Source organism: Sander lucioperca, chromosome 3, assembly GCF_008315115.2.
Source record: "Sander lucioperca isolate FBNREF2018 chromosome 3, SLUC_FBN_1.2, whole genome shotgun sequence".
Lineage (NCBI taxonomy): Eukaryota > Metazoa > Chordata > Actinopteri > Perciformes > Percidae > Sander > Sander lucioperca.
Genome location: NC_050175.1, coordinates 10,997,302 through 11,141,480, shown reverse-complemented (window position 1 = coordinate 11,141,480; position 144,179 = coordinate 10,997,302). Strand labels below are relative to the sequence as shown.

Below are 144,179 nucleotides of genomic sequence, written 5' to 3'. Positions count from 1 at the left end.
AGCACCAAAAGTGAGCTCACTACAACCTCTCATATACAACGAAGTGAAATCGCAGTCAACCCGCTATTAATTTCTAATTTTCTAACGCGTTTGTTTCAAATTAACCTAACCTATTAAACATGTTAAGTTTGACAGCACTAAATGGCACGATCATTTTCATAATCATGATGCACACCCATTGTCACGTTTGTGAGTGTCTGTGTAGTGTTTCCTGTTTTCTTTTGTACTATTCTGTTTTCTCCCTAGTCTTGTCTTGTTTTACTTCCTGCCTTGTGTTTCCCCCCTTTGTGATTGTCTGCCCAGCCCTAATGTGTTTCACCTGTTCCTAGCCCTTGTGTCACCTGTCTCTTGTTTCCTCGTTACCTCTTGTATTTTGTCTCTGTGTTTCCTTGGTGTCTGGTCGGCTCATTGTGCTGTTTTAGTTCTGTTTTGGAGTGTTCTGTTCTTCGCTGGTCTGGTATGTTATGTTTGTCGATGTTCCAGTTTGTTACTTGTTCCTGGTCTTGCGTATCCTCTGTATTTTTGGAGATATCTTGCCTGTTTCTGCAGGACTCTTTTTGTTGTATCCTTGGCGTGATTAAATCTTTGAACTATACACTGCTCCGTCTCCTCTGCATTTGGGTCCAAGCCTCGCCTCCCCCATGACACCCATGTTGATAGCTGACTATGCAATTCGCTAAAATAGTGATAAAGGCAGTCTATTATAATGTGTCCTGCTCCTGGCACTTACCAATAGGCCTACCTCTTGCTGATGTGAAATTAAGAGACTTGGCCCTCTTTTCTTTGAATTTTTCCCATCCACCTTTCTCCTTACGTTTTCTACTAGCCATTGTCACGTCTAATGATGTAGGCCTATAGACTGGGTAAACCCAGCCCGATCTGCCGGCGATTTGATTTCGCCCTATAATGTTCAATCTTAAAAGATTGAGCTTGGTCTGGTGATAGCCAGACTAGTAGGCCTACTCTTCTTCCTCAGTTTTTTTTTTTTTTTTTTTTTACACGTAGCATATAAGTGATCGTATTAGCGCCCACTGCTGTTGGCTGTTAATATCACTTTATTAGACTTTTTTTGTGCCGACGGACTGACCGTCCCTGCTCCTGCTAGACTGAGAAAACACACTGATCCACTCTGGCCCGGTGCGGATTATACCTGTGTCAAAATGCTCAACACATCTTCACAAGCCCTTCACGAGTGCAAGCTCTGCATAACAGTGAGATTTCAAAGAGTTACACCAAGAGCTATGATAGTACACATGGCTGCCTGTGTAAGTGATGAATCCTTACAAAGAGGCCCTCAGCATCCCAGGAGATGTCCTCATGTTCATGGAGAGAGGTAACGCAGAGGACAAACCATCGCAGATACTGCAACTATCTCTCTAATGTATATTTATAGCAATTCACTTGCATTTAAAAAGTTTAAAAACCTATCTAAGAATGCTAAATATCTTTGATCTCCTCCTGAGCCTAATGCAAACAGATAATTGTGTTTACTCTTTTCTGCCTATTGATATATACACAGTTTTCCTTATGAATATAGCAGACAGTATCAAAGATAAGTCTGTTCCTACAAGGAAGCTTTGTAACTGCTCTCTAGTCTGCAATTTGTCAGTGTGATATTTATATTTGCTTTCATATCTACGCAGGCGCTAATAGCTTGTGATCCGATAAACAAGAAAAACACAAAACTCCCATATAAATTCTATTGGTTTAGCTATTTATTTCCTTTTCTTTGTCCTCATTTATTTATTTTATAATAATGGTCTATCAGTTGGAAATGGTCTACAGGTGGGTTCACATCAAGGTTAGCTAGCCTGTCTACTTTTGATGAACTCAAAGTTGTGAATGCCATTCATTAACACTTTAAATACAAAGCTTTTGGGTTTTACCAGCCCTCAGTGGTGCTGCCACACTGTCTGCCTCCACCTGTTTGAAGAAAAAACAACTTGAGCTTGAAGGTGACCTATTATTATATAGCATTTTCAGGTTCATACTTGTATTTTGTGATGGTACTATAACATGTTTACATGCTTTAATGTTCAAAAAACACTTTTTCTCATACTGCCCATGGCTGCTGCTCCTGTATTCACCCTCTGTCTGAGACGCTCTGTTGGAGCGCCTGTCTCTATAAGCCCCCCCTTCCAGAAAAAAAGCCCAGTCTGCTCTGACTGGTCAGCGGGTTTCCGCATCTCCAGTCTCCTGGAATCCTTGTTGTTGTTGCACTCTGAGACTGACTGCAATGGAATATAAAGCAGGACTTGTACTGTGATAATTCACCAATAAAGGCGTCTAAACCAAATACTACACAACCGGACATGTCCCAGTAGTAATGTGACCCGAAATTGGGGAGAAATGACCAACATTGGCTATCTGGCATTAGCATGCAGCTACTTAATACACTCAGCAAAATTATAAACGCAACACTTTTGTTTTTGCCCCCATTTTTTATGAGCTGAACTCAAAGATCTAAGACTTTTTCTATGTACACAAAAGAACTATTTCTCTCAAATATTGTTCACAAATCTGTCTAAATCTGTGTTAGTGAGCACTTCTCCTTTGCTGAGAAAATCCATCCACCTCACAGGTGTGGCATATCAAAATGCTGATTAGACAGCATGATTATTGCACAGGTGTGCCTTAGGCTGGCCACAATAAAAGGCCACTCTAAAATGTGCAGTTTTACTGTATTGGGGGGTCCGGCCCATTGTTGTGCCATTCATCCACGACACCATATTACCTCATGTTGCAGCATGATAATGCATGGCCTCATGTTGCAAGGATCTGTACACAATTCCTGGAAGCTGAAAACATCCCAGTTCTTGCATGGCCAGCATACTCACCAGACATGTCACCCATTGAGCATGTTTGGGATGCTCTGGATCTTTGGATTTTTTTTTTTTTTTTTTCTTTTTTTTTTACTGACTGGTTTTCGGACACCCCCGGACTCCCCCAATACAGTAAAACTGCACATTTTAGAGTGGCCTGCCAATATCCAGCAACTTCTTTTTTTTTTGTTTACTGACTGGTTTTCGGACCCTCCCCCTGGACCCTCCCAATACAGTAAAACTGCACATTTTAGAGTGGCCTTTTATTGTGGCCAGCCTAAGGCACACCTGTGCAATAATCATGCTGTCTAATCAGCATCTTGATATGCCACACCTGTGAGGTGGATGGATTTTCTCGGCAAAGGAGAAGCGCTCACTAACACAGATTTAGACAGATTTGTGAACAATATTTGAGAGAAATAAGCCTCTTGTGTACATAGAAAAAGTCTTAGATCTTTGAGTTCAGGTCATAAAAAATGGGGGCAAAAACAAAAGTGTTGCGTTTATAATTTTGTTGAGTGTAGTTAGAAGTAGGCTAATGTTAGATTGTAATGGAATGGAGCAGCACTTTCTACTGTCATAAATTGCAGATAAAGGCTTTTCAACCAAATACTACATAACCGGAAATATTTCAGGAGTAATGTGACCCAGAATTGGGGAGAATTTAACAACATTGGCAGCCAAGATTATATCTTTCACTGCCGAGCGTGTAGCTACATGCAACATTGTTAACACCGCAGTAGCTTAAAAAAAACCCCACTTCAGTCCTGATTGCCTGGAGCAGATGACCAATCATAGAAGGCCAACTAGTTGTTAGGTGACACTTAGCCGAGAGTAGAAAAACTGTAGAAACTGGAGCGTTCAGAACAGTTGGAAATCTGAACGTTTTAGCTCACGGGGATTTCTCTGAAATACATTTACCTCATCATTTGAGCCACGTTTAACATGAAACTGTTGGGTACTGGGTCATAATACATTTTACACAGACATTAATAATTGATAAAGAAAAGCAAGCAAAGAGGTTAAAGTCAAAACAGCCATTGAAATATAATAGAGGACAGTATGGAGTGGGTTTACCTCTGACAGCTGATCAGTCGCGCTCCTTCTCTGGAGTTTGAGCCGCTCTCCGCTGCATGCTACTCAATCATCAGGAACAATAAACCGAAGTTGCTGCAGGCGTGACGGCGTGGAGAGCTGAGAGTAGCATGGTGGCTACTCGTCAGACTAATTAACCATACAGAGAGAGCCCAGCACCATAACCCAAGACAATTCCAATCTGAGGGGCTGTAATTGAAGTGACAAGTTAATTACAGGCTGATATTATCGTGCGTTCCTTGTAACACCCCCTCGCTAACCCCCTCCCTGCTTCTCTTTCCTCTTGTCTCAGTCGCTTTCCTGTTTTCTAAAATCTGCTTCTGCTACGTCCATCCTCCGATGTGTTAATTAACAACCGTAGCCCAACAGGTTTGGAGCTTGCGCACATGCCCTCCTATACCCCTGACCTTTTCACCTGCGCTGGATGTATAATTAAACGGAAATAAGTCCACTTTGTCTCATTTTCATTTACAACATTTATGAGCTGCACTTTGTAGACTTGAAACTCCCACCAGCCACGGCAGCAGCAGGCCCCTTGGCTCAGCCCTCTCCACCCGATCCCACCCAGCACCTCTGTGCACCTCTGTAATTAGCGTTAGCATCTTCTTTAAACAAGCTACATAAAGTTTAGTGGCAGGATTAAATCAGATCATTACCATAATATGGCTGTGCAATTTGCCCCTATCTCTCTGCTTTTCCGCCACATCAAAGCCCGGCGGAGCACTGGTGTAATTGGGCCATGCCGCCTTGTCAAGATGATTCAGCCTGATGGCTGCTCCTCTCCCTGAAAAACCTCCTGGGCATGATAATTAATGGAGAAGAAAGTCAAGTCAACTGGAAGAGAAGAAGAAGAAGAAGGAGGAGAGAAAAGGAATAAAAAAAAAACTTTGGACAGCTCCACATGAATATTTCACACCTTTGACTTATTCAAAATTAACATTATCAATTTGATGTATAATGGATATTAACTTTGTCAACGCTTTTCATGATGTTCCTCAATCTGATATCTTATGCTGTGACCTTATGAGTGGTTCTAATGATGTAAGTGAAGTGAAATCAAAGTGCGTTTGCCTCATTGTATCCCTCTTAGATCAGTGTTGTCGTTTCTGATGAGGTGTCGACATGAGGACAGCTGCCATTCAATGAGTTCACATCCAGATAATTTTGAAGCTGATTTCCCTTTGGAGTTAAGGTAACAAACAGTGCCTTGTGTATCTATTATAATTTCCTTTTCAAAGAGTCTCGTGAGACCAATGCCAATGGCATTACAACAACTTCAGCATCTTACACAAAATCATTTTTCTTTGATAATTTACATCATTATGTCACCTTGTAGAAAGAATGCAAATTATTGGCCTGCTGTGCCTTTGTTGACACTCTCTGCCAACACACTTTGGTAATGAATAAGGCAAGGCTTCAAACACAGACAGGTGCTGGGCGTCTAGTAACTCTCACTATGAATATCCGGAGTAGAAAGTCAGCCTGGGTCACTGTTGATTTGTTGCAAATTAGCACCATATGTTTTATCTCTGCGTTTACATATGAATGACTCAAAACACAGAAAGGGAGGCTGGAGGTGGGCGAGGGGATGAATATCGATGATTCCTCTGTATGCCGGGTTTGAGGGGGAGAGGTGGGGGGCAGGATGGTGCCTGCCATTCAAATGTCCGTCATCTGTTCAGCCAGTGAAGGAGGAGAGACAATGCTGGTGACAGTTGGTGACAGAGACAGCTGGTTGTCCCACTAGCCCCTGCCTGTGATCCACTGTGAGGTGACACCTCGCCAAAAAAAAAAAAAAAAAGAAAAGCGGGAAAAAAAAACATCTTTGACAAATCAAAACAGCAGGCCAGGCGCCCTGCCTGTGCCAACAGGAGACCAATGCCACGAGGACGCCCGGCTGGCATGTCAGACAATACCTTCTCTGTAACAGCGCTCCACTACTCCTTCTTCCTCCTTCCATCTGCCCTTCCTCGAGTCTTCATCCACCAGCGTCGGGGCTCTGGGGGTTGTCAGCTAAACCAAGTAACCTTTCCGCTCTTTCATTTCTTCCACCCCAAATTTGAATATGAAAAGGGACTCTCTCTTAACCAGTCAAAGACCATCACTTTAATGACATTTGGCAGTCATTTGATTTATTAGGTTTTAGAGGGAGGGAAGAAGAAATCCACTAAATATTTCATATGCCATGCTAATCCTTGTAATATTGCCAGCTGAAGCCATGTACCTGCACCGCTAAGACGTGAGGCACATGGATTTCTCGCAGTCAGATGGCTGGAAATGCCTGTGAGTCTACTGAATAATAAAATAGCTGCATTGAAATATTTAGACTTTGATTCCCATTAAAGGAATCTTTAAAACATGAGATTTACGTTTCAGGGAAGAAAAGAATTGTTAGTAGAGACAGCAATCACAACACACTCATACAGAATAACCTTCAGCCAGTCTGAATAAAAGCGTCTTCCTCTGTACTCCCTCTAAAAATTCGATTTGGGGAGGAACAGACGGTACAGGTTCAAACAAAGAGCATGCTGCCGCGGCAGAACAAATGGCTCACAAGAAGCCGTTTGCGTGATAGCATGTGTTGTGTTTCTATGGTTGATGTCGGGTGAAAAGCACAAGTGAGGAGAGATAGGACCCACACATATATAAAACATTCTGTGACAAAAGTAGCGTCAGAACTGGGAATGAAAGGAAATGAGGTGTCAGCAGTTTCGTTCCACGCGCGACACTTCTCTCATCTCAGTCCTGTTTGACATTTCCACAGCTGCTCCGAGCAGTAATCGTCGTACTGAGGATACCAATGCTCCCTTTGTTCGCCGAGCACTTTGTCCATTTTACTACATTCCAGATAGACTGAGAGAAGAGACAAGAGTGACAGAGACATAAACGGAAGCATGTGGTTTACAATCTGCATCTCCAGACCTCGAGGCCTAGGCTGGCTGACAGTATATAGGCCTGATGTGCAGGCGCAAAGGCGTAGTGCCACATGGTGCCGTCTTGCCTGCCACGTCTCCCTCTTTCATATTTGACATTGACCTTGCTGTGACATCACCCCCTCTGGGCACTGTGGCATCACTGAGAGATATGATGAAAGCATCCAAAGGCAGGCCACCATGACTACACACAAAACAGACACCACTTTGAACTTTCTGTCTCCTTTTGTTTTCGCTGCAGTTTAAGAGCGGGGGTGGTCAGAGGCCAGCGCAGCACGTTGTAATGTGCGGCTCACATGTGGCCAGAGCTTGAGTAATGCTGCTTCTTTGGTCGGGCCATGTCGAGGGACGCGCCACAAATATCCACAGACTGAAATAACAACAACTGTGCGACAGTAAACGCTACAGATCTAACATTTCATTTTTAACCAACCAAAACCAGGGTATTTTTCTATTCTGTTCCACATAACTGTACTGCTTTAGGCTATTTGCAATATGCAATACCCAAAGGCTTTGGAGCTGTTAAGATGAGAATTCACTCTGTTGACGAGAGAAGAAACTGTGATCTTCTGTTCCCAGCAGAATCTTTTACTTTGGGAATATGTGTCATAGTGTCATGTGTCACATAATAGTATTGTTTGTAAGTGTGATATCTATGCTCCCCTGCATTGCCTTTAAGAAGAGATGATGCACCTTAGATGTGATGTTAAAAAATATCTATATATATATATATATATATATATATATATATATATATATATATATACAGTATATATATATACAGTATATATTCAATTCAATTCAATTCAATTTTATTTATAGTATCAAATCATAACAAGAGTTATCTCGAGACACTTTACAGATAGAGTAGGTCTAGACCACACTCTATAATTTACAAAGCCCCACCAATTCCAATAGTTCCCCCAAGAGCAAGCATTAGCAGTGGCTATTGTGACAGTAGCGAGGAAAAACTCCCTTTTAGGAAGAAACCTCGGCAGACCCAGACTCTTGGTGGGCGGTGTCTGACGGTTGGGATTATGACGGTACGGGATGTAGCGTGGCACAGCAGAGCATGGGTGGACGCGGTGGACGCAGCAGGACGTAGCCGGACATTGCAGGGAATCGCAGAGCGTAGCAGGGTGTAGCAGGTCCATAGCCACAGCTGCACCCAAGACCCAGGTCTTGGTGTCACCCTAATCCGAGGCGATGTTCATAAGGACATCAGACATAAGGACTCCGGGGAGTAAACTCCCCAGAGCTATGTTAGTAACAAGCACTTCTGGGACAGGATGTGCATAAAAGGAAACAAAAGAAAAGAGCGTGTCATAAGAAGGAACTTCCTCGGCAGTCTAGAATTATAACAGCATAACTAGGAGAGGCACTATATTATTGATTAGAGAAGCTAATACAGGGGAAATATGATCTCTTTTCTTAGTTCTTGTCAGAACACGCGCTGCAGCATTCTGGATCAGCTAGAGAGTCCTAAGGGACTTATTTGAGCATCCTGATAATAAGGAATTACAGTAGTCCAGCCTGGAAGTAACGAATGCATGGACTAGTTTTTCAGCATCATTTTGAGACAGGATGTTCCTAATTTTAGCAATTTTACGAAGGTGAAAAAAGGCTGTTCTAGAGGTTTGTTTTAGATGGGCATTGAAGGATATATCCTGATCAAAAATAACTCCTAGATTTCTGACAGTAGTACTGGAGGCCAGGGCAATGCCATCCAGAGTAATTATATCTTCGGCTAATGAGGTTCGTAGGTGTTTCAGGCCCAGCACAATAACTTCAGTTTTGTTTGAGTTTAACATCAGGAAATTGTAGGCCATCCATGATTTTATATCTTTAATGCATGCTTGAAGTTTCTGGCTGGTTTCGTCTGGCTTGATTGACAGATATAATTGGGTGTCATCCGCATAACAGTGAAAGTTAATTGAGTGTTTCCTAATAATATTGCCTAGAGGAAGCATATATAAGGAGAATAGAATTGGTCCAAGCACTGAGCCTTGAGGAACCTTAACATTAACAAATTGCGATCGATCAGAGAAGTAGGACTTAAACCAGTTTAGTGCGATTCCTTTAATGCCAACTAAATGTTCCAGTCTCTGTAAGAGGATGGTATGGTCAATAGTATCGAATGCAGCACTAAGATCTAATAAGACAAGTACGGAGACAAGTCCTTTGTCTGATGCAGTTAGAAGATCGTTAGTGATTTTCACCAGTGCCGTCTCTGTGCTATGATGCTTTCTAAATCCTGACTGAAAGTCCTCAAATAAGCTATTGCTATGTAGAAAATCACATAACTGATTAGCGACTACTTTCTCAAGGATCTTGGAGAGAAAGGGAAGGTTAGATATAGGTCTATAGTTGGCTAAGACCTCAGGATCGAGGGTGGGTTTTTTCAGTAGAGGTTTTATCACAGCTACTTTAAATGACTGCGGTACATAACCTGTCAATAAAGACATATTTATCATATCTAGCAATGAAGTGTTAACCACGGGTAATGCTTCTTTAAGTAGCCTCGTTGGGATGGGGTCCAAGAGACAGGTAGATGGCTTTGCTGAAGAGACCTTTAGCATTAATTGTTGAGGGTTTATAGGATAAAAGCAATCTAAGTATATGTCAGGTCTAGTCGTTCTTTCTAGCAGTCTGTCAGTTAAAGGTGACCCATTAGAGGAAGGTGGTGTATAGTATCTCTAATTGTTATAATTTAATCGTTAAAGAAACTCATGAAGTCATCACTACTCAGAGCTATAGGAATAGATGGCTTAATAGAGCTGTGGCTATCTGTCAGCCTGGCTACAGTGCTGAAAAGAAACTTCCAGTTTGGTGGAACGCCATTTACTTTCAAGTTTCGCGAGATTTGCTTTAATTTACGAGTTTGGGAGTTATACCAAGGTGCTAGTTTCCTTTGCTTCATCGTCTTCTTTTTAAGGGGAGCAACAGAGTCTAAAGTAGTCCGTAGGCAGGCCGCAGCACCGTCTACGAAATTATCAATTTGAGAGGGACTAAAGTTTACATAAAGATCCTCTGTTATATTACGGCACGGTAATGAGTTTAGTGCTGTTGGAATAACTTCCTTAAATTTAGCTATAGCACTGTCAGATAGACTTCTAGTGTAGAAGCTTTTATCTAATTTCGTATAGTCGGGTAGTAAGAATTCGAAAGTTATTAAGAAGTGGTCTGATAATAAAGGATTTTGCGGGAATACTATTACATCTTCAATTTTGATGCCATATGCCAGCACAAGGTCAAGGGTGTGGTTAAAACAGTGCGTGGCCTCATGCACACTCCAATTGAAACCAATTGAATCTAGTAGTGAGTTGAAAGCAGTACTAAGGCTATTGCTGTCAACATCCACATGGATATTAAAATCACCTACAATAAGTACTTTGTCTGATTTTAGGACTACACATGATAAAAACTATATATATATATTATATAAACTATAATATGTATAGATGTTCTATAGCTTGTCACTTATTAGCTGAAAGCTTCTCTCAGCTTATTGCACAGCACAATGAAAGTTTAAAGAAGGAAATGAAAACTCAGAGGAGACACTGCTGAGGGGCTTCGTGGGTAATGAAGATGTGGATGAGGTTGTGTGTATCTGTGTTTATTTGTGCATGTATGCACGTGTGTAGTCTACCTGTGCATGTGTGCTCAACCTGGAGCTGCTAGTTATACATGCTAATCACAGCTACTGGGTGTGTAATTGGACATAACAAGCGTCACTCGGGCGGGGTGGGCGGGAAGAGGCAGTGTGGCTCCTTGAAGGCTCAGCTATAGCTAATTTGCACACAGTGATATTCCCCCGTTGACAAGTGGAGGCAAATAAATGAGCTGGGAAAAGGCAGCCAGACGATATGCCATTGCGCACCCGCTGCTTGATTTGCCACCAGGGCTTCTGCACCCAGGTAGCACAATTACTGCCCATCGTCTCTCCCTAAATTGTGAAGCGGAAGAGAAGTGACACCCATAAGGCGTGCATCACTGTAATCGAATCTAAATGAAGGCTGTGCATAACCAGAGCTCCCACCTGAGACAGTGGGAGAGATGTGACCGCGCCAGCCTGTCAACACCGTGTCAACACACCCGTTCACAGCCCCGTCCACATGCATAATCACACCAATCATTACAGTGTCAATGATAATAATGTAAATATAAAGAGTGGAGGCAGGAAGAAGAGGAAGAGGAGCGTAGCAGGGAACACTGGGCAAAGCCTCAACTTAGAGAGTAGGGATAGTGACTGTGACCACGAACAATGTAGCAAGGGGAAGGAAAAATTTTCAGTTTAATTTGGATCAGTTACACGGAGGTTACTTTAGATTATGTGGTAGGAAGAGCACACACATCACACCTGTAACAGGGCATCCAAGATCACATTTAACATTTTAGGTTAGGTGTAATTTTTAGAGGACATATCAGCGTCAGTTGATGGCTACAATAGGTTAAATGACAGAAATACAGTGCCTCTTCTTATTGGTGCGCCTTCTCATTTTCTTTGCAAATAAGTCATGTTTCAGTGATGCCATTACAGCCATGCTGTTGAGAGTTCAAAATATCATCCTTAATAAATCAGTGTATTATTGTACCTTTACAATAGTATTGTTAAGCTAATATTAGCAACGGTACAATATGGCCTTGGCGATGTTCAATAATTGACAGAAAAAGTAGCTTATAATATGTTCACAGCTTATTGATGTGCATTGTGACAGCCTAATGTTAAATTGTAATTGGACTTCTTTCTTTTTTTACGCTGGATTGTATGTTACAATATGAAATAATGAGCTATGTGCATAAAATATGTCTGGCTTCTAGTTTGACGTGCTTAGACTGTGGCGTGTGTAGCACAGGTCATTGCACATGGTTGTATCTGATAGCTGGTTACCAAGGTAGCTTGTTAGCTCAAAAAGGCTGCCGAAAAATGGAGGACTCCTGTCACAAAGCCAATTACTCCTATTGAAATCTATCCAAAGAGCCATCACATTTGTACCTTCAATATTCTTGCTGTTGGTACGCTACAGTAAGTAAGAGCTAGCTTGCTAGCACTGGGCAAAGCGCTACTGCAGAAGTATGTATGACAAATTCAGCCGGTAAAAACCTTTTCACACAGTTTGGCTTAAAACGTGCATAACATTTGGTCGTTGTTATTCTGTATTAATTGCTTTTTTTTTACATTATCATGGTTTGTGTATTATAAGTCAAGCAATAATAAGAAGTTATCATTGAATCAATTGTAGCTTGCATTTCTCTGTGGTGGCATTTATATGTCCATGCATGCCCCAGGTTTACAGTTGAAACCCAGTTTATTGGTTAGACCTGGCTAATCTGTTGATTAATGTGTGCTGTCCTTGTAAAAAATACAGAAGACAATAGGTTGTATGAGGTGTCATTTGGACAGAATAACTGTGTGTGTGTATGCCTGTCTGCCTGTGTGTGTGTGTGTGTGTGTGTGTGTGTGTGTGTGTGTGTGCGTGTTTGTGTGTATAGGCTATATGAACTTGCTCACCATTGCAGGAGTTTAAATCATTGCTGATGTCAGAAGGGACACGCTCCATGCCACCCAGCATCATTATCAGCACTTCCTGGTGCCAAAGGGGAAGCATTAAATCCTCTCCACCACCCCAGCGATTGAGACTGTCACTGTCATTAACCTGAGGTGACGTTGGTGCAGGCCGCTCAGCCTGTTAGCTGCTATCCCCATTGACATCTACACACTGCTAACGTGCCAGCAACAGAGACGTATGTCTGTATAATGCTCGAGCCTGAAACCAGCATGTTTATGTCACTGCCGCCTCTCGAACTAAACTTTACTCCGTTCCAGTATGAGCCAGCTACTCTATAGGAGATAACGTCTCAGTGAGGAAGAAGACGTTTCAGGTAGTTTTCCCTTTCTTCCCCAAAAAATATAACATTTAAAAGGTTTTTGAAAAAGAAAGTGTAATAATAATCAATGAACCTCACTGTAGAAACATAGTTGTCATCTTATAGTGTTTTTCTTGACATCACCTCTATAGCCCAGCAGAAAGGTCCTTTGGTTTTCAATGTTTTGTTCCAGAATCCCATCATTCTTGTGTTTCAGTCATCCTACTGGCCTAAACAGTCTCAGTGAGCGATTTCCTCCCCTGTCATGAACACCAGTGGGGGAAAAGAAACTATCGACAGCACAGCTCTGGTTAAAGTGAGGATGGCGACACCCTGTTTAACGACGGTGTGTACTTTGTGCTGTAAGTGTAATGCGTGATTTACAGTACTGTGGATTTTATTTTGAGGGATCCAACTGCCTTCTTGGGTGATGATGATGTAGCAGTGCAGGGATACAGGAAATCGCCCAGTCTCTGGAGACTTTGACCAGACATGTTTCCCTCTTTCTTTAGCCCACAATTAGAAGCGATAGTCTCCCACTCCTACGACGGCTCCCTCTCCTCAGCAGAGATATATTTATCTGAGGATAATTGGCCATTAAATCCTCACTTGACAACTGTGAAAATGCCACCCCAAGAGTAATCTGGCTGCCAGAAAATGACAACGGTTGGCAGAGCTGTCGACTGCTGGGAGCCGCATCAGGAATGGATGGATCTATTCCACACACTCACATACACATGCACACGAACAGAGCTGGCTGTCCTAATCAAATTCTTTGCTGTTCGCAGGCTTGGGATTTTTTTTTTTTTTTTTTATAAAAAAGGAAACCCCTCATTACGATTCTTATTAAAAGACAGGTCTCAGCACTAAGGATAAACACCATTTTTAAAAAACCTTTCTGTCAATCAAGAGAAATGCACTTTTTAGCTTTATTTATTTTCATTAACTTTGCAAGCTCCCTGCTTTGATCACATAATCGCGGTACTTTATATTCAATTACGGATTTCGCACTTCTTTGAAAACCCTTATGTAAAATTGGATTCTGCTTAGCATAGCGTCTGTCTGACTTGAGCTGATCCTTATCATACGGTTCAAAGTATCTGAGCCTTTTCGTCCAAGTGCTTTGGCTGTCTCTCAAGTTGCTAACATGAATCAGACTGAGCAGTAGATACAGTAAGTGTAACTATTCTCAAAGGATGAAGAAAAGACCACATATTTGATGGTGTTTCAAATACTGGCCATAGTTAGCCCCTGGGTGAACATCTTCCTGTGTGTGCATGCGTTTTCTTTCTCTCTCTTATCAATTCCATACCAGACCTCTTCTTTCATTTGAAACATTTCCATTTTCAGGTTTAAACATGAATTAAGTTGTGTTTGCATAAAGGGAGTCCTTGATGAGAATTTCATTGAAAAGGTGGTAACAAAAGTGGGTCAGGATCAGCGAGGTTAGATTTGTACTTTGGGAGAAGGTGGTTAGGGTTTTTGTTGTTACTGACATCTTGGATCAGCATACAGCATTTGTGTTTTATTGTCTGGCAAGAAACCGCTGACCATAACAGAGCGGTTGCCATTGGAATGTGAACATTATCTCTCACAGAGGAGGTCGTGGGGCTCTCTTTTTCTTTATCTGGTAAACATGTGTTGGAAATGAAAGGCTGATTGAGTTACTGTATTTGTTCGTTGAAAGTGCCAGTTGTGGCAGAGCGACAATAACTTTTATAAAACTGCCATCATCTTATGGCTGGCAAAAGAGTATTTCTCGCCGTGTCCACTGCAGTAAAAGATTTCTCACTGGATGAAAATGATGTGTATCCACTCTGCTTCTGATCTAGGCCAGAGCACGACTCAGACACTTAACAGCACAGCACCTGTGCATGGAGATGTCGTAGGCTTTCAGACAAAGGTATCGGGGAGAATGCTTTGAGTGTAGCCTGCCTTTTCAGATGTCATTTGTGTTGCAGATTCAGGTTACTCAAATCACAGCACCCTGCCAGAGCATGTTAAAGGAAACACCCATCTCCGATCCCCATCCAGGAAGCTAAGAGCTTTCTCTGATATTACTCAGATGGTACTGGACAACAGGCCAAGGATGAAAAGTAGAAAAATTACTAATAATACAGTGCGCAGCAGAGGAAAAAAGGGTGGATTACGCACTAAAAGCTCCAGACTGTGTTGTTTATTAATTCAGAACAGTGTTTCAGTTTCACAATCCATGTTATCAAAAATTCCAACATTGTCTTGAGTGCAATCTCATGTTGGAGCGATAATGGGACGGAAAATACGGCTGAGGTGAAGAGAAGGTACATAGCATAAACTATTCACAAGAGCGCATGAGATAGGAGTAGAGGGAGTGAGAGAAAGCAAGCAGTGTTTCTGTCTTTCCGTACCTCTACCCACCAGTGACAACACCCAAAACAGACGCACTCTACGTTTTAACAGTTTGTCGAAAAAGCTTTTGTTTGTTTCATTGTGTTTTTTTGCCTCTGTTGTTTTTTTACACCCCTCCTTTCACATCCGTCCTTTACTCTGGAGGCTGCCTCGCCGCTCACAAACAACAGCACTCTCCCAGACGGCTATGTTTGATGACCTACATTACATTCTCTTTGCATGGAGGTACAGCGGGCTTACATGTTGTGTGTGCATACACTGCAGTGTAAATGACTCGAACAAAAGGGAGGAGCAGCCGTACGGGGATGGAAATGAAAGTGCGTACCATTGTAGGGGACACATTGCATCAAGAGAGCTCATTGTAGTCTAAACACCGACACTGAGGGTTTGTGTCACTAATTAATGATGGCTTGCACTGGTGCGACGTGTGTGCGAACATGTTTTATGTACATATGTGTGTGTGCTCATCATGAGTTCATTCCTCACACATGAAACACAGCCAATGCTCCTCTGGGACCAACTGGCAGCCACTTCCTTCCTCGGGTTTGACAAGTTATATGTAATAACAATCCACAACAGTACAGTGCATCTTCTACCTTTGGGGCTGGGCGTGGGAGTCTCCAACCAATGTGCATCTGTAGATGTGATGCAGAGAAATGAGTTTCATCCGGCTGGATTGTGCTTTGATCGTAATGCAAGACCCAGCGCCCCACATCATGGTGAAATCATGTACTCACTTCTATTGTATGTATAGTCATTGTGCTCTACAACCCAGTGTGCCTCTCCTAGCAAAACCACATGTTCAGCACGGATGAAAAGTCAACTCCATGGTGTTCATCCAACAACAGCCCCTTTGATAACTGCTTTTCAAGCACGGGCAATTTCACCTTCTGAAACCCGTGTCTGCAGAGTCTCAGTGTACACCCATGGCACTGTTGCAACTTGTGTAATGTAGCATGTGGATGTCTGTTTGCTTGGAAGTAAAGGCTCAGTTCTCAAAGAGCCATCACACAAATTAAGCCCCTTCATTTCCCCTCTCCAAAAACTAAAAGTTTTGCTGTTATCCCTGAGAGCAGCACTAAAGCAGAAAGCCAGTTAAGCTCCATTAGGAGCCTGCGCGCTGTGACGATTTCATAGGAAGTGCTGGATGAAAATTGCCCGGATTAATGTGTTAATCCACCTCTTTAAAATGCTAATGTCCATTTTATGCCCATTAAATCTCAGTGTGCGTTTTCTTTGATGCGTGCAATTTCTATCAATTAAACACAGAGGAGTGAAACAGGCAGGAGGGAGATTAGTTCCCTTGCTTCAAGCATGAATTTCTCCTTTTGGTTTCATATTTATCTTGAATGAGGGGGGGGAGGTTGTTTGGAATGGGTTAGTGAAATACAGAAGGAGCAATGTGGCGGTATGAAGAATTCTGGGAGCCCTGTGTGCCTTTCACAGAGCTTATAACAACCACCCAAACATTCTAGCAATAGAGAATGTGTAAACATATAACTGATCTTTATTAAATTACTTAATATTTACTTTCTCCTTTTTATCTCTTCTTCTTCTCTCTCACCTGATCTTACATAATCATACATTTACCCTGCAGTCTTTTATAATATATGTTTTTTTATATTGTCAGTTGAGTTGGAAAAAGTTTACTATTATACTGACTATATATATATATTTTTTTTTTTTTTTTTTTTTTAAGACATTCTTGTATATGTATGTTTACAGTAAATGCATTTTTGTTGTCATTTTTAAGTTGACTGTTGACTGCTGCAACATCACCTATATACCACCCCATAATCCTGGGCATTATTTTGCACACCCTGCATTTTATGGTAATGGAAAGTTGTCCACAATTTGGAATAAAGTGTGTATAATTTATGATGTTTGGTATTTGGCTTATGCTCTCGCACAGTGCAAACTATGCTTTACTGTAATTTCTAAATAAACCTTACAAGCAAACACTTCCTGTTAAAAGCTGCTCTGATCAAGATTTTTGTAATAACAATGATCAAATATAATGTGTAATGTGAAAGGTGTCACTTGTATTGACAAGGCCTCGGAGAACATCACCCGACCCTGCATTTCCCTGCATTTCTACGGACGTCTATAGCATCTTTCAGCTCATGGTTTCTGTTTATACGGCCCGCAACTTAACTGTTTTGATTCAGTCACACTTGTTTCTGGATGCAGCAAAAAGCTGTTTTCAGTGAAATATCTCAGATGATCAGATGATGCACCAAATGGCTCACAGATAAAGTTAACAACTAGCTTATGAACATTGCAAATGTATAGCAAATGTGCAACCTATGCCACGAGAGAACTGTACTCTGTCCAAGTCATTCAGACAGCAAAATGATGAAGTTCACAGTTCACAAGTTGTAGTTCCCTGAGTGCCTGACTCACAATAATATACACACATCACAGCGTTAGTGATGTGGTTTTAGAGCTATTGTCCTGTAACACTGACAAATCCATTTCCAGATTAGTCAGTGTGAAGCTCCAGAAAAGCCATGGGTATTGATTATGGACCACAATCACAAATTACCGAGCTGAATCATGTGTCTGCAACAGTCTGCAGATAGAATAAGCAGTTTGGATATAAACGAATTGCGTGGTGAATCCTGTGGAATTTCTCATCCCACAAATGGCAGAATGACTCGTGGATGCCCTCGCTGTTGTGCAAAGCCTTTTAAGACCAGGAGTGACATAGCTTGTCCAATCACAGAGGCCTCTGTGGCTGACCATAAAATGCTTCCAGATTTGACACACACACACACACACACACACACACACACACACACACACACATTGTTCAGAGTTAAAATGCTTCCAGTAAACTTGCATTTATCATGTGAGCACTATTTTTGAGGTAGAACGCAGGGAATGATTTATGGAGGCATTTCGACTTCTCTCGAGCTCACCCTCCATCATAAGCAAAATATGCTGCCGTAAAAGTAAAATACACCCTATGCTACATGGTGAAAATGTACTAACTCATATTTTATTTACTCATGCATTGTGTGACAGGTTTCTGTGTGCCAATGGAAGGGACACTGGCTTTTTGGGAGGTCCAGAAAGCTATGAATATAGATTTTTTAATGTGGAAGTTGTGCAGTCCATTAAGATGACTGAAGATAAAGCCAAAGCCTTAATTGCTCCTGTTTACAAGGACTCCAAAGCCACTAAGCAACTAGGAAGTGCTGACATCCCTTATTTGGGTGGGGGTACCGCCAAGCTAACGCACTCTCCACCTCCGAAACTTGTCCCCATCCTGTCCCTCATACACGTATTAAAACGAGGCCTCCCACTGGCAAAACGGCCCCTCCCCCAGTGTAAGCATATGTGGACTATTCAGTGGGATGGGTAATTTATTAAAATGAACCTAATTTTCCGTGATATATCAAATCTCTGCCTCAGTAATCGCAAGCCCCATTTCATTGAACGAATTAGGTGCCCACTGCTCGGTGCGATCAGAGGCCTGGAAAATGAGGCGCAGGCTGGTATTAGAGAGTGTTCACAGCCTGCTAATGGCTGGGGGATGAAATAGATTTCCACAACATTCATTACAGTTCAGCGACAAAGTTGAGCAGTCAAATATAAGCACACGCTCAGCACGATCATTACTGAGGCCTGTTTAAACATACATGACTACGGACGATTTGTGATATGGAGGTCCTGGTGTGGTGGGCTAAGGAGAAGCTTATACTGCTGTATTGTTGCCATACGATTAGAAATCAGGAAGATATAAAAATTCAAACATTAAAGAGCTTTTGAATTTCAGGCATTTAGCTTAAACTCTCATCCAGAGAGACTGACAAAACCGATGGTGACTAATTATGTATCACATTCAGCATTTTGAAGTGAGCAGCAGTTACTGAAAAAGGTTATCACATTACTGTGACGCATGGGTGAGCTGGAGTCAGGAGGCAATTAGCTCAGCTTAGCATAACGACTGAAAGCAGGGGTAAACATAATATACCTACCAGTACCTCCAGTGCTCAATGTTGTAGCTCATTTGCTTTGGAGTTACCCTTGCTAGCTGTTTCCCCCTGCTTCCAGTCTTTATGCTAGGCTAGGCTAATTACCACCTGGCTCTAGCTTCTTACTTAACACAGACATGAGAGTAGTAACAATATTTTGGGAAAATTATGGATGGCATCACACCCATTTTCTAAGAAAATTTTATACAACAATTTTTGCATGACATGTGAACATTTGACCATTTGGCAACATACAAATGTGATATGCCTCAGGGAAAGCATTTTGGACTGACTTTCTTCATGTTGCATAGATGTCTTGTAGTTTAAATGAAATGCAGTGGAAAAGCCACATACTCTAAATCAGGATGGATTTCAAGATATCAACAGCAGAGTACACAGGAAAGACTGTATCATTTGATACAGCTGGATGGGAAAATGACTGAGAATATTACTCTTTAACATTAGTTTTTCTTCCCATCTTTTTTTTCTTTTTTATGTATTTGTTGTAATAGATAGGACAGCTGTAGACAGGAAAGGGGGGAGAGAGAGGGGGAAGACATGCAGCAAATGGCCACAGGTCGGACCAGCAGACCTGAGCCGCTGCGTCAAGGACCGAGCCTCTGCACATGGGCGCCTGCTGCACCAGGTGAGCTACCCAGGTGCCCAGTTTTTCTTCCCATCTTAACCTCTAATAGAGGATGACAGTAATCTATCCCAGGGTCCTGATCAGCAGCATAAACATTGGAATCCAGTTAGTAGTGTGGTCACTCTCATGGCACCAAACTGAGTGCTCTGACCTTAGCTTCAGTTTGTAAAAATTACCTAAATGCACAAAGGTAGAATAAAACATGTATTTATTATTGTTTTGGTCACAAAATAATATTAAATAAACAGAAATAACAGAATAACTGCAAGTATAGTTCTCTTCACATCTAGCCAAACCTCAGAGACCATTTTTGTGTGGAAACAGACAAAGCCTGGTCATTGTCATGTTGTTCTGCTTGTTTTGGGGTTGAGGCTGAATTAGTTGCAACTGAGTTTGAGGTCCCAAGACAGCACACTCCCACAATGTTTGGGCCACTTTTTGTCATTATACAATTTGTCTGTACTGTTTTTAACTAACAGGAAGTCCCTTAAAACTAGTGGAGGGCCTGTCAAGGACGTGTCTCCTCCGACTGGCTCATAGAAGAGGACTGATGGGATTGGACAGATTCAAGATGGTGCGTTTATATCTGATGGCAGGCACTTTTCCCTCCCAGTTTTTCTGAGGAAGGAGCCAGCACAATTGGACAGCCTGCCAGCCACAATAGCGCGTGAGAGAACTATCCTACAAAAAAACATTGTCATTCTTGTACTCCTTATGCCTCTGGTTTTTCTCCTGAAACACAAGCGTCCATGTGTTCCAGTAACTGAAGCAGCATTTTGGTTTGTACTCCTACATTTCCATTACTTCCCCTCCCTGTCTTCCAGTGGTTCCAGCTGGTGTTGTTAGATTGCATATTGCAGGATGATCCTTAGGGAAGGCATTGGTATGGAAGTTGGGTCTACTGCACCAGAATCTATTCTGACTCCATCCAACAGCCTCCCCATCTTAACACAACAGCTGTCAGCAATGTCACTACATGATGAGCCGTGACACCACCGAATCTAGCAACGCTTTGTCACCCTGATACACTTAAGCATTGGTTACAGAGCTCTGGCTCGTTGAAGACATGCTGTCAAGTAAGGAAAGACCATTATCTGCAATAGACACAAAAGTACAGGGGATCCCTGCAGACACAGAGATGATTAAGGGCTAAGTGTCATTCTTCCTGTCTTGGTGTACTTTTTCAAAGAGCTCTATCTCTTACTGTCCTTTACACCGTGCGCCTCAGACTTACCGTATTGCCCTATCCCTCATGCCTGCTCTAAAGGGACACAGACCCTGACAACCATGTTGGGGTATGGTGCAGTCCATTGGTCACACACTACTTCTCTTCGAAACAATTGAAGGGGCACACAAGAGTAAATCGATGTGAAGATTTACATGCATGTGGAAAGCTATCTGTGATGAGCACAGGGACAGCTAAGTGTGAATGGGATTTGCAGTGATGGGAAAGTATTTGAGGAATGCACGCACAAGAATCAGAGTCTTGGTTCTGGGGGCTAAAATATTGTAGCTAAGCCTCGTTGACATGGGCCTGGCTATTGGCGTCTGATTTCCCAACGACGATTCTGCTAACATGCCACTGAAACTGCCAGATTCAGAAGTGTGATTCCCTCTGGGGCCAGTCATGCTCAACACATAAGCACTCAAGGTACTGTGGGGCATTTTGAATAAAGGTGCCTCATTTTTATGTATGTTTTAGAAATACCCTACTGTATGTTTATCTAGGGAAGGATTTCAAAATGAATTCACACTTTTTCATATACCCCTATCTAAAAAGAAAGGCCTAGAACTATAACATTACTGCAAACAGAAATTTAGGCGACAAAAAACCTTGCTTTAGGAAGAATCAGTGGTATTTAAAGCAATAGTATTTTGGGAAATACACCTATTCGAGTCAAGAGAGTTAGATGAGAAGATAGATCCCACTTTCAAGTCTGTCCAGTCAATATGCTACAGCCAAAGCTAAAATTTCCCTCGGGATGAGTAAAGTATCTATCTATCTATCTATCTATCTATCTATCTATCTATCTATCTATCAGTCAGTCAATCAATCAACAGGGGCTGGTTAGCTAAGCTTAGCACACAGACTGGAAAAAGCTAGCATGGCTCTGTCCATACGTAATAAAATCCAACTACCAGCACCTTTAAAGCTCGCTAATTTACAAGAAGTGTAAAATTCACAATTCACTGTGAGTGTTGATTAATGAGCTTTCGAGAATCGGAAAGTTTGAAAGAGCCAGGCTAGCTGTTTCCCCGTTCCCAGTCCTTGTGCTAAGCTAAGCTAACCTAACCAGCTGCTCGTGGTAGCCTTATATTTACAGACACAAGATTGGTATTGATCTTCTCCTCTAACTCTCCGCCAGAAAGCAAATAAACTTTATTCCAAAAATGTTGAACACTTTCTTAAAGTAAGGTGTGAGTGTTATGATTCGCATAACTTAATTTGCCTGCCCCAGATTTTGCAGCCAGTTTGAGTAAGTGGGAAATCTTTCAGTAACAAGTGTTCTTCTCCAACCTCAAGGCTGCCATGAGCCCATCTAACAGTCTGACTGCCATTAGTATTCACAGAGACAGACAGACAATCAGGCTCCAGTTTTATCACTCAGCATTTGTAAGAATCCGATCTGAGACACAGCATTATCAACAAAAGATCTAATTTCCAGCCGCACTCGAACAACTGTGCCTCTTTCAACCTACACTGTGGGTATCAATTGTGCACTGAATAATGAAAAGCAATTATGTAGCTAAACAAAGCCATGGCGTTAATAGGCTTTTGTTTTATTTTTATCCACGAAATGAAAAAATAGATTCTGCGGCTGTGTGTGGTTTTCTTTTTCGAGATCCTGTGGGTCATGTTCAGGACATGCTCTTCCTAACACCAGTCTGCCTACACAAATATTGTGATGAAGTTCCAAATTTAGATGAATTAGACGGCAAGTGAGTATAAAATGCGGGGGACAGCGGCAGACAATCTGGCTGAAACTAGGAGGAAACAGAAGTCGGCTGCTTAGATTGTGTCTCGATTAATTATTCAACAACCAGATTCTCTATCCAATGACCCCGGTAAAGAAGCACAAATTATTTAGCAAGCTGCCACATCAGCGCTTGGTGTGAGGACATGAAGCATGGGCTCTCACTGAGGTATCATAGGAGGCATGTGAACCTCCGTTCAGGCTGCTTGCCGCATGACACACAGCCTCGTGGGTATTGATGGCTGTATCAGGGTACAGAGGTTCGGTTTCCCCCCCCCACAGTCACCCATCCAGCAGTCGGGCCTGATAAGGAGGGTAAAATCTAAGGCCCTTGTTACCAACAGTGAATGCTTCGGATGCAACAAATAAAGAGTGTCCTTCTAAAATCAGATCCCTCATCATGTCTGAAAAAGTGACACCAACTCTTTCAGAAAACCTCATTCCACAAGAGTCAGTACTTGTTACAGGACAGGGAGCAGCAGAAGTATTTAATGGGCAACATGTTCATATTTTTGCAGATCAGATATATATTTACCAGAGGCACAATCATGTGCATTTTTATATACTTCTTCATAAGCAAGTGCGGCTAAAACCGAACCCTATTTTGCATGGGTGACCATGTCTTTGTTTGTGTCAGCTATGTGACTAAATATAAATATTTTATGTATAATAATGAAATATGGTGATGTATTTCTGCAGCAGTGTCACCAAGACAAAGTCCTAAACTTAATGACATACAGTGAACTGAGACAGCCGCGTCTGACAGCATGATTGTCACCCTGTTATTTTTGTTGCTCTTAAAAAAGCGATATACTTTCCACAGCCACTCAAAATGTGTTATGATTTCAGAGCGTGCCAGACAGAGAGCAAGCGAGAGAGCTTGGTTGAAGAAAGAGGGACAGACTGTTTGCATACACATATGCAGGTGTATGTGTGTTTGTCACTGTGCATGTGATAGAGAGTTAGCCTTGATCTTGTTGATTGGGGTCTCTGTGAGACCTCACACTGGGCTGTGGGTGCCAATGGCAGGCCGGCCTGTAACCATGTGGAAGCTTAGGGAAGAGGAATGGGGAGGAGAGTATGGGGCCTTTGTTTGTGGCAGCCGCCACATGTCTGCCTGTGTGGCAATACCGAGCTCCCGGGTGTGGAGCCTTGGCTTTGGGGAGATGATTGTTATAGCACTGGTGTTGGCTTTAAAAATGCCTTTTTAATGGGAATGCATTTCACAGGCAAGAGCAGTGAGGTCTGGGAAGCCAACATCACAGCGGCAGGGTACAGAAGTTCACGCATGTGCCTATGTCTGGAGACGGTTCATCAGTGGAAACAGCCTGCCATCTGCTGCTGGACACAAGAATAACAGACAGACTTTTGAAATGCTCTTCAGACTTGTCTTTTTCAGATCTTTGTTCTTCTGAAACAAATATTTTCTATGCAATTTCTACATGTGAAAGAGAGAAAAAAATCCTTAAATGATAGCATGTCAAATCATGCTAAACTCTATTGCATATTATACACACACATAGTAACATCTTTTATAGTTTACATGTTTTTTGGAGGTTGTTATATTAAATTTAAAATAATTGGGTCAAATCCAGACTTCTTCGCCTACATCTTTTTCATCATTTCTCCCTTCCTTATTGTCTTTCCACACACTAATTCTGTATGTAAACAAACATGATGCATATGTCATCAGTCGTGTAACTGTGGTTGTAAAGTAGCTTAATTAAAGATCCATTCAATACATGACCTTTTCCACTTACCTCAAGCACTTTCAACGCTTTTCCTTAATGAACAAATGAATTATGCAGCAACCTCGGCTCAGCCAACAAAAGGCATTTGCTGCCTAATGTGTTTGCCTAAATAGCAGTGAAGAGCAGGCCTACCTTTTAAGTGGATAAGGTACCTCTGTTCGGCTTGCGGTAAGTGTCTAGTTTAATTTAATTCAATAATCCTGATAAATGAAATAAATCCCTTCTGGGACATCCATTCCTTGAGTAGTGAGATAACATAAAATGAGGTTCACAGAGAAAAAATTAGAACATTATGGTTGATTGAGCTTTTACAAAAAGCAGAAATATTAATACAGAGATCTTCTTTATGTTTATAATTTTGCAATAATGAATGAAGGCATCCATGTGGAAAACAATCAGAGCTCGAAATGGATGACAGCGATTGTGAGGCTTAGTGAAAGAAAGCATTAGCATTTTCACACACTCCCAATGCAAATTGTTTCACTTAAACTTTTTAAATACCATTTTGTGCTCTGACTTAATTTTAATAAGTTTGCAGATAAGGAAGCATAAGCATTGACTTGAAAGCCAGATCGTGAGTCTCTGCAACACATTTATTCACTATTTGATTCATGAGAGGAAAGGGGAAAATTGAAAAGAATGAAAGAACATGATCGTCTCTGAGAAATAATACATTTTGTGCTGAATCGAGATTATTTAAATATAATAAAAATATCCATAACAAACATTAATCTGAATTCAATATAGATGCTTGTATAATTGAATACACTACTCTGCTCAAATTAAACGGGCCTTTCTGGAGGCTGGCGCTGCTTATATTGAAAGTGTTTTACTTATACCGAGGCAGTTTTGCTTGGGCTAAAATCCATTTAATAAACATGTTTTGTGATATATGTATTTATTATATTAAATGGCCAAACTAACTTTGTTTGTGTATGACTCAGCTAAATTATTGAGGCTTTTCAGCATAGACCCAAGGACATAAATATGATATGTAGTTCTTCAGAATGTGTTTACTTTAATAAAACCGATTACCTGTATTTGTATAGAACAAATTCAGGGTGAGTTTAACTAATAACTTGTAGAAGCAATAACTTAAATGGGCTCAAAGCTGCCAATAGTTAAAATAGCATCGCCAAATCTTTTGATCATTTTGTCAACGTCAAGAGAATTTCAATTCATTAACTGTGTGTTCCAGTGTTAGGGAACCTGTCAGTGATCTCAGTCTAAATAATGGACCTACTGTAAGTCTGAGTCTGCTGTTCTTCTGCTGTACCTGTGTATTACCACAGTGAACTGTTTTTATTTAACCACTCTTTCCCCCCCTCGCAGACTTATCACTTGTTTCCGGCAACTGCAGCCTCTTGTAAGTCAAATTGATTGAGTCGTCCTTGAACATCTGTTGTTCAGCCAAGCCTCAAAGGTAATCCCGCTAATGGCCCTCTAAGCTATCCACATAAACACACACATAAATAAAAATGTTTCCAAAGAGATTTGGTCATTGACTTGCTGCTAATCAATTCTGCTGCCGCATCTGTTGATGAAGGTTTGGGAAGTACAGAGGAAGATATATGTAGCGATCAATGCCTGGCACTACACTGGCTGGGCAATGAGTGACAGTCACAGCTCCACTGGGAGTCAACATTTACACACAGATGGACCGGGCCTGTCGGATGTCTTGGCAACACACACAAACACACAAACACACACACACACACACACACACACACACACACACACACACACACACACACACACACGTCTATCAACAACACAATACAGGAAATTACGGGCTCTTGTGAAGCGGAGTCAGTAAAGTGAAGAAGTGGCATTCCATTATTTGAGCTCTGATATGACTACTGTGGGATAAGGGCCACCTCAGAAAGCCGGTTTCAAGATTTTTGAGAAACAAGGGAAAAGGGGCTTTACAAATAGGTGGCCAGGTACGTTTTAGACTTATAGATATAATTTACTGGCTTACAAATATATTGTGGTATTGGGGCTTACTGTATCCAGGATGTACACCTTAAGTTTGACAATAGGAAAGAAACTTTGAATACCAAAACTAAACAGCATTATGATTATTGCTAAACGAAGGCTGTGATCACACATTCAGTATACAATAAGGGCATCAAAATCTTGATTGCACTGTTGATTAATGCAGCCCCATCCTGCATGTGGCCCGTTATGCTATGATTTTTCTCCATATGGAGAATGATATCACACCATTGCTGTTTTATTATATAATATCAGAATGGTCGACTGAAGTAGCCCACCACATGGCTTTCTACTTCTGAACGATGACAAACGCAAAAGGACCAAAACGTATACCTGCTGCCTCAACATGACACTCGTGGGGAGACATTCGGAAATTTCACCAACACCTGGGCTTACAGCTAGAGAAATATCTGCATATGACAGACCAAGCTGGGCTTTTTTGGATCACTCCTGCTGCCAAGCAATAATCATAAATTTAATTTCCAATCTGCTCTCCTTTTATTAGTTTGGGTGTTATTAAATGAGACTGCTTCATCTTAATATATTTCCAGGGCCTGCGAATGTGGCTAGGAGCTGATATTCAAATGCAATAACATGGCCTGTACTTAGTGCATGGCACTAATAAATGCCAATGTATGATGCATAAGAAGACAGGGCTCAGCGTGGAAGTCGCAGCGGGCAATAATAATGCTGTGAATGTCGTTCAGAGGTGAGATATGCCTGAAGAAGCCCAGGTGACCTACATACAGAGATAGGCAGAATGGACATGCTGAAGAGAAGAGAGGCAGCTGTTCATATTTCCATGTATTTTATTAACTAGACTAGACAAATCCCCAAAGAATGTAGACACCAGCTTTGGCACTGTACGTCAGAGAGAGGACTATGTAAATCACAACTATGTGGCTGACCTTTAACCTCTCCATTGGACGCTGGCAGGAGACTGACCTGTTGGATCCAGCTTTGAACACACATCTGTACTGTAAGGTGTAAACAAATGATCAAGGAGCTACAGTATGTAAGCATTGCAGGGCTTGGTTGTAGTGTCTCACCTTTGCGGGGTTAAAACTTGACGTCTCTCTCTTTTTCCTATTTTATCGCTGTAACCTGACAACTGCTATTGCAAAGATTGAAGCTTAGGAAGCTTAGCTGCAGCAGCGAGTGACCTTTACTTTTATTATGAATATTTCTATTTCATCGTTATTATAGAGTTAAATCTATGCATATGATCAGCACAATGGATTTCTTTTTCATTAGTTGTGTAAAATGCCACTCAGTGAATGGAGGGGCAGCCGGGGCTGCCTGCCAGATTACCCCTCTCCCCCACTGGAGGGATCTGACAATTGGAATTAATATGCGTGGAGCTTTCCCTCTCCATTTGTTGGCTGAGGTTTTCCGGGAAACTTTATCAGGGGTAACATTATCGAGAGCTTTGCCAAGAGCTTCTTCATCATGCTCACATCCGAGCCTGGCCAACACTTGTCACTGTCAATCACAAGGTGATAATACACAGATGATTCTCTCATTTGGTTTAATAAAATCTCCAGGCTTATTTGAACTGCAGTCATTACAGCAAATAATTGCTGCATTGAGGTTTTAGCCAGGCCATAGCCTCAGGGATAAGGAAAGACTATTGCTATATGAAGGATTTTGGCTGATGTTTTTTTTTTTTTATCCTTTACTCCCCAGTTGTTCATATTTCTAAAATGAATATTACATTTGAATCTAGATTTGGCTTTCTTTATTTAAACTAACATTGTTATTATATATTATCTGGACATGGAGTCATCTTTTTTCACTTTTTTATGTCTGCGCTGTCAAGGCAGGTTGCACCAGGGACTGCCAATTGTAATTTTTAACTGTCATTTAAACCAAATTGTAGACCTGAATCAGTGGGCCTAAAATCCTCTGAAGAAATGGACTGACAGAAGGGAACATATTTCATGTTAAATTTGAATTCGAGCTCAAGGCATGTAGCTGGAAAATGCTGCTGAAACCACAATATATAAATATTTCAGACAGAAACAATCAGACAATAAAATATCACATTACATCATTGATCTACATGGAAATATAAAAAGGGATCTGATGCTTACTATTCAAATTTGTGCACTAGAATTACTGTAGCGTAGCTTCCAGCTGCACTTATCACATTTTCTTTTTTTTTTTTTTTTTTTTTTTACTCTTTACAAGTCATTTATATTTTAATTTAAATAAAACTTATTGCCCAGGAAGGGTATGTTAATTGACCTACCTCCCTATAGCCTTTGCTGTAAAATGTCCAGTATAAAAGACAATCCAGCTCCAACGGGTCACATATTCAATTAGTTAATCCAATCTCACCACTTTAATTACCTTCATTAGTATATTTGTTTGACCACACAAGGTCACAATAGTTGATTAGATAAAGAATCAATGGCAAAGAAAAAAAAACTCATTACAAAAGCAATGGTGTGGATATTTGCACCCTTGTTTGTGTCAAACAGTTTATCTCAATGTCGATGAAGGCAAAGCAGGCATAAACTTATTTGTTTTGAGGTGGTCTTTGATTTGTACATGTCAAAAGAGTGATGGTGACCTTGCGTTGTTGGCTGCCCCAATAAAGAAGCAGGACACTAATTACCTTTGTCAGTGAAGTGTACTTGGGACAATATACAATCAGATAACAATAATGGAGTCAATAATTTGTATTTACTCTGAAACTTGGACAATGTCATTTCTCCCAATTAATGCAATCACCCATGCATTAAATTAGTTTTTTTTTTCCTCATCCAGAAAAATAATTAGGGGTAATTGTTAGGAAATCAATCAATCAGCAGAATGAACTGCCAATGAAGCGTGGTCAAAACTAAAGAAATGTGTGACACAGATGGCTTGGATGCATCTTACCCTCAAGGGACTTGTGCTGTGCAGTACACCGGAAAATTCAAATTAAGGCAATATAAAAGTGTATATTATATTCATGTTTATCAGAGTGCACTGAAGCACTTTTGGAGAACTATGATAACTTATGTAAAAAATGAACAGATAATGTATAAGACACACACAAAACAATATTGACCAGATAGACTGACTCTGCTGTCCTCTCTGTATAAGAACTCTATTTTTTTTTTTTTACCTTTGGAGAGCACATGATCTGGAAGAAAAATGCTAGGCCTTGGGGATCGACCAATATTGGGCAATTAGCAGATTATCTGTATCTGTGTTTTATTTTACCGATAACCGAAAGTTAATTAATTAAAAAGTGTGCAACATTGGCTCCGCTACAGCTCTGTAAGCAGTCTGCAACACCTGCAAACAAACTGTTAGCATGTTAAAACTTCAGGAAGCTATTTTTGTTTTTATGTTTAAAGTTTCAGTTTTATAAAATAATTGCTTAAAGCATTTAAACAAACTTCCAAAATGTTAATTTTGACTAAAAGATTTTATATTTTACTGTAAATGCATATCTGTTCCAAATATCGGTTATCAGTTTCATTAACTACTATTATACAATTGTCTGGTAGATAGATAGATAGATTTTGATTCTAAAGCCAATGAAAATATAAATTAATGTTTTAAAAATATGTTATTTGGCAAGTGACCATGGTATAAGCGGGTTAATGCCCTTTGAGGTGTCCATTGTCAGGTATTAATGGACGACGGTGAAGCGTGAACCGTCCGACGCGCAGCCTCCGCCGAAGTCCATTAATACCTGACAATGGACACCTCATCGGGCATTAACCCTTACATAATCGGTATACGTCTAGAAAAATCGGTCGACCCCAAGTAGGCCTATATTTTTTTTTAAAATTCAACATTAAAAAAACAACTTATATAAACCTTAATAAACCCTAAAGCTAACATTTCGTACTCTGTACTTTAAAGATGCAGTAGGTAAGACTTATAAACTAACGTTCTGTCATATTTGCTGAAACTGACCCTATGTTCCAGTAGAACTACATAAAGCAGGTAATTAAAAAAAAAAAATCCGGCTCCTCTGGCACCACTACAGCCTGATTTGAAAAATCCACAGCTCCCTGTTCAGATGCTCCAATCAGGGCCAGGGGGGTGTCTAACTGCGTGTCAATCACTGCTCATGCACACGCATTCATTCTCCCTTGTGGGGGGAGGGGCTTAGGAGACAGTTTGGGCTTTAGCGGAAAGGGGGGAGGGACTGAGAAGTTGTTGATGTTCAAATTCTTTGGCTAAGTCCTGGATCTTCACAATCCTACCTACAGCACCTTTAACATAAACTTAAAAAAAACATTCTTCAACCTTTAATGTAGCCCATACATAGGCTATGCTAGACGGTAACATATTTATAGCCTAACATTAACCATTCCAAAGAAACAGCGAAGTAGGAATATTTTTTAAAGAAACGGGTCAATAAGATTTTGGGTATAATTAGCTAAAGACTTTGAATTACAACTTACCTTTTTATGAGCCAATTCATTAAAACATGTTAAACATGGGTGGCCACGGGGTGATAGACAACAACCAGCCATCTTGACATGTGTAGGAAAAGAACAGGTGTAATCAATAACATAAAAAACAACTGCATTCCATTTAAATTAGCTATCTGTAGTTCCAAGGCCCCTATATTTTGCATTCTGGCTTGATGTTATGGCTTACTAGGAAAATAAAATAAATATTTTCTTCTTTTTATTTTCTTTCTTTCTTTCTCAAAAGAAAAACAGAGCAATGATGTACCGTTTAGCTAATTGACAGTGAACCGTACGAGGACGCTTTCCCTTTCAAATGACAGAAGCGCCAGCAAATCAAATGCGAGGACGTTTATCCCGTAGACCAATGACAATCCGTACTCTTACACCGAAACGCCCTTCATTGAACTCTAGTTTCTGTGTCTGTCAAATTATTTAGCTAGTGAATGTTAGCAAGTTAGCCGGGATGACACTCAAAGGAATGGCGAGCAGCTGAGCAGTTTCTGCCAAAATTATACCGGGACACACGTTAACATCTCTGTTAAAGGGACTTTTACAGCTCTTTAGCAAATACGGTGAGTTACTTCACTAAGGTGTTTTACTTGCAAGGGCTAACATTAAAGGAATAGTCAATTGACAGCCCCAAAGGTAACATTAGCATTGTAAGCTATGTTATATATAACGTTAACCTTAAATGAGTTCAGGAAAGCAGGCGAGTCAACGTCAGTGTGTGGACATTTAACATTAACTAGTCTTACGCTTCGAAGGAGTATTTAGTCACATTTCCAGCTGTCAGCTAACGTGAGTTAGCTAGTTAGTTTTACGTTAATTAGCTAACGTTAATGGTAACAGTGCTAACGTTAGCACTGTTGGGGCGAAAGACACGGTACTTCGATATCCTGTTCGAAATACCACGATATTAATAGCAGAATGTATTAACATTAAAACACGGGTCTCTAGTGTTGCCACCCCACGACAGCCTACATTAGTTACACATCAGACTTTTAAAACGTCGACAACTGCTAGCATACTTCATCAGACAGCCAAGTTAACACCAAGCTAACCTAACGTTATCCCAAACAATAATTTCAGATCTTCGGACGGAGTTGCAGCTTTTACCGTTTTTCACTTTGTAGTCCATCAGCACATTAGGACATTTTATTGTTAACTGTCAAGTTGCAACGATCGATTGCTATAGTGTTAGCTAGGTGACATTAGATCAGTATTAGCTACGTACTTGATTGTGTGTTTGTTTACAAGTCGTGTGATAATTGATTTATCCCCGGAGAAAAAAATGAACAAAGAATAGTGCAGGGAATTAATCAAATATCAGTCAAAAATACAAGTACTGATATAATATAAGAGTTAAAAGTAAAAGAGTAAAATATGCCCTTTAAACGTGCATGCATACAATATGCAGATTAGATGTGCATTTGGATGTTTGTGTGTGTATTTGACCTCAAGTGCAGCCCCAGTCACTTGTTTCATGTGTCTATATTCCATTACAGCAGCGGATGGCCTGGACAGCACTTGTCGTGGGGCCTACATAGAAAGAGGGACATCAATCTGAACCTCTGAATGAGTAATGAACCTTAACCCCTTCTGGAGCATGTCTGCCAATACAAGTCGTAAGGTAAAGTAGAACACATTAAACTATAATACTACACATTCAACTTATTTTCATTTTTAAGAATATAGTTATGATAGTTTTGCATCATAGGTCCTATAGCATCATATGTTAAATGTGTATGTTTGTTGAAAAACCAGGGGCGATTAACCTGGTTGACATATGCCATGGAGTTTTGACTTTCTCTCTCAATGATTCAGAATACTATATCAGCATCACCAACGCTCTGTACACATGAAGATGATGTGTCTGTACTCAGCAGTCACAACTTTGTTTCAAGTTCTAGACGACAGTCATTTGATTTTGGAGAAAGCTGGCAAATGGTTTCCAGTGTAAAACTTTGTTCTGTTCTGTTAACAGTGTTTGTTTTGAGCAATTCCAGTCTTTTATTTGTTAGATATTAAGGGTGCTCCGATCAGGATTTTTGGGGCCGATCACCGATCACTGATTGCTGTGAGCCGTGTCGACCGATGCCGATCACCGATCACCGGGTCTATTTGAAACCTTCTATTTATCATGTCATATTTATCATATATTAATTTTAATATTCTTAACAACAATGCATAAGTATTAAAATTAACAGAAGATAATGTATTGTGAATTGTCAACGGTTTACTTTTATTGACAGGAAACATTCCACTTCCTCTGTTAGAAACACACCTTAAACAGCTTAGAGCTTAACATAGAGCTAAAGACTTATTCAGAATAAATTACAAAACAACTGTCAGTGTGTTCTTCAGTGTGTCTTTAGTGTGTTCTGAGCAGGAGGGGGCCACTTACATTTTTTACCAGCCACTTTTTCCAGAATTCAAATTTATAAAAGAGTGCACTATCATATTTTGAATTGCTTTATTAAATTATGTTTTATTATTAATACATATTTTATTAATATAATGTATTTATTATGTGTCAGTAGCTTGTTGATCTTTACATTGTAAGTTCATTTCCTATCCTGGCCTGGGACACACATTCATACGGTTTGATAAAGGACTTATTGGACTTTAACTTATCATTGATTTTACAATAACGAGTGTAGCTCATGGATGTATTAAGTGTAGCTGTCCTCAATTTAGGTCATCCTGTACGTCTCATCTCCGGTTTTTCCTGCATCCACCGTGTGTGTGTGTGTGTCTCGTCGGTCGCGGGGTAGAACTGAGCAGCAGAGAGCCAACAGATTTAAAACGGCAGCAGCTTTCAAGCGACTTAAACATCGTTACAGTCTACATTGACGTTAAAATGTAAACAGGTTGGCAGGACGGTCTGAAATGTTTTGCACGGTCTTTCGCTGTATGTTTTGTCAATGCGCCACTTGTTTGAAAAGTACCTTCTCTTTTTCTTTACTTCGCCCTCAACAGCTTGTACATCCATAGCTACTGCTGACTCCGCGGCGGGCCTCTTAACACCGGGGATATGTCGCCACATTTTTTAACAGATAATTTTCCTTTCGTCTGTACCTCAGCTCAGCTAGCTAGTTACACGGCGTCCCGGACTAGCGCTGAAAACTAGCTACTCGACTATGCGTGGTCAAAGCCCCGGCTGTGAACGGTTTCATTTCCTGTAAGTTCTTCACAATAAAAGTCCTCCGTTATTTTCGTATTTGAATGTTTTTATTATGAAGCAGCAAAATCCGGAAATGTTAGGGATTCATTAGCAGTAACGTAACGTGATTCCTATAAGCATTGTGCATTGTTACTTAGCAACAGCATTCTTTGACAAAATCTGGTTGGTGTGTAACTTAGCTGCGTATAGAACATTTTCTCACGAGTAGTGCGTCATCTGATCGGCCTATCTGATCGGCCTTTATGGAGACCACCGATCAAACTATTTAAAGCCTTTATCGGCCGATAACGATCGGTTCCCGATCAATCGGAGCACCCTTATTAGATATCTTCATTCCTGCACCTGTGTATTCATTTTCCTAGGAGTCTCGGTAAACCGGAATTGTTAATCCTTAAATTAAAGGTGTGGTCCCCTACTCTTTTTTTTTTTTTTTTTTTTTTTTCTTTTTTTTTTGGAAAATTCTACCTTCTTCAAATCATGCATAATTATGACCAAAAACTCTCTATTAATGCTAGAATACCAGTAAGCGTTAGCCTACTTAGGCTAGACTGAATTTCCACATACAAACAGGAGGGGAGGTACATTTTAGCATGCTGGTGCAACCCGGGTGAGGTAGGGAGGAGGCAAACGGTGTACCTTGAGAATGGGTGTGAGTTAATACTTTTCTGCCTAGTCAGAGGAAGATTTTAAACATCATGTAGTCAAGTCTGACTTCAATGAACATGCAGGCTAAATCTGTTACATTAGCACACTATTCACTGCAAACATTCCTGGAATACTTGTAGTAGTCATCAGCAGAGTGCGTTGTCGCTTCCTGATGCATTCCTGGCATCATGCTGCTTTGTGTTCGATGTGTACAGTGACACTGTTCTAACTACTCTTATCATTCTGAACAGCATCAGTAAGATACAATGATAGTTGTACTTGAAAGTGCTTGCTGTTGTCTAGACACTTCTTCCTGATACGCTGCAAACAAATGAACAGTGTAACCTGAGAGGTCGGTCACAGCACATGGTTACTACCCAGGGCCATTTTGAGTGTGCATAATAGCTTGTAAACAGTAGCCTTCTCTAATCTGGTTCTCAAGACTTGCCTTCCGCCTGCTTTTTTTTAAAACTTTTTTTTTCACAGCTGAAATGTTGAGATTCCTGTTATATTTCTCATACATAATAGCAGAGATCTGACGTCGAGGAACAGAGTGGGCACAGGGAGCAGAGAGCCAGCCCAGCCCGACTGCCCTTTGGCAAAAAGCAGCTTCCCCCCATTCCTAAGAATGCAGCCCCCATTACCAAGCCTGCATCAACGGGCACCCCAGCCCAGTCAGCCAATGGCACACACGCCTCCTATGGCCCTTTTTACTTGGAGTACTCTCTGCTGGCTGAGTTGTGAGTATTGGACCACTGTCAGAATTCAAAGTTCATTGTGTTTGTTCTTATAACCTTGGCACTTGTCACATTGTGTTTTTATTTGGGAGTTCCTTTTAAAAATATATTGGTAGCACCTGCTTTTTAAAACACAAAGGCATAGTATGTATTAAATTGGGTTCAAAGTATCCCTTTGTTTGGTACACAAGAAATAAATTCGCTCCATGCATGTTTTTCTTGCTTTTGTATTGATCTGACTTCTTGTCATGTGACCTCCAGCACACTAGTGATTAAGCAGAAACTCCCTGGAATTTATGTGCAGCCATCCTACAAATCGGCGCTAAGTAAGGATGCCCTTTTTGAAGTTCATGCCTGTTTCATATATACACTAATAAAATGTGGCTACTTCCTTCTTGAATGCTAAACACCTACTTTAATAATAATAAAAAAAAGATGTATAACTAAAATAAAACTAAACTGTCTGTGCATACATATACTGCTTGGTTCAGCATGATTCGTACCTGTGTTGATGGAAGTAAAAATTCTGAACTATCATATGTCTCCAACTATTTAGTGTGGTTTGGGGTCATATTCATCAGACATGGCTTGTACCAGGATGGAGTCTTCAAATTCACGGTGTATATTCCAGATAACTATCCAGATGGAGAGTGTCCTGTAAGTATAGTGTACTTACTTGTTTGTTTACAAAAAGATAAACCATGAAGTGTATTTTCTAGCAGGAAATGTTTTTGGGCATCCAATCATAGTCTGATTTTGTGCTTAAGGTGATGATTTTTCCAGGTCTGCAAAGATTTGGAAATGTGTTAACATTTAACAGTTAAACTACATTTTTTTTTTTTTTTTTTTTTTCTTTTTCAAGAGAAGTTAATGGGTTGACTGTCATGGATAAAATGTAAGGAAGAGCCGTACCAATTGACTGTTGACAAATTATCTTGAAAATGACCCTTTTTGTTACAGAACACTCATAAAATTTTGTTGAGCAAAAAGTTGAGGTAAATCTTCAACCATCTCTTCCATATGCTTTATTTCAGAAATTAGTGTTTGACATCCCAGTCTTCCATCCTCTTGTTGACCCTGTGTCTGGAGAGCTTGATGTCAGAAGAGCTTTCAACAAATGGAGGTAATGCTTTCTGCCTTTATGCTTATGCAATTTACTCTCCTATTTTCTCTTACAAACATGAATATTTAAGTGAAAAATAAATGATTCATACTTTCATACATCGTACTAAATGCCACCCTAATGTGCTTCTCTTGGACAGTCACTCAGCTGGACATTGTCTGCAAAGTCATCTTTTGGACCAAACCAAATTTTTCAAACCTATTTTTAAGTAGAACAAAATTGTCAAAACAAATTCAGTATGGTGTGTTCAAATCAGAGTAAGAATAACTTGGAATATCCACCTAATTTAATATTCTAACATATTTCTTCACTTAGAACAAGGTCATGAATGTAACTCCAATTCTATGATTGTATGGTGTTCACTTTTAGTGGTGGTCAAAGGAAGAGAAAAAAAAAAAAAAACACACATTTTACATTTTCAGCCTTCTTGGTTTTCTCACATCAAAAAACATCACGAGATTGTATGCACCTATATTCCTGGCCAAAAAGGTTTAATGATGTTGTCAACTCCTTATGTTGTGTTCTTGTAGACGAAATCACAACCACATCTGGCAAGTCTTGATGTATGCACGTACAGTTTTCTACAAGATCAATACCACGGAACCACTCAACCCAGAGGCGGCTGTGCTGTGAGTGTCAACGCCTCCTTTCAATTGTTTCTATCCTGAAGTAAAAGATGAACCATGAGAAAACAGCACTTGCTCTCTAATGCTGCGATGTTGTTGAAGAATAAGAATATTTTTATTTTTAAGTTTTACAATATAACTAGGGGTATAAGAAAAATCAACACACTTGAGTATCGCAATATTTTATTTTGCAATACTGTATCGATTTTCAAAAAGGCAATATTGGTTTTTTTTTGTTTGTTTTTTTTTTAGACCTGCAAAAAAAAAAAATTCATGTCAGACACTGGTTCACGTTTATGTTGTGTTCGAACCCCCTACGGCTAGATGGCTATGCTGAGACGCACCACTAGTGTCCTTGCCTAACAGTGCCTAGCAGTGCCTGACTTTTTGCTAGAAGCTAACAATGTAGCTATGGCTGAACTTTGGCCTACTTTAGCATATAAACATTTGCTCACTAAGAACCTGTGAAACAAAATCCCAAACTGGCAGTTTGATTTTCTGTGTACTGAATTGTTACCTAAAGTAAACTTCTTTGACTTTTATGAACATCATGTCTTTTTTTAAATATTAGTTTTTCTAAAATTATACTTAAAAAAAATCCCAATATATCGCCTTACGCACAGTATCAAAATATATTGCAATATGTTGATGTATCGTGATACGTATCATATCACCAGATACTTGCCAATACACAGCCCTACAATATACATTAGCATTTTTTCTGAAATGTTTTTTTTTTTTTTTTTTTCGGAATACAAACAAAATAATATATATGATAACGCATGATGTCTACAGACCAGTAGTTATTTTGTCTTCGACTATTATTACGAAATTTCTATATTTTTTTTTTTAGGCTAAATAGAATTAAAATGCAAATCTAGATATATTGGTTCTTTAGTCACTGACGTAACTGAGTATAAAGCAGAATTGTATGCAACCAAGTTCTGACTAAACGGCTGCATGGCGCAAGAAAGTAGTGTTACAACACTCAACTCATGGAAGTAAGTTGTCAATCAAAACATGGAGCATATCTATGAACTTGTTTTGTTTTCCTGCTTCCTCTCAAGACCTTTTTCATGGCATGACATTTTGACTTGTCATAGCAGGGAAAGCCCACGCCAGATGATGGCTCAGTTAAATCAAGTGTCCCAGTGAGCCAGCATGCATCAATACCAGTACCCTTGAACTAGCTCACCTAAATGGAATTTAGTCCTTTATGTTCTCAATTACCCCTATTTCCCACTGGGCGCATCTGCGCTGCGTTCCAGATGCGCCGCGGCGCCCGCGAGCAATCGCTGCCATTCAAGTCAATGCTTGATATTCCACGGCGCGTCCCAGAAGCGCGCCTGAAGCGGCTCTCCGCTCCGCTAAAGCTACGCGCCAGGTCTGTTTTCATGCGAGCCGTGGGCCGTTCGGACAGCCGGGCAGGAAATGAAACCGCGAGAGTATCCAGTCAGTTTACTAAAAGACCCCACCCAATACCGTATATGTCTCCGTTACAACACCACGGACAACGAGAGATTCATCCTGGAGGTGGAAAAACATAATGGACATCACAGATCTTTTTTATAAAGACAACGCCAGAAAAGAGAAGGCATGGAGTTTAACTGTTGGAGTGCTTGGAGTGGAAGGTAGATACTAGCTAGTAAACACCGGATTGTTCTGTAAAGTACTTGTAGAGACAATAAAATCTGCGAGTCGGGCAGCAAGATGCTCCGCTTCTGAGACGCTCCCGGTGTGCAGACATGCCCAGCGGAAAATCGGTGTTACACCTGCCAAAGTGTCAGCTGTGAAATACACTCAGTTGCCAGTTTATTAGGTGCACCTAGCTCAAATTTAATGCAGTCTTATACAACGCTTCTCTAATAAATTGTGCCTTCATGACCGTAATAATTGTCAGCTTTTGCTGAAACCGTTTTTAGAAAAATGTTGATTCAACTGTACAGTCGTCTTGGAGGCTGCAGTTTGTGCTGCTGTTGAATTGTATTGCATTATACAGAGTTTTGTTATTTAGCCTAGCCTCATTGATATGAATGGAATGGACATTATTAGTAACACCTGTTAGTAAATGCAATACAATTCAACAGCAACATCACCACCCTTTTATTTGTCATTGCTTTTCACCATAGAATGAATAAACCAGAAATATGATGGATATTGTTTACAGTCCTTTGAAACATGACATTCTAAAAACATAAAATAAATGTAATATCTGTAAATTATTACAGTGTTACATGTTATTATTGCAGAGCCATATGCAGGTCTTAACCTCCTCCACAATAAAAAAGGTTTGGATTTGCTTTAGGATTTAGTTATAACCCCTGTCTCACATGTGTCATAAAGCATAACTGTTTTTCTGCTTTCAGATATGAAAAGGATGTGCAGTTGTTCAAAAGCAAAGTGGTGGATAGTGTGAAACTATGCAACAGTCATCTTTTTGACCAGCCCAAGATAGATGATCCCTATGCAATAAGGTTGGTAAACTGTCGCCATTGTAAAAACCATTATAATATTCCACAACCATAGCCACTACAAGAAAACAAACTTTAATTCTGTCGAAACTGAAGGGAAAAAAGTTGACTTGCGCTCACATTGCCACTCTTATCCATTTGATAGTTTTTCGCCATGGAACCCAGCTGTTCACGAGGAAGCAAAAGAGCGGATGTTCACATACAAAGTAAGGTTTTTTCTTTTCTTTTATAAAACTACAGAAGTTAAACATCTAAGAGTTTTTTGATTGTATATGGGCAGGATAGTGCAGTCTACTGCCAAACCAAAGGGTTTGGTTAAGCTAGGGTGTGAGCTATAAGCATTTTTATTGGTTGAGCAGTTCCTGTTATGTAGCTGCTAATTTTCCTTTGTTGCTCTAGAGACGGCCTGAGGATCACCACAAGGGAACGCAGGTGTCAGGGCTGTCTTGGGTGAAGCCTGGTTCGACGCAGCCCTTCAGCAAAGATGACAGTCCTCCCCAGAGCTGAACCTGCGCTGTCGCCGCAGCAGCCACTAGAGGGAGGCACAGCTGTTCAGTTGAACTGGATCCTTGAAACAGTTGGGAGAACTCTTATGTTAAATCTCCACCTTATTGCTCAGCTTTAAAAGCTTTGTAGGCATTTCTTCAAGCAGCTTTAGAATAAGGAAAACGTTTGTATTATATGTAAATCGACGATGACAAATGGATGTCTGCGCAACATCATTTAGGCTGCGATGCAATCAAAGAGCTTTCTCATTTAGATTTTCAGATCCATGCACATGTTGGGCTAGTTGATACAACATTCTGTCCCAAAAGGAGCTGAAAAGTATCAGTAAAGCATTCATACGGTAAGTATAGTGGACTACATGATCTCTACCACTTGTTTAAATTGGCTCAGGACTGTTTATTTGTCAGACTTGGAATGTTGTCAGTCCCAGCTGTGTGACTGAAACCACCTCTCCCATTACCTAATTAGCTTGACATGATATGTTTTATATTTGCTTCTTATTGGACAATGATTTATTTTTAATCCCACTGTGTAAACTATTGTCTTACATAGTTTCTAATAAATATATATATATATATATATATATATATATATATAATATATATATATATATATATATATATATATATATATATATATATATATATATATATATATATATATATATATATAAAAAATAAATAAAAGCAGGCAAGGTTTTAAATGAGATGCTAAGTAAGCTCATGTATTTTATTTTGTTGGATTTTAAATAATTTTTGAATATTTTATGTACCTTTTTGGCTGTTGGTTATTAAAGGTTTGATGTGTAAATAACTGATGCTGTGCTAAGCTTTGACTATTAGAGACCTGTCTGCATTGACGCTTGGGATTTTCTGAGTGATTTTGGGGTTTCTTTGCAAATGTTACTAAAGTTTCCTTACAGATTTTAGACACAAGTCAAAGAAGTTACTGCAGGATTCCCTCACTAGTCTGAAGGAAAATCAGGAATGTATTTATTAAGGTTCAGTTAACTAGTTTCTGAGCAGCACAAAATGAAATGTTGTCCAGCAACAAGAACACACATTTTTTGGTTCTGCCAGACAAAATGTCGCGTTTTATGTAATGTCTTCATTTAAAGAGGGCTCTGGTTAATTTTAAGTAGGCCTAATATTGCCCAGCCACTTTCAATATTGTCAAACTAAGGGTGTGGAAAAATGTGTGGGAACCCAATAAGGAAAATACTATTTTGGAATAGTAGAAATGGTGCTGAAACCAGTTAGATCTATTTATAGTTGCTGTGATAGGCAAGGACGTAACAAAATCCCAGTGTACTTCACACACTGGCATTTGGGTTGTTGGCATCTTTAAATGTCTGAGTTTTAATGCGTTACATATAGACCCATTCCTGCTCCAGTTTGTGAAGGACGTTACTGCGTAGATGACGTGAGATTAAAATGATTTTCTCTGAAATCAATAAAATGATTTTAAAAAACTAATTCATAATTGTAATTTTTGTTATCACACTTGTGGATCGCCATACATGGCTTTACTTATTTGAAATACCTGATGTAGAGCACAGATTATATTCAGACCTTTCTGGAATTGAATTGTTTCATTTCATGTTTCCAAGTTAGATATTGCTCCTCTACAATTGACTCAGACCTGCTATGTTCATTGCAGGGGAAGGGACAAGGGAAACAAAAAGTAACTAATATATGTTCAAGGTACATTAGTATATCTACATGGGAAGTTTGTAGTTGTGGTAACATGTTCACATGTAATCATGTTCACCCATAATCCACAGTCTGTAATACATTGAAGGATACTACAGATCATATTCTGCAAGTCCTTTTTACATGTATTTTGTATTATAAATATTTACTTGATCTATCGGGGAGTCCTTGCAAAATTTTAAGCAGGACAACGTGTTTTTCTGTGTGTGTCCTTGGAGATTAAACATGTCAAGAATTGTATAAAATCAACATGAACACACTATTGAGGACGACAGATAATTTTACCGTATTCCAAATTGGAACAACTTAATTTAGGGCAGTATGTTGCCCAGTCAGCCACCAGAGGTCGATATGTACCCACAGTGGAGAGCAGGTCTTCCACCCATGTCATGTTTGCATTAAGGAGAGACTCCGGTGCATGTGCGAATGTAAAACCTCTCCGGATTGGCTCTGGCTTGTACGCGGCCATCTTATGCACTCTTGTCAATATTGACTTTACACCTGAAACCATGATTTAATCAGCCGTTTTCCGGGACTGGTTGGCGTCGGCAGCTTACCAAAAGCACTCCCACTGAGAGAACCGGTTTTTCATTTTACGCTGAAAGGCAAAATTGTTGCAAATGTCGCTGGTCCAATCAGAGAGGAGGTCACTAATATGCAAATGCAGTGTTATCACAGTCACGTCAGCAGCAGTGGTAGAGCCGCTGTGCCGTGGTCGCCAGCAGGAGTACAACTAACAACACAGTCACAACTTCGCCGATAACACTCGCTCTACATTGACGTCTGGAGTTGCATTTTGGTGTTCGTATCAGGTAAGAAATATGTTATTCATGTGATTTTTTTTTTGAAAGATGTTTCGGACTCGCGCGGTTCTGTTTCATTCAGGCAAAGAGCTGTCAAATTGCTGACAGTCGGTTAGTGAGGCTCGCCTCAGCTGTCTGATGACACACAGCATTGCTGAGTGTGTATCTTCCCGGTAGAAATAAGACTGTTGACTTGCCAAACTTGTCCGCATTAGTTTCCCGCAAGTTTGCATATAAAATAACAAATGCCATCGTACTTTCTTACAGTTTGTCGAGTAATTAAAAATGCGCGTGGCTCCAAAGTAGTCCTCCGTGGTTCTTGGTCATGGTGGTCCTGAACTGACAGCGACCAGCCTCAGTCAGCACCGTACTTAGCCTATTGTATGTAACGTTAGACCCGGTAACTGTTAGCACTAGCAGTGCCAACACGTCGGCAGTTTTGTTCTAAATCGGTCGAAGATAACAAACAAGTGTTGTATTATGAGGGATACCACTGTCGAACTCTCCATCCATCTCTCCGGCCTCCTCCCCCTCCTCTTTCTCAGTGTGGTCACGACACCCTTTTACCCTGTGGTATCCAAAGTGGAGGTTTGGCTAGGAGCACGTGTGACCAAATCTACGGCCCGCGGCTACCACAATTGAAAATGACCCACGTGCATTAATTTTGCTTCAACTTGGCGAGCAGTTGTCATTTTTTAAGTAGCGCAACACATTGCCGCCTCGCTGGTTTATCAAACACCGGTCGGAGCTGAAGCCATTGCTGCGCTGAAGATGAAGAGGATGCTGCCGAGACTTCAAAGGTAAACCCGGTGTCTCTTTAATGAAAGCAAGACTCCATATCAAACTTATTAAAGCTTTAAAAAACGGTACGAACGTTTGCCGAGTGTTACATAGTACCATTGTACCAATTAAAACATTTACAGAGTCTTAAGTATGCTACTAAATGAATGCGCCTTCAGTCGCAGCAACACTTAGCTACTTTGTTCCCAGAGTGGCTACTTTGACGCATTTCAATCTTCGGGTAATATTGCCGCAATTCTTTTTTTATGTTTTAGCTACAACTTGTTTGTTTGATGTTGTTTGACTGAGGTGCGTAGAAGTGGCTACTTCCAGGATTCAATGGCGACCTCGGGACAGTTCTTGTTGATATTAGGTATGAGTTGCACGTGTCTGGATTGTGCTATGAAGTCATTATTATTAAGGAAACAGCTGGAAGGCGACTAAGGCTTAGGGGAACTGGTCTGTGGCTTAGGGCAATATTGGGTGTGTTTAAAGGTTAGCAGTGGCTTGGTTATCAAGCTCAGAAATATGCTGCATTAATTCATGGTACATGGGAAAGATAATAAACGTGTATTGTTTTTAATTTCATATTAGCCTATACAGTTTTGCCTCCAGTTAGCTGATGTAAATCCACCTTGAACGGAATTCTTACACTGCCTCGTCTTTCAACTTGTCTCTGACTTACTGAAAGTCACCAACAAGAGGATATCTGTTGGAAATCATTTCAAATGACACACATGAGTTTTAAGTTTCATCACGTGTTTGTTGTGTGTTCATTAAATGAAAGGACACAAGCACACTTAATACATTGTCTTGTGTTTGGCACAAACTCATTAGTGTCATCCCCAATGATTAGTGCACATCTAAAATGAGTATCATTATCATCAGAAACCCCAAGTAGGCTACATAGAAATTCCATGCCAGGGCCATCACATGATTCCTCAATAAACAGCATAGTAAACAAAGCACTGGAGTGACCCTGAGGTTGGAGGCAAAGCCTAAATTGACAGGAATGGCTTCATGTTAGGGCTGGGCGATATGGAGAAAATCAAATATATCACGATATTTTTGACCAAACACCTCAATGTCGATATTGCAATGATATTGTAAGGTTGACAGTTGGTGCTTTCACAAAATATCTTCCACATTTAGATTTTAGATAAATAACCATCATAATGTGGATATAATGTCTAAGTGGTTAAAGGCAAATAATAGAACAGCTAGAACAGTCTGGTAAATTCAGAAAATGACACCACTTTACTGTAATGCAACCTTTGAAACCAGGAAAAGACTAAACTTAACGATATTAAAATCCTTCAAAAATTCTTCAAAATCTAAAACGATATCTAGTCTCATATCACGATCTCGATATAATACTGAAATATTGCCCAGCCCTACTTCATGCCTGTGTGAACAGATTTTTGTATTGGGATCTGTTGACGGTGGTTGGTGGAGAGAGTGATAATATATGTGCCTGGTGGCATGACAGTGAGCCATAGAAGAAACTGCATGCAGTGATATTGCTCAAGCATTTTCCCACCTGTGTTTATTTATGATTAGACTTTGGTTTAGGCTGCATTTTTGTTAGTAATTTAAATTACGTTACCACATTTTGAATGGACTGCTGGAAATAAAACTTAGTGCTGCAAATTATTGTCAGCTGTGACATTATATACACACACACACACCAAGTCAAAATCACCTTGTAACAACATAGCCTAAATGTTGAGAAGTTGCCAATTAAAATAATATTATAGTGCAACACAGACAGGCATGTTGCTCATGTTTGTGAAATATGAGAATGTATTTTTTAAAGTTGCTCACAGACTATACAAATACATTAAAGGGATGGTTCGGAGTGATTTCACCCTAGGGTCCTTTGCACCCTGACCTCGAGCCAAACACCCCCCCAGAAGCTTTTTTCCCCTTGGTCTAACATTGGTCGAGTTAGCACTATCAGCCGAATGGCTTAGTGCAGGTGCTAATGGATCCAAAGGTGTATCTCGTAAATTACCCCACTAATAATGCCCGGAATGGTACCAAACTTCTACAGTAGTACAAATAGGTTATGTACTCCATACGTAGCTAGCTACCGCTGCTAGCTAGCTACCTCTCTGATTCTCCTCCATTAGTTGTAGCTCCTCGTCCGTGTATTCAGGCTCGAATAGGTACGGGTTACCTTCGAAATTGATCGCGTTTGATGCTAACCTCAAACTCTGCCATTTCGTTGATATCTTCTGCTGTTCTCTCGATTCTTACTCCTTCTTCACTACATTACCGGTAGTCTCTTCCGGCAATAGATGTCGTGCTCTGTGCAAGATGTTGTGCTCTGTGCGGGATCTCCCGCGATTACCCAGTGTTGCTGAAAAAGTTTTTTGGTATATCCAAAGTTTTTAATTATTTTTTCCGAAGTGTTTACAACTTAGTGTTGACTAATACTTGTTGCAAACTGGTACTACCAACAAAATATTAGTGCATTCCTGGAACTGGGCGTCATTAGACGACATCCTTATGCATCGCTTTCTGCCAGGACTTTTACGGGCTTTTCCCAAATCACAGAAGTGACGTCGACGCAGCAGTAGCAGCAGAGAGTAGAAGCCATCAGGCAAGTGTTATTTATATAAACTCCTGGTGTACTTACAAACTTTCCAATGCCTCGTTTTATGAGTACATAACCTATTTGTACTACTGTAGAAGTTTGGTACCATTCCAGGCATTATTAGTGGGGTAACTTACGAGATACATCTTTGGATCCATTAGTGCCTGTTAGACCAAGAGAAAAAAGCTTCTGGGGGGGGGGGGGGGTTTGGCTCGAGGTCATGGTGCAAAGGACCCTAGGGTGAAATTACTCCGAACCATCCCTTTAAGGTTGTCTGTTGCTTGGGGATGTGTATTAGGATTTAAGGAAGTTTAGCCACCTATGAGTTTAGCCAAGTAATAGGCATGATGTCCATTTTTGGCCTATTATGATTACAAATCACACGTGCAGTAGTTGAGGCTTTCATATAGTTATGGGCAGAAAAGCTGTGACCAACACCCAGTGTATTTAAGAGAATAGTATGCAGAAAATACCACCTTCCTATAAGTTTAACACATTTTTTAGCCAATCTGTCATTTGAAATATATGTTAGCCAGTGAAACAAAACGTACCTCTACACGTTAGACTAAGATACTAGAGAAATGGCTATGCTTGTTTGTGCTTTTGTGTGCCTGCCTGTGTGCATAGCAAGTCAGCATATAATGACTGACCTGAGTAAGCTTCTGTCATCTTCCGCTGGTCTGTGGTTGCAGAACACACGCACACACACGCTCACACACCCAAAGAACCTCATCTGCCTCTGTCCCTAGCTGTTGAAATTCTATCAGCTGTCTGGCACCTCCCACACATTCTGCAGTAGCAGGGCAGCCGCTTCATTGGTTTTGGGGGTGGCGGGTTGAGGTGTGTGTGTGTGTGTGTGTGTGTGTGTGTGTGTGTGTGAAAGGGGAGGGGGTGAAGGAAGAGGCACCTGCTTATGGCTGCCGGTTGGTTTGCACCAGCTGCTTTGCTACACACATGAAAGGAAGTGCTGATGGGTAATTAACTGTACCAAATTTTCCCCAGACCCTTCTGACCTAGCCATAACCTGGCTTTTGAAAGTTTTTTTTAAAAACTGGATGGGTTTTGATATTCATGCAATGCTACTCGCCTACAAGCATGTATCATTGATGATAAAATGGATAATAAAAGTAGATATGGTTGGGGGGGAAAAAAGTATTGCAAAAGTTGTCATCTCAGCCTGAAAATGATAATGTGTGGTGGGGTTTCTGCTTGATTATTTTCATGAGTAGCTTGTTTGTATGCAAACTGATCTGATCTTCATCTAGACCATACATTACTTAGTAAAACACACTAGGGATGTCACAATACCAAAAATCTAGTATTCGGTACCGACACCAACAAAAGTACACAATACTCAATACTAAATTCGATACCACGGTGTGTGTGTGTAAAAAAAAAAAAGATAATACTTTAACATTAATTCCTTTTATTTAAACTTTTTTTTTTTGGGGGGGGGAGGGGGCAGCGTCATGTCACTCTACTTTCAGTGTTTTCTTTTAGTTTCAACTTTCTGTTGGTGTGGAGTGGAGGGGGCAAGGAGAGCGTGATTTACAAAAACGAATACTTCTTGACCCCACAGCCCGTTGCTTTGAAGTCTGGCATCACCACACAGCCAGCATACGATATCGTCTTTCATGAGTTCACCCGGAACTCCCAGACAGCAAGCATGTTTAGTTACGTCTGTTTCTCTCTGCCGTTGTTGTTTTTCACAAAGAACCGTGCTGGTTAAAGTTAACTGATGTTATAGTGGTCTGTTAAAACAATGCTATCAGAGCACACGTTAGGTTGTGATAGACAACGGCAGAAATAGACTCACTTGTGGTTTTGGGAGTTCCAGGTGAAGTCGTGAAAGCCGCAGCAGTAGATGTACGGTAAAGCCAGAAGTTGAATGCGGTCAAGCCGTACAGGGAGATGAGGGGCTATTCGCTGTTTTTCCATGCTGGTCGGTGTTCTTCTTCAGCATTTAGCGGCAGTCTAGAACATTTTTAACGTTGGGCGTATATACTGCCCCCGTCAGGTCTGGAAGGATTGCATCCCCCGGTACCTACGGTACTGTGGAAAAAATGAGTACTGGCACGTTTTCAGAATTTTGGTACAGAGTTGGTACCGAAGTATCGGTTCTCGTGACATCCCTAAAACACACCATCTTCATCTTCTCATATTAATGTTGTATTATTTTTTTCCCCTCTGTTTTTGGAAAGGGACACAATATAATGGCCATGCTGTAGCTCACAGTGAGGCTCATTGGGACCAGCTTGGATCCAGTGGAGTTCCAAAGGTTCCAGTTACCCTCCGGGCTCTGCCATGGACTTCTTTAATGACCCCAACCTCTTTGTTGGAGGTTTGGAAGGGCTGGACGAGGATGGCTTCCCCTCAGCACCATCACTTGTGGATGAGCTTAACCTCACTGCTGACTTTGAGCCCCTCCAAGTGGAGCCTCTAGACCCAGGGAAGCACCAAGACATGATCCCACCAGTTACTACCCAGCAAGCCATACCTGCTTACAGTCAGCAGATAGGTCACTACATTGGCATTAAGGCACATAATCCTATGGGACAGACATTTTCTGGTCCTGGGGGCACAGGTGGTGGAGGTGGTGACTTGATTGCAGACCAACATGGCCAGTACCATAATGCTGCCATGAGCCAAGTACCTCAATCCAATGGGCTGTTCTGTAACAGTAGCAGTCCAATGTGGGGCAACCAAGACCAGAATGGGAATATGTACCATCCATTATCTCAGCAGCAACAACAGCTTTGTCAGCAGCAACTGCACAACCAGCAACTTCATGTCCGACAACAACAAACACAGCAGCAACAACACCACCCGTGTCATCAACAACAGGAGCAGCAGCACAGAATGCAGCAGCAGCAGCTGCTGCAACAACAGCAAAGTCATCAGCAACAGCTGATAAACCAGCACCAACAAATTAATACGCAGACTATGTCCCTGCAGCAACAGCAGCGTCACAATTTCTCCTTTCAACAGGGAGGTCAATCTCAGCGCCAACAGCAAGTTCACCATACTCAACAGCAGGTTGAGCACCAACTAACTGTAGAAGGACCAAGGTTCCATTCAAGGGCAATGCCAACTAAGTCTTATTTGGATAGTCAAAATGCTTCTCTGAGTGGGACTTGCCTGCAACCACAGCAGCAGCAGGGTAGCTACCAGTTGACGAGGGGACGACTGGAAGACCCTAACCTGCCCTTCCCCATGCATTCTTCATCTATGGTTCACTCCCTGTCCACATGCTCACTCAGTTCTGCTGCTGCTTACCAAGCTGCTCAGTACCCTGCCTACCCTGGAGAGCCAGAAATACCCAGTCTCAGTCAGCAGTCGTTGTCTATGCCCACCACCACCACGGCACCCCTCACTTCTACAGTGCCTGAGCTCTCAGGGACAGTATGTCAGTTTCCATCCACAGCAGTTAGGAGGACCCCAGTTAGCCAGGCAGAGGAATGTCCTTTCCGGGCCCTTCGTTGCTCTGGAGAAACCCAGGGAAACTGCAAGTCTTCTGAGATGTTTGGCGCGTCTATGAACTGCTACCCCAGCATGTCCAGCCATCTGCCCTCTGAGCAGCCTCAGAGCTGCAGGGCCATCAACACTAATGGATACCAAGCATTGGGAGACACTCTCCTGCCATCAGAGGCTCAGGATGGAGACTTGGAGGGCCTGGAGCCTCCTGACCTCCTGCCTGACCTCCTGCCCCAGCTGGAGGCTGCACTCAGCCAACATGATGAATCCAACTGTTCCTGGGTCGATTCCAGCCAGGAGAGGGGACATGAGCACAGGAAACCTCCACCTGTTGACTACAAGGAAGAAAAGGTAATACAATGTTAAACATATAATTCTTTTTGTTTCTTAAAAAATATAAAGCATTCATTCGTCTGTTTTTAAGCACATAAATGGCAGTATATTTTAGCCACATTGTAGCAGAGAAAACCTCTGAATGTAATATTATTTTTGTCCTAGTCTAATTTATATCTGTACAGTCTTTGCACTCTGTCCTCTACCCTAGTTTCTGCTCAGTATAGATATGATAATAATGAGGAGAATTTGACAAGGGTAAAGGTTGATTAGTTAAAATTAATTAGATGTTACATTTGCACATGTATCTGCTTCACTAATGGAGAAAATTTTGTTGCTGACATTAAGATCATTTATGTGTGCGTCCTAGTGTGGCATGGCACAGAAACTAGCCACTCATGTAATGTTTAACTAGCTATCCCAGATAGAACACGTGCCTGTAGGAAACCTGCAATCAGTGGTAGAACCTCCAGTAGGGCCATCTGAAAGCCTTCTGAAAATGATAATGGTCTGTCCAGCCTGGCCTGTCTATCTGCCCTCGACAGCAGGTCAGGCCTGATTAGGCTAAGAGTGGCAGGAGTGTCTTCAGGACTTAGCTGTAAGCATACTTAGGGCTATATCAAGATGTGGGTCAGGGCAAGCTAGAGGCACTTGCACACAGCCTCGCTGGAGTGTGGGGGAGGTTGCACACTGTTGTGGTAGCTGCCACAGTTTCTGTGTGACTGTTTGTGTGTATGCATGTGCACATGTTAGAGAGCGCATGGGAAGAAAAGAGCGTGGTGGAGAGTGGTTAGCACTTGAGGGAGGGGGAGGGGCTTTGGGAGATGGAGAGGGCAGTAGCTCATGGAAAAAGGAGAGCTTAGGAAAGAAAGGACAGGAAAGAGACAGGGAGGAAGAGCACGAGAGGGAGAAGAGCAGTAGAGGGGGAGGTTGGGAGAATGCATTAGCTGGCTGTAACAGGCTTCAGGCGGATCCTGGACCTCAGTTGGCTAGTAACTTAGCAGCAACCACACACCCTCCTGGTCCACGAGTGACACATGACCAGCAGCAAAAGCAACAGACGTTTCATCACACTTAAAAAAAGGACGCACATTTTCATCATGTATTCCTTTCATATTTTTGCTTAGATTTCAGCAATGTTATTACAAAAACAACATATGTTGTAACAATTTAACATATTTTGGTGAGTGCAGCAGAAACTGATTATCTTCAACTAGAAACATGTACATGTGGAAAATTCACACTTTTTTCATAAAAGCCCCCCCCCCCCCGTATGTTGAGTGCTGCCTCGGCTGTCCAGCAATTGACAAAAAAAACTGGTGGCCTGTATGGATGAGCTCTGGTTAGGCAGACCTTTTGCTCTTCTGTAAAGGTCTGTGATTAAAATGGGGCCATGAACCACAGCTATACGAATGAGCATCTCCCCGTCTGTGTCAACATCCAGCCCTGTGTTGATGCTTACAGGCTGACTGTGCTATTCATGTGCACTGATGTGTGAAGAGCCTGCTGATAGTGTGTTTGCTGAACAGGCAAGGCATCAGGGGCTCGCTGCCCATTCTTCACTCCCCCGCAGTGAATGCGGCTAATTAGGATTTCCAATTGTTGTAATGGTCAGCTGCAGCTGGGATGAGCACCTAGGGTTCAAGATTGAGTAGTTCTCCCAAGTTGCCACATTCAAAAGTTAAATTGAGTAAAAATAATCTTGTAGGCCCTGTTGCAATGGATTTATATTCAAATGAACAGATGTGTGTAGAACTCTAGCCTATCCCATGAATCATTTCAGCAACATTTATGAACTGTATGGGGCTTTCTCTGAGGAGGTAGCACTCTAGTGAGACCCATCTGAGCCGGATGCTAGGGCTGAACGATTCATTGCATTTGCAGTTAAATTGCGATATTTTAAAATTATATTTTCTAATCGCAGAGGCTGCGATTACACCCTGGTCATGTGACGCGCGAGAGTAAAACAGTCTGCAGAGGAAGTTTCTGCAAACCGTCACGTATTGTGCAAAACGTGCCTTGCTAATGTTGCACCTCACGGGGCAACACCACTAACCTGTATCACCACTTAAAAAAACACCACAAAGCCATGTATGATAGTTGCATGTAGGGATGTAACGATTACCGGTGTAACGGTAAACCACTAGGGCTGAACGATTTTTGAAAATAATGTAATTGCGATTTTTTTACATTTTCTTCCCAGATATTGCGATTGCGATTCGATATTCGATTATGTTTTTAAGCTCTTTGTCTTCTGTATTATTCAACAAAGACAAACAATAAATCATTTTATAGTATGAGCAACACATAATAAAAATATAGTGTATGTATATATATATGTATGCACACACACACACACACACACACACCAGTGTATTTTTTTTTTTTTTACAGTGCACAGAGAGGAGCTGCCTCCAGCCCCTCCCCCTCGTGAAGTTGCGTGCTGCCGTGTGCACTTGCTCAGAGAGGCTATCGTTACGTTAGCTAGTTGTTGGTGTTCTTGCCGTGGGATTAACTGTACTAATAAAACTGTTGAAACCCCGCGGCCACGCTGCTGTGAAAGCTCCCCGAACGTCATTTATCAGTCTGATTGTTACCCCTCTCAGTGGCAGCTCCTCCACTCATATCTTTATAACGGAGCTAGCTAACTGGAGCTAACTGCTAATCAGAGCTATTCGTTGCCTACCGAACCTTGGGTTCTGTGTGCCTGTATTCATTAACTGCATGTATGGATCCGAGCCCAAATAAAACCCTTCCTTTTATTAAAATGGCTGTAAAAGTTTTAAACTACAACTCAGAGTTGTTTGAATGCTCAAGGTACGACGTAGCGTTGGCGTGCTAAGTTGATGCTTTCTCTGCAGAGTGCAGACTGATTTGCTCTCGCGAGTCATGTGACCAAATCGCAGCCTTTGCGATTAAGAAATCATATAACATATCGCGATATTATCGCAAATGCAATTAATCGTTCAGCCCTATAAACCATGGTAAAAATGTTGACAGTAACAATTACCGTTTTCATTTAAAATATCCTTATCGCGGTGGATTACCACGGTGTGGAAACCCTGTGTTTAATCCTTCCCAGCCTCATCCGAGGCTCCTGAAGTTGCCGCGCACTGCGCTCAGACAGGAGGAGGACAGAATATAGCAGCTGTTTAACAGACTTTTTTCTTTTTAATTCTTTCCCGTTTTCGGACTTGTTGAAGTTGTGTGTAGCCCAGAACGTAAGTTAAAACTATTCTGTAGCTTGCTAAACTGTCATGGGTTTTGCTGCCTCGTTATCTTCAATAAGTGTTCTGCTACGATGTGGGATTAGCCCGTGTTACGACGTGACATTTATTTGGAGAGAGAGAGAGATATATTATCGCCTTGATAATATTGCTGTTGCTGTGTTTCTTATTGCATAGCTGACAGATGTGCAGATTGTTTAATATTACTTGTGCAGCCACGTGTTGATATTCAGGTTGTGTTAGGGCAAACTGCTAGCAAGGTGCAATGCCAGTAAACAGACTAGCGCTGTGGCGCCACATGCTTAGCTATTAAAGGTGTATTACAGTTTGCTCCGTTATGGATATGTGTGCTGTAATAGATGTGGCTTATTCTCAGTTTGTGTTACTGAGCAATATGTTATATGTATGTTAATTACTACAGAGAAATGAATGTAATTATTAGTATTGTTTCTTGTATGCTGGTGGCTATACTATTTAGTTTTGGTAAATAATGTTCATAGTAAGTCAGATCTTATTAATGTGCATTATTATTTGCTTATATTTCAGAACCACATCCAACTTCACATGTAACGTCAAATACAACTTTTTTTTTTTTTTTTACAACTTGTAAAAAAATCTTCCTGGATCTCAAAGTCAGACATCTCTGGTCCAAGTTCTTACCGGACACCTTACAGTGGGCCAGTGTTTCAATAGTTTTTACAAGCCTATTGCCTATATTTTTGTAATACAATAAACACTGTTACACTTTTTTGAAATTATTTCAGCTTGTGTAGGCCTGTCAGTGCTTACTGAACATATTGAACACACTTTTAAAAATGTCGCGATAATACCGAAAACCGTGATAATTTTGGTTACTATAACCATGAGGTTAAATTTTCATACCTTTTACATTCCTAGTTGCATGGCTAAAAAGCCTAACACCAGGGCGTCTACTGTCAAGTAAGCGAAATACCACCCAACAGGGACCACTGACCGCGTAACTCCATGTGAACATACTTCAGTAACAGAACGTGGAAATTACTCAAGCAGTAAGTTTATCGCGAAAGAAAGGATGCACCTCAGTACTGTGACCAAGCCTGGGCTGACGGCTTTGATAAATACACTGGATAAGCGGTACAACATGCCCTCCGCACATATTTTAGCCAGGTCACCATACCAAAGCTAACGTTACACCAAAAATGTAAACAGAGAGTCGCAGCGGAACTGAAAAAAGGAGTATTTTCCGCTGCTACAACCGACGTGGTCAAGCCATAGGATCACTGCAGCTGGCACTGCCATACTCGTTGTGCACATATTTAAAGACTGTCCAGTAATGTTAACAGACAGTGTTTAAAAAGTGCTTTTCTGCAATCTGCGCTTTAGTAAGTGTGATTTCTTACTGACTTTAATATTAATGTTTACACCAGGCTTATTTGTCAGTGCTTTATGTTGTCATGGTAATTATTACATGTCATTGTATTACAAGGCTGGACGTTCAACAAATCAGTCACTGTGATTTAAAGTAGTTTATAAATAAATGTCAATCACCTAATTTAATCAATAGAATAACAGTAACGGTTTGTTTAATCCATCTAATATTGTGTTAGTCATACAATCAATTTTTTTTTCTTTGTTAAATAATACAGCAGATAATGAGCTTAAAAAATAATAACATTTTAAATCGCAATCGCAATATTGGTGAAAAAAATCGCAATTAGATTATTTTCCAAAATCGTTCAGCCCTACTGGATGCCAGTTTGTAATGTTTACGTGTACTCATGTGAGTCAGCAGTCAGTCTTTATGCTGTGTGTAGTCAGGAATTTCAGACTGACGTCTGAGAAATCAAGTTTAGCAAAGGAGACCTAAGAACATTTTTAAATGAACTTCAATAACCTGGTTACTCTGAAATCTGTGCAGATGGTCTACAGTTACATTTCTTTACTACCTCCTTCCATAATACAAAAATGGCATATTTTAAATGTGTTGGGTGATTTGATGCTGCAGATAAATATATATGTAAACCTATTAAAAACAGACTAGAACTGGAAAAATTAACACTCGCTTACATGCATAGCAGTGTGTATGGTCTTACCCCGGTTAAGTGAATAACCGGGTTATGCCAGTTCTCCCCGTATACATGAGCTGGAAAAAATGTCGGGAGTAACTCTAACTCCGGCACAGTAGGTGGCGCTCTGCCAACGTACAACTGGTCAGAATAAGGCTTTGACCTTTTTCAAAATTATAACATCTTGGACAACTTGGTCTTATGCATCCATGCTTGAAAAGTGGGGAGAACATGGACGGCTGTACTAAATGAGTTATCTAGGTATGTTAACCGGGTTGTGAGAACTCTGATTTTAACCAGGGTAAGGTGTTTACATGGCGTTTGTGAAACCGGGGTATTGCCTTAACTCGAATATAATCGTTTTTTTGAACTGCATGTAAACACACTGGTTGTTCTATGTTGCCATTTAGCATTGCTTTCTCTTTTAGAGCCAGGTGTATGATATATTATTTCAGCCTTGCTGCATTTTAATCTGTTCTGGTGAATTTGTACCCCTTTTCCCTTGTCATGACACATGTATTCTAAATGATTGGCTTTGCAATTTTTTGCCCTGCTATTACACTCTGCTGTTTATAATTTTTAATCAGACCCGAGGCTTCAAATATAATGGTGCCTCCTCTCTGCCTGCCTGCATTGCTGGTTTAGATTTATTATCTTACTGGGTATTGCTGCTCAACCCTCTATGCCCTGCCTTGGCCTCTCAACTTTATCACAAGTATGCAAATTAGGATATCTGTGTGCTCTTGCAAGTAGGGCCGGTGCGTTTATGTGTGATATGCAAGCTTTGTTGCTTCCTGACCTCTCTGAGGTTTATATAACTTCTAGCCAACCAGCCGGCCAGACTGGGCAGGCAATGCCATAATCAGCTCTGAAACTTGACACCATGCATCACCCCAACCTTCACCCCACCACCCACATGTACCAACACACAAACACACACACACACACACACACACACACACACACACACACACACACACACACACACACACACACACGCACATTTACAAACAAACATCCTTGGGAAACCTGCTGCGTCTGTGGCCACATGGTGATAGGCTGTCTCATTCACACACTTTCCCTGATCACCTCCCCCAACACCAATACACTATATTTTCTCTCTCTCTCTCTCTCTCTCTCTCTCTCTCTCTCTCTCTCTCTCTCTCTCTCTCTCTCTCTCTCTCTCTCTCTCTCTCTCTCTCTCTCTCTCTCTCTCTCTCTCTCTCTCTCTCTCTCTCTCCCACCCACCCACTCCTCCCTCTCTGGCTTGCTCGCTATGTCAAGTGTTCTGACTGGTTGCATCCGGCCTCATCAGCCTGTCTGTTTGGAGGCCTGCCAGATAAGGGCGGGGGATAACTAAGGGTCAGAGGTAAACAGGAAGTCAGGCGGTCCTTGCTGTGGGCGGAAGGGGAGGGCTCAGTGGAGGAGGAGGTGGGGGAGGAGCTGGGTGAGGAGTTTGGATTGCGTGTGTCAGGAGCATGTGGGAAAGCTGCCAGCCCAAACTGTCAGTAGGTCTGAATTTAAAGTGTGCTCTTTTATTCTGCTTGTCTATCATTCCTTCTCTCTATTGCCTCTTTCTCCTGGGATTAAATGGCTTTGAATATTTTTCTGGGGTGTTTACTCAGTGGTCAAATGTGGAGGTTTTTTGTGTTTATGTGACTGGAATGCACAGCTTTTTGGTTGTGACGTGAGGCAACTTCCTTGAACTTGTTAACCTTTGACTAGCGGAGAAGGGACAGCTGGGTGGTTAGACTACCACAGTATCTCAGGGTATAAAAGTACTTCCTCTCTTGAGGAAGACTGCATGAAACAAACTTGTGAATTAGCCTCAGTGTAGTGTGCAACACAGGAAATTAGAAAAGGCATGAAGGGGTAATGACCCCTTTGCCCTTGTGTTTACAACTGACACAGTGGTTGTCGTCTTGTGGTAAGAGAGAGGGATTGTCTGAGGAAATCTTGGAAGAAAACATCTTAATACGAAGGAAAGCTTGAATAAAGCTAGCAAGAGTAAAGCTAGTTGACGTTATTGTACCTGCAATATGTTTGTCCTACTGTTCCTCTTGATATGTGGTTTCTTTACCACAGTTTGACTTTGACAGAAGTTGGCTTACTGGTTACTGATTTGTAAGTTTAGCAAACGTGTGTGTCAGTAGGAAATCATTTGCTAAGTTGCCATGGACGCCTATGTTGCAGGTCCAGTCTTTGTCTGTTGAGTGTGGTGCTTGTGTTTTACAATACTCTTTCTTTTGACGGGGCAATTGACTGACTTAATTCACTGTCTACTTTAGAAGAAGAAAGTCCAAAGTTGAAACTGGTACTGTATGTCATAATATATCATCACTTACTGTGTAGTGAGTCAAGCTACAGTACCTTCTTACAGGCTCACAAAAAGGTAAATGTAAATAAACGGACGAAAAAATTATATTGATTGTAGGGTTCACCTAATCAATCGCCTGTTCAAAAAGTCCTCTTCATTATTGACACATTTCTGGTCCTCAGTTTGCCCATTTCGTCAAAAGTGTTCTATTCATTTATTTCTTCTAACTTGCTTCATAGTGCTTTGCAAAAACGTGTTTTTAATCTTGAGAATTATTCAATAAATGTCATACAGCAGTCATTTGAGAGCAGAGCCCATCTTGGTATTTCTGTGCAGGTTTCCTTGGCTTAGAGGAGAAAGTGTGGCTAGACTCCTACTGTATACCTATCATTAGTGTTGCCACACACCACCACCCATCAAAACCAGTGTAGTCCCTGCTACCTTAATGGAGCTTTTTATCGTGCAAGCAGGCTGTAGTAGCTGAAGCTGTAGTTCAAAGTGCCTTCACTTTGCTGAATGGGAAATTATTCACAGAAATCAAAGCTTTGGATGATTGTTTGTAATATCAATTTTGTTTAGCTTTTTTACGTAGTACCCTCGGTAATAAAGTACTCATAGTAGGTTTCCAAATTTGAAAGCCTACACATTTGTAATGTTTATTCAACTATTAAACCAACTTATAACATTAATTTAAACAAAATTCTAAGAGAGATACAACAGATCCAAAAATAGTATCCATAAGGTGACCTGTTATCACTGCCCATTGTGTACCATTGTTGTGTAGCAGACATATCTTTGAGGGTATTATCTGTTAAGTGTTTTAAATTAAATGTGAGGAATTGCAGTCAAAATGTTACACTTTAATTGATGTACAACTGAAAATATGACATTTCACTGTATACAATCTCAGTTTAAGTGAAATGTAATTGACTCAGATTTGAATAAGTCTGGGTCTGATTTTAAAAAGAAGACCCATTTGAGTGCATAATTTTTGTGGTGATTTGCAGCGAATCGTCCAGAAGGTATAGATGCACACTTCCAAAACCCTTTTTAATCTGGGGTTATTGAAGCAAACGGTTGAGATAAAATCTTATCAACAGTAAAGCGTCTTCAAACTTGCAGGTGCAGTCTGAATAAAAGCCAGGAGCCGTTAAACTGTGAAAGTAAACTGAACATGAAATGGCTGACATTGTGATTAATAAGCTAGTTATGTCACCAACTGGTTTTATTTTAGCCAACCTTTTCTATTAAAACTATTGTACTTTGAGTAAGTGTTGAAAAAGGTATGCTAAAATATAAATAAAACTAATGTGCCCACTGTGTTGTAGTTTTACACAAAGAAGACAATTTTACTCTCAAGAACATCAGGTCTCATAATCGCCATAATCAGCTCTGAAACTTGACACCATGCATCACCCCTACCTTCACCCCACCACACACACACACACACACACACACACACACACACACACACACACGCACATTTTGCACATTTACAAACAAACATCCTTGGGAAACCTGCTGCTTCTGTGGCCACATGGTGATAGGCTGTCTCATTCACACACTTTCCCTGATCACCTCCCCCAACACCAATACACTATATTTTCTCTCTCTCTCTCTCTCTCTCTCTCTCTCTCTCTCTCTCTCTCTCTCTCTCTCTCTCTCTCTCTCTCTCTCTCTCTCTCTCTCTCTCTCTCTCTCTCTCTCTCTCTCCATGAAATTAGCTAGTGTTTCTTTTCTGGTCATGTTTTTAAGTACAGTTGCTTTCATGAGCAGCATTAACTTTTCTTTATTTTTTTTTTATTTCTTTGTCATCACTTGCTCTTTGTCCTTTCTGTGTCACAGCTTGGCAGTCACTCTGTCACATTGATTGGCTGTACAGAGCTGAGTTGACTTATAAATGTGGACGGCCACAAGTGGATGAAATACAGCTACTAGAGCTGGGCAATATATCGATATTATATCGATATCGTGATATGAGACTAGATATTGTCTTAGATTTTGGATATCGTATTAACGTGATATGACATAAGTTTAGTCTTTTACTGGTTTTAAAGGCTGCATTACAGTAAAGTGATGTACTTTTCTGAACTTACCAGACTGTTCTAGCTGTTCTATTATTTGCCTTTTTCCCACTTAGACATTATGTCCACATTACTGATGATTATTTATCTAAAATCTAAGTGTGAAGATATTTTGTTAAAGCACCAATTGTCAACCCTAGAATATCGCAGCAATATTAATATTGAGGTATTTGGTCAAGAAAATTGTGATATCTGATTTTCTTCATATCGCCCAGCCCTAACAGCAACTGAAGGACACTGAAGAAAATCCAGTCCATCTCTGACAGCAACAGCTGTGGAGTAGTGTCTATTTCCTTGTGTCCACCAAATAATCAAATACTCATAATCTCATAATAATAATCTGACAGAATGGCATCTTGCCCATGTTTTAATTAATAATACATTTAACAAGGCAAATGGTGAAAACAGTTTGTTTTCCGTTACATTGGTGAAACATTTGTTACAGAGGGTGCGCTGTGCATTTGGCACGTTGCGTACTGTATGTGCAACGCTCTGTACAATCTCCGCTCTCCTCCATGGTTTAGATGTATTTTTTTAGATCTGTGTATGATGCATTTTTCTACTTATTTCCTGGTTCTCCATTTCAAACACAATTTCTATTATTTTGACTTACCAGAAACCCCCAGCATTTTAACCCACAGTTTTAGAATATTTTGTTATTTTATAAAAATTCTCCTTATATGAATGGGTTAAAGTTGATCCTCTTCATTATGGTTTGTTTTTGGGTGGGAGAACGCCTATCTGCCTGGCCTCTACCATTCCAACGGAGATTTATTCCACAGACACCTCTCACACTGAACAGGAGGTAGAAATCAGACCATGAACAAAAAAAAATCCTTACTTCATCATATCCTGAAGGCTGCAGGTCGACTACGCACCCGCTCTGTCTTGCTTGTGTGCAGATGTACGTAGTTGCCTCTGTGTGTGTGTGTGTTCCTTTTTGTGCAGGCATTGGCCCTGCTCTCCCTTTGCCCTGCTTCAATAATGAGGCAGTTGTAAAGGTCTTGCTGTATTTCCTTCCACCTCATGCCTTCCTCTTTCCTCACCTCGCTCTCTGTCTCTCTTCGCATCCTAAGGGACTTCCTCTCAGCTCCACTCTTTTTTTGCACCGATGTTCCCATTAATGAATGGCATCATCCAGCGTGCTTGTTTTGCACAGTTCAGCTTCACTTCTCTGCCTGGTGTCTGAACTGCTGTGCTGTCTCTGATTCCGAAAGCACCGCGTCATTACTCGGTACAACCACAGTTAAAAAACAGCCTCAAAGAAGAAGGTTCGGGATTTTGTATGTGACACATCATGTGAAGTGCACAAAAAAATAGAACTGTTCAATATGCAAAACACATTTAATTCCTCTGGGGTAGATGAATCATACAGCATCTGCAAACTTGTCACTTCTTTAGAGACCACCTGTCCTACTTTCAAGTCCATGTTTTTGGTTATTGGGAGAATAGTCTTGTTCAAAGAAACAATCAAATACTGTTAAATAAGTCATGGTTAGTGATTAGTTTAGATTTGTGAATGAGGAGACCCCATATGTATTTCAAAGCATTATTTCAATTTATTACAACATGGATCTTATTTCCATAGGTTTGGCCATTGTTTCTATTGGTTATGATGACATTGTATGCAGTAGTACTTTCTGAGATCTGGGAAGCAGGCAACATCTATTACTTTTGTACTCTGTTTTCCATAACAATAAGGGACTGTTGCTGACATTACTGGTGTGGCCACTTTTGGTTTTACTTTCACATTTAGTGGTTTAGATAATCTGGTTAAACTGTTGGCTTTTATTTTTACAACCTCTTTGATCATCTGAATGCTTGTGTCTCTTTCCCTGTCAGACTTCACTGTTGCTTTGTGGTCTACAAAAATAAAGTCCATGTTTTAATAAACTAGAATTATCATTTGCTTGCAAAAGCTTTTCTAAAAAGCCTGAGCAGAAATTCCAGTAAGGCACTCATCTCTGTGAGAAAATGACATGTTCTACTGATGTTTTCTATCAATTCAACAAATGTTTATGTGAAAAGACAGAACTGACAGTAGCCTATGTGATAGCTACACAAGTCACCTTCCCAATACCTTGACTACCTCTGAATAGATTCAAGACCAAATATTTTATTTAACACAAAAGAGACCTGCATTGAGAGCAGTGCGTGTTTGAACAGCAAAGGGTGCACAATGGCAGTGCTGGCATGTAAAATTCGGGAGTCGGCTACTTATTGTGAAGGGTGTCCCTCTGTGGATGGATGGCCTCTTCCTTTCACGTTGACTCATGCTCGCTAGTGCGTGCACACAGTGGTAGCCCTTAAAATATCATCTTAAATCTTGCTAAGTGACTGCCCACTGAGCTGACACTTAAAGATACAAGAAGGGCAGATGCCCTAGTTAGAATCACTGTCTGCTCTTCTCAGTCATCGGGCCTAATTGACACAGAGCTAGGCTATACTCTGTATTCTGCACAATCCTCAAACCCAAGTCACAGCTGTTTATTTTACAGGGGTTCGTGAGAAAGTGAACATCATGAGGATGCCAAACCAAGACACAAAACCGAGGTCAGGCTCCATAAATATCACAACTTGTCACGTTGTAATGCGAATTGTTTCTTACTTATCTAACTTCATCTTTGTATTGTCCTGATGTTAGTCAAATGCAGAAAAAACATCCTGGTATTTTCACTAGACTGATTCAGATAGGACAGACTCTTAAAGGTGATGGCAACAGTCTTCTGTCTTTACCATGGATTCCTGCCCTCTCTCCTCACAGTCACCCCCTAGTGTTCAATTCGGTCCTAGCCAGATATAACTAGGTACAACATGCAGCACTTGTAACACTTCACATGTATCGGTCTGCACTCATAAACCTTGTTATTAGCAATAGGAATGGCTGTCTGTGCTGAACTTGATTAAATAAGGGAGTCAATTAGCTGACTGCATAATGGCAAACTAATAGTCTGTTTTTGTTAAAGCCTGTTGGATTGGAGTTGATTGGGAGTGCAGCGGGGCTGTAGTGGTGAGACCCTGCTATAGCTGGATCAGTTGGTTAATTGTATCCAGTGCCCTAATTGCTGTATTTGCACCGAATTAACTTGTTAAGATTATTGTGTGTGTTAGAGAGGGAATATATATATAAATTAATAAATGTGTGTGTAAAAGGATTGATTCTTTTTTTTTTTTGTCTGCATTTGTGATTATGGTCCTTTTTGAGCTTTATGTGTGTCAATGTTTACTATAAATATCTCAGACAGACAGTGTTGTATTGTTGACAGTGGTTAAAGGCGAATAATAGAACAGCTACAACAGTCTCGTAAATTCTAGGGATGCACCGATTGGGAAATTCTGGGCCGATACCGATGTTTAACATAACAACTTGGCCGATGCCGATGTTTTTTCTTTTTGTTATTTATTCCTTCTTTTGTGCCACGGAAACATACAAGTCTTTTGGCTCTTGATCACACTATCCTAGAATGAGCACAAATTCAATCAGACCAATTTATATAACAAAAACAACCTTTAATGTCACTTTCTGGTTGACATTAGTTATAACCTTATTTATGACAAGTTCTTTTCTGAAAAATAACATTCAAAAACCTTTGACTGCTAACTAATCAATGAAAAGATTGTTTCAGTACATTGCCCAACAAAATTATTTGAGTGGTTTTAGCCTGATAAACAAAAACTTACTCAATGAGATTATTTTCATGGCCCAATAAAAAATATTTTTCTGATAAATAAAAAACAATACATCAAGTGTAAATGCAAAAACAAGTGAAATAAATAAATTATGTTATTAAAATAAATAAATTGTTATTCATAAATACAAACATAAATAGGGATGTTGTGGATTTCGGGGAGACAGACCTCGGCAAAGTGACGCTGGCTCGGCAGCGTGTAGCGTGGCTCCATAAACTTCATCAGACTCTGAAAACCCACGTCCTTCACTACAGAGAAAGGCTGGTCATCTAAAGCGATGAACTCCATCACCTTGTTTGTTATTTGTTTCGCTTTGGCGCTGTCTGGAGGCAGCTGTTTGGCTTTCTCAAACGCCGTGTCAATTGAAGTCTGAGTCTTACCGGGGGTTTGCGCTTTCTTGGCGGCTTCATTTTTCCGTTTTTGGTCAGCTTGCAGGTAATCGCCGTACACCGCCTCGTGCCTGCTTCTCAAATGTCCAATGAGATTTGTTGTGTTAAATGACTTTCTAACAGCCCCCCCTCTTGAAATTTCAATGGAACACGTATTGCAAACTGCAAAACGCTGATCTTTCTCTGAAACTGTAAAATATTGCCACACGACCACCATCTTCTTTGTTTAATCTAAGTTACTGAGGAGAGTGCGCGGGTGCCCTCTTCCGTCTCGGTCTCTCCCCCCGCCCAAATAAAAAGAGGGAAAAAAAGTTTCTCCTGAGCACAGCGTTCATGACACGTATAATCATCAGCAAATGTCATTTTTATTCCCCGATGGCCGATGGCAGTTAAGGAGGCAAATATCGCCCGTTACCGATGTTCAGCCGATGCATCGGTGCATCCCTAGTAAATTCAGAAAATGACACCACTTTACTGTAATGCAGCCTTTGAAACCAGGAAAAAGACTAAACTTACCATGTAACGATATTACAATTCTTCAAAATCTAAGACGATATCTAGTCTTATATCACGATATCGATATAATATTGAAATATTGCCCAGCCCTAATGTACAGTATCAGTACAGTATCATACTGTATGTTTTTATGTTAAATTAGGCTGACAATTTCAAAACGACCAATAGTCACTACCGGGTGCCAAACTGAAGTTAGAAATTAAATCGTTGATTTTTAGTAGATGTCTTTTTCACGCTCAAAAGGACGTTAGATGAGTTGAATTAACGTTTTTTTCCCCCCCAATAACAAAACACTTGAAGTTTTTACATTGTGCTTGTCTAGTTTGCAATCAATAATTCATTTGAATTTGTTATTGTAGCCAAGAGACTACATCACAATACCATTATGTGTTCCCGCATCTCCCTGCACAGTTCATCTGTTCACAGTGGATCAAGCCAACCTGTAGTAATAATGCTCTGTTAGACTTTCAGTAGCTTTTCTAGAGGGCACCATGCTCGGCCCAGCTACTGTTCTCTAAGCCCTGAATAAAGGATCATTAATGCATGGTGCTGTATTTAATTGGTTGAGGAAGCATTGCTGTGCATCTTGTCTCCTTTCATTTATCAACCCTGCCGCTGCCTAACACTCTAGTGTGGCTGCAAACTGGCCTGAAGCCTAAGGCCTAATTAGAAGGACCTAATCTTTTCGCACCTAGAGTTAACGGTGCAATCAGTGTATCATTAACAAAGCTATAGGTATGAGATCTGGGGATGTTAGGACAAGGTGTTTTTGTGATGTTTTTATTTCTGTAAGAAACACTGAAGGCCAAGCCTATCTTTAGTAAACAGCACTGAGAAACATTATTAAGGAAGTGTCTAAGGTTCAACCAAAGTTGGAGGCAAAAGTGATCAGACTTTGTTTATTGTTTTTTGTCATCTATAGTATTTTGTGGTAGAGCTGTAGAAGAGGGCACTGGTCGTATGACATCCAACACAGTCGGCTGCAACACAGCGTAGCACTCACAAATTAACAGCTGATTAGCAAAGTCATTTTTCTGATCTGTAAGACTGCGCATGAATGCTACATTCTGGGAGCGAAAAATACTATATTCATTCATACCTTTTGAGTGGGAAGCATTCTTCTGACATTAAGATTGATCAAAATTGCTCCCAGCAAGCAGCGGTCTTGCGCAGTCTTACATAAAATAAAAAATACTTTGCTAATCAGCTGTTAATATTTGAGTGATACACTGTGTTGCAGCCGACTCTCAAGTGTTGGATGTCAAACCACCACAGATCAGTTCTGAACCTGTGAGAAATGCTGCTCGCTGTCTGATGGATGTTCATTCATTTTGAATGAGATCCTATGGTGCATTATTTTGTTAACAAGGACTGTTTTTTTATTTTGATTATTGATTAATTGATTAGTTAGATGACAGAAAATTAATTTGTGACAGTTTTGATTATCTATTATGATGCATTCATGCATCCCTTTCATATCATATAAATAAAAACGTTAAGGATTATTGGCCACTGACCAAAGAAAATAAACTTGACTAGACATTGGCTCAGCTTCTGGTTGCCTTTTTTTAAATGTGTTGACATTTTGCAGATAATAGCAGGAAAAACAAAGGTGTTGGCCAGAGAATTTGAGCTAAAATGTTATCAACCCAAAAAAAAAAGAAAATATAAGATTTCTAACAGGGTCAGCAGCTAGAGAACATTATCCAGGATTTTGTGTGGATTTGATGGCTTGCTCAAGGACACTACAGCAGGGTTATTCCCCAGTGCAAGCAGCATTATGTAAACCAAGTAGGGTTTTACCCCTTAATTGCAAATGTTTAAAACTGAAATAACCAATAACCAGATCAAACATGTGCATTGTCTACAGCAGTATAGGTGCATAATAGATCAAAAGGCCTTTTTATATGATAATGTTGCTATTAACACTGGATGACATTATATTCCAGTTGGCTTTGGGTTTCATCTCTGAGTATGGGAGTAGCAGCTAGCTGTAGACTCTGAAGCATCGGTGGGTGCTAGCCATCTTGTCATTTTCAGTCAGGGCATTGCTAGCGCTCAACTCTCATTTCCCTAATGGTGAGTTAGTGGAGACTCACGGTAGTACAGGCAAGAAATGAGAGCAGTGGCGCACTAATACAGGCTCTTTGATGAGGTAGTAATGGAGTGTTCAGAGACAGACACCTGTGCCTCTGCAGCCACCCTACCCCTCCCTCTATATCTCCCTCTTTGGACGCGCGCACACATTTTTTTTTTTTTTTTTTTTTTTTTTCAACTCTCTTCCTTTCACCAGCTCTGCTACTCCCCTCCCCTTCCTCTACTTCTATTCCCTCCCTCATCTGTCCTTAAAGGTAGCCACTCCCCCCTCATACAGAGCCGCCAGGCTTCTTTGCATATTAACTGTTTAGTGGCAAAGGAGCAGTGGCTTCATGCCATGTGTCCGTTGAAGCATATGTATGTTGTTGACTATTATTCTCTTTTCCTTTGCCATCTCTCTTTGCTCTTGTTTCGATACACGCACACAAACAAACCTTCCCAGCGAAAAAAAATTAAACATTTTAAAAATGTTTTATCACTAACAGCAATGTATGGTAACTAAGTATTTCTGTTTTAAATAAGATGTTATTTGATGTCTATCACATCTTACCTATTTTACCCATCAAATAGTCTGTAAGCAGTGATTTATTTGGATAGTAGATTTTAGAGTTTCTTTAAGCATAATTTTTCCACCTTTTACAATGGAAAAGCCATTCTGCACTGTTGCAAGTGCAAGGGCTTGCATAATTATTTGCACTTAAGGCAGGTGCAGTAATGCAGGGCACTGTTTTGTTGTCATTTTGTCTGTTTGTGACAGTTTAGTAGAAACCATTTCTTTGTTAATTTGTGCTTATGAGTTTTAACACCAATTGCACTGTTGATGTGCTTTTAGTACAAAGCTCATCCTCAGGGACTGTACCCTGGTGGGCATTATCTGACAGTGGATTTGATTAGCTTGGAAAGGACACTGTTGCTCAGCTCCCGGTAAGCGTGTGGTCTGCTTTAAAGTCCAAACTCCAAGGCCTGGCATGGCAGGTGGATCTGATGCCTGCAAGTGCACACACTTGGAAAAGACAGTCATTGTTATGCACACGTGGTAGTCATCTCTGTCTCTGTAGGCGATATAAAGCTGTAAAATGTAAAATGACACAAACCACATACAGATATATAGTGAGAGATTTCCACTGTCATTCCTGTGTGTTGGCAGTTGTCATCTCACTAAACTGATAACCTCCCCTTCTCTACCTACACACACATTCACTCACAAATACACATTTTAAACAAGGCTGTCCACACCATTCCAGTTGGTCAGTTGCATATAACTTTATTTAGGTTATCAGTTTAACATGCAATGTAAAGCCATATTGTGTTGTAGCATACACACTCTCACCCACATATTTCACACCATACTTGAATAAACCTACAACAAGTACTGTAGTTTGCTTTGGGCTGTGATAGATCAGAATGGAACACTATGTTAAGTCGTACTAAAGTTCCTGCCTGGAGGTCAGGCTCTTGTCATAGAAGCACACAAAAGATATTTCATATTTACCAAAATAACACATTTTTGTTGTTATTGCTTATTAAGATTTTAGTTTTATTTACTAATCCTTTTAAGTCAATAGCATGTAAACCTTAACTTGTCAGGAGATACAGGGTATCCCTCAGAAAATTTGTTAGTTAAGGTGGTAGGGTTGCCATCAGACTGGGGGGGGGGGGTTTATACACGGTACTACACACTACACTTAATATTAAATTTAAATAATATATAATTAATAAATAACCAGCTTTTTTAAAATAACAGTTGCAGTGTGCAATGTTAAGCTCATTAAACTACTTAAAAAAAAAAAAAAAAGCTATGAGTTTTACTCGCATTGCTCCCATTTCCTCCGTGACACGCTCTCCAAAACCAACAGCTGTGAGATAACAGAGCTCAGCCCATAGCTTCACTCACTCCAGCAGATAGTATGCGTGAAATAAAAACAGGACACGTAATTTCACTGTGTGTAGTGTTAACTACGCTAACTAACCGTGTGTTGTGAACCGCGTGTAGTGATTAAAACAAACCGACAACGGCTGTGTCTCAAAGACCGGGCAACAGCCGGGACGTTGAGAATCCACGCGCGAGAGGTGATGATAGTTCCAGTCACTTCGTCATGTATTCACTTCGTTGAAACGAGAAGAAAGCCTCACTGATGTGAAGAACAGGACAGAGAAACATATATAAATGCTCTCTGCCTGCCATATGCCAACGCTCCGTTAAGTCCACTCACCCTGTCTCTGCCCGGGCATGCCCCAGCTTGCCGCACATTTGTTGACAAACTATGATGCGCACGCGACGGTGAAATGGCGATTTATCCCTTTTTAAATGTAAATAAATGACAGTTACACTCACCGCCAGCAAATGCTCTTTCCGTTGTGATTGGTGGTATCTTGACAACTCGCTGTTACCTTGTTTCCTACAGACTGTGTTGATGCGACTTGTACATTACAGCCACTCAAACAGGACAGAGTAACAAGGCGGATTTTTTTTTTTTTTTTTGAAGACTTAGTTAAGGCGGCATGCGTATGTTGTGTAAGTGCTGCGGGAAACACTGAGATATGAATTGACATTGTCAAAAGCACACTTCTTCCTAGCCCCATGTATGTGGGCAGTAGTCCTGGTAGCACTGGGCAGCTCACATGCCAATGTTTGCAGCTGCATGAAAAGTCAACAGGGTGTTGACTGGGAAAGAAGCCTGTTCAGCTGATTTTGCACTGTAAATAAAGATATAAAAGCTGGGGTGACTGTCAGTAATTCAGGCCTGACCCAGTAGTGCTGTGCACTGTTCCTGGCTTCAGGCCATCCGTGTGTCTCTGCACAATTCCCAATACCATGTGCCAGCTGGTACACATGGCCCCTGCCTGCATCATGCGGTCAGGAGTCCTCTGAAAGGCAGGCTCACTCCTCCTAGATCTGTTCTGGCGCACAGGAAGAGCTGCATTTCTTGGACACATCCCAGTTTCCCCTCTCGGAGTTTCTTTTCAAGAGTCATAGCAGAGTGACCAGGCCTTGACCTCACAAGTGCTTGAACTCACCACTGGAGAATAAGTGCAGTGTAGGCTCAGCTGCATGTTTCTGGTATGGTTAGGGAGTAGAAAGTCTGCTATATACTGTGTTTATTTCTTAATGGTTGCAATTTTTGTGTGCGGTTTGTATTCGGAATACATTTTTAGCCTTTGGGAAATTGTTAGTTGTTTATTCATCTAGACCTCCTGTGTGATACTGTTCCATAAATAAATCAGCATGTCGTTGGCAGTAACTTACATAGGGACAAAAAAATCTACGATGTTGACAATCTGTGGTGTGGGCGAAATCCAGTACTTTGGGGGTTAAGTTGTGAAAGTTAATGTAATAACTGCTAGCACCATCTGCTGGCCTACTTCCTTACAAAGAGAGAGAGAGTGAGAGAGCTAGTGAGTGAGAGAGAGAGAGAGAGAGGGAAAAACGAGTCTGGGTTTTAACGACATCTCTAATATTCATGCTGATGCATTTTGCTGCTTTGTGCTTTCATTTTCCGCCGCTCTGCCTGCCAGACCCTCAAGCTCGCCATACACGCCCCAGCCAGGGAGAGGGGAGGGCAGCGAGTGAGAACGAGGAGAAAGACAAGTGGGAAAAGGAAGAAAAAAACAACCGGCCAAACAAGCAAGCAAGCTAACACAAAAGCCTTTTTGTGTGTAATAAAAGGAGGAACCTACCTTATCCTGGCTGGTGAAGAACACGAGGAGAGGCGCAAAAAGGGAAACGGCAAAGCGGAAAGAGCAGGAAAGAACAAGAAATAAGAGGCAGAAGGCTACGAGAGGCATAGAGGGCGCAAACGAAAGGAAGGCGGAAAGGGGAATCAATGAGAGGGGAGGAGAGAGGAGCCAGGGGAAGGCAACTCTGACACACATGCACACAGAGAGAGAGAGACTTGGGTAAAGCCAGACAACAGCGAAGCAGCACGCAGCAGCAGAATGAGAGCTTCCTGGACTGCCACGCACCTCCTCTACCGCCCACAGCGCTGCTCCCTCATCACCCTGTAAAGAGACAAACGAGGGTGAGAGAGAGGGAGAGAGAGAGAGCTCCCATGCGCTCCTCTTGAGCCCTGCCCGCTGGGGGAGGAGGAGACGAACAGCTTCAGCGCTCTTGCACTGCCTGAGAAGAAGAGCTGACCGGGGAGGAGGAGGGGAGGCAAAAACGAGTAGAGAGGGAGGGGAGGGGGGGACACACGGCTCAAGGAAGTGAGAGAAAACGAAAAGGGAAAGAGTGAGTGTTTGTAAGAGAAAGCGTGAGCGAGCAACAGAGAGAGAAAAATTCCGGCGAAAGGGCAAGGCTTTTGTTAGCCGGTCGGAAAGGGGGAGGAAAGAGGAAGAAAAAAAACCCCACCATGTCTACAGTGAAGAGGCCAAGAGGAAGGGTAAGTGAGCTGCTCTGAGAGCTAGGAGGGAGGAGGGACGAGGGGGAGGAGGAGGGGCCGGCAGGAACTGAACAACCTCCTCTGCTACTGGCTCATGCTGCACTGCCGCCATCTTGAACTCATTGCTGCTTTATTTTCCTCCCCTCCATACTCATTTGCTTTGCTGTGCTAGACCGTATCAAGGCACACTAGATTTACAGGGTTTTCTTTTTCCCCACCCCCACTGTCTCTTCATTCCATATTCTATTTCCCACCCTCTCTCCAAGCTGCCCTGCGCTGTAGTTATGTACAGTGTATGATTTGTGTGTGTGCATTTGTGTGTGGGTATCCTCCATGAGTTGAACTTGTCAGTCACTAGAGAGCTCACTACATGTGGAAATGAGGGGGTGAGAGTGAGGGAAAGCTGGCCGGCCCAAATGGAGCTCACTCTACCTTTTCATGGGCTGTAATGGTCCCCACCGTTTTTTATGGGACTACGTGCTGCTAGAGGGATTTAAATCACTGCAGTGCTGGCAGGCTGTAATTTCAGTTATTTATAGATGTATTACACCGCTGCAGTGCTCCTAGTTTTGGTGCATTTGATCGTTTCTCTCTCTCTCTCTCTCTCTCTCCGTCTCTCTGATGGAAGCCTGTTTTTATATTTTTCTTCCTCTTGCTGATTCTTTCATGTGCCCTCATGTTCTGCTCTTGAGCATTACTTTCAACCCCCCTCCCCCTTTTTTTTACCATTAACTTGAATGAGAACATTCCAGCATGATCCAGTAAATTTCTTCCTAATAGCCTGAGCAGCGTTGCACACGTGAAAATCATAATGCAGCTCTTGTGTGTATGTGTGTGTGTTTCCCCCCTTCTTTCCAAATTAATCGCTAGTTATTCAGCTCCCTCCCCCCACTTTGTTGGCGAGGTTCAAGCTAATTCTCTTTATTTAGCTAGCAGTGTGGAAAAAAGCAACCGGCCGCGCCTGGGCCATGTAGGCATACGCAACACATTTTTAGATTAGGTCATCCATTTATGGGTTCCCTCTCCGCTGGGCTCAAGGCCTACCACAAGGCACTTGTGTTGTGTAGGCATAACCGCAGTCACACCATCTATTATTCACGTATTATCTATCAGCCAGGCTGGATAATTTATGTCTGAAAGGCTCACTGTAACCTGCCACATTGAGCCAGTGTTTACCGTACCTTTTGAGTAACTTACTCCACCTAAAATAATTTTATTAGTATCAGGCTCTGAGAGTGTTCATGTCACATGGTTTCAGTCTCCTCCACCTGATCTAAGTGATTTCTTGGGGGAAACACTCGTGCTGAAGGTGTGCTGGTAGAATTACATAGGAGGTGTAGAGTTGAAGTGAGCATCATGTAGAGCTAGACAGGTCCAACCCCCCCACACACAGCACCTGAGATGAGGACCGCAATGAGCTCTGCTGTCTGAGAGGTTCACACAGGTTGTGTTTTCTGAATGTTTGATAGTTGCACCATTTTCTGTAAATGTTTGCTTATATTGCTCACCTATTAGCTGAGCTGTATGACTATAATGGCCTCATACATTGAAAATCAGATATACGTAACGCACTAAATAGTTATGGCTGTTATTCTAATATCATTACATGTTGTGTATATAGGGCTGCAACTAACGATTATTTTAATAATCGATTAATCTATCGATTATTTTTTCGATTAATCGATGAATCGGATAAAAAAACAAAAGCATTCATTTACATCAACTCAATACATACTTACATACATACTTGTTGTTTTAGTTAATACATTTCCGCGCCACTCCGCACGGCACTCAACTCAATTGCTTTTATCTCTGTGACTGAGTGGCTTGTCGCGCGACACAACGAATCGATAATGAAATTCGTTGCCAACTTTTTTTAATAATCGAATTTTATCGATTTTATCGATTCGTTGTTGCAGCCCTAGTTGTATATTACAAAACATAAAGACAAGTTTACTTTGTTTATCCTTTTTATACAGAAAAAAACAAGGTAGAACATGTCTTATAAAGCATAATGCCCCTTGAGGCAAATTTGTGTTTTGTACAACATCCACTTCAGTCACTCAACTCTGCTTCAAAGGTCAGGTGTCAACTTTTTAGGTTTTTGTGTCACTTGGTCCTTCTATAGCACATATAGCACGGCATCTGAGTTTTGGTTTGTGTCATCTACAATAGATGACATCATGTCAGTTATATTTGTCTTAAAGAGGATTATAATTCTAATTTTTTTTACTTTTCTCCCTCTTTACTCAGCCTCGAAAGAACGCTAATGGTCCTGGTAGCCAGGTACGGGTCCTCAGTCCCACAATAAAGAGCAGCTCATCGTCCTCCTCCTCTTCCTCATCGTCGTCATCCTCATCCAGCTCCTCATCGGAGAAGAGGACGCCACGTAGGACGCATCATCAAATGGAGTCACCTACACAGGACAAGCAGGAGAAGGCCAATAGGATAATATCAGAGGCAATTGCTAAGGCCCGGCAGCGTGGGGAGAAGAACATCCCCAGAGTTATGAGCCCTGAGAGCTTCCCGAGCTCTTCCTCGCAGTACAAGCACCGTAAACGTGAGCACAAAGGAAACGGCAAGGCACGGCCTAAAGAGAAGAACTGTAGGAAGGCCTGTATTGTACCCTCCTCCAAGCCCAAGCAGAAAGCCAAGATTGGGTATGTAGTCACAGCCGTTAATACTGTTAACCACTGAAATGCACCATAATTTGTTAAAATTATCCTGTAGGTAGAGATTTGATCAGGTCCTACCCTACCCAAAGCTACGTAGAATTTCTTTTAACATAACCTGAGCTTAAACCACTGCAGCATTTAATGAGCCTGAATGAACAAGTGACATATGCCACTGCAGTAGGTAAACACCCTGTCATTGTGCTACCATACTTAAGGAGATGTATGCACATTCAACCCAGAAGCAGAGTTGCATTATTGTTTAAAACTAATACATGTATTGATCATTTTCTGAAAAAAGGTTTTTCTTCACTGCAAGACTTTTCCTTCGACATTCAAATTCTCTCAGATCCTCTTCACTTCATCCATTTTTTAGTTAAAATGCTTAACCTATGGCAAACTGATACCAGTTACAAAGTACTGGCAGAACCAGATATGCAGATGTGCAATGTTAAGACAATCCTTTCATTTCACTTTCGTTCTGATTTAGGGGGAAACACTAAAAATAAACAACCTGATCCTATAAGCCTAAGGGAACAGCTGAGACTTTTTGTACATAAGATGGTATGACCTTTTGTGTTTTAAATGTTTATCTTAAGAGGCTAGATTTGCTGTTGTTCATTTGTATCTGACAAGCTGCTGAATCCCCGGGTCATCTCTCTCCATGATCTATTGATAGCCCCATGAATAACGTATGAACTCTACTTTTAAGAAAGATCTATCTTGAGTCCAAGTTAGGAGTCCATTGAGTTTGAGCTTAGAATCTTAGCTCTATTACTTAATGATACAACATTTGTGTTAGGAGGATGCTCATATTTATTTAGATTGATCACTTACACCTGCTGCCTGCACTTGTTGTTGCCTTTACTGATTTAACCTGCTTGTGTACCGGTTGATTGTTTTAGTGTACATTTTCTGCCTGTGGTTGTCAAGATTAAAGTTCAACAGAATTTACAGCACGCCATAACAATAAACCAGGCTCAGTCACTAGCATAGACATGGGAGGAGCAAACAAAGGTTGCATTTACATGTGAGACAGTGGTGTCGAGTATATTCAGGCAAGTAGTGCATCCCCCTGTTTAACTGCTATAAGCAGTGTGTAGCTATTAGCCACACCCAACACAAGCTATTGAAATATCAGCTGGTGCAGATGTGAGGGCCAAGGCAGGGAGCTAAAGGAAAAGGGGCAATGTTTAGATACAGTAATGTCAGATTGTGCTGGTGGAAACAACTACTGTAGTGTTATTAGTTTTAACCATGATTTGAGAAGGCTTTTTCTTTAGACTTGGCATGAGAGTGACTGACAATGGTCAACAATAATATCTGACTGGCAGCTCTGTTGATTAATAATCAGATGAGCGAGGCAGACGGGGAAAAACTGTTGCAGATAATTGATTTTGATTTGAGAAAGTTGTGGCAGCGCTGATGCTGCTAAAATGCTAAAAAATGCTAAAATGGTGAGATGATGGAGGAATCAGTCATAGTGATACAGTTCCGCTAGCTTTCCAGCTTTAGTTGTATGTACATGTCTGGTGATGCGGACAGTAACTCAGGATTGGTCGTTTGTTTCGTAGCAGTTTTGATCATTAAATATAGGCTCAGATTAATCATGCCATTTTTACTCTGTGACAAAACATTTTGAGATCAGAAAACTTAACTCTACCTTAGTTAGTAAGTGCACACCCAGATCCTTTGTTCCTTCTTCTTGCAGTCATGGAGACAAAGCTAATAAAACTTCAGCATTTAATCAATTTCAATCCATGACTTGTTAGTCTTAAAGGGAAGCTGACAACTGATCTGCATTCTGTCATTCTAATCAAATGTGTTACTGATAACAATCCTTGTCGTTACTAGGTAATGAGCTGTATAACCCATTTTTTTCCAGTGTAACCATACTTGGCCTACATGCAGAAAAAGCATCAGATTAGGGTACATGCAACATAGCCTGCGTATGGAGGCTAATATTGTCTCAGTCAACCTTTTATAGCATATATTACATCATGCATTCCAGCCATTTTGAAACATCACATTTATTTAGTCTGGTCTGATGACAGACTGGCATAATCTTACAGAAACGTTTATACACCATGACTTTCTATACTTGTTTGATAGCTTTGTTTCTCTATTTGTTTAGTTTCTAAACCAATTCTAGTTAGGTTTCTCAACACAGACAAATGCTTTCTGTCTGTGGTGTTGGTATTAATGCTACTATGCTGCATTTTATTAACCTCTTTCAAGCATAGTAAAATCTAAAAGATGCATTTGAACTTGTAACATATTGTGTTATTTATGCGGTACTTTCAGTGTAGCCTATTTATGTTTTACATAGTTAAGTTTTAAATTACTACCTCCAATTTTGCAATGGCAAGTAATATTTCAAGATCTTTTTCAATTAAGGAGTCTGCACTTGTCTGCAGAAAACAGGGAAGGTGACAATTGATAATATGCACATTATCTTGACTGAGCCTCAGACCAGTCCGAATTGTGACAATTGTATAAAGTATGCTTGATTTTGACAAAAGCAATCGGGACAAATCTGAATATGACCCTGTAGTTTGTCCTGCTTAACAAAATCTGAATGTTGTGATGCTCCTTCAGTGGTTTCATATGTGTAATGCAGAATCTTTTCACAGTGTGTGGAATCGTTTACAGTTGTAGCACCTACTCGGTTCACTCTCCCTTTGTTTTAATTAAGAAAGAAGTTCAGATGTGTGGGGCCTTGGTGCAAATGTGGCAGTGATGTATAACTCTGTCTGTTGTTGAGAAGAGGCTTGTGGGAGTGTGTGAATTTTTCGTCTGAGGTGTGAAGGTTTATAGCTGGCAAATGCTCATGCTAGTAGAGCTTTTAACTAAGTAGAAACTGCACAATAAAGACAAAACATACACAATTTGGAGCGGAGTTTCGAAAGAGCTGTACTTAATGATGAAGGTTGAGGCCTCAATAACCAACATACATTGAAAAAAATATACTTACCGGAGAGTTCCCTTTTTTGTTTAAACCATTCCCTTTTTTATTAGAAATTATGATGATGATTATCATCATTATTATTATTATTATTATTATTATTATTATTATTAATAATTATAAACCATGTATTGTATTGTGTTCCGTAAAGGACAGTAACATATCCAGCCAGTTCAGTTTTACTGAGGCTGGTAGGTCTAGTCCTTGTATCATGAAAAGTCAGAGCACGATCAGTCACAGGCTCATGGCACTGTAATGTAAACATGAGAACTAAAACATAAATACTACCGTATTGGCCTCTACACCGGATGACCTGATTATACTCCCTCTTTTTCAACACTTGCTTTTGGACTTCTTTATGCAGCCGTCAAAAAACTTTCGTAAAACAAAGTAGGCATATGTACCGTTTACAACATCATTAAAATATATTGTCATGTTTTAAATAAAAATACAGTAAATGCATAAAAAAGCAGATTAACCCTGTAGGTGAAATGAAAGGAAGGAAGACAGGAAAAACAGCTTTGGAACACACACCATACATTGTTATAACATCGTACTCCAAAAAGATTTGAACTAATCCATTTTGTATCAAGTCTGTGGGTGTGCTGCAATGTTTTATGTTTCAAACTCTGCCTTGGACTGCACTGCACCTCCACGTTCCCTGTACCTGTCCAGGCCCTCGTATCAATAACTTCAGTACTTTCGTCTGAGAGTGGAGACAAAGCCGGCAAAGTCAGTGATGGAGGCCTGGCAGTGCACATACTTATTTGGGGTTGGCTTGTAACTGAATTTGGCTTGAAACACCAAATACAGTGAGACCTGGTGTGTTTGCTCATCTGTATACATGTTGTTGGGATGTGTGTATTTACAGCAACGGTTGGAGACAATTGTTCTGTTACTACTAATGTGGGGTGATGGAGACGGTCTGCGTATCACGATGACAAGAAGCTCTGGGGAGAGATTCGTACTTGAGAAGAGTCCTGATCATATGCATGCACCACCCAGGATCTCCCCATAAAATATTAATGCATCATGGCTGCAGACGTACTAACCTTCCGCTAAAGTCATTACTTCAGCCTCCGCTCTGGTTAGGGTGTGTGCAGGCCTGTATTCAGAAAGCTTCAGGTTGTGTGTGTAGTTGGTGTTCAGTGTATGCTCACTCTTCCATTGCATCTGACTCTTCTTTAAGCAGGGAATGGGGCCTGAGACAAGACTATTAACCCTAATTGTCTGTGTACTTAGGGGTGCTTTCTCTGAGACTACTATGCTGTCATTACTACCTGGGTTTCTAGAATCATCAATTCCATTTAATTGCTAGTAAGTGCCTTCTGGATTACTTTGCAAGTTTACTCTACCAGGCGCTTGGCAAGCAGCCTAGGGGTCATATCATATCATATTATATCAAATGGAAAATATGTCTGACTGATGAGAAACATAAATTAATGCAGCTGATTAAAATATGGATGCACCAGCCGCTGTGGCAGGTGGACTAGCAACATGACGCATATGCAAGAAAAGATGTTATCTATTTGTAGTGATCTTTTTCTTTGCTATTAAAGTGCTTTAATATCAAGTTGGGCTTCTGATCTGGGGTGTTTGAGGATAAGATAAGATAAGATAAGATAGACTTTATTAATCCCACACTGGGGAAATTCCTTTGTTACAGCAGCTCAAAAGAAAAAACAATGTACACACATCAGAATAACACAAATACACATTAAGTAGACATAGGAAAAAAAAATATACATTGCACTGAGGGTGCAGCAGTCTGCTGCTGAAGGAGCTGCTCAGGGAACTCACAGTCTCATCTAGGGGGTGACAGGTGTTGCCCATGATTGAAAATGCAACCTCCATAAGACCTTTCCATCAATAAAGTGGAGAGATGGAGTCCTAACTGATGTAAAGTGGTACATTGATGTCAGCTACTGGGGAATTGTAGGAATTGCTTTAAATGTAGATTTTTGTTGATAACATTCTTTATCATTAACTTGTCTTTAATCTGCGCAGAACATTTATCAAAGCTTAAACATAGACGGTAAGATCCAAAAGCCTTCAGACAGTTAAAAACATGGAGGCTCCAGCGCCTTGCTGCTGGAAGGTACCCTAAAAAAGATAATAAGCTGTATGAGATCCATGTTAAACCATTGGCGTTTTTCACAGCAGACATTTTGACTTGATGTAGTAGGAAAAGCACATGGTGGCTCCGTTCTATCCCAGCTTAAAAAATAAGAGTTTAGTTTGTTTTCCATGTCTAATTTAACTTTCCCATTTTAAATTTAATGGCGTCTTTTCATTGAAAGACTTAAATTCAACATATTGAGCATGCGTCTTTTGGTAAGTAAGGGATATAACAGGGGGACCACAGGGCCTGTGCCTCTAAATCTAATGCATACACTGAGAGATTATTGCTGAGAGGATATATTGCTCTAAATTGTAGTATTTCATTATTCTTTTTTTTTTTTGCAAATTAAACAAAGGCCCTAGCAGATTTTTAGGTTTGGTCTGCTCTATTGGCACATATTGTGTATCAAAATATACCAACAAAAACTACTCTTTGGTGAGGCAAGGGTTATTATAACAGGCCAGGCTTGACTGATCACAGCTCTCTGTGTGCTGGAATTTGCTTTTCCAGGCAGCCTACCTGCTGAAAAATAAGCTCATATAATCATCAGATGAAAGCACCGTGCCGCTCATTCCTTTTTTTGTTTCTCCCTCCCCCTCCCTTATTTTTTTTTCCTAATATAAATTTGGTTCCTCCAGCATGCTCAAATCTGTGCATCCAATGTAAGCAGGCATGTTCTAAATGTGCTGATACTACAAAGCAGCAGGGTAGCAGGAAAATATCAAACAAAATGGTGCTCGTGAGATCAATTACATGATAGAAAATGGAGGTTTAAGTCTAGCCTATATGCAGCAGTGTATAGCTGTTCATATTGCAGGGCCTGCCTGCTAGCCGTCGAATCTCTTTTCCCTCACTTTTTCATTAAGAAGAGCTAAAGCTATGTTTTTTTTAGTTGAGTGTTTTCCTAGTTAATCCCTTGCAGGGTGTGTATGTGTGCATGTTTACGTGTGTGCTTGTGTGTGATATATTAACATGTTTGTGGGTCTATGTTGCCTGCCTTTGAGTTAAAATTCATGCATATGTACACGTTCTTGTGTGTGTGAGTGTTACCCAGTTTTTAAAATGTTTGCTGAATAAAGCAGAAATCCCCTGTGTGTCCATGTGCACTGTGCTGATACAGTATTTGTCTTTGAGAGGGGGCTTGATGGTGCTGTTACTACTGTTTCTAGTTGTGTGCTGTGTGGCACTGAGATTATAGCCTTCCATTCATAAGAAGCGGGATTTCCTGACAAGGACCAACACTACTGTCTCAATAAGCCCCTCAGGATGAGAAACAGACACACACAAACACCACACTTAACAACAGTTTTGACGGATAGTCAGACACAATTAAAGAGAGGAAGGTCTTTCTGAGATGCTGAAGCACCACATTGCAGTCTTGGCCTGCAAAGCACTATCATATCTCGATTCTATTAAAATCAAACCATCACACATACACTCCCAGTGGCGGCATGCCAAGTAGGGCAGGACAAAACTGGGGGGACAAGGGATGGAGGTTATTTGGCACAATAGGAGGATGGGTGGCAAGCAAGCCTCTAACAGCAACTAGCCTGTCACTCTCAGGAAAAAGATAGTGGTAGCTTATCATCGGGGGTCTCTCTATAATGTCAGATCAGGGGCAGCTGTAGTCTTATTAGAGATGCAAAATGATGTCTTAATAATAGTAAAGCAACCATTTAATTGCTTCCTAAAGTCAGAAATAACGTAATTATCACAAAGGACAACTATGGATGGCCTCAGTCATAAAGACGTAAAGAGTGCTTAGCAATGATAATCCAGCTAATTAAACTGTATATTTAATACCTTTTACATTGTTTTAAATAAAGATTCATATGCCATGTTTGTATTCTAACACACTGTCTCTGCATTGCTATCTGGTTACTGGTTACAGTTATATTATTTTTGTATTCTTTTTATTCAACAAAAAGTAAATGGCAGTTGTCGCAAAGCTTCCTGCCAAATTCTTTGGCATTTGATGTACCCCAAAATAGTTTTTAAAGCAGGCTTGCATGAAATATCCAGCCTGTTGAAGAGCCCCATACTGTTGTGCAGGGCACATCAAACTGGATACTGTGTGAAGTGAAATGTTGTGAACCATTAAACTTACCAGATGTGTTGCAGTTAGTCCATTGGGGCTATACTGTACTTCAATACATGTCCACATTGTTTTTATATTGACTCTGACAGTTACAATTAGACAGTTTGAGAGTGACATGTTTCATTTGTTTATTTGGTGGAGCAGATGTTCTGTCTACATGGTTTAGGACAGGTTTTTCTACTACTTTACTACCCAGAGGGTAGGATTATAAGAGGAGACGGACACCTTCTGCGAGTAAAGGCCCGGACAAACAGAGCCGATAATCGGCCGTTGGACAGTCTGGCGAGGTCAGTGACTCGAGTCTATTTGGTGTGTTCCGTGCCGTCGTCCGTCTGAGGGGCCGTCGTCATACATTTTGGCTGATTTGACATGTATAATCGGCGGGGCGGGCACTGCCGGCAGTCGGACTCAAATGACCCATCCGATTGGTAGAGTGCTTACCCGGAAACGGGGAGCGGAATGAGCGTGACTAGAGTCTCTCAAAATCTGATGAAAATCTTTTAAACTGACCTGTGTTGATCTGAAATGAAGACAGATTCAGCAACTGCATGGCCTATTTCTCGCTTAAAATGTTTTCAGAAACACGTTTCGGTGAACTATTTTAGTACAATATGAGATCATTATTCTGAACGAGCCGCCATGACAGCCTGTATTTGAATTTCCGGAGAAATAAGACCCACGTGACGCATTCGTCCAATCAGCTGCCGGTTTTCATTTTTGGGTGACAATACAGATTAGCGCCGCCTGCTGTTATGGAGACGTATTACGTCTCGTCGCTTTGGTGTGTTCCGAGGCACTTTTTTGACCAATTTGGGGAGACTGATCAGCCCAACAGCCTTTTTTGCAGACGTTTGGCTGTCGGCTCTGTGTGTCCGGGCCTTAAACTGCGTTCAAATAAATAAATCGGATTTCTTTTTCCCAACTTCAAATTATGTCCCCAAAGCAAAACTTTGTCAACATCTGTTTTTTCTAAAGAAAAAAACTGTCTCTGGTTTGTTCATCTCACTTCAATTTTTTATCTAGTGGACTGAAAAAGCAATTTATTAAAAACAATTATTATTATTATTCTAGTACCAAAAGGTTAAATTCTTATGTGCAATTTATATAATAAAAGATTGATACTTGGCATCTGTGTATTGATACAGTATTACCACAGAAAATATCACGATAATAAGCTATATCGATTCCCCCCCAACCCCTATAAATCAGTGTGGTTATTTTGTCAATTTTCTTTCTTGAACTGTTGTTGAGTTGTTAGCTCTCTATCCTTCAAACACGTATATATGACAACGCTAAGCCATCCTTCTCTTATGACTCAAGGTCAGCCAACTTGTGTGGTTTCTATTGCATTTGAACTGCCTGTGCAAAAGCTCTATAGCCAGTTCTTCACATCAGGGAGACTTGACCGTGACCCTAAAGAGTAGAACTGACTGCTTTAATACCTCTTTTTCTCAGTAAGAGGTTAATTTGAAAGTCCTCCCTGTCATTTGGGTTAATACATCTCAGCTTGTGGGGAGGTCTAGTCAGATCTAGATCTAGTCAGATCTAGATCTAGTCAAAGGGAGTGTGTGCTTTATCACTGGTGCTGCTGGTAAACCCCTGGGTGGTCCTGTGTCTCAGCCACAGCAGGGTGGAACAGGCTGTAACCATCACTAAGATGTGGCTTGTGTGTGTAGAATATATACTTTTTATCACATTAAGCTCTTACTATACCATGTTGTTCTTGTATATGTATATGCCATGCTTAGATACAGTATATGGCAGTACCCAGGAGCCACCATCAATGTTATCTTTCTGTACTGGCTCAGTCGGTGATTTCACAGTATCTCGTTTCACAGTTCAGGTTTTCAGAGAGTTGCTTTAGCCCTGTTACAGTATATGCTGTTAGCTGCTGCCTGGTGATGTGACACTGTTATTTTGCTAGGCTTGTATGTCATATCCCAGCCAGCTTTTATTTGGTAGAGGGAGAACATTGTGTTTTGTCCCATTCAGCTGCTTTGTTTTTTCTTCTTCTATTCTTCTGGGTGTGACAGCTGGGTTTTTTTTTTTCATTGTGTCACTCTGACTTGGCACATTTCTCAACCATTCATAGTGTCAATGGACATGTGCTGGTGTTGTTTTTCACAGGAAGTGATGTCACCATGAACATTGCCAAATATACGCCCAAGTGCATGTTGCATGGCAACCATAAAGTGTCATTGTGAAGAGGATTTGTTAAAATATAATATCATCCAGGGCCACCAGAAAGAAGGGACAGCTCTTCAGCACAGTGCTATTGGATGAATCTGCTGTTGTCTACTTTTTATACACTCAGATATTACAATATGTGAGGTTTGTGGGTCCTGAAATGTCTTTGACTTCATTTTCACCTGGCATTGACATCCGTCCTGAGTGATCAGATCACAGGTGGATAGCTCTAAGTACAGGTGAAAACACTCTCAGGATGCATTGAGATCGGATCGCAAAAAAAATTATTTGGAGGTGGTGTGAGCCGCATGTGTCCACATGCTAATAGCAATGGGAATGTGTCCTGTGTCCACATAAAAGATCGCCTACTCAACTGTGAGCTGAAATACATAGGCTAGCCTACTCCATTCAAAGTATTTCTCATGTCACAGAAACCACTTAGTGAATAGTGTGTTTTGGATGTTATCATATTCTATTAGCAGTGTGTCGGTGTTTTTGTTCCTGCATGCTGCCTGCTCCTATATCCCCGGCTGTCTCAAGCTCTCTGCAGTGCGGTTGCCTTGAAAATAACATTATTTTTAGTATCATAAAACGTCCCTGAATTCACCAATGTAGGACATTAGGCTACTACAAAACTTCCTGCTCTTATGTCATCTCCTTCTGTTATTTATTAGTCCTGTATTACCAGAGCTACAGCGCTGTCTGGAGTTGACAGTAGGTTGACGTGGTCAAAGCAGCGGCTTTGAAACGGTTTCATTTCCTATAAGTTCTTCGTAATTAAAGTCCTCCGTTATTTTGGTATTTGAATGCTTTTATTATGAAGCAGCAAAATCAGGAAATGTTAGGGCTTCATCAGCAGTAACGTAACGCGACTCCTATAAGCGAACATGAAACGTAAAATAAAGCAGTTATAATAAACTAAACTAAACACAGAGATTCAATTAGAAGCTACAAACGTACTGAGAGCTGAAGACACGGAGACTTTTAAAAACCTCTTTCTCTCCTGCACAGGTCCTGCCACCCGTCAGATCTCCTTATGTCGGCACCCTTTTATATAGGCTACTGTCTATGGTCGGCACACAGTCATTTTTCACTTGATTTATGTGAAAGTAACAGCTGACGTGTGTATATATTTGGAGACACATTCTACAGACAGGTGAAAACACATGATATGAATTACTACTACCCATACTGTGGGTAGTAGTAATTCATATCACTGGGCACTGTATACCTATGTCACTTAGTACATGGATTAGGGTAAGTGCAAACTGTAACCGCTTCAAAGCCATTGAAACAGACTAAGAAATTGTCTTCATCTCTGAATTGAATGGGAAGCCAATCAACACCACAGTCAATTGAGTTGAAAAGATCTTAAAGTTGGACAAAAGCTGGATTTAAAAAATAGTCAATGTTGTGCTGTATTAAACAATATACAGTTTAGTGGTTGCTGTTGTGTTGTTGTGGTTATTGATTTGTTGTATCTCCACACTGTGTAAAGATTAATGAGAGATGGCGAAAATAAAACCATCTCTGTCAAATGTCTGTCACCATCTGTTGACATCTACGATGTCAGTCTGTGATAGAAGTGAACCAATTATGCTACTGCTAGCAGCAAAATTAGGAAGCTTATAGACATGCCCATCTAATACATGGAATTGATATTTAAAAAATGTCCTGTAGAACAAGCTATTATGCTGTCTTAACAGGTTTGCATGCTGTCCCTTACAGGACTTGCATGTTTTTCAGCAGGCTGTCCTCCTGTCCAGTGGGCCCACTTGGCATCTTAAGAACTGACTTGCTGTCTCAGAGAATAAATGTTTTCTAACAATAGAAGATATAGGCAAGTGGGAACCTTTGTTCACACTCAATACGAGTCTCTAATGTAATCTCATATGAAAAAGCCCCACAGGGACATCCTTCTCACTAGAGACATACCTGCTCATGCAACAGTCTGTCTGAGTAGGCCTTTGATTTAGTGTGTGTGGAGCACAGAGCATGTTTGCCTTCGTGGGAACGGAAGGCTTTGTGGGTTTGTTATGTATATGCAAACCTATTGGAGAGTAAGAGAGTGAAGATGCTATTGTGTGTAAGTATGATAGCAGTGCTTTTTTTTATTTTTATTTATCCCCACTAACACCACACCAAGCCAGAGATTTGGCGCCTGTGCCTTCAAGAGATAATACATGTGGAAAGGCGCAAGATAGAAAGTGTGTGCATATGTGGTGAGAGAATATATGGGAAGAGGTCACAGAAATAATGTGTTTGTGTGTGAAAGAAAGAAGAGAGAGTTGGAGGATGAAGCACTGGCGAAAAGGAGAAGCTTGTTGTGTCTTTTCATCACGCAATCTGCTGCTATCTCGGCTCCTGATATCATCACATCCCAGCAGTCTGTCTTTAACTACAACTGTACATTAGGCCATGGTGAAAATAGCAACACTCACAAATCGGCAATGATAGCTTCAACAGAAAAATATTTACAGAATGAATTTGGTCTGAATCCGCAGACTAGGTTAGAACTTTAGCAAAGCACTGAAATCCTTTCTCCATAAACTCAGGCAGCAGCTCCCATTGTGAAGATGTTAATACGTCTAAGCATTTCCTACCATACCTCAGCCAGTTCCCAAACTGTTGTATGTATGTTGGGGACAAAAAATAGCATGCTGACAGCTGTACATAGAGAGATTCTTATAGAATATAGGCTGCTGTTGTAAATGCATGTATTGTATATGAACTGCAGTACAGCAGATGCAAATTTATGAACTCTTGTTTCACTCCCATCTTGCATACTGGTGCAAACATGCAGGGGGCTATGCAATTGTAGTCTACAATGAAATAAAAAGAAAATGGTTTTCAATCTTTTTTTTTCTGCAAGACATGTCAATGATGTGCAACCTATTAGATTCTCTGGCATGGTCTCTCAGCACTAAGAATTCACATATTCGAATCAGAATCGTCAAATCTGGCCTATCGTCGAATCATGGAGGGGGGCTGACTACAGCGATGAAATATTCAGCTGTGATAAGGTTGTGTGTAAAGCTCATTTTGTATGAAAACATTCAACTGATTAGGACACAGACATAAAAAGAGGAGCTTCTTATTTATTATTGCATAAGTGGTGCAGGGGTGGAGAAGATTAATTGAAAGTGGTTTGGAGCGTGCGCTCGTGTGTCACTCAGTCGAGAAGCGGAGCGCATGGAGCAGCTGTCCTGCTGGCGCGCTCTATACTTCTTTTACAGTCCTCTTGTCATAATGTTTTTCTGTCACAAATGCAACCGTTGTCTCGGCTTCACCCGGCATACATTGCCACGGCTTGCTGTTCTAGTGTGCAGGATTTGGTGATCATTGGGGCGGACGGATCATGCCACGGGCTGCGCACTGGATCACGGCTGTGCTCCTGTAATCGGGCGGTGGCACACACCTTGCATCTTACTTTGGATCATCTTTTACTATTTCAAAGTGAACCCACACTTTAGATTTTTTTTTCCAAGACATTTTCAGTTAAAGGTTTAAAGCAGCCATATTATGCTCATTTTCAGGTTCATAATTGTATTTTAAGCTTGTACCAGAATAGGTTTACATGGTTTAATTTTCAAAAAACACCATATTTTTGTTGTACTGCAGTGCTCTCTCTCACTGCTGCAGATCCTCTTTTCAGCTGGTCTCTGTTTTAGCTACAGAGTGAGACCTCTTTTCTTCTTCTTCTTCTTCTGTACTATCTTTGATTGCACTGCACATGCCCAGTAGCTCAGATGTAGATCATGTCAGCTAGCTAGCTCCATAGACGGTAAAAGAAAGGCTGTTTCTACAACTTCGGTCAGTTACAAGGCAGGATTAGCTGGGAGACTTCTAAATGAGGGCGCACATGTAAGTAGTTCTTTTGTAGATTATGGTGAACTTGTGTGTGTTGTAGCAGTGCTTTGCTATTGAGAACGAGGTAGCATGCTAGCGTTAGCATGCTAGTGTTAGCATTAGCGTTAGCATGCTAACGCTATGAGCTAATGGTTGCGGTTAGCCTGCTCGTTTCGGCTTGTGACGTCACAAGCCGTGCCGATTTTGAACAGCTCACCCAGAGACTGAAGGCAGGACACATTCAGAAACCGTATCTCACTCTAAACAGCATGGATGGATTTTTTTCAAAGTCTGTATGTGTGTGGAAGCACCAGAGACACAACATAACACCCCAAATCCCAGAAAAAGTGATTTTTTCATAATATGGGCACTTTAAATCCCTGCCGCCAAGATGCTCCTCCATTGGTCACGGATCATGGAAAGTGAAACTTAAATCTGTCATGCGGCGGTTGGATTTAATTCACACACTTTTAAAAATTCTTTTCACATTTTTATTTAGAGCATTTATGTTGATACTTATATCATAATAATTAACTTATCGGGAGAAAACGGGTAGTTCTATATAAAATCAGACATTGAGCACCCCCATATAGCCAAAATGACAAGATCCTCATTTCGCCTCTGCAGTCCAATCCGGCTCCTTTGATCGAAGCATCGAATATTCGACTATTTGGCTCTATTCTTAGAGTAAAATACTCTGATTAACAACAATTTAGTTAACATTTTTTTAATTAATCTAACCTTTATCTTATCATATTCATGGTTTGCTTCTCTCCCCCCCCCACACAGGAAAATTGTTATCAAGTTTGGGAAGAAGAAAAAGCGAAAGCCTGAGTCTTCAGAGGAGTCGGATGATGACCCTCCCACTCGACACACTTCTAAAGATGACGACTCTGTAAGATCCAGCACATACACACACTCACAACCTACAGTACAAGTTACTGTTATTGTAATCAGGGCTTTAATGCTTGGGGATTCTTGGGGTGTATTACATCCCACTTTATCGTATTAAAATGTTAATCCTAAAATGTGAGATAACATTTTTTTGTGGGAGTTTGCCTTCATTTTTTTAATGCCCACCTTATTCAGATGAGGTGTCAGTGTTATTTAATGTGGTGGTGTCACACCTCTCCTAAAAACAATTCTGGAAAATGTTTGGTTTTTTCCAGTTTATATTGTGGTTTAAGGCATCGGGTAAAGTGATGTCCTTGGTCTGACTGTTGACACTGCTGCTGAGCCTAGAGGAAGGCTTCACAACTTTAGAGGGAGCCTGGGAGGATTGACTCTGTGGTTCATGTGGGGGTCATTCAGTGGGCGGTATGATATCTCAAGTACACATGTTTATCTGTTTTGATGATGGAGATATGATGGAGACATCAACACTGCATTATCTAGGTCAACACACCAACAATAGCACCTTCATGTGCACATGCACACACCTAAATTTAAGTTTTTCTTTTAAAAAAGGTTCACAGCAGCCAGTGAAATAGAAATCCTCCAGGGATCTTATGTTTGTTTGATATCAGAACACTTGCTAAATTAAATTATCACGTTGCTTTTTTTTAAAAATTTTGAATCCAGAGTAATGATTCTGTTTTTCACTTAACACAAGGTACCGCTGTGAAAAATTAGTGATTTCACACCTAAGGTTGATATTTTTTTAAGGTACAAAAAAAGTACCAGGGGGAGGCTGTCCAATACATCCTAAAACATTCTCTAAGATGTATGTTGGCTATTTTCTATGTGATCTGATCCAATATGACAATTGAAGTAGGTGAGACATCTTTTATTCTAAGTCATGATGGATATCTGCCATGTTACGAGTGACACGTCTGAATGAGTAGAGAAGACAAAATGACTTGTCTAAGAAATGTCTCCCCCTTCGCCCCATCACCTCTCTCTCCTTTTTGCCTCTGATCCGGACTATTGCCTATGATATAATTATGCTCATTAAATGGCACCCCTGGCCTTAATTAAAACAGTCAGTTGATGACTCATTTAGGAATATCCTGTGGACGTAGCATGGCTGACAGCTAGACAAGAAGCATGGCCACCTCAGGGGTTCGTCCCTATTGTCATGGCATGTGGTACATTGGCTTTTCCAGCTTCTGGTCAGCTTGGGTTTGGGGATGTGAGGGTATATCTCCATGGGGATATTATACTCCACACCTAATTAACTTTGGCTCAGTGGCATTTATTCCTAATTAACTACATATTATCATTAGGAGGGTCTTGTGTATTGATGGAGGATACAGCAGCCCACGCATATGATAATTATAAAGGCTTGACAGAAGGAATAGAAAGAAGCTGGATTTTAAAGCACTCTCGTTGTGTGTGGGGGTTTTCTGAGCATAATGTTTTTCACAGTTTCTTTCTTGGTTTATTGAAATTTAACAAGGTCATTTATGGGTTATTTCATGAACTTCAGGGGGATGGGGAACCTATATTATCCTTTTCAATATGGGTTAGTGCGAATATTCAATGTTTTTGTGATTCATGTTTTACATAAATCTCCAAGAAAAATAAAATGAATACAGCAGGTCTGTTGATATAGTGATATTGGAGAAAATACAGTAGAATCTAGACTAGAATGTTATCTTTTGTATCACAATTATAGATCATATTTTGGATCAATAGTAACCACAATGTCTGGGCATTGTTGCTGTTTCTTTGATTAAAATGAACTGCACATGTGAAACGGCAAGATAATTTAGCTTAGCTAAGCAGGAAGTAGCCTCACACAGCCTTGATAATAGATCAGTCCTGAATCATAATTATAGATAATAATCATAGAGGGAACAGTGTGCACTGTGTGGTTTACCGCTGAGCTCTGGTAACTTCATGTACAGTGGCACTCATAAGTTTATGAACCCATGCTAAAGTTGACTAAAAAGAGGAATAAAAAAAATCATCTTTTGGAAATTGATCTTAATGGCTTAATTAAAAACATTAGGAAAAATCCAACCTTTAAGGACACCAATTTTCCTTGTGAATGAATAATGTATTGTAAATAAATAAATGTTCTTCCTTAAAATCCTCATTTTTTTAACTAAGGCATTAAGATCAATTTCCAAAAGATGAATTTTTGTGTTCCTCTTTTTAGTCAGTTTGATATTTTTGTAAATGTGTTTCTTCTACCTTGTCTTGCTTTTCTAGAAGAGGCGATCAGGTCGGCAGGTGAAAAGAAAGAAATACGCTGAAGAGCTGGAGGCCAGGTTGTCAGATGACGAGGTCAAAGTTATTGTCAAAGCCAAGAAAACCAATACTGGAGCATCCAAGCAGCCTGCTGTTCAACTCTTTGTAGTAAGTAGTTCTGCCTCAAACTCCCTAGAAGCTAAGAAGTAGAGCTTAAATCCATTCATTTTTTAGAAAGAAAATGTAAAAAAAATACTGCACCCGAGAGCAGAGTAGAGCCAAATTATTTTCATTACTGATGAATCTTAAAATTATTTTAGGTATTTTTTGGCTTACAAACAAAAATCCATGCAAAGAATAGTTTTTTTTGTGGCAATCATGCACATGAATATTGTTGAAAGAACTTATTTATATACCGAAAAACAAGAACAAATTTCATAGAAGAACAACATGCTCAGTGAAGTGCAGCACAGCCTGTTCTTTTCACCAACACATTGTGACGTACAAACCAGGACCCCTGCAGTATGCCTGTACAAACAGGGAAGATACAGATTTAGTGCCCATTTTTAATAATTTAGATGCAAAAGCAGAGAAATCAGGATGGGATTATTGTGACGACAGCTCTGCTCACAAACATTTTTCTACATTTAAATTGCCCAAAAGTTCCACCCTGGTTTCCGTCGTGTAAATCAGGCATGCTTTTTCAGTTGCTCTGCACAGGTGGAGGCAGTGCTGAAGTAGCAAACTTCACCTCTCAAGTCAGTTTTATTCACGTGATACAAAATCACAAATACGCCTGGTGGCTTTACAATCCATACGGCAGCCTCGAACCATAGTTCCTCTATTCAGATAAGTAGCAAAAAAACAGGTGAAAAAAAGAGTAGACACCGTTTTTGTTGTCATTATTACACACTATGGTGTGTTTTGGTTTTTGTATGATGAAGTGTTAATAGCCTTATACACATTTATGCTGTAGGAGACTATAAAGTAACACTTGACATCCAATTTTTTTTTTTCATGTCCACTGCATTTCTAGGAGAATCCCAGTGAAGAGGATGCTGCTGTTGTTGACAAAATCATGTCTTCTCGTATCGTCAAGAAGGAGGTAGTGAGTTGCTGCTGTTTCTTTTCCTACTTTTAGTGATCATAAAAGATACAGTAACTCTCTGCACAATTGGGATGAAAGTTGCTTTTGCAATTATTTTGCTAGATATTGCCATCTGATTACATTATTTTAACTTACATTACCTAATGATATAGCATAATACAGCTATTAGCCAAGTGAAAAAAAGAACTCAATTTGAAGTTTGTCTGTAATGAATTACTGTTCTGTCATTTTAAACATCTCTCTAGGTTTCTCCAGGAGTGGTGGTCGAAGGGGAGGAGTTTTTTGTCAAATACAAAAACTAGTAAGTTAATTTGCGGTTCATTTAAGTTAGTTTTTATATTAACTACTCCATGAACCATAACAGAAATATTCTAAATAATATTGTGTGATTATTTATGTGTATTATTCCTGTATAATCCTCCCAGTTTAAGTAAGTGTGGGGTCTGTTTACTGTTCCAGACATTACTGTGGCACTTCTTAAATTAGAACACAAATTCTCAAAACTAAAATTAGATAAAAATTGAAGCAGATGTCCTGAAGGCTTTGCGGGATGCTGAATAAGAACTACATGATTAAACAAGCATACAAGCATCTTAGGCATCCGTCGGACAGCTTTCAGTATTGCTATTTAAATGTTGCAACAGTGATTCAATTTCTCTTCTATGAACTCTTCATAAGTTTACTTCCACAGCCTCCCAGAGAAATAATTTCTTTTCACTTGCCAGATAATCTGTCATCGGCCAGATCGCATTCATTATGTTTTCAGCCTAATGATGAAAAGGACTGAAAAATTAATGTCACAGTAGGAATTTGATGAAAGCAAATATGATAGAGAAAATCAGCGACTTTTTGAACAGCATGTCGGTAAAAAAACCTCTGTGACCACATCTGGAATTTGTGATCACACCTACTGGCCTCAGCAGTTGACCCAGATGCTGTTTAGAAGGTGTATTTCAGGGTTTCTCACGTGTGTGTGTGTGTGTGTGTGTGTGTGTGTGTGTGTGTGTGTCTGTGTGTCAGCTCCTACCTACACTGTGAGTGGGCCACAGAGCAGCAGCTGGTGAAGGACAAGAGGATTCAGCAGAAGATCAAACGTTTCAAGATTAAACAAGCACAGAGGGCACTCTTCTTTGCAGATGTAAGGCTGTGTGGTTGTGTTTTTGCCTGTGGACATCTGTATACTGTCTTTATGTCATACTTGGGCATTTGCTATGAGCAGGTGTGTGTTTTCACAATGTGGTGTTTCTTAGGACATGTTTGTGTGGGTGTGATTTGTGTACATGCATATGAATGTTGTGTGTGTGGATGTTTCATTTCATTTTTGTGTTTTGTCTGTGTGGGCTGGCACATACGTGTGCATATATTTGTATCTCTTTGCTCGCTCAGTCGATACAGTAGTGGTACTTGTCTCAGATTCCAGATGGTGAGTGGGCATTTAGGTTTGTGCTCTTATTGTCTCGCTTTCTTTCCTCCTTGTCTTTTTTCTATCTCTCTCAGATGGAAGAGGACCCCTTTAACCCTGACTATGTAGAGGTAGACAGAGTGCTGGAGGTATCTTATTGTGAGGACAAAGACACAGGAGAGGTAAAGTGAATCCTTTTTCATGTGTTAATCATATCCATGAGTAGCCTGTGTGTGTTTTTGTGTCTACGTGCCTCAGCATGTTTTACTCTTTTTCAATTGTTTTGTGTTTTTTGTTCTTTTCAGTATATACTCCACTCTAGTGATGTCTTTGTATCTCAGAAGTGCCCAAGGCCATCCTAACGGGTTTCCCCGCAGCCTTTGTTAATATTATAAAAGCAGACATTGGCCTTGCTCCAGTCTTTTGCAGTAATAATTCTCCTCTGCCTGCTTTAGGAGGTGGTGTACTACCTGGTGAAGTGGTGCTCTCTGCCTTATGAGGACAGCACCTGGGAGCTGAAGGACGACGTAGATCAGAGCAAGATTGAAGAGTTTGAGCAGCTGCAGGCAGTCAAGCCAGACTCAAGGAGGATGGTAAGCCATGCCCACTGACATTCCTGACTTATCACTGTATTTCCATTTTCCTCTATGGCTATATATATATATATATATATATATATATATATATATATATATTACATTTTCGATTCTAACGTCACAATTCGATTCTCGATTTATTTTAAAGCACAGGTTGCTATGCCATTTTTAGACTAGACTTTTATGCAATATAATATCTGACCTTTATTCGCACATTGTGACATTACTACACTACATTATCAAATTGAAAACATTTATTAACAACATAATGTAACAATAACTTATATTTATAACCTGCCATCTAGTTTCTCTTTTGTAACTGCAGTCTTCTTCACAGACATTCAAGTTCACAACAAAACAAATGAACCGACTCACTCCTGTTTTTTTTACCTCACTCGTGCCAGTAGCGCTTCGCTCAAGCTGAGTGCGAACGGTGTATGCTCCGTTGTGTGTAGCTGGTCTTCTTCTGCTACTGTGTGTGTACTAATCTAGCTCATTAGCGCCTCCACTGGAGTGGTGGTAGAATCAATCAGGAAATGGACTACCTCGAGCAGGCTATACCTTATATACTGTCTATGGGCTACACGTGTGTGTTTTTTTTCTGTTTTTTTTCCGCTTGGCAAGCCGACTGTGTGTTTTTCTGTGTTTTTCCTACTTGCCTTACCTTTTAAAAACATGCTGCAAGCAAGGCTTGCTTCATATCTGTCACTTTTCCTAAGATTGCCCCTTGTCTTTCATTGCCATCATAATGTATGAAATGCTTTTATTCCACAACTAAAATGTAAATTAGATGTAATTTGAAAACACTAATTCTAACTCTTTATATAAAATGTGTTACTTAGGAGCGGCCACCGGCAAATCTGTGGAAGAAGAGGGAACATTCGAGAGAATACAGGAATGGCAACAGCCTCAGGGACTACCAACTAGAGGGGGTCAACTGGCTCCTCTTCAACTGGTACAACAGGTCAGTTTTAAATACTGTATAAATGCACACATCTACAGCCTGTACACACTGAACCCAGTTTGCCATTGGTGTGAAGCGGTCATTGTGGGTTATCTGACCAATACTCACAACCCTGATCTTGACCAGGGTTTTGTGGGTGTGACACTGCTTAGCTGTGGTATGAAAGGGTGAACATAGTTAGTTAGTGATTATTGAACGATCATTCCAATAAAGTTGCTAGCTAAAGTTAGGACCCCTGCACATTGTCTGCTTTTGCAAGTAACTTTAATAACATTTCAATTTATTGCAGAACCACACACATTGTGCAATGTATAGAGCTCTAGGTGGCTGTAAGTTATCGTAAATCTGGACTACATGGTCAAATTTGATACACATATAATACAATGAGGACAAATAATGGAAGAAATATTTAAAATCAAAATGTCATAGATTATTTTGCTTTTCAAGCAAATACCTTGGCATAGGGACATGCTGCCACTTTGCATAGGTAAGATAGCTTCATCAGCTTTTTTTTTTTTTTTTTTAGCTTATCTCACACCTCAAGCTAAAAAGCATCACTTAAAGGAACACGCCGACTTATTGGGACTTTAGCTTATTCACCGTAACCCCCTGAGTAAGACAAGTCAATACATACCCTTCTCGTGTACGTGCGTGTTGTAACGCTGTCTGTTGTTTCCACCGGTAGCTTAGCCTAGCACAGAACCTGCAGGTAACTGGTTCCAACTAGCCTACTGCAAATCCTACTACAAACCGGGAACTAAATTCTCAGAAAGGCTTGCTGCAAAGCAAATCACTCCGCCCAAGTAGCAGAAGTAGCAGAGCTTTGCCTTTCAGAGAATACAGTTCCCAGTTTGTTTACGGTTAGAAGATGGCTGTGTCTCATGTTACGTTGTTTTTTGTACACGCTGTGACTCTACAAATCACAACATGTAAATAGAATACAACATGTTGCCGTTATTTTGTCAGTTATTCGGAGCAGTAGGCTAGTTAGAACCAGTTACCTGCAGGTTCTGTGCTAGGCTAAGCTACCGGTGGAAACAACAGACAGCGTTACAACATGCACGGACACGAGAAGGGTATGTATCGACTTGTCTTACTCTGGGGGTTACGGTGAATAAGCTAAAGTCCCAATAAGTCATAACATACTAACATACTGAAACAGTCATTTAACATACTGTATTACTATAACCTTCAGCAATCCCATGCCGATAGAATCCATTATATGTATTGATTCAGAGATTTACATATGCATTGTGTATTTCAAGATGAATCCTCTTGAGCTTTGGGACTGCAGAAAATGAATAATGAATCACTTTTCTTGTGGTGTGTGTGTGTGTGTGTGTGGAACACGCTGTGATTTGGCTGTATTCACATTATTTGGTTGGGCTTGCAAGGAGAGTCACATTTCCTGTCAATGTGCACACTGCTGCAAGAAATGCTGCACAGTTGGACATCTGGAGTACGGAGTGTCAGTGTGCTTGCATTAACCCTGAGAATTGGCTTTATGTGTGAGCATGCAGGAGTGTGTGTATGCCTACACAGAAAGTGTCATCAGAAGTAGAGAGCTGCTTAAGAGCCGGTGGGAATATCTGCACATTGCAATTAGCATCAAGACATAATACCCCCACCCACTGGACAGCTGAATAAATGGTTTGCTGGAGTACACCACGCAGCAGAGGCAGTTGCAGTTGCATTTGCCATTATGTTGTATCTCATGTCTTTGGTCTGTTATTACTACTGATGATGTTGTCTTCTCTTCCATTGTTCGCTGTTTATTCTTTTAGTATCGCGGGACTTTTGCATTTTCCTCGTTTTTTCTTCTTTTCTTCTTCTTGTATTTCTTTATCTTGTATTTCTATTATCACACAACTTTGTCTTTATGGAGATATAACACCTCATGCATCAACATAGTCAGACTTTTAAAATCCACATCCTGGCACATACCGCTGTACACACCAGGGATAAAATATTGATTTGTAAATGGTACATCACCTTTTGCTACAGTATTGCCTTCACTTTCCTCTGATGCTTTTATGCAACCCCAATCGTGTCTCCAGTATTTCTCTACTAACCCTTGTTATCTCCACCTGTCAGACGAAACTGCATCCTGGCAGACGAGATGGGCCTGGGAAAGACCATCCAGTCCATCACATTCCTAGAGGAGATATATCGTGTGGGCATTAAAGGGCCATTCCTCATCATTGCGCCGCTCTCCACCATTGCCAACTGGGAGCGCGAGTTCCGTACTTGGACCCATCTCAATGTCATTGTCTACCATGGAAGCATGGTCAGCAGGCAGATGCTCCAGCAGTATGAGATGTATTTCAGGGATGCACAGGTAAATGGACAAAGATCTTGTTGCCTTTTTATATTTACAGTACGTTTTGTGCTCAGGATGTTAGTTTTCTAAGCACAAATACGCTGCACCTGCTAGTGGCCCCTAGATAATGCACGGCACATAATACATTATACATTTCTTGTACATTTTAGGTTTACAGTCGTTATAGAAGTGTAGCTATTGCTGTTTGTATGTTTAAAGAAAAGACACTGCTGTGTGTTTTGTCATCACAGTGGTTGTTTTGGCCTGAGTAAAACCTTAAGTAGCCGGGCAAGAATCAGTCATGGATACAACCCATTCAGCTTGTCTCACATACCTAACACAAATAGAATTGGAGGATTGAGAGGCCGTTTAGTTCACCCTGACATACCTAATCTTTCCCTTTTTAAAGACAGACGAGCAGAAAGCAGCATCGCTGTGCTTACTTTCAGACTGGAAAGCAGTGATTCAGTTTGATTAAAATAATCATAGTGCTTTTTTGAAAACAGCAGCACTGTCAGCAAGATGACGTCCTCTGAGTAATCTAATGATATGTTTGAAAACAGGAGGCCTGTAAACAACGATAGGAGTCGGAAACTGAAAAGCCAGGCAGAATGCGATTACCATGTGTAACACAAAGCCTGGGACTCTGTAACTAATGCAGCAGACTCACTTACCACAATGTTTCTGAGGCAAACATCACCTGTAGAGAGAGAAAAGCGAGCAGCAGTTGAAGGATAGTGAATATCTCAGAAAAAATGTTTCCTGTAAGGAAAAAGGTCTGTTAAAATAATGGCAGAAAATGTTTTTTTTGTCATTCAGTCTCTGTACACTTAAATATTGCCACAGATTTTACATAGTTTTATGAAGCCCATGATTTCTTACTGTGTTGGGTAAGAGAACATTTTTATGAGTAAACGGTTCATGGTACTAACATAGCATATAACAGGATTCAAAGAAGTGCACATAAGCAACAGTGAGTAGGCTGCTAGGTAGTTAGTGAGCCTTAGGCAGAGGCTTTCTATGGTTGGCAGGCCATGTGATGTGTCACAACAGGCAGTTAGAAGCTCTTAGTATTCAGACGAACCGTAGGAAGAATTAAGGCAAACAAGAGCAGAGCTGAGCTGCCACCAGGCTGTCTCCCAGGCAGCCCGTGATGTCATAGCAGCCCCCAAGGGGAGCTCTCTGTCAGCACTGCTCAGGCATATCAGAGAGAGAGGCTCCTCTACAGCAGTCTGTTGGTTGGCTGGCTGGCAGGCTGGCTGTGGGAGGGGGTTATTTGATAACCGAGTATCCCTTGAGAACTGTTGTCAAGGCAATAGATACAAATGGAGAGGCGGGATGAAGAAAAGCTTCCCCAGACAGACAAACAAATAAACAAACGGCAAAGACTCAATAGCAGGTGTGCACTCATGTCCTGGTTATATTGTAGATAGCTTCATATCACGAGGTGCGTTTTAAGATTTTAAGCAAAATAATAAAGTAAGTCATGTGTTTGCTGTCCACAGCATGAGGCTGCAAGTTAGTAGGTTTCTAATGTTAACAGTTACATTCTCATTATATTCTCTCAGAAAACAGCTATTTTTAATGACAGTACAGTACACATTCTGCATCATTCAAATTCAAAAGACTACGAAGCCAATATTTTACACTCCTCCACTTGTAGAACAGACCCAATTTCTTGTGCATAAAAATACAAATGTCATCTCTTAAAAATGTGAATATTTGTTTCATAAATAAACCAATTTGACAGTTTGTCTTACGTCTCTCCCCTTTTTTGTCTTAAGGGCCGTGTGATGCGAGGTGCCTACAGGTTCCAAGCCGTTATCACAACGTTTGAGATGATCCTGGGAGGCTGTCCCGAACTCAACGCCATAGAGTGGCGCTGTGTTATCATCGATGAGGCCCACCGCCTCAAGAACAAGAACTGCAAACTGCTAGAGGGCTTTAAGCTCATGAACCTGGTACATATACCATCAACTTACAGAGAGATACGTAAATAAAAGCTAATCAATGGCTAATCAATAAATGAGACTAAATCATTTTCATCTTGTGCTTATTGTTCTCTTTCAGGAGCACAAGGTCCTGCTGACAGGTACTCCTCTTCAGAACACAGTGGAGGAGCTCTTCAGCCTCCTCCATTTCCTGGAGCCGGCACGCTTCCCCTCAGAAATCACCTTCATGCAGGAGTTTGGAGACCTCAAGACTGAGGAGCAGGTAAGTCCGCAAATCGAAAAATACATCGAAAAATGTGTTGCGACATTGTTATTTTTTGTGAATATTCTGATTTGATAATACAAGTCAGCAATCTTCATGTCACATGATCAGGTCAGACAATGTTAGAGCTTCTGGTGCCATGTTTTGTCACCTTAATGTTTACAATTGTACAGATAAAAAACACAATGTTTAGTGTTGGTGAATGTTGTGACTTGTCTCCTCAACACACATTGCTGCTCAGATACAGTATAAAGATCCAATGAGTACAGATGGAACCCTTGAAGTGGGGCTTTTTCTAACCAGGCCACAGTGACATTTTGTACAAAATACACACACACACACACACACACACACACACACACACACACACACACACACACACAAACCCCACATATGGTGGATAACGAGCACAGATAATGGGGTATTATGCTACTTGTTGTTGGACTGTGTTGACACGATTGCTTACAAGAAAAAGGCCTTCTATAATACATATTCCGTTTTAGTCAGAAGCAATAAAAAGACACTTGAGGAAAGAAAATTAAAATTGGTTTGAAGTGTGGGACTTGTGCTAAAAATTGAAATATTTGAAACAGCTAGTACTCAACATGCGATACTAAATCGAGAAGCTCTTTGTGCCAGTGGGAATGTGAAATCCTTTTTATAGCAAAAGTTGTTGCTGCTGTTAAGAGGTACGTTTTGAACACATAACATAACTGATGTTATACAATGGCCAATATGTGTAATAAAAAAAAATAAAAAAGAAAACTGATTGGGTAAAGCTGGCCCACTCATGGGGGTCAAGTAGTAATAAGCTGTGATGCTCTACTGTTCACACAAACTCATGATTTGGGAAATGTGGTTCTGCATCAAATGAAAAAAAATACAATCTTAACACTGGTTTTAAAACTAAATATATTGATATAAAATAAAGACATTCTACACAACTCTACAATCAGATATCAATAACATACAGAATATGACACCATTAGACTTTAATATAAAATAGTATAGATGAGTCTGGTCTGGTGACTCCTACTTTGATGGAGGGCCAGGTTATATGTGTAAGCAGATAGTAGGCATCTGCTGTAGCTAACAGCGCAGTCATAATTAACATAATGTATATTGTGTATTTTAATGTTTTTTTTATTCATTACAGTCATTAAACACAGATTTCACATGTGGTGAAACCTGTTGATTTGTAAGATGGATAGGAAACAAATATCTTCGTCTGATGTTGCATTTTAATCAAACTTTGAATACAATAAATTATTCTGAACTTGGGAATGGAAAATTCTAGCCTGGGAAAACCCTGACGAACTGCTGGCAAATTTAAGATTTGCTCTTCAAGTCCGTCTGGCCAAGAGCCCATTCAAGCCCATTTCCAATTTTTCCAAATCGAGGCACCAATCACAACTGTTGAGGCGGCCTTTACACGATGACGATAGCGCAGCGACAGCAAGCAGCTTTTTGTTTATATTCAACATGACGGCCACCGAAGCGCAGCGACCCGTTGATGCCGCTGTTGCTGCCACGTCACCCGGATCGTTGGTCTGATTGGGTGAAGGACTATCCAATTGCGCCGAGAGGGGTCCGTTGGTGACGCCCCTTTGGAAATGGGCTGTGAATGAACCTTCCCCAGACCCACTCTCATTTACAACTGAGAAGGGTCTGGTCTCAACCAGGCTAGGAAAATTCACTGGAGCATACAAACAAAATGTAATGTCATCTATGACACTGCTGTTTTACATTTTAATCAGAACCAGCACAAGCTCAGCATGTGTAAACCCATACCTGTGTGGACCATACCTACGGGTGGTGATGGCGCAGTGGATATGACACATGTCTTTGGTGTAGGAGACCTGGGTTCGATTCCCACTGCGATACATCAACCAATGTGTCCCTGAGCAAGACACTTAACCCATAGTTGCTCCAGAGGCATGCGACCCCTGACTTATATAGCAATTGTAAGTCGCTTTGGATAAAAGCGTCAGCTAAATGACATGTAATGTGTAGTGTACAATATCCCGTAGCAGTTACTGAATGTGATAACTACAATTCTCTTCTCATCTTTGGGCCCACAGGTACAGAAGCTTCAGGGGATCCTGAAGCCCATGATGTTGCGTCGGTTAAAGGAGGACGTGGAGAAGAAGTTGGCTCCTAAAGAGGAAACCATCATCGAGGTTGAGCTCACCAACATTCAAAAGAAATACTATCGTGCCATCCTAGAGAAGAACTTCTCTTTCCTGGCTAAAGGAGCTGGCCAGGCAAATATGCCCAACCTGGTCAACACCATGATGGAGCTGAGAAAGTGCTGCAACCACCCCTACCTCATCAAAGGTAGGATGGTACCTTTTAAGGCTAATTATAGGTTAACATAGTTAAATATAGTCCAAATGTATAGTTGTGCTCTTGGCAGGCAAAGCAGCAAAAGGTCTCTACAATTTCCTGTTTAGTCTTCAGGAGGTGTCGTTGACTTAAGATTTAGGTGTTCACTATAATTTGATACCTCAAGTGATTGTTACATCAGACCCTGTATACTGGTAGCGTTGCCTTAAGACAGCCATGAAAATCTCCACAGATTTTTGAAGATATTGCATATGCACTGAATCTGTCAAGTGTATTGTTTTTAATTAAACCACAGTGTCAGTGGTGCAAAACTTCAGGACCCCTTTTTTAGTATATTATCTTGAAATTATAACGTATAACCTTAATATTTGATATGCTACACAGGCATCTAAAAAGTTGACAATCAGAGATAGATTGTTAAAGATGCACTTCAAAAGTTATTTTTCGTGCACTTGTACTGTCAAAAAATGAAAAAAGCTCTGATCTTAATTAATGGACATTGGACATTAAGCGAAATAAAATATTGTAGAAAAAGCATAAAAGGACAGAGGGCACAGGGTGCTTATCTTTTATTTAGTATTTTTTATTTTATTGTCCATGCTATTCATGTGGATTTTCTGTTTTATCATCCTGTTTGTGATGTATGTGAATGTTGTGTGTGATGTCTTAAGCTACTGGGACCTTGAATTTCCCTTTGGGGATCAATAAAGTATCTATCTAGTATCTATCTAAATGACGTGGTTTTGCTGATGTATCCATGTTTTTGCAATGTCAGGGGCAGAAGAGAAGATCCTAGAGGACTTCAGGGAGGTGTATAGCCCCACTGCCATCGACTTTCACCTGCAAGCTATGGTGCAGTCTGCCGGGAAGCTGGTCCTTATTGACAAACTGCTGCCCAAGATGAAGGCCGGAGGGCACAGGGTGCTTATCTTCTCTCAAATGGTGCGCTGCCTGGACATCTTGGAAGACTACCTCATTCAGAGAAGGTAATGGTGACAGATAATGAAGAGTTGATTCGTTAAAGCTTAGACTTAAGAATTCCTACACAAGTCTGAAAAAGTGGTTTTAATAATGTTAATCTCTCGAATATATCATGCATTTCAAAAAACGTCAGACAAAATCAGCTGTTACAAGTTATGCAGTCAGTATTAGCCTACAGTCCATGACAAAAGTCTTGTCGCTTATCTAAGTTGTAGGAACAACAAATGCTAACTTGTCTTGTAGTTGATCAATTGGAATTGAAATTATATGAAAGGCAAAGGCTTCTGGATTATGCTTAAAACCAAAATAAAGTCTTGTATCATTCATTGAGTTTTATCATTGAATTAGGACAGAGGTCAGATTTGGCTTGGACAAAAGTCTTGTCGCATACAAAAATACAGTAATGTACGGTAGAAATTATACTTTATTTTGAATACACAAACATGCTACAATAACATCAGAGCATACGTAAAGTCATGGTGCCTTGGAAAAAAGAATTAATACCGTGTATGACTCCGATGAGCTTGGAGGACTACATCCATACGTCTCGACAATGACTCAAATAACTTATTGATGAAGTCATCTGGAATAGCAAAGAAAGCAGTCTTGCAGGACTCCCAGAGTTCATCAAGATTCTTTGGTTTCATCTTCCAAGCCTCCTCCTTCATCTTACCCTAGACATGCTCAATAATGTTCATGTCTGGTGACTGGGCTGGCCAATCCTGGAGCACCTTCACCTTCTTCGCTTTCAGGAACTTTGATGTGGAGGCTGAAGTATGACAAGGAGCGCCATCCTGCTGAAGATTTCCCCCTTCTTGTTGTTTGGAATGTAATGGGCAGCAAGAATTTACTATATACTTCAGGCTGTTGATGTTGCCATCCACTCGGCAGATCTCTTGCACACCCCCATACTGGATGTAACCCCAAACCATGATTTTCCTCCACCAAACTCACGTTTTCTGGCTGAATCTTGGGTCCATGCGGGTTCCAACAGGTCTTCTGCAGTTCAATGGATGATTCATCAGAAAAATCAACCTTCTGCCACTTTTCCACTGTCCATCCTTTCACCAAGCTGTGGGCCTTTTCAAATGCAACATGATTTTTTAGTTGTCTTCTGTTGGTGCTGGTTTGTGAGCACTAATTTGGCCATGGAGACCACTGCGTGAGAGAATACGACAAACTGTTCTTATAGATACAGGGGTTTCTGGTGACCAGTTCTCATGTAGCTCTGCTGTAGGTGAAAAAAGGCTGGCCCTGGACTGTCGAAGCAACAAACGGTCCTCTCGAACAGTTGTCTTACAGGGTCTGCCTGACCTGGGCTTGTCATGAACTTCACCAGTTTCTTCAAATCTTTTTCTTATCCTCTCTACTTGACGTTTGGATACATTGAAGATGTCTGCCACCTCAGCAGCAGACTTGGTCTTCAGGCTCTTGATGATCAGCACTTTGGTCTGTGGTTGAATCTTTGGCATGTTGTTGTGAGAGGTCAGGTTGCACTTCACATGAAGGTCTGGTGTGCTGGAGTTCTTTTTATACACACCTGGGAATGTGTTACTTACAGTATTTGTCACAGGTGAAGCTCTAATCTGTGATTGGTTGAATCATTTAAAGACACGACAAGACTTTTGTCCAAGCCATATCTGACCTTTCTGTCCTAATTCAATGATAAAACTCAATGAATGATACAATACTTTATTTTGGTATAATTAGCATAATCCAGAAGCCTTTGCCTTTCATATAAGCCATTTCTAATTCCAATTGATCAACTACAAGTCAAGTTATTATTTGTTGTTCCTACATTTGTGTTAGCGACAAGACTTTTGTCAGGGGCTGTACATCATATAAAACACCATGCACATGAAATGCAGGAATTAATTAAGTTCTGGAAAAACATGTAGGCAGTGTGTAGTATGTAGTTACATTGTTCACTAAATGGCTTCTGTCATAGTCCATATTGGAAGGCAAATCAACAAGTCTTTTTTTTCTTGTCTTTATGAAACATTTCATTGTTAACTTAGTGCTGCTGCTGCTCAAAAATGTAAAGTCACTCTCATCCTCTGGCTTTATTAGGTCCGTTATGATGCAAAGGAAGCACCAAGTCGTGTGCACATGACAGGCAGGATTTAGTGGTACAGTATACTGGGAACACTCAGTAGCTGCGAAGTTCCGGCTATGTTGTAAAGGATGATCTGACTCCTCTGGCTGCAACTGGTTAGGGGCAGCATGTCTATAGTGGTGTGTTTTAGCATTCAATACATAATGGCCAATTGCCAGTGAGATTTAGCAGCAGCCTTAGTGATTAAAGGTATGGAGCTTCATCACATCAAATGAGTCAAAACAACCCATCCACTCATCCATCCATATCCTGTTCAGGGATAAAATAGGCTGTGACATATCATAGCATGCACTAGTCAATAGGAAGCATACAAACAAACATAATATACACATAACACATAAACAGGCAAACACAAATTCCCCATAGGTGTGAGTATGAAAGTATCTGGGACTGTTGGAGGAAACTGTAAATTGACCTAAGCAGTTGCTCCTATTGGAACATTGGAAGTAGTAGTAGTATCACACCATTTTGACCAAATTTCCTTTAGCATTCTAACTATATAACGTCTAAGCTTCACAAAGGGTAATAAATACAGTAATATCAGTCTCCAAAAAGATAAGTCACAGGATTTTAGGTATTTATTTACTTAGGAAGAATCTTTTGTTTGTGTCTTTGCAAAATGTATGATTTGTAGGCTTGTAATTAGAGCGAATGGGGAAAAAATCAAGCCCTTGTTTCCTCAATTACAGAGCATAGGGGCAGCTGATTAAGATGATGGACAATAATTTGGACTTATGGGCAAAGAGCTTCTATATACAACCTAAGGCTCTGCCAAAGTACAACATTGCTTTGAGAATCAAAGCGCTCTCACCTTGTTTCCCTCTATGTGTGTCTGGTTCTAGCTGTGTCTTAGCTAATGCCCAAAAGTCCTCTCAAAAGCTGAAATGGGGTGAGTGGTCAGGAACATTTAGCAAGACAATTATGGGGAACGGTTTACAACTAGCTAGAAGGGTTAGAATTTAATGGTATTTAGGAATTTAATAATTAAAGATACAAGTTTGGTTTTCTGGTTTTCATCTTTGTCTTTATTTTTGTTCTTACGTCTCCCAACTCTCATTCCACAGTCTTTTCTGTTTCATTTTCCTGACTCTTTTGTCTCTTTGTCCACCTAAATCCTTTCGTTGCTCTCATGTTTCTGTTTCTTCCTTTCTCTCTCTTTGGTCTGGCTTCCCACCAGCAGCTGGAGCAGACCCTAAACTATTGTAAACATGTGAGGTGCTGCGCAGCACAGACCTCAGACAGGGTTCAGCAGCAGGTTATAGAAGCCCTCAGGGCTCCTCTACATTAGACAAGCCGGAGTTTCTGAGGCTTCTCCTGACGAAGTGGATTACCCCTGGGAGGGCAAGGGGTCAGATTGTGGGAGGGAATGAGAATGGACACAAGGATGAAAGAACATAACCTCTCCTTGTAAAAAAAAAAAACTGTTTTATCTATCTATCTAGCATACAGTGTCCCAGGAAGCAAAATAAAAGTAGTTTTTTTTGGTAAATATTTAAAGACCCAGTCCATAAGTACTTTGGTTGAGTTAAAATTTGTTATTAAAAAAAAGCTCACGTCACTAAATCAAACTTTTCAGGAAAACACAAACATGAACACAATTTTGCTGTTTAAATAAACGTTACCTAAAGCTGAAGGTGAATATCTTGCAGAATGAGCCATGTATTTAATGAGTGCATATACTGTACATGCATAATGGGTCATTTTTTTGTGTTGCAGGTACTTGTATGAGCGAATAGATGGCCGTGTTCGTGGGAACCTGCGGCAGGCAGCTATCGACCGCTTCAGTAAGCCTGACTCGGAACGCTTCGTTTTCCTTCTGTGCACAAGAGCTGGTGGCCTGGGAATCAACCTCACAGCAGCAGACACATGCATCATCTTTGACTCGGACTGGAACCCGCAGAACGACCTGCAGGTACGATACAACCACACACACAAACTCACTTAGCAGTAGATGCAACATAATGCTGTAGATTTGTACCATTAGTGCAGGCATTAAAGAATTTTGGCACTCTGATAGTTATCTCTGTGTCTGACATCTGCTCGTGTAAACACTTGCCAACAAGACTCGAAAAGTGCTTTACACCACTTTTGGTGTCCAAATCAAAAACACGTATACGTTTCACAACAAATGAATCATTAAAGATCAGATGATATTTGGGTCAAACCAAAGATATCAAAAGCTTCTATTTGTACAAGTAGTACATTTTACTCAGTTTTTTTTTTTTCTTTTCTGCCCTTCACAGGCCCAGGCTCGCTGCCATCGGATCGGTCAGAACAAGGCAGTGAAGGTGTACCGTCTGATCACCAGGAACTCGTACGAGCGAGAGATGTTTGATCGCGCCAGCCTCAAGCTGGGCCTGGACAAAGCAGTGCTGCAGAGCATGAGTGGCCGAGATAACAGCCTGGGAGGAGGCGCCGGGGGAGGGGTATGTTTGAGAATTGTCCAAATGGTCTGGAATAAAAATGGGGAATGAAATCATTTAGTCATGTAAACTATATTTAGTTCATTTTCAAATCGAGTTTGTTTTAAAACAGTGCTTGTGATGAATACCATCCGTTTTACGAGTCATGACATTTTTCATCTCATCAAATTATTACACAAACCTGCTTGTTTGTGAAACAGAAAAAGCCAGGTGTGGCAATGTGCACATGCAAACATACAACAGTGTTTACACTTTTATTTTATTGTGACAAAACTTGTCATCCTTTTTGTTATTCATGTTATCTTTTTAATGTACCTCTACCACACCAACTAAACTCGTGTAACAACCATTTTTTCCAGTTCATTTATGGAGTTTTTTTGGAACTTGACTCTAGTTTAAGCAACTCATTTAACAGAACACAATTGCAGACACGTTTCTTACACTCACTAACTCAGACTTTCCTGTTGTCATTGGACAAGAATGAGTGACGTTAAAAAAAATAAGTCAAAAGACTGCTTCCGGTGTCTTTCCGACAATAATAAAAGCCAACAGTTTTTAATATCAGTTCTGAATGACATCAGGGGAACACAGTAACAGATGGCAGACAACAACAAGATGCCAAGCAATGAAAAAGAACCGTTCACAAACCCTAAAACTTGAAACTTGGTCTTACAATTTCCACTTGAAGTGTAACCGATCCTATTAGAGTCTAATCTTGTTGCGAGGGAGTGTGTCAGCAGTGTGTGAAGTGTGTAGGTGGATGTTTTGCTGCAGTTGGTGTCCTCTGAGAATTAACAGAAGTATAAGGAGGTTGAGCTATTAGCAGGTCTCCACATCTGGTCTGACTGAACATATTTGCATAATAAACATCTGCTTGGGTTAGATACAGGGCTGCTGATGTTGTCTGTTACACAATTCATTTATTTCCTTTTTAAAATTGTACGGTTTTGCAGGTATTTATGTTTGTATTGTGCATTATACTGTATAGTACTAGCGCAATGCCTGGTTCCCAGTATTTTTTTCCAGAACTTTATCGTGTAAATTCTCACAAACATCTGACACAAAATGCAGTTCCAAAACGCTTGGTTTTCAGTATTGCTTGTTACACCTTCCCTGATTCAGGCTCCCAGATTGGGGAGCATAGGGGAGACGTTCCCTCCAGGGCCGATACTCTTTCGGGGGTTCTTCACTTTACCGGCAGTATTGACAAAGGATGAAGCAACTGTGTCTTGATAAGCTTGTTGTTTTAGTGTTCACTGTTAACTCACTTTACATCGTCTTTGCTATCTTTTTCCTCTCGTTTTCCTCACAGCCGCACTCATACGCTACTCTCACTATGGCACCGCTTGCTCTCCTTGCTCGACCACACATGCACTGACGTCACTCACTCAACACACCTGCAATTCTCACTCTCACTTACACTTCTCTTGTAACATGCTGCTTGCAGCGTGGTCGGGTGGCGTGCCCATTCGAAGAGTTCTCGAGAACAACTCATCCGATGGTATTGCATTTTTGTAGTGCCTTTCTACCTTACCAGACAAAGCGCTTTACATTTGTACAGAGGCTTGTAGGCTCTCTGTTGGTAGCAGAGCCGGTGAACCGCAATCAATGAGCCGTCTAGGAGATGTAGCAACTCCCCACCCCCGCTGCTCTGGGGAGTTTACTCCCCAGAGTTTCTTTTTTCGCCCATACGCTCTGCGATGCCCTGCAGTGTCCGGTTGCATCCTGCTGCGTCTTGCTACGTCCACCCATGCTCTGCTGTGCCACGCTACATCCTGTAACGCCCTGCAGTGCCCTGCTATGACATGAACTACTACGACTACCATTTGTAGTCACTGTTCCATTATCTTTATTGTGACTATTATTGCCACTGTTCATCACATCCCCAACCGGCACTGTCAGACACCGCCCACCAAGAGCCTGGGTCTGTCCGAGGTTTCTTCCTAAAAGGGAGTTTTTCCTCACCACTGTCGCATTAGCCACTGCTAATGCTTGCTCTTGGGGGAATTACTGGAATTGTTGGGGCTTTGTAAATTATAGAGTGTGGTCTAGACCTGCTCTATCTGTAAAGTGTCTCGAGATAACTTGTTATGAATTGATACTATAAATAAAATTGAATTGAATTGCTGTACAGGGCCTTGCGACAGCGTGCTGCGTGTGACGTCTTTTGCGCATGGGGGGATCATTTGAAACATATGCACACATACGCACAGAGTCCTCGATTTATAGTTGGATAATGTTCCAATACTGTTTCATTTTGCTCCTCGAGGCCATTTGATATTCAGTTTGGTCTTGGTCATTTATTTGTATTTGTTGTGTATAGTTTGTTGACTCTAAATACCGTTCTCCTTCTCACCTCAGGCAGTGCAGCAACAGCAGCTGTCTAAGAAGGAGATTGAAGATCTGTTGCGACGTGGTGCATACGGGGCCATCATGGATGAGGAGGATGAAGGGGCCAAATTCTGTGAGGAGGATATCGATCAGATCCTCCAGCGCAGGACAAAGACCATCACCATCGAGTCTGAGGGACGAGGATCCACCTTTGCTAAGGTGAATAAAATGGATAAACACAACTGCTCTAACACAATATGTAAATGTCTTTACCCAGTCCTCACTATGTAATTAGGTGGACAGCTACAATTAAAATGTTACAGGTCACTGGCAGTCTTTGATTTTAAACCAGGAGCAGCTCATGATACAGCATACAGGAAATGGCAAATAAGATTATGGTTTGATATGATTCAAATGTCTGCTTTCAGGCCAGTTTTGTGGCATCCGGAAACCGCACAGACATCTCTCTGGATGACCCCAACTTTTGGGACAAATGGGCCAAAAAAGCTGACATTGATATGGAGATGGCCAACGGCAGAGTATGTACTTCACCACAAATAATAAAGGGCATAATTAGGACCTAACTTATAAAAACATTTTGCATATCACAAATATATAATTGCTGGACATCCAGTAAGGTTGCAGCCTTACTTTATCTGTGTTATAGACCTTGAAAGCCCTTTGCTAAAATTTAGTGTGCCCTCCATTCCCTCGCTACAGAACAGCTTGGTGATTGACACTCCTCGTGTCAGAAAGCAGACAAGGCCGTTCAGTGCCACCAAGGATGAGTTGGCAGAGCTTTCAGAGGGCAACAGCGACAGTGACGACACCAAACCTAAACTCAGGCGAAACCATGACCGCCTGAACAGCTATGGACGCACAGAGTGCTTCAGAGTAGAGAAGAACCTGCTTGTTTATGGGTAAGATGATTAAAATAGTTTAAGCCATTAAACCATAGCAACTGTCTTGTCCATAGGTAGGAATGAACTGGTGTTTTAAAACGGAAACAGAAACCTAACTAAAAAAATTGTAATAGGATACAGGAACCATAAATCTATTCGTCCTAAGATCCCTAACTGTATGAAACTAATGCCAGTTATATACAAACGAACAAGGCTGTCGTCACTGTGATAGTAAAGCCATGCACATGTTGAGTTTCACAATAAAGGTGTCCTTCAAGTAGTATAGCTTGACAAGTGTGATACTTTTAATCTTAAATTTGGCTTTTCTCTTTCGTTGTCCAGGTGGGGTCGTTGGAAGGATATTCTCAACCATGGGCGTTTTAAGAAGCAACTGACAGAGAGGGATGTGGAGTCCATCTGCAGGGCCCTGCTGTCTTACTGCCTGGTCCATTACCGTGGAGATGACAAAATTAAAAGCTTCATGTGGGACCTGATCGCCCCTACTGAGGATGGACGCACCAAGGAGCTGCAGAATCACCTGGGTGAGTGGACTTCCAGCCTACATTTAACTGGCCTTATCACAACACGCAGTGGGATTTAGGAAACAATTAAATTTCCTATACTGCATCATGACTCTCAACCTACTCTTGTTCCACTAGGTCTGTCTGCTCCAGTCCCTCGGGGCAGAAAGGGTAAGAAAATGAAGATCCAGTCCAGCTCTTTTGACATCCACAAAGCTGAGTGGCTTAGGAAGCACAATCCAGAGCACATGCTTCAGGATGACGGCTACAAGAAACACCTCAAACACCACTGCAACAAGTAGGTGTTTCCTTATTCCACTTTACATTGTATATGCAACATTTAAAAAAATGTGGCTTACACTTTAATCCAGTTCAGTTTACATGTAGTATGACACTTGAGATATATATATATATATATATATATATATATATATATATATATATATAGATATAGATATATATAGATATAGATATATAGATATATATAGATATAGATATATATATATATATATATATAGATATATATATATATAGATATATAGATATATATATATATATAGATATATATATATATATAGATATATATATATATATATAGAGATATATATATATATATATATATATATATATATATATATATATATATATATATATATAGAGATATATATATATATAGATATATATATATATATATATATAGAGATAGATATATATATATATATATATATATATATACATACTGTTATAAGATAAAAGAGACATTTATAATAGCTTATATTCATGCATTTAACTTAATTACTAACTAAAGGTTTAAACTGTGTTTAAACCTTAATGTTATTATAGCAACCGGCAGGTGGTCATTGTTCTCTTCTAGCACAGATTGTATTAGTTTATTTTTAATAGAATGAAGTCTAAGTGTTTGAAAATACAACTTGCACATGTCTTAAACTTAAACTGTGGCATTTCCAAGCCACAGTAATTAGGAGGCACTAAAACATCTATTGGAGCCGACAGTTGACTGATTCGTTAACGGACATGCATCACATTGAGACCAGCTGACTGATACGATTCCTAATGAGACTTCAACCCAGCTAATGGCCGTCATAGATCTCTCTTATTTACAGACAGAGGGAAAAAGATGGCTGCTATTAAAACATGGGCTGTTGAGATATAAAGTCAAATAGCTGGCTGCTTCTTTTTAAAAGGGGGGCTTGTGTCCATAGGGCTTTAGACGCAGAGCGTCCACAGCTTCCATAGAAAGTTCTCCATTGTTTCCCGGTCCAGTTGTGCTGAATCCAGGGATTGTCTGATATGTGACATGCCAGGCAAATGGGGACACAGTCAGCAGGGTTTGCTGACTTCTGCGTTTTCACTCCGAGGACCTGGAATGTGACTGGTGTGGGTGGGGGGGGGTTGACTGGCTTCCTTAACTGGACCGTAAATGTAGGACTTCTACACAGGAATGGAAAGTATCAGAAGTAGAGGGAAATGTCTGATAGTTTCCAAAAGTCTTCATAAGTTTGAAAGACCAACATGTCAGATAATCTGATCACCATGGATTCTTGGTCCTCAGCAAGCAGTGTGCTTGTGCTTTTTACTGTATACATATCAGATATCCTTTACTGCATACTGTAGTAAAGATGTGAAACTCATCAAATCTGCTTTGACATCAAGGACACATGCTTGAGAAGGCACATAGAAATGTCATAGTGTTTGTGTGTTTTGAATCAGAATTACATCTGTTACTCAGTAGCTCCCCTTTACGCTGGGTTTTGATGGATTATTTTCTGTGAACACACCATGAGGGATTGTTGTCATGCCACTCATGTCATGCATACTTGGCTTATTTGGTTCTGAAAGACTGTGTATGACTGTTCTGAGATACTCTGCAGCCTCTCTGAGTAAACCACATCACACACTGACTAACAAAGGCATAGAAGGAGAGTGATGAAAGGCTGTGCTGACAGGCAGAGGAAGCGGGCAGCTGCTCCTGGGCGGGTCCAGTCACACAGGAGGATGGAGGGTGGAGGAGGAAAAGGGAAGAACTTCAAGGCTTTGATTTACCAGAGCTACAAGTCCAGACTGGTCACCACAAACATCAATCACTCCAACAGAAAGACAGACCTGGGAACCCTACAGTTTTTCATTGTCCTTTTAGTATAGGGAATGATTTGGGGCTCATTTATAACAATATTTAGCTGAATTACAGCATAAAAAGATGGAATGCCTGGCATGCTACGTATATTTCAGAGCAGCGGTTCACAACTCTTTTGGTGCGCTTGAAAGAGGAGCAGCACTGTAGAGAAGCCTTGGCAGGAGACAAGGCCACAGGTTTACGATTGAGTGGCTACAAATACAAAGATGTAGAAAGTGTCACAGTTTACTTAGAGGGATGTTTTCACTCTCCTCGTTCTTTTATCAGTAATCTGGCATAAGGTGCCAGACAATTGTGCTCTATGCTGCTAATTGAGAATGAGTTAAATGTTGACCATTTACAGGTACTTGGCAAATTGATTATTTTCCTTATCTAATTTGGTTTGAATAGTAGTTTTAATAGGGAGGTTTTAGGGGCTTCATTGAGATGTTACCATTCTGTAAATAGTAAGACCGCTAATAACTCCACGGTAATAATGCCCCACAGAGAATTTTGCTCTCATGCCAGAAATCCTTAACCTCTGTTTTGCATTTTTCAACAGCCAGCATTACATGATGAAGTAATGAATTAATTGTGTGTTCAGCCAAATTGATTACACAGGACGCATTCTACATCAAGCAAAATCTTAAGGCATGCCAGACGTTCCAGCCTGGCACACCAGTGCACCACAGTTCCCACCACTTCACTGTGTCTTCGCTCAAAGCATGCTGGCTGTGATGTGTAATCATGCATCACAGAGCTAATGTTTCCCCTGTGAGTCAGCCTCTCGCTACCTTGTCAGCCTCGACTTCCCAGCCTTCATCTACTGCCAGAGCACGACCACATGACGACTGGAGAGAGACTGTTGTCTGTTCATTCGGTCCTCGGAGCCTGGCTGTGGAGCTGCCCAGGACTCCCTGTGTGGTCTATACAATAATGTTGAGTTCAGTAAAACTATAATTCGCCAAGTTGATTAATCAAGCTTAAACCTGCTCTGTGGAAGGCCTGTAGCTGTACACACACTAAAATAAAATCCTAGAAAACCGGCATACGTATTTGCATAAAGTTATTGAGTAATGTTTGTGTGAAACGATAGGACAAGGACTATACAGTAGAATTTTAGGATTACAGCTGAATTGTCACACATTTCACTCATTTGCATTGTGTTCAACAGGTTGCTGCGTGCGTGTGTGTTTTGGTTCTGCTCGCTCAGCGTTTGTGCGTGGTCAGGGCTTTGTTGTGACCAGTGGGTTTTCTCTGTGCAGGGTGCTGCTCAGGGTCAGAATGCTCTACTACCTGAAACAAGAGGTCATAGGAAGCCAGGCCCAGAGGGTGCTAGACGGCGTGGACTTCAGGTGAGCAGACGTTGCCTTGTCTTACATACCCTTCCTGCCCTATGTTTTGTCAATGTTAGCTTTTTTCTACAACTGTTTTGACTGCTTGAGACTCTTGAAACACTATATTTAAAAAATATAATACTGTGGATGGTAGTGTGGTTGTGTAATTTATGCCCTGCTCAGCTAACAGTACAGCTGAATTCATGATGTATACAGGTCAGATGGATTTAGCAGCATTAATACACTATAGACCTGGGCAGAGTTTTCCATTGGCAACAGCAGAGTTTCCGTATCAAGGTGAAATAGCGGCTTCATAGATTTTTCTCCCTGAGTGGCAAGTGTGGACGTTAGCATATGGTAACAACCTGTTGAAAGAAGAAACAACTGATTAGACAAATGAATAAGACGTCTGTAGAGCTCCACCTGCTGGTGAAAGATGGTCATGTTTCGTTCTGTTTTCTATTATACAAACCACTGTTAACAAGGAAATTACCATAGAAAGTTAAAAGAGGCTTTTATTGTTTCACAGTTCTCATTTTGTTGTTTCACAATAAAAGCCCTTCATGGCGAGTCGTGATATGTTGGGCCTCCTGAACAGTGGGAAGTGTTTGCATTAACACCAAATTAATAAAGCAAATGTGAGCAGATCAAACAAATTCAGTAAATTAATTAAATCAATAAAGATTCCCCCACCTATTATCCGTCTAAATCTTCTCCTCCTCCTCTTAGTGAGATAAAGATCTGGGTGCCAGAACCTGATCATTCGGAGCTGCCAGCCTTGTGGTGGGATACCATTTCTGACAAGTGTCTGCTGCTGGGTGTCTATAAGCATGGTAAGAAACCCCAGCTCTTACTGTCACTTTTGTTTATTTAATAAGGTAATCCAATTGAGAAACAACTTGTGCCATAAATTTAAAATTAAACTCAACTAGTCTCATCTTTACTTACGAAGCATCTGTGGTCACTTTACAGAAGAGGGAAAAGTCAGTACCTGACATGAAACAACAATCTGCTATGTAACAGTACCAGTGTTTAAAGTTATTCTAAGACTAATTGTTTTAAAAAAGTAAAACATTATTTTAACTAATAATGTATTCTTCACTTTTTTTAGTGTTTAGTTTTCTATTGATACCAGGTGATTGTGGGAAATCATCCAGTTTGTGTATATTGCCTGGTTCCTATCTACGAGTTTCCACACATTATCCTTTGCTAACTTTGGTGTTTGCTTATCTTCCTGTACACTCCCAGGTTATGAGAAGTACAACACTGTTCGTGCAGATCCTACCCTGTGCTTCCTAGAGCGTGTGGGACGACCAGATGAGAAGGCCATCGCTGCTGAACAGAGAGGCAACGATTTTATGGATGGGTCAGTACAAACATTATGTGGTCTTTTGTTTTATTGTGCTTGGTCTAAGTTTAGATATTCTTTTTTAAAATTGTGTCAGGTTGCCAACTGCAAAAATAAAAAAACGTTATCTGTGTGTGTGTGTGTGTGTGTGTGTGTGTGTGTATGTATATATATATATATATATATATATAGGGATGTGGATGACCCAGAGTACAAGCCTGCTCCAGCCCTGCTGAAGGACGATATGGAGGTAAGGCTACCTGAACCAAAGGTGCATGTGGTGCAAGACTGCATCACAGTTGGGTAACCTTATATTCCTGCTATAAACACACACTGTCTTCTCATGCAGGATGACGCCTCTTCTCCTGGAGACTTGGTTGTCACTGACAACGCTGGAGGTGAGTGTTAGATGCTTATAATCCACAGTGGATTATCATTACTATGATGATTATAAATACAGGCTTCCCACAGGCAATGGAAATCTGGAAAAGTTGTGAAATTTGAAGTTAGGATGAAAATGACACATGCATGACACAAAGCAAAACATGGAATGACACTCTCTGGACTTGTATATTACTCTGATCCAGATGCAGCCCCATTGACAGAAGGCGAAACTTCCTACTGGCCCTCACCCTCGGTGCTGACAGCCAGACTAAGGCGACTAATCACAGCCTCTCAACGCTACACCAAGAGCCGGCAGATCCTCCAGATCCACCAGACCCAGACTCCCTCTCCGTCGTCCATGATACTGTCGGCTCCACTCTGCCCGCTGCCCCCTACACTCAACGACACGCTCAACCCCAAGATGGTCGCTAAGATTGAACGGCAACAAAGGTTAGAACGCAGAGCGGATCAATGTGTGGTTGAGAAATAAAATGCATCTTGGAGGTTTTGATCAGTGAGAAGGAATATCAATATATTTTCACTTTCCTCAGGTGGACCAGGCGAGAAGAGGCTGACTTCTACCGTGTGGTCTCCACTTTTGGTGTTGTTTTCGACCCAAACCTTGGCCGGTTTGACTGGACCAAGTTCAGGGCCATGGCTCGGCTGCACAAGAAGACTGACGAGAGCCTGCAGAAATACCTGTGTGCTTTTACAGCCATGTGCCGGAGGGTGTGTCGCCTGCCACCCAAAGAGGGAGGTCAGACATCTACTTGCTTATTCACACATGTACACACACACACACACACACACACACACACACACACACACACACACAGACACACACACACACAGACAAGCCGTCTTTTTTTATACACACCTTAAGTGAAGAAGTCTGGACACATGAAAGATCACACAAAATAATTGCCATATTAGAATATATTATGTATTAATACTTTAATATACCATGCCTTGATGTAACATATACAATTTTCTCAGCGTAATGTCAGTTAGTTGCCAGTTGCTTTAGGTTAGTGCAGTATGACCTAAATTTATTCCTGGCTGTAAATGGTTTTATGCTGGAGAGAGGTCAGTAGCACCTTAATAAAAAGGTGGCTGAGGTAGAGGGGCTGATAAGGTTAATCATTTGTGGAAAGACAAACATAGTGATGTTTAAGCTCCAGGCACAAACAGGTCTTTGGGTTGTCCTGTACTAGAGTTTAGATTCTCAGCCCGAGCCCGGCCGTTATTTTCCGCCACTATCCTCGGGCCGTAGCCCAGGCCGGGCCCTTGATCAAGCATTTTGTGTTTTTTTTTTAATCATTATTTTATTAGCCCAATTGGGTGGGGAGAAAGCTATGCCATAATCAGAAATATTATCTATAGGCCTATAGGCTATATTTAGGCCAAAGTAACAAATGTGTCCAAAAAGTTACACAAGTTGGACTACAGTTAGGCTACAAAATGCAACACGTGTCATGCGCGGAGTCTCCTCCTCTCGCACACATCACACCGGGGCTGCTGGGCTGTATGGTGTAGCTTAAGTGCAACATGGAGCTTGAGGATGTAAAGAAAAAAAGAAGAACAGGAGAATTACCTTTGAGCAAGTTTGGAGGAAAGTCGGAGGTATGGAACCATTTTAAACAAGTCGTGGGCAGTGACAACATATGTGTCGGCTTTGTCGAGTGCATTAGGCTAAGTGCGGCAGGCTGCTTGCCTATGACAGCAAATAAAACGGGGACTTGGATGATGAACAGACACATGAAGCAGGCTCGCTGTGGCAGAAAAGATGATAGTCAGCCTTCAACGTCCTCTTTTGTTACTTCTCCAAGCATGAGGGCGAGGCAAGCCCTCACAGAGAAATGCGTTGAGTTCAAACAACTCTGAATTGTAGTTGAGAACGTCAGTTATAACGGCCCACGTATTAAAAAAGTATCGGGTTGAAATCGGGCTTGGGCTCATAATTCCAGTTAATGTGTCGGGCCGGGCTGGTCTCGGACACAGCGTGCATGGGCTCAGGTTGGGTCGGGCTTGATTTTTTGGGCCAGATCTAAGCTCTATCCTGTACCTGTGGAGCAGCCTTAATTTCGTCTTAAACACTCTCTCTCACACCTCCTCCTTCGTCTTTGTTCCAGACTCTGCAGTGGACCCGTCTCTGACCATCCAGCCCATCACAGAGGAGCGAGCATCTCGTACACTGTACAGAGTAGAGTTGCTTCGCCAGGTGAGGGAACAAGTAATCCGCCATCAGTTACTCTATGAGCGCCTGCCGCTGTGCCAGATGAGCTCTGACTTGCCCGTCTGGTGGGAGGCTGGTACCCATGACCACGACCTGCTAATCGGAGCTGCCAAGCATGGCGTCAGCCGCACAGATTACCACATTCTGAGAGACCCTGAGCTCAGCTTCATGGCTGCCCAACGCAACTACAGCCAAACAAAATCTGCACAGCAGCAATCGCACACATCCACCCTGCTTCTACACCCTCAGTGCCAGGCCTCTAGCTCAGTGTTGACAGGTTCTCCGCTGCCTCCACCCGCGCCGAGAGATGCAGAGCCCAGTGGGGTTGTACCTAAAGTGGAACTCGCCTCAGAGGGGGAGGACGGCCGGGAAAAGCAGGGGGAGAGTTGGAGCCCTCCTCGAGCACCAGCTACTCCCACAGGTCTGGAGGAGAAGCCGGTGTCTGAGATGAGGGATAAAGAGAGGCAGATGGTGGCAGCACGAACCAAACCCCTGACACCCAACTCCTCTGAGAGGAAACCTAAGAAGGCCAGCAAGAGGAGCCGCAGGGAGGCTAGGCGTGGCTCAGAGTCTGACTCAGATGGCTCTTCCTCAAGCTCTTCATCACGCTCCTCTTCCTCCTCCTCATCATCCTCTTCTTCCTCGTCACATTCCGGGTCCAGCTCATCCTCCTCTTCATCATCTTGCTCCTCTGGCTCTTCGTCATCCTCGTCGTCCTCCTCATCCTCTTCAGAGGACAGTGAAAGTGAGGGAGGGGAAGGGAAGAAGAAAGGTGAGAACCTCAAACCCAAACTCTTTCTAATGTGTAGGTGACCAAAAAGAATTATCATTTAGGGCGTTTTCACACCTGACAGTCTGAACCAAGGTCCAGACCAAGGTTCATGTTTTTGTTAGATTGTATACATTTGATCCGGAAAGTTGTGGTTTCACACTGCAGTTATGCAAGCGCACTAAAGAACTATCCGTGACGTCATCACATACGTGCGCTGCGTCTCCCGACAGTTGTAACTGATTGGTTTGTAGACGGGCTTCCCCGTCCTCTCGTATCCTCTCTCTGTCAGAGTTTTTGGCGGCTCTTTTTGTTTTGTTGCGTTGTTGAGAAGCAAGACACGGGAACTTTACTTGGGGTTTGAGGAGCCGGCGCATTTATTCAGAGACAAACTGAAACCTATGCTGTACATTTACTACCACTTAACAAGTAAACTGCTGATTTATTCTCTTCTCTGATAGCCGACAGCGGTCTGCTCTGAGCACATTCACCGTCTCTCTCACACATACACGTCAGCACTGAGCTATTCCTTAAGGAGCTTCCCCGGTCTTATAAAACGATGATAGCCTGCCAGAGCTTCCTGTAATTGGTCCGAAAGTCCGAACCATCCAAAAAGTGTTTTCATACTGCAAACAAACTGAACCATGGTTCAGTTTGGTCCGGACCAAGTCCACCTCTTTTGATCTGACCAAAATTTGGTCTTTTGATCCGGACCATTGTCCAAGGCACCTTTCTCACCTGCAATTTTGGTTCGGACCAAACTGAAAAGTCCGAAAGTCCGGACCAAATGAGGTAGGTGTGAAAACGCCCTTAATGTTTTGTTTGGAGCAAAGACACGTTTCACTCAACTACTAACCATCTAGATAGTTTAAAATAAATATACTATCCACTTTTTTTTTTCTTTGGTTATTCTGCTTCTGACTCTAGAGGACAGTGTTAATAATAAGAGATATATAAAAATGTGTCCAAAGAAGTGAGCATACTTTAAAATGTTTAGGTGTGTTTCTCAGGTCTGTCTCTGTGTCCTGTGACATTCTCAGTGCCGGCAGCAACAACTGTAAAGGGCTTTGATGAGGATAGTGTGGCGTCTTTGAGCACTACACAGGATGAAACCCAAGACACCCATGCGGCCGAGAATGGCATCACTAACAACTCCTCGCATCCTTTCCAGGGAGGAGGGTACATGCTCGCTGCATCCTACTGGCCAAAGGTGAACTACTGTACATGTGTGCAATCCAGTTCCTGTTACTGATACTGTACATAACAACAAAACTGCATGGCTTACAAAGCATCAAATTGAGTATTAAGCTAAGGTAATAATTTGAACATTGAATATAATAAGTATTTGTCTCTGATTACTTTTAATGATGGAAGTCATAGAAACTAATCAATATTAAAAACATGCAGCATAGTGGGGAGAAGGGAAATCAAACTGATACAAGAGTTTGAGTGGGCTGATTGTCTGTGCTGTTTATTCAGGATCGTGTGATCATCAACCGCCTGGACAGCATCTGCCAGGCAGTGCTGAAGGGCAAGTGGTCAGGAACACGTCGGGTCTACGAGCCTGGAGGTGCAGTGGCCTCCTTCTACACCACCAAGCTGCTGGACAACGCCAACAGCCTGTGCGAGGACCCCTCTTCCTCACCACAGGGGTCAAAGGTGACCAAGCATGTTGCAGAAAACAAGGAGTTCTCAGTAAAACTCAACGATGTATGTTGATTTCTCCCTTCCTCCCCTCCTTCCTCCGCTTCGCCCTAATCGTAGGACCCTACCACTTCTGCTGCCATGACCGGTGCTAGCTGCCGCGTTCAGCATGTTTCTCTGGTTCTCTTCCTTCTTTCCTTTGGGTGTGATTAGTGGTTTTGACTGCCTGGCAGGAGGAGAGATTAATTTAATAGCAGCCTTCCTCGTTTTTCCCACACACTCAATTTGAATTGGGCTCTGAGGCTGTGATTACATGAGCACAAATCACTCAGTCATGAGAATATAATAAGGTTCAGTTTGAAGCCTCTCTAGACTGAAGGAGTCTTGCTTATAATCTGATTGAAATGGAGACCTTGGCTGTGGGTGTTCGCTAATATGCTTCTAGGCAATGTGGCTATTAACTTGGCAGGCCTCTGACTTGCTTCCATTTATTCCTTGCTTTTATGTTGCTTTTTGACAAGGATCTTTTCCCAAATTGTATGTTTTTTTTACAAAGCAGACCTTCAGACACCTGCTGCTTCTTACCTGTACAATATGTATATACTGACAGCAGCTATCTCTTTGGCATGGCTTTCCACTACAGTCCAAACTGTGAATAGATTGACCCACTGCCCTAATAGCCACTACCCTCTGTGTGTCCATTTGTCCCAGTACTACTAACAAGAAAATACCTTAAACATATTTGCCTTCATTGTAAGACATTCTTATAAATGAGATAATATGACATAAATAGAAATTCAGCATACCTAGAAATGTGGACATAAGACAAGACAAATTTACTTTGAGCCTTAAATAGCTGGACAGACAAACGGACAGAGAAAGCTCCCTAAACAGTCTGAGAAGAATTAGAAAAGCACAAATTAAGCTAAGGTTTCTCCTTGTTTATAATTTTTTTTTTCTGTGATTATAAATCTTCCTAGGCATATCCAACACCTTTTTGTTTGTCTGTGTGCATAGCAGGAGGGAGGTCTGAAGTTGACCTTCCAGAAACAAGGTCTACCTCTGAAGAGGCCCCTGGAGTCGGAAGAGGGCCCCCAGGCCCAGCAGCAGTACCTGGCGCGGCTTCATGAGCTACAGAGCGCCTCGGACACAGGCCTGGCAGACATCACCAAGCCTCAGTGCAGCTTCCAGACTGGTGTGTTTATTTAAAATACAGCAAATAGAGTGAGACCCCCACTAGATGGCGGCAAAGTATATATGTGGTGACTTGAAGACCACATAGACACTAGCCAACTTCTGTAGCCCTACTCGCTTTGTTTACACAGATATTTAAGTAGAAAATGTTCAGCCTGAAATATATCTGGGGTTTTTCATAAAATACAGTAACTAGAGGTGAAAGTCCTAAAAAGCTTATTTAAGTCTGAGAGTGAATGTGCCTAAAATTTAAGATAATTTCCAGATGTATCTCAAAGCTTCATTACTCTTTAAATTAAAACTTGACACAGTAGTTCACAGCTAACAGTGTGCGTCTTCTGCAGTGCCTCCAGGTCTTACTGGTCAGATGAGGCTCAACGGAGTATTGGATGGCCAGCCAGTGGTTAAGAGGCGGAGGGGGAGGAGGAAGAACGTGGAGGGGATGGACCTGCTCTTCATGAACAGGAGTAGAGTCCCTGCTGTTCCTGATCAGGTAAGCAGTTAACTTAGGAGCTTGTGTGCCATAATAGATATATATGGTACCACAAAGCTTCATATTTGAAATTATGGTTGGTGCTATGGTTATTTGTACAGATTACAATGTAAAATAATAAAGTTAGTTTGCTAAACTTTGCTGTATATGATGTAATGTAAATGATGTAAAACACTTTTTTTTGCTCGCGTATCTCCAGGTGCCTCCAGGGTGGGGTGGTATTGGCCAGGTGGGCATGGCTGTGGCCCCTGTGCCGGGCTTCAGCCAGAGCTCCAGTCAGGTCCCAGCGGACACTGACAGCAGGGTCCCCGTCATCAACCTCAAAGATGGCACTCGGCTCGCTGGGGACGACGCTCCCAGGAGGAAAGATCTGGAACAGTGGCTAATGGAGCACCCTGGCTTTGTGGCAGACACAGGAGCCTTTATCCCTGTGAGTCCATTTTTTCCTATATATTTGTTTGTGGTGTTACAGGAAAGAGAGATTTCTTTCTGGTTATGTTAAAGGTAAATACGTGCGCTGAGTTAACATGCAGTTGAAGGTCATGATAAGATATCAAAAATGTTCAGATAGTTGAAATTAGGATTTCATGGAATAATCAATATGCTGTACATACTGTGTTGCTGTCACATAAATCCACCCACAGGGGCAGAGTTTTTCTAATGCAATTGATGCAACACCTTGTAAACTAATAGCTAGCTCATGCAGAAAAGTCACTGCAGTTAGACATTTTCTGTCAACATGACATATTTTTCCATTTCATGTCTAGGGGGTAAACAAGATGCAAATGCAGTTCCACTTCCAGGACGGTCGGCCCAAGCAGAAGAGGCACCGCTGCAGGAACCCCAACAAGATTGATGTGAACAGCCTGACGGGAGAGGAAAGGGTCCAGATCATCAACAGGAGAAATGCACGCAAGGTGTGTTTGTGTGTGGTATTATATGTGGGTTTGAGAACATCCTCAAACACTTTCAAAAATTCTTCAAAAATAATGCCATTAATTGTCAATAATTTCACTTTAAAATGAGATCCTACTACTACTTATCCCTTTTTTAAGTAAGTGATATTTGAATGATTTGCAGTATGATTGACAGAGTGGTGTTTACGCACCTGAGATGATGTTTCCTAAATGTAAAATATGTATCTTGCCTGTTGTGCGTTTGTTCATGTTGCCTGTAATCCGTCCTGTAGGTTGGTGGAGCCTTTGCTCCTCCTCTGAAGGATCTGTGCCGGTTCCTTCAGGAGAACCCTGAGTACGGAGTCCCACCTGAATGGGCTGATGTTGTCAAACAGTCGGTGAGTCACAAAGTAACACATTCATCATATGAAAACCTTCACTGGGACTTTGTATATTGACACTTTTTGACAACATTCTTGATGTAACAGTCATTTGATAAGGTACTTCTAGCCAAATGTAATGCGGCCAACTACCCAGCAACAAATCCTTTCATGAAGGCCTTGACTTGTTTTAGGGGATTCAACTTTATGAACATTTTAAAGGCTCTATTTTGTGGTTCTATTGAATTGCATTGTGTTATACTGAGATGTGTTAATAATATTGTACATGAATGAGGGCAGGCTAAGGCTAAGGTTATATAGCAAAGTTATATAACCTTCATGAATGTAGGATTAGTTGCATGGCTGTTGTAGTAGACTGCATTAGTTTTAGCTAGCTGTACCTAATAAACTAGCAATGAATGTGTTTTGTTTACCCTACTGTTATTACTTGTACTATGATATTTGTAATGAAAAATCATCTTTAGCTGTGCTGTGTAAAACTACTAATCCTGCATGTATATTCCATGTTTTCTCTAGGGTTACCTCCCAGAGAGCATGTTTGACAGGATCCTGACGGGGCCCATCGTTCCCGAGGAGGTGAGCCGACGTGGACGCCGACCTAAGAATCCTCTGGCTAAGGTGGCGGCGGCAGCAGCCGCTGCTGCACCCAACCCAGCAGCCTCCGCCCTGGGTCTGAACCCCATGCTGGCCAACGGCCTCCTCTCTGGAATGGACCTGAGCAGCCTGCAGGCCTTCCAGCAAAACCTCCAGAGCTTACAGTCCCTGCAGCTCACCGCAGGCCTGATGGGGCTGCCGTCTGACGCTAGCAACCTGGCCGCAAGTAACTTAGCTGCCATGTTTCCCATGATGCTGTCTGGTATGGCTGGATTGCCAAACCTGCTTGGCATGAGCAGCTTGCTCGGGAAGCCTGCTCAGGAAGGCACAGCAGGCTCTGAGGAGAAGACAAAGGGAACCAGCAGCGCTGTGACAGGAGAGCTGTCTGCCTCTAAAGCCCCCTCTCACACCTCAGACACCAAAGGAGAAAGGACAGAGGTCTCAAACTCTACTCCTTCCTCCACTTCCAGCTCCGCTTCCTCTGCTACCGCCCCACAAAGTGCTTCAGCTGCCTCTGCAGCCTCCGGTCACCCACTGTCTCTTAACCCCTTGTTACTCTCCAGTATGCTTTACCCAGGGATGCTTCTCACTCCAGGCCTTAACCTTCCTGTGTCTGCCACACAGCCTCAGAGCTCAAACAGTGACCCCACCCTACCTCCTGCTCGTCCTCCGCCACCTGCAGTCTCCCAGTCATCGCCACAGGAGATAGCTCGGCGAGCGGCAGAAAGGGACAGAGGCGAGGATGACGAGGCATTAGAAGACGAAGAAGAAGAAGACGACTCTGCAGAACAAAAGGAAAACAGTGGTCCTGAGGGTTCGGGGAAAGCTGAGTCATCTTCATCAGAGTCTGGGAGCTCTTCTTCATCAGATGATTCAGACTCCAGTGATTAGGAATGATCCTATGAATATATAATTATAAATTTATTTATGTATCGCCTAGAAATGTATACATATATTCACATATATATGGATTTTCCAGCACTTAATGTTGCGATTTCTTTACATGTAAATACAAGAACTAACTAAAATGTTGTGTAATAAAGACTACAAAAACCTTTAAAAAAAACAGGAAAAACTGACTTAAAATGAACTGAAATAAAATTTCAGTGTTTGTTCACAAGGTACAGTCTTGTTTTGAGACATTTTGCATGTCAGACTTTAGTAGATTTCTGAACTTTGTGAACTTGTACCACAATTATGTACAATTGCAACAAAAAAAAACGGCATTATTGTAATTATGTCAGGATTTAATTTTATTAAAAAAGTGAAACCACATCAACATGCTCGTTGAGCTGTACTATTAATATATTTTGATTGTTGGGGGTTGGGGGAATGACACTTGACAAACACTTGGGTTTCTCTTGTAAATACTCGGTACTTTTACAGGTTCGTTGACACTTATGCTTTGCAGATCATACGTTGGATATGTCAGCAATAACTTGGGCAGCTAATGAATGTCACTGAAGCTGTAGATTCTATCTGCCATGTTCCACCCCAGTGCACAACTCACGCAGCCTCACTTACCTGTCACTTACCTTCATATCATTTTGAGTTTGTTCCTGCATTAGTTAACTTTTTAGAAACCCAAATTACCTGAAGCTCCCGCTTTAATATCGAATTTGGGGGGAAACCTGGGGAATTTTTTTTTTTATAAAACCCATAAGCCTAAAGCTGTCAAATGGATTCTAATTAAATTATCTGTTGTAATTTCTTTTTGAGGTTTCATTTTTCACATTATCTGATTTTTAGAAACTCATTTTCACCATCACCTTACAAACATGTCACAACATGTCCCTGGTGCACTTTAGCTACTCCCAGTAGGCATACACGTTCACTTGCACATCTGTTGATTTTGACTACAGTATCTGAGTCTAATAAACTCCTCGAGCTGTGGGGAACAGAAAACAACCTTTTACTGTGTGCCAAAAAAAAACTGCCCTTTGACCCTTTTGAGGTTTTGACTTAGTTTTGTGGTCTCTATGTAGAAGACAAATTCAGGATTACTGATGATATGGATATTCCAACAACAACCCCGGCATATTAAACTGTATTTTACCTCAACTGTGCTAGATGGATTGCTTCACTGTGCAGATGTACATTTGCATGGGTGTGTTATTTTGCTGTCCATGTACATAATGTCCTCGTTTCTGCTGGAATGTGTGTGTCAGAGGCCCTTTTTTTACTGTGAGCTTCCACTGTGTTTTCTTTGGCTGGACTCCTCTCACCTGGTTATCTCTCGCTTCCATAACTTTCCAGTTTAATTGTTGTGTATTAAGGAGGGTGCCTTGCAAGGCTACGACCAGTAGAAAACTACTACCATTACAAGTGTTTTTGACTTTCAAACATGCCATAAGAAATTTGGAGGAAATTACAGTCCTTTGGACTCTGTGTTACATGAGCACCTGTCTACCAAAGTCTTACACAACATGCACGGCACAAGCACAAAATAGTTCAAATCCTCTCTTAAGATTGTAGTAATTGTCATCGTCTGAGTATTACACTTAACACTGTGCCAGACAGGTTTGCTTCAGGAAGGGCTAAACAATAGCAACGTGTGTTGGGAGTTTGCAGCTTGGTTGTGTGTATTTCACTTTGTCTCGACTCTGTTCTGCTGATTAATGGAGCTTCAGCTAGATGTAGAAGTGCCCTTATCCTGTACCTCACGCTCTCATTTGACTGATGATGACTGATTGTCTGTATGACAAACTAACCGCTCAGATTTGTGCTCCACGTCCATGCCTGTGCATTTCGTTCATCGTCCCTGCACATTTTTCACGTTCATCTGTAACCAGGATACACATAAACACTGGAATTCACTCAAGCCGAAGTACCTTTTGTAATTTTCTCTGGCTCTAGGACTGCTGTTACACAGTGGACTGTTAGATACACATTTCAAAATTATTTCTGAGGTGAGGTTTCTGTCCACCCCCCTCCCCCCCGAATTAACTCAGTCTGATTAGTTCTTAAATATTGCTGTAGCATTGTTCTGTAGTGGGTGAAACCATGAGCAGTCCCGCGGTCTGAACACAAAGACTGAAGACACCTTTTGATTTCCGATGCTGCTTTAAAGTGATTTCCTTGTATGCCTGTTATATATACACCTCGTCATGGGTTTTGCTTGCAATGCAATTGCATTTTTTTTTTTTTTTTTTATTACTAACATTACAGTATTTTTCTATGTCTGAGCAATGAACTTAAATATGCCACTGTCATTTTGTATATCTGCACCTCTGCTCTCTTTAAACTTGTAGTGCCCTTATGCAAACACCCAGCCATTGCTTCTTCTGCTGTAGGTGATTGATCTAATGACTTGTTAATTTGTGTTGTTGCCCCACAGCGATGGGTTGATGGATTGATGACTGTGCTAAACCTCTTGGCCACATATGGAAAAAATGGTAGACTAAAGATTGGACTTTTTGCTTGTCTTTAATTATTTTTCGAGGTTGTAACTGTACAAGGACTCCCAAAGCACTGTTGCTGCTAGAGAGGCAGTGTTGTGCGTTAAACACAAGTAAACAATGACCAATATGCAAGAGGAATTACAAAACACACTACTGCTGTACAATGAGGTTTACTTTCCGTTTTCATACATGTTATCACTGAGATGACAAAACGAGCATCATTGGTTTTGTATTTTGATTTTCAAGCTTGATAATATCCTAAATGTCACCCTGGTCAGTTTTTTTTTTTTCTTCGTTGGACAGTTGTAATATTTGCAAGTTGTGGTCTGTGTAGTCAAAATAATTCTTTATGTAGTGCAGGAAAATGCGTCTTAAAAGTCATTTGTAATTTATTGGATTACTTTCTATGAAGTTCTATAGAGGAAATTGAGGTTTAATTATTTTTATTAAACATATTCTTCTGACTATCAATTGAGCGTGCCTTGCCTGTTGCTTTGTCTCGGCGCCTTATTCAAGAAATCATTAGTGTTGGGATCTTTATGGCACTCCTCAAGTGTACACTTTATTACTGTTCTGCTCCAATCCGTTTTCCACACTGGCACTCGCTGTAGAAAGCAGATTCAGTGGGAAGGCACAGGAAATAATGATCTTCTGATCCTGGATGAAAGCACTTCGTAAGCTTTTCTATGCATTAAAACTGCAGTGACAGAAAATAAACTGTACTTAAATTGAGGTAACTGAACCCTAATGTAGAATGTTCTACATTAGAAAATATGAAATTAACTTTAAGTTAAAAGAAGTATAAAGAGGTTCCTTTTTTAATCAACGTTCTAGAGTAACAAATCAGAAAACAGGTGTTACTAACAACATCAATATTCAGAGTGCAAGTAGAAAAAAAGGAGCATCATTGGGTTCTCTGTGCTAATTATAGCTATTGTAATGCAGCATGTGGTACATAGCCTAAGTATTGCATAAATGTTTTGAAAACTTTCAATGTTGGTGATTCACTTAATCTTAAAGTGCTCATATTGTGCTTTTTGGCTTTTTCCCTTTCCTTTATTGTGTTATATATCTTTTTTGTGCACGTTATAGGTTTACAGAGTGAAAAAGCATTTACCATCTCCACAAACTGCTCCAAACAGCTCTGTTGTAGTCCAGCCTTTACTTCTGTGACGAACGTGCGGCACTTTGTAACACACATTATAATGCTCGCCTAGCTGCTAGCGTGGCACTCCCTCATACTCTGCTTCTGACTGGCTAGTAGTCCTTACATAGTTACTGCGCATGTGCGACTCCCAGCAAAGATGGAACAGTAGTGAGATGTCTCACAACATACAGGGTGAAAAGAGGAGCTGCAGCAATGTGCAGTACAACAAAATTATGGTGCTTTTTTTTTTAATAGTAAACCATGTAAACCTATTCTGATATAACCTCTAAATACAATTATGAACCTGAAAATGAGCATAATATGAGCACTTTAAATGTATCTAGAAATATGTCATTGCTTGATGTTACCAACATTCTTTAGTAGCTTTTATGATTCATAATAAACAGTGCTGCTGTTTGTCCATCAAACTGTTTTCTAATTCTCTTCTTAACCAATACCACATGCAGGGTTTAACACATCAGTGGGTAAACAGTTAAACTGCTGAACATCAGCAAAGGGTTAACACGTTTTCCTCTCTACTCTAAGTCCTCCACTCCTCCTCTTGGTGGCGCTCAGTGGCCTGTGTAGGTTACTTCAACAACTGTTCATTGCTTCTCATAGCAACAAGACCCAAGTGACAAGTTGGGGCATGTCTGAGAAAGGCCAATGAGCTGAACTTCCTCAACCTGCTGTGAACCACGCTGCACCATTTCTGTGCTACCAGCCGGACATATAAGAGCCATACAGGGGATTCTTAGATCAAAAGACTCAATCTGGCTCTTGAAACCAAAACAACTCAGTTTGTGTGAGTGACTGCCACTGGTAAGTGACTTTTACCATCTATATGACTTTAGTTTTCTAGGTCAAAAGTTCAACTTAGATGACATGACTGATATATTGCATGAGAAGTCAGCTGACAAGCAAAATGTAACACTGTCATCATCCACTTCTGCATGAGTTATAATAACTAAATGCTGTAGCACAGACTGAACCTCTACGGTTTACAGTTGACTATTTTAAATGGGTCAATTGCAGCCAGGCCTAATGCACTTATAATACAGTTTTATTGATAATCAAAAACGACATTAATTCAGTTAACTAAAGTAACATTTAAATGCTTAGCACGTGTCTGAAAGTGGAAGTAAGGCCCATTTCATTGTAACTTCTGTCAGTGAAGAAAACAGGAAAAGGGTGTAACCCATAAAAATTGGCAGCAGATTGTGCATTTCTCAGAGTGTAAATTGATTTATGATTTTATTACAGACTTTCCAGGAAAATAAAAACAAAAAAACGTGTTGGATGTTGCTTTTAGCCGTATGTCTATTTCTGTGTACTTTGAGAGCAACAAAAAGACAGTCGAATTCTCTGTATGTGTTCTGACATTATATGGAAAGCTGTCAGGGACTACCCTTAGTAATGGCACATTAACCCATCGGTTGTCAAAGGTCCATGAAGAAAGATTTCTTCACAGATCTGGGCATTGTTAATCAGATAAGTAATGGTCAGGGCCTGGAGGTCATATTGTATGTACGGTATGACTCAAAGTCTCATACAGTGTGTATGAGCAGCTGCGTGCCTACTAACGCGGATACAGTCAGTCTGTATTAGTTTTGAGTGTTTTCTTGCAACAATTATCTTGTCTTAAACCTGCAGCTGTCAAAATTGACTGATGAAGAGATAATGTGTCATAAATACACGGTCTACTCTCCTGATTTCAGTATTTGAAAGTGTTGCATCTGAGAATAAAGTGAATCAAGTGAAAGCATTTTTTAGTCCATTAACCTGCAGTGCTGTGAAGACAGTGCTCATTCAGAGGAAAGACCGTCTTTGAGGTCTCTGCTCCCTCCACACAGAATACACTGCAGACCCACCGGACAATGCTTTATGGAAATATGCTTTGGTGAAGAAGTATCTTTTATATAAGTCTCTCTGTTCCTTACACTGATTATTACTGTTATGTCCTAGTTTACACTCTCACAGAGACAAACCTGGCATTACACAACAGTAAAAACATATTAACCTTATTTGACCCCAAATAATTAAATTCTCAAACAAAACGGAATGGGAAGATGTAGAGATGTTCTCTCTCCTGATCTTAACACATGTAACCTGGTGATTTACCTAGACATCTATACAACAAATAAGACCTGTGGTTCCCAGGTCAAAGGAGAAGCCCTTTAATGTTAACAATAAAATCTTAAAATCCATTCGGGCCAAACCCGCCTGAGGCAGTAGACAAATGAGCTGCAATAATGATCAATAATTAATGTCATTAACTACTTCATTAAGATCATCACAGGATAAAAGGGACCTTATTTGGAGATGTGTGAAGACAGACGAATAAAGCAAGAGTGAAGAAGCGTCTTGCGTGAGTGTTAAAGCAAAGGTCAGAATCAAATACCATTAATAACAAAGCTGTGTGACATTAGTGGAGGAAACGGTTGCAGACTGAAACAAAGGTAGCTTGTAATTTATTTATTTATTTATTTAATTAGTTTATTTGTCAGGGACAATGTACAAAATACATTAATCTTACGAAAAGATGTTTTGTACCAGAGTTAGCTAATGCTAGTTTCCATCTGCAGTCCCCGGGCAGGTGCACACAATAATAAAACATTACATTACAAATAACTGTCAGTAGCACTGACAAATACATGCAAGATTAGTTAAACACTAATCAGATGTTTAAATGAAAAACTAATCAAAAAAACCATCACAGCCTAAAATATATACAACATAGTCAAAAACATTTACTTCAATATTACATTTGTAAACTTTTAAGTGTGCTGATGCTCACACAGCTGGTTATCAAGGATGTATTTCTTTAAGTTTCGAGAGAAATAATTCAAATCTACAGACAACTTTAGACTGCCTGGTAGTTGATTCCATTGTTTAATGGTTTTAAAAGAGAAAGCTGTCTGTGCAAAGGCAGAGGATCTTTTCAGGATAGCACAATTTCTGTGAGCAGTGGAGCGCGATGTTCTGTTCGTATGTTCCGAATAAAGTTCTATGAATTTTTTCATTTACAGCTATAGCTTTCACAATGAAAGCTATAGCTGTAAAGCCACTGTCATTGTCAAAAAAAAGGGTCATTAAGAGTGTTATTTAGAATACCAGCCTGTGTGAGTGGACAAGCAATGTTTTAAGGAAGAAAGTCCAGAGAGCTTTTTACAACAGGCAGCTAGACTGACTGTGACTATTTATACATAGTATCTCCAAAAGAAAGAAAATAACATTTTTAACTAAATCTGATAAAGTGATGGGCTCAAAATGGCTCCATGAAGAGGACATATTAGGTTCATTATCACAATAAAAGTTGTAGAAAGAGTATGAGTAAAAGAGTATGGTTATATTTGATTTGTATAATAAGTGTCCTGCACACATGGTGCCCAGCCTGTATAGACTTACAAGACCAATGAAGAAACACAATCACAGTTAAGTATCGTGCAACCTCTCCCAGCTTTCTTAGTCTCTCAGCTTGTTTCCTTCTCTGTATCTCGCACACACACACACACACACACACACACACACACACACACACACACACACACACACACACACACACACACACACGTGTATCACCACATGCCGTCTGCATGTCTGTCTGACTCAGTGAGGACAGTAACTCAGAATGATAAACAGCACATGTGGGAATGATTAGAGGAACAGAGTGTCCATTGAGGCCGGACGTGGAGGGGAACAAACACACACAGAAACTTAAATGGGTGAGGTAGAGAAGAGGGCTTTTTCCAGTGGAGGAAGGAATTTTCAAAGTAACAGTACCAATAGTACTACAACTATGTAAAAATACCCCGTTACAAGTGGTGTTGGATAAGACCCATGGCCTCCGATAACCTGTGATCATTGTTCACATCATACAGCCTGGGACTAAAGCTCCTGTAATGGAAGCTGACAAAGAACATAACAGTCAGTTAAACTGAAAATTATCTTGTTTGCCAAGTCTTCTCTGGCTTCTAAAATAGTCCTCTTGTTACACACTCAACCCATCAGTCAACATTTACGTATGATGTACAGTAACACATGTGACTCATCACAAATGAGAAGATTGATACCACTCTTGTTTCTGTATGCTAAATATGAAGCTCCAACCAGCAGGGGATTAGCTTAATTTAGCATACAAACTGGAAGCAGGAGAAAACAGCTAGCCTAGCTCTGTCCAAAGTTCAAAAATCCACCTACTGGCACCTCTAAAATTTACTAAGTAATATTCGTACACATTACTAATTTATTTGTACACAAGTTGTTGAGTTTCATGCTATAACTATTGGTTGGCTTTATTGGCTGGGCCACTGACTTGGTTACAGGAAGTAACAACCACTAGCCTAAATGGTAGGTACATTTGTGTTTGTGTTCAAACAAGATGTAATGTGTACATTTGTGAGATGCTGGTAGTCAGATTATTTAGCTTTGGAAAGGCTGGCCGTTTGACTTCACAGAAACCCTGTGCATGTTTTTCTACAGGTTTTGGTGCAAGACCGTTTCCAGGGTGAAACTTATCACTTTATCACTTTTAAGTACAATATGTGAGTGTTGTCATGATGCCTACCTTCTTAAAAAAAGTAGATCAGACTGATATAAAGCTAAAGATACATGGAAATAGTAAATATAAATAAAGCAAACTATAAAAATATGACATTTAACCATTTTTACAAATTGTATTAATTGAGTGGTTGACTGATGATGCCAGATTGTACTGCACTGAAAGGTTTGTTTCTAATGTTCTTTTCCTTGTTTAGGTGCCCATTCCTGTGCCGACTCTCATCCTGTGTGAGTGTGGATTTCACCATGGCAACCGGGCCTCAGGGTAACCAAGGACGGCCAAGGTTTGGCTCTAGTGACTGTCTGATTGCTGTGTTCAGGTTAGCACTACCGTCTTACAGTATTACTCACACAGCGGCCATTTTGTCGGTATGGAATCTCAGAATTACAACATTAACTCTGTGTGTTATGTTAGTAGTGTAACAAAACACTACACCAGTTACAATAAACCACAAAAGACCTTAAATAATTAATCAGTGTCACAGAGAGAATGATGTCTCTGTAGTGTTACTGCAATATCACTCCACATAGCTTTGGTTTTGACACTATATAACAAGGGCACACAGGTAAGACAAAGGTTTGTATCACTATGTGTAAACATTATGTTTAGTTGAGGAGGTTCCGGTATACTCTTTAAATTATTTTACAGTTGCAGTGAGGGCTTTGAGAAACCTTGTCTGGCCTTTTAAATACTTTAAATGTTTTCTAACAACTCCCATTCATTTAATCACTATGCTACTATACTAACTAATATGATTCCTCTGATTCAGGGCCTGCTCCAGAGATCCAACCGAGGTGATTGAAGCGAGAATGACATCTATGCTACGCACATTTCTGCAACACCACAGGGACAATGCAGGAAATGGGAATGCCAATGGTATACTTAAATAATTAATGATCCTACAATAATGGGACGAGGGGATGTGATAGTAACTTCAATGTTGGAGATAAATGCATTCACATTTAAAGAACTCTGTTACCTTATGTTCAATATTTCGAGAGGACAGACAATTAGAGGCTTCACGGTGTTACTGGTTTTTAGCTTAGACTTGTTATGGTTGATTTTATGATCACTGTTTCTATCAGAAGCAACAACGTCTCTTTGAGCAGAGCAGGGAACCACTCTCTGCTCACCTACAGTATTTTAAATCCACACATGGCTAGAGAGTGTTTTTTAATGACAGGTATTAGATTCTGAAAGAAACTTTTGTTGTTGATACATGTCACTTACAATCCATGTGATACTTTTCACAGATTTGGCAGTAAAGTGCTGCTGTGAAGCCAGGATCTGGTATTACAGGATCCTCGAGTGCCTTGCCAGTCAAGAGAGGAAGAGGCTGGGCATCAGTGACATCTCGGTGAGTGTACTGCCCTCATGTGGCCACAGGTGGAACTGCTGTTTAACAAAACCCTTTCTGCACACTAGGGGCACTGCATGCACAGTCACTGAGTGATGCAGAATGGGCTATACTTACTATATGTGTATGTCTTTCCTGAGCCTTTTTAAAATCAACGTTTTGATCTTTAAATTTCATTTACATTTTCGTTTTGTGATGTGCATGTGTTTGTCGCAGGTCATCTTGGAGAATGATATTTTCCAGTGCTGTCTGGTGGCCTGTTGTCTGGAGATTACCATATCCTCAAACCATCTACCATATGACTTCCCCCTTCTCCTTCAGATCTTAAAACTGGCACCATATCACTTCCTGAAGGTGTGCCCAAGCTTGCTTTTATTCCTTGCTTTATTGTATACTTACTGTAGGTGTTTACATGTTTGCACATGTATGTACATTCAATGAAAAATGCATGTCATTTAATAAATGTCCATGAAATAAGAGAATGTGCACAGACAGGATTTTACAAATATTTGTCAGGGTTTGCATTAGCCAATATAGATGCCAATTCAGCGTTTGTTACTTTAAAACGGACACATTCCTGTCTCGTGTGAATCTTAACAGTGGTTTCTGAGGGAGTAGAGACACAGTTTTTTTTACCAGATAGTTTCCCCATCTGGTTTGAGATTTGAACCAAAGCAACATCCCCGCCACCTCCAGTTTTGAGGATACCTCCGTCCTCCATTTTGATTTCCTATGGTCTGACAGGTGATTGAGCTGGTGTTGCGGGCTGAAGTGGGCCTGCCTCACGCTGTAGTCAGACACCTCGCCCAAGTTCAAGAGAAAGTTCTGGAGAGCTTGGCCTGGACCATCGACTCGCCGCTGTGGGAAGACATAAGAGCCAATGAGGGCCATCTGCCTACCTGCAAACAGGTTGGCAATAACACGCAAAAAACACTTTACCTGGCACCAGGAGTTATCTAAGATTTAATAATCAAGGTTCTTCCAAGGTGATGCTGGTGACAATTTCTGTGTGAGATTAAATTAGAAATACGATTCAAATGTTTCTTTCTACTGACCGAATGACAGACCTTTATCAAAACAGCAGAAGCAGTAGTGTTTTTTCACACATACGTGGCTTTAATGAGGGTTTTGTGCCATATGCAGGTGATGCTTCCTACACAGCTTGAAGATTCAAAGAGAACAGACTTTCAACCTGACAGAAACCGACCAGGAGGTATACACGTAGTGTCAAAGCTCCCTTTTTTAACAAATTGTAATTGAAAACGGACTACAGTATTTTTATTATGGATTTGACTGTTTTTGCCAGTGGATCTCAATTTGGGAGCTGAACTGTCTGACAGCACTGACCAACAGCGTTCCCCATCAGCTGGAAACAGGCCTCAGAGAAGCAACCCCCTCCATCTGTTTGCTCGCAAGGTCAGTTAATCTACCACACCATAACATTCTGCTCGAGTGTGACGATAACTGTTATTTGGAGCCACTATTACAATAACCATTTAAAAATTCAATCAAGAGAGAAAAAAAGCCAGCTAATCTAAATCTAATAATAATAATAATAATATAATCTACATTAAAGTTGATTAAAATGATGCAGGAGTTAGTGACAGACCACACTGTATTCTGTACTGTTTAGCTCATGTCCAGCTGATCAAATGGCCAAACTTTACTTTTACTATATATTATACACTACGTTTGTATATTATAACACTGACACAATGTAATATGGGAATGGAATCATTTGTTTGGAATATTTAGAGATGTTCAGTATGGTCATGTTTTCTCTTTGGCTCAGGTTTACAGCTTGATGGGTAAGCGTCTGAGGGAGATGTGTTCCACACTGAACATTAGTGATGAGCTGCGGCTGAAGATCTGGACTGGTTTTGAGTACTCTCTGGTCCACTCCACTGACCTCATGGTAGACCGTCACCTGGACCAACTGCTCCTGTGCGCCATCTACATTATACCTAAGGTGGGCTTTGATTAGTCTACAGTATATCCACAACATTTCACTTCCAGGATAGCTCCAGTGCCGCCGGAAATTCCACCAGATGTCCCTCTTTTCGGCTGGATGTCCGGTACCTTTCACTTTCTTTGTGTTGTAATATTACTATCTATGGTTAACTGCTCCTCAGATCTCTGCAGGATACATCCAGACAGCTAGCTAGACTATCTGTCCAATCTAAGTTTTCTGTTGCACGACTAAAAACTTTTGAACGTACACGTTCCACCAAAACAAGTTCCTTCCCAAGCCTATTTTGCAGCGGCACGAAATGCCAATAAACCAGAGCATGTTTTTCTCCCATCCCAGAATGCTGTGTGGACTCGCCAGACTAGGCTTTGATAGCTCTGAGAGTACTCTCTCAGCACCTTTTATGGTCATTTGTTGATTTGGTAAACATGCTGGTATACAGAATATGCAACTGGATGTCTGGGTCTAGGGGATATTATAACTGTAGGTCAAGAAGTGATTAAAAAGAACACCTTGTTTTATTAAGGTTAGGCTAACCTAGTTTACCATTTTATACTTAAGTTTTGTCCATTTGTGGTGTGTTGTCCTGATGCAGCTTATGTCACCTGCATAATAGTTTTTTCCAGGAAAGGTTTATGGTTTGACTCCATTCAGAGTTCGGCATGTACTGTAACAACAAATATTACATAATCAATTATTCATTTATGGCATTGCTTTTACAGATTACAAAGCTGGATATACCCTTCAAACGCATAATGAAGTGCTACAAGTCTCAGCCACTTGCCAGCAAAAGTGTAAGTTTTTTTTTTGGATCATTCCTGCTTGTCATTGTGACCCATAAAGAAAACAGTGTGGCTGATGCATAGTCTCTGTCACTGTCATATCAAGAAGCTAAATTGCTTACAAAATTGGATAGTAAAATATAAGATGTGTGAATTAGATGTTACTGAATATCAAAACTGTGTCATCAAATTGACAGATTGTGTGATTAACATACTGAAAGTGTGATTAAGGTTTCAGCTATATTAGTTCAAATGTTATGAACACAGGCATTTTCTGTTCTCAGGTCTGCAAAAATGTGCTGATGTCCAGAAGAGAGACAGAAAATGATCTCACTGGAAACAACAGTAAGAAACCCTTTAGTAAGAAAATATCTTCAAAAAAAGAGTACACTCACTCATCTGCATTCAGGAAAATACAGTATGGAATTATTATTTCCTCTAATTACCTAGAGGTGATGAATACAAGCTGATTTACACAGATTAAGAAATACATCAGTATATACTAACTCAACTTTTCCTTCTTCATACTCATATTACTATACATGTGTTTGTTTAGCCACTTTGTTCAGCCTTTTACTTACTAAATTATTTTTACTTGCAACTTTTTATTTATTGTTTTGCGCAAAGTTGCTAAAACAATGCTAATTTAATTAAAAGATTACACATGCTTTGATTTTGCTATTGCAATGACAGACACATCCTGTTAGCCCAAATAAAACACTACATCTAACATCTACAGCTGGACTCACAACATGTTCCCTTTAACTGAAGCCCTTTAGGCAGCACATCTATGTCAGCCATAAGTCACGTATTATGTTGCTGGAGAGCAATGACTCATTGTACAAAAAATTAAACACATCAAGTTACCACAATAACTCACACTATATTACCTGCATTATATCAGTAATGGAACAGGAGACAATGTACTGTAATTCCACGGTGAGAGGCGACTATTTATTACATTGTTGATTACAGATAATGGAAACCACGGCGTCAGTATCCCAACCCCCAACACACTGTCAACACATTACCCAGAACCTAGCCAGGAGAGGGGAAATATTATTTACTTTTACAACCAGATCTACACGACAAAGATGCAGCACTTTGCCCAGCAGTTTGCCCCAACCTCTGCAGTAAGTGAACAATTTTAAGTCTCAGAATTTTGACAACTGAACAAGAACAGAAAGTAACAAGCTGAGGTCACAAAAACCCAAAAGCCCATTAATGTATATGTAAAATATCATAATACTGTATAGGGCTGCATGATATAAGGAAAATATGCGATATGCGATGATGTTGTTCAATATCGCGATAACGATATTACTTGCCATAAATAAACAGATATTAAAAGTGTAGTCAGTTCTACATTTCTGCCGCTTTCAGTATTGTGCTTAAATACAAAGAATTACTTGTTGAATTTAAAATAAACCAAAGGAAATCTTATCTAACATTCGTTATTGAACAAATTAAACATTAAATTGTATACAAAAGTGGCTGTTTAGCTCAGTTGGTAGAGCAGGCGCATATATACAGAGGCTTCTTCCTCGACGCAGTAGGTCCAGGGTTTGAATCCGACCTGTGACAGTTTTCCTGCATGTCTTCCCCCGCTCTCTCCCCTTTCATATCTCTGTCCAATAAAGGCAGAAATGCCCAAAAAAAAAAAAAAAAAAAAGTTACACAAATTTTTTTATACAAAAGGCACCAATGAAAAAAGAATGACTTGATGATGATTGAATGAATGTTTAATTTTAAAGTGCAGTATTCTGCTGATATTTTCTTTGTACTAACATAAAAAAATCTCTGAGTGTCTTTCGCGATATGTTGCAGCATTTCGCGATGTGTTTATTGCGGCAGTTGATATTGTGATGACGATAAAAAAACGATATATTGTGCAGCCCTAATACTGTATCACTACATCACTTAAGATGGGATTTTTTTTAACACAATGCTGTGTCACTCTTGTGTAGGGAGACACTCCTCCTTTGTCTCCATACCCCCGACAGTGGAAAGCATCTCCTCGCAGACAGCGGCTGTCCAGCAGCCACTCCATCTACATTTCACCACACAACACAGAAATCACTCCCCCCCGTACACCCGGACTCTCGTACTACTTCAACTCAAGCCCCCGAGAGGTCTGTGGATATAATGTTGGAAACCTTTTTCTGTGATGAAATATATGATTAAGTAAATAAGTTACGGTTGAATATTGCTACACATATCCCTCCCGTCTCTCCACAGTGTCTGCGTGAGATCAATAACATGATCAGGACGGGCAGGTCACCCAACAGGCGATGCTATGTGGTATCACTGGATAGAGAAGAGGAAAAGGAAGAGGAAGGGGAGGAGGAGGAAGATGGTCCTTCAGTGAAGAGGCTTTGCTTGGAGGGTCAGTCAGCCTGGCAGAGGCGACTAAGGAATGTGGTGAATGATCGCGTGATAAGAAGAGACCAGCACTAACCATCTCCAGTTACAAGGCCTAAGCTGCACTAGAGCAGAGAGGAGCATGAAGTCTCACTGCTCCGGTTTCTGAGGCTGTAACTACAATGGCAGGTGTTCCTTTACAGATATCTGTTGAAGGAACACTTTGCCAATATTACAAAAAGGGAACATCAGGTGTCCGGATAGCTCAGTTGGTAGAGCAGGTGCCCATATATAGAGGTTTACTCCTCGACGCAGCGGGCCTAGGTTTGACTCTGACCTGCGGCCCTTTGCTGCATGACATTCCCCTTCTCTCTCCCCTTTCATTTCTGACAGCTGTCCTGTCAATATAGGCCTAAAAATGCCCAAAAAATAATCTTAAAAAAAAAACCAAAGGGAACAGTTTCTTTTCTCTGGTCATTTAGCACCAATTTAAAAAATGTTTTCCAACGGTAAGATACTTCTTTAGGAATTCCTTTGGGCCATATTCTTTGTCAGCTCTACATCTCGTCTGCAGTCTGTCCTTTTTTTTTTTTTTTTTTTGCCCTGCACTATTTATGACACAGTCCTTGAAAAAGGCACTAAACCCTCAGCTCATTGGCCGATCGTAGATGATTGTGGTTGTCCTGAGCAGCTTACTGGTGGACGTGTATGAATCATAATGTTGTATGAAGTAGAGCATGGCTGGAAAGTGCCTTTCCCTGGATAAATAAAGTTAAACCAAGTACTGCAGTTGAAACTGTATGACAAGCTTGCCTGCTCATGTGGGTGAGCGAATGTCAAGCTTCATCAGTGTCTATGGCTTTAATGAATACTTGATTCTAACTGGCTCAATTCTGATTAAGTGAGGGATGATGAAGTGTTCAGTGCGTTTTTATTCTGTAATGATACATTCTTGAATATACTCAAACATTTTAAAAGTTGCAAAAGTGTTAACCCCCCCCCCCCCCCCCCTGCTAAATCAGTAACTTCATTAGCCGATTATCTCTAAGCTAGCTACTGAACAACAACATCAGCTAGCATTTTTTGACACTATTAACACTATGATGGAACTAAACCTGACACTTCACAAGTCACAGTAATAATGACCAATTTGACACAATGTTCTAACATTCAGCAATTTTAGTTGCTTACGTTTCAATTTGGGTTGTAATCTGCACCATGAAATGACCAACTTCTTCTCTGGGGACTACCAATGTTAAACTTCACAACTGCTCCTGCTCTCCCTGTGACAAATTAGATAGAGACTCAGCCAAAGGCGGGAGTCTGGCACAACCACCTCCGATTGGCCAACACTACGTTTCTGTTAACCCTTTCCGTGCCTGGGTTACAGTTGCATAGCATTGGCGACAGCGACACAGGATATCAAATCAGTTTCAAGCCCTTTGAACCTGACTTGAGCCCCCTAAAAAGGGTCTAAAATCGCCATTGGAAAACATGATGAAATGTGATTTTTCAATTCTTTGCAGGAATGAAGGGAAAGTGCAGAAGGTGGAGCAGCATGAAACTTTATTCAGATTTGAGAAACGAAAAAAATTATGAATAATAATGCTTATATATATCCCATCATCAGCTCCAGCCATTACTGATTGCAACCTAATATCATGGGTGATTTAATACTATATTGAAGAAAAGTGTTTTACTTATTGTTACATCATTTGGTTATTTGAACTTGCAGAATATTTGTTTGCTGTTTCACTTTCATCTGTTGAAGAGACAACGTTTCTCTAAATTCAATCTGAGTTTTAGATGTGTACAAGGATTTTGTGACATCTGTTTGAAAAACAATCACGGTCCAGTATTCAACTTACACAGATATGATGTGGAAAGTGGAGGAAGTTTGAACCTCCAGTGCACATAGCCAACACTGAGAATTCACTTTATAGTAAAGTAGGAGACATCTAAATAGGCATAGACAATAATACAAATGTGTGAAGTAAACATAAAGCAGAGTATGTTCATGTCTGAAACCATGTTTTTAATTGTTGTTAAAAGATGCTGCTAAATTAAAATGCTTTTCATGTAATCTTCCAAAATGTCACCATGAACTCCAGTTTTTGAAAAGCAATCAGTGTTAAAAAAAAAAAAAAAGATACATACACAATAAACATACATTTTTTGAAAATATGTCTCCTATTCCTGTCTTTGTATAGCAGTCTTATTCAATAAACTATTATTCAATAAATTATTTTCTTTATTCTTTAACAAAATTGTCAGAATTTAACAGCAAAGACCATTTGGATTCTGTTGAATTTCCACTTTAAACAGTTAAACAGTCACGCTGCTGTGGTTCCTGCTTTTACTTGGCCGAGCAGTCCTACCTAATGACCAACCAGCAAGGGACCCACTTTCATAATTTATAGTATAGACTGTAATTTTATTATTTAATATAATTGATTTTCAGTTTTCACACTCACACTCCACCTTCTACAAAGCGGTCTGTAGTAATGATCTACACTTTTTGTTTCCTAAGACCCAGTAGACCTGTAAATACAGATCTGCTCTGACATTAACTGACTGGTGATAAATAAAAATTCTAAATTCCTATTGTATGACGGAATAAAAGCAGAAACTCCCAGCACATCCATTGTTGGAAACCATGGCTGCCCTGTGATTGACACACAATCCCCTTCAGTGTTTATCACTAACCATGTTTTGGCATGCTACGGAGTTAATTCTCAACCAATGTTGCTTAGGAGGTAATTACAAAAAGGCAGTACAAACAGCAGACAAAGGTTCGTAAAATGAAACCAACAAAGTCAGGTGCCCAAACTTAACAGGAAGTCTTGAGGTTGCCATAGAGAACAAAGGCAACTGAGCCCACAACACTTATACGGGTCTTAGGGTTATGACCAGTAGCTCAACACTCCATACGCCTCTGCCTCCCATCAGCTGAACAGCGCACTGTAGAAACTAAGATTTTGCCAAATCATGGGTTGCAACACAAGCCGGGGCACCACAGTGCTGGAACCTTCTGAAATGCCAGAGGAGAGGCCGAAGACAGCAACTTCCACCAAGGAGGTGTCTACAGAGGGAACCCATGGAACAACAGACAAAGACAAAGATAAAAAAATGGAGAAATCCAGCTGAGTGCCATATTTACACATCATCACTCTTCTCATGGTAAGAAATATGATTTTTTTTAAAAACTGAAAGCTGTGTTTTTCCACTACTTCCTTTTCATAAAATCTCAAATATTATACACAATCTACATTTTACTTATCAGCTGACTATGACATTGTTTTCAAATCTATCAATGGAACAAGATTATAGTACCTCACCATAAAGCAAGCAATTTATGACCATCGCATTGGGGTCACTTTGATACAATCACCTCTATAACTTGACCGCCGCGTCTTTCTGAGGCTATTTGACATGACAAATGGGCTGTGTGGTGACTGAGATGGGCTCAGTGTGTCTGTGTTGCTGTGTGTACAGATTGGCCTGTCCGGGGTGAAGGAGGGCCTGTCAGCAGGAGGAGGCGACGCTGCACTACTGTCCATCAACCTCTGTGTCATCTGGGCCAGCCACACACATACACACACCAATACACGCACTAAAGATAAAATTCAGCTCTTATGTTCATATTCCAGAAATTATTTTGTGATAAATACGCTGATCCAAAAACTGTGTTGTGTTGTTGTGTGTTGCCTTTATATTCTTTTCTAGCCTTCTTTTAGATCTTTGTATAGCCGCCTGCGGCATGCTTTGCATCGCCTTTTTTGTTTTTTCAAAGCCGTTATATGTTCATTCTCCGCTCCTCCTCCTCTGAAGCGCTCACACACCTCTGGTCAGGGCTGATAGATACAACACACTCTTTCAAACTCTTCCAATTTTGCTGCAGGCTAAAGCAGCAACCCAGATAGTCAGCTTGTGTTTCAGCTGTGGGTACCTTGCAGCCCTCCAACTAGATAGCATGCTCTGCATATCAGAGACAGTGAGTGTTTTACACTGCAAAATAATGAAATGTGTGAAAAGAGTTGGGTTACAAAAATGTTCACGCACTTTCCAGTCTATGCCACCAGGGGGCATGGACAAACACTGAGGTAGTTCTCTGTGCCGCCACCAGGGAGCAGAAGTGATCTTTCCACAATACTATGAGACATCTGAAGCTGGCTCCATTTGCTGAAGACATTTAATCTGAAATATAGGTTGTAAGTTTATTACCAGCTAGTGAATGGAGCTGGAATGAAATAGCCATTTCACAAAGCCATATCAAAAATACCCATCTCACAGGCAGCGGGAAATTACATGAAAATATTACCATTATACAAATGGAAAGTGTGATTGAATAATGTGCTGGAAAAGATAAATGAAAAGCACTTTGTTGGAAAACGTGGTACTAAATAGGTTTTTAATTTCAGTAGTGGGATAAAAGAAGCACATTTTACCCCATTTCAGTGCCAATTGATTAGTGGTTCCACATCTGCAGATAGAGAGGGGGCCTTATCGTCTCATTATCAGTTAATTAATATGCATGCACACATGCCAATTATCTTTCCTCTGCCATTTAGCAGAAATGAGACATTGATGTTTTAATGGTGCCGGAATGGATAACTCCTTTGTTGCTTTAAAGACAAGGCAAGCACATTGATTGACATAGCCGGGAAATGTTAAGAGGCACAATTGAATTAAGAGCAACCTGAAACACTTGATTATTATATTAATACTTCTCAGCAGCTAAGCCTTTCTCTGTCCCTTTATATGTGTTGTAATAGTTTTTTTTACTTTCGCATTAGAAATACAAAAGGGGCAAGAGATTTACAGTGCAGTGTATATGCATGTAGGTACTGTATGTGTGTGTGTGTGTGTGTGTGTGTATATATATATATATATATATATATATATATATATATATATATATATATATATATATACCAATGAGAATCCATTATGGAAACATTTTATTTGAAGGACATGCAGAATAGCAAGCTATTACATTTTCCACTGTGCCATGACTATTAAAGATTAAAGGACCCAAGGCCACACCAAGTGAAGCAAACCCAAGATGAAAGTTATATTAATCATTATTCGGTTTACTGTACTGTGTGCGCTGAATTTATGTTCATGAGTCACAGGCCAGTGTTATGTGCCAGTGAAATAGGCAATATTATGGAAGGAAGCACTATTGACATTTTTCATTTCTGCATAAATGCTCCTGGTTGCACATTATGCCCAAGGGTGTTAGTTTTTTTTCTTTTATCGGTGCTCTTTGAGTTCAATGCCACAATGCTATAATATTGG

General features: G+C 40.8%; 3 protein-coding genes and 1 long non-coding RNA gene across 16 annotated transcripts; all 4 read left to right on the top strand.

Moving 5' to 3' along the window:
• Positions 1-31,187: 31,187 nt before the first annotated feature.
• LOC116037569 (akt interacting protein) lies at positions 31,188-40,736 on the top strand. Of its 2 annotated transcripts, none has more exons than XM_031281504.2 (10): positions 31,188-31,452; positions 32,386-32,510; positions 35,241-35,449; positions 35,708-35,772; positions 36,003-36,103; positions 36,481-36,569; positions 37,100-37,198; positions 39,562-39,669; positions 39,812-39,872; positions 40,066-40,736. In XM_031281504.2, exons 2-10 carry the CDS (start codon positions 32,463-32,465, stop codon positions 40,171-40,173), a joined length of 888 nt encoding a protein of 295 aa, XP_031137364.1. In that variant the 5' UTR covers positions 31,188-31,452; positions 32,386-32,462; the 3' UTR covers positions 40,174-40,736. The 2 variants fall into 2 exon arrangements, with proteins under 2 accessions (XP_031137364.1, XP_031137363.1); XM_031281503.2 differs by having other exon boundaries at positions 31,189-31,452; positions 35,238-35,449.
• Positions 40,737-42,566: 1,830 nt separating this feature from the next.
• chd9 (chromodomain helicase DNA binding protein 9) lies at positions 42,567-127,172 on the top strand. Of its 11 annotated transcripts, none has more exons than XM_031281492.2 (39): positions 42,567-42,697; positions 48,269-49,892; positions 72,872-73,278; positions 87,301-87,406; positions 89,668-89,814; positions 90,683-90,751; positions 91,000-91,055; positions 91,775-91,892; positions 92,252-92,338; positions 92,612-92,749; positions 93,595-93,716; positions 95,811-96,054; positions 97,821-97,997; positions 98,107-98,250; positions 100,332-100,587; positions 101,372-101,582; positions 105,410-105,605; positions 105,937-106,119; positions 108,478-108,666; positions 108,876-108,986; positions 109,168-109,367; positions 109,692-109,891; positions 110,009-110,168; positions 113,270-113,359; positions 114,071-114,174; positions 114,590-114,707; positions 114,882-114,939; positions 115,039-115,087; positions 115,277-115,523; positions 115,625-115,830; positions 117,206-118,081; positions 119,119-119,288; positions 119,558-119,788; positions 120,743-120,917; positions 121,261-121,409; positions 121,609-121,839; positions 122,177-122,326; positions 122,599-122,703; positions 123,223-127,172. In XM_031281492.2, the coding sequence occupies exons 2-39, from the start codon at positions 48,372-48,374 to the stop codon at positions 124,189-124,191; spliced, it is 8,970 nt and encodes a 2,989-aa protein (XP_031137352.1). In that variant the 5' UTR covers positions 42,567-42,697; positions 48,269-48,371; the 3' UTR covers positions 124,192-127,172. The 11 variants fall into 11 exon arrangements, with proteins under 11 accessions (XP_031137352.1, XP_031137355.1, XP_031137353.1 ...); XM_031281495.2 differs by having other exon boundaries at positions 119,089-119,288; positions 119,558-119,737; XM_031281493.2 differs by having other exon boundaries at positions 119,089-119,288; positions 119,558-119,737; positions 120,740-120,917.
• Positions 127,173-128,476: 1,304 nt separating this feature from the next.
• On the top strand, positions 128,477-139,113 carry LOC116037568 (retinoblastoma-like protein 2). Of its 2 annotated transcripts, none has more exons than XM_031281501.2 (14): positions 128,477-128,670; positions 132,606-132,728; positions 133,179-133,285; positions 133,663-133,766; positions 133,983-134,120; positions 134,511-134,675; positions 134,910-134,979; positions 135,073-135,182; positions 135,559-135,735; positions 136,458-136,529; positions 136,802-136,862; positions 137,493-137,650; positions 138,485-138,649; positions 138,756-139,113. In XM_031281501.2, exons 2-14 carry the CDS (start codon positions 132,655-132,657, stop codon positions 138,972-138,974), a joined length of 1,620 nt encoding a protein of 539 aa, XP_031137361.1. In that variant the 5' UTR covers positions 128,477-128,670; positions 132,606-132,654; the 3' UTR covers positions 138,975-139,113. The 2 variants fall into 2 exon arrangements, with proteins under 2 accessions (XP_031137361.1, XP_031137360.1); XM_031281500.2 differs by having other exon boundaries at positions 128,541-128,629; positions 132,605-132,728.
• A 2,642-nt stretch (positions 139,114-141,755) lies between these two features.
• LOC118494696 lies at positions 141,756-142,555 on the top strand. The gene is made up of 2 exons (XR_004896831.1): positions 141,756-142,058; positions 142,374-142,555. It is a non-coding gene; the product is annotated as an uncharacterized LOC118494696 (long non-coding RNA).
• The last annotated feature ends 1,624 nt before the right edge of the window (positions 142,556-144,179 follow it).

Excerpts from the sequence above, each read along its gene's own strand:
- LOC116037569 (XM_031281503.2), top strand. The coding sequence starts at position 32,463 with ATGAACCTTAACCCCTTCTGGAGCATGTCTGCCAATACAAGTCGTAAG. Across the intron at positions 35,773-36,002 it reads ATCCTACAAATCGGCGCTAA|TGTGGTTTGGGGTCATATTC; the intron begins GTAAGGATGCCC and ends CCAACTATTTAG. Across the intron at positions 39,873-40,065 it reads AGCGGATGTTCACATACAAA|AGACGGCCTGAGGATCACCA; the intron begins GTAAGGTTTTTT and ends TTGTTGCTCTAG.
- chd9 (XM_031281488.2), top strand. The coding sequence starts at position 48,372 with ATGGACTTCTTTAATGACCCCAACCTCTTTGTTGGAGGTTTGGAAGGG. Across the intron at positions 93,717-95,810 it reads CTCTTCAACTGGTACAACAG|ACGAAACTGCATCCTGGCAG; the intron begins GTCAGTTTTAAA and ends TCCACCTGTCAG. Across the intron at positions 105,606-105,936 it reads ACCCGCAGAACGACCTGCAG|GCCCAGGCTCGCTGCCATCG; the intron begins GTACGATACAAC and ends TGCCCTTCACAG.
- LOC116037568 (XM_031281501.2), top strand. The coding sequence starts at position 132,655 with ATGGCAACCGGGCCTCAGGGTAACCAAGGACGGCCAAGGTTTGGCTCT. Across the intron at positions 134,676-134,909 it reads ATCTGCCTACCTGCAAACAG|GTGATGCTTCCTACACAGCT; the intron begins GTTGGCAATAAC and ends TGCCATATGCAG. Across the intron at positions 135,183-135,558 it reads TCCATCTGTTTGCTCGCAAG|GTTTACAGCTTGATGGGTAA; the intron begins GTCAGTTAATCT and ends TCTTTGGCTCAG.